Genomic DNA, 144,179 nt, shown 5'->3' with positions numbered 1-144,179 from the left:
CCCAGCGCGCGCCAAGGCCACGGATGCGTGGGCCGCGCTGCGTGGGCTGCTGCTCGCACGCGCATGGGCAGCCCTTGTGGCTGTCGTGTGTGTGTGAGTTTGTGCTCATGCGTGATTCCTAAATCTACAAGAGTTAGTGTATGATTAAATTCCTATTCCTAATTGGATAAATTAATTAAATAGAATTCATGTAGGATTCTAATTTCAATTAATTCGTATCCTACTAGGATTACGATTCCTTTTCCATAACTCTATAAATAAAGGCCTAGGGGTCATTATTTATACACAAGTTTTAAGTATTCAAAACTAAGATTTTTAAGCAGAAAAATCAGCCAATATTCTTGCCTACCTAACCGAAAATATTAGAACCTTAAGGGCGATTCTAGTTGGTCAATCTTAAGGCGGATCCGGACGTGCTGTGGACTATCTACGGAGGGACGACACTTGGAGTCCTAAAGACTTGTTCTTGTTCGGTTCGGGCGCAGCTAGGGAAGGCACGCAACAAAGAGTATGCATCTAAACTATGCTAAATGATTATGTGTAAATAATATGTTTCCTGGCTTTATGGTTTTTCCGCATGATTTATGAACTGTCATATGAATCATAACCTAACAGTGGTATCACGAGCCCCTTATTATTTTCATAATCTAAATTGCATGAACATGGTTAAATATTACAAATTTGCAAGAATTAAAAGGGGTGATTAATTTTCGTAATTGTTAATTAATTGCAAATTGCGTTTATTTAATTATACGTACGCAGTTTTTCGGCAGTTTCTTCGTTACTCATCCAAATCGAGTGATTTTTGTGTCAATTCCGCATGTAAAAGGCATTCTAAAATTTTGACAAAAATAATATTTTTCTGCCGAACCCAGAATTCTCAAATTCGAAGCCTAACTATGACTTTTCGAAGGTTTTAGTTTTTCGAATGCAAAATTTCGTAAATTTAAGATGTTAAATTAAATATTTGCGATTCTTGTTGATAAATCTTGAATTTTTGATTGACCTACTGCATATGTTTAACAAGTTTGAATGCCTAGTCTTGTTAATTATGCAATCTAATTTGTAATTATGATTAATTTGTTGAAAATTAGAATAATTTAGAATTAATTTGATTTTCATAATTAATTGTAATTTAATTAGAAACCTATGATTAAAAACCACCATAAAAATTGTAAATTTACGATAAATTTTAAATTTTTATGACCTAGACTTGAATCCATAACAATCGGAAATCAATTGGATAATAAATTTTCGATTTTTTCGCCCTAAAATTATGAAATTAATATTATTTATTAATTTGTCATTAATTTTAAATATAAATTTTAAATTTTTATGCGATTCGTTCATAAAACTTGCACGCACGAAGCAATGGACGCTTCGTGTTACCCTTAAGGGGTGTTGTATAATGCGGGCATGCGACGACGAGCAAGGGAGCTCGTCGCCCGTGCGGCACGAATGCAATGAGCAAGGGCGTAGTGCACGAGCACAAGGCAGCAGCCCTGCCTTGTGTCGTGTGCCACGAGCAATGAACGAATGGGCATGGGCGAAGGGCGAGCCAAGGCAGTCGCGTGTGGGCAGCAAGCGAGCTGCGCCACAACGCGCGCTGCCTCGCACAAGAGCGCGCAGCCTCGCGCGCAGCGAGCGCAAGCTCGCGTGCCACGAGCGCTGCGCCCAGCATTACTCGCGCGCACAGCGCGCGATGTCGCCCGCCCAGCGAGCGATGTCGCGCCCCAGCGAGCGATGGCTGGCGCGCACAGCGAGCGATGTCGCGCGCCCAGCGAGCGATGGCTCGCGCGCCCAGCGAGCGATGTCGCGCGCCCAGCGAGCGATGTCGCGCGCGCGCACTGCGAGCGATAGCTCGCGTGCGATGAGCGCTGGCGCGCGCAGCGAGCACCAATGCGTGCGGAGGCTTGCGATAGGGAAGCAGCAGCTATGCGACGAGCGCATGGGCTGCGCGCACATGGCCAGCAATGGCTGTGTGCGTACGGTCCATGGGCGTGCAACGCGTAGGGTGTTTGCGTTACGATTAGATCGTTTTGAATGTTTAATTTGAAAATTTCAGTTCACGTAATTTTAATTAATTTTAAAATTAATAATTTGAATTATTTTCTTGGATTTTAATTTTGAATATTATAATTATAATAAATGTTATTTATTCTAATTATTTTACTAAAATTAAAATCATGAATTAATTTAAATACGACTGAAATTAAATTAAATTTTTGGATTCAATTATAAATTGATATGAGCTTTAAATTTTAATTAAATTTGTATGTTTCTGGTTAGACTAGAAATACATTTTTATGTTTAAAATTGGTAAAGCATATGAATTTATTGGTTTAAGTGGGAGCGCTTTTTAGTCATAAACTCTTGATTAGGTCTACAAATCCTTAAGGTTAAAACAACTTGATTAGAATTAATAAGGACTGAATAATTGGTAGATTATTGGTGCCCTTGATTAATTGCTGCAAATGTTTACGTGATGCATAATGTGTTTTACTAACCAGCTACGTGGGCCATTCATGATAATGAATGGGTGAATGGTATATATTGTATATGTACTGTTTTGCAGGTTATGAAGTGACTAGTATGGCCCAAATAGGATAGAAAATATGGTCTGCGTACCATTAATTTGAATGTAATTGGTCTGAAGTACCAAAGTTATTTTTCAATTCAAATATGGTCTGCGAACCATCAAATAGTTGTAATTAGTTATAGCTTATCCTATTTGAAGAAAATTGTGCCTCCCACGGAGATTTTCAAGACGGACTTTGAAGTCAAAGCTTCAAGATGAAGTCGGGCCATACTAGATCAAAAGCTTGATTATGCATGTTTTAAGTTATTTATTGTTTTAAATATGTCTTAAAATGCATGAGATCAAAAGCTTGATTATGTTGCATGATTAAGGATTTTAGTTCACTTAAAATCTAACCAACATAGTAAGAGCCTTAAGTTCCAAACTTAAAAATTGAGTTAAAAGGTGCCATGCCAAAATATACACTTGCTTGGATATCCTTTACATCAATCTAGTAATAGTTTTCGCTCAGCGAGGTGTTACTTATTGGTCCTAAAGGGGCAAGGTACACAAATAATTGTGAGTACATGTTAGTTTTGGTGAAACTCAACGATATAAGTAAGGAGTCCTTTTATGTCGTGGCAAATTCGATAGGTTTACCTAATAAGTTCTTAGACGTACCTATCAACCAAGAATAGTTTCTAGACTATTAGCAAAAGGCTTTTGCTTACCTAAGATGTTCTAGGATTAAGTCGACAAACTGTGCTTAGTTCTTCAATGATTTTAGGATCTTGGAATCATTTTATTCACACCTGCCGGAACACATAATATGAATAAAATGCTTAATAAACACTGAATTATGCATGTATGCTAGAATTTAAGTTTATTAAGAGAAACTGTGAATGGTTATTTATTTGTTTATTCTTTTCAATTGTAGTTTTTAATATGGCAAACAACAATCAAAACATCATCATGGGTTCTGAGCTTATGGTCAAGCTGAACCTGACAAATTTTCTTGAATGGGAAGCTAAGCTAGTTGAAATAGTCAAACTCAATGGACTTGAGTATGTACTGTCACATCCCATGCCAAGCTACTATGCCAGAGACATGACCCCTGAGAGATTTTACGCCTGGGATGCGGATCTCAAAAAGGTTATGAGTCTCATGCTGAACAATATCCCTGATGATTGGGCTAGAAGGTTTGTAGCCTATGAACCTTTTACGCTCATCAAGAATCTGAGGGATATCTGTCGTGGAAGTACGGAGGACAGGGACCTGAACGTCCATGAGTTGATTGAATCAATGTCTGGTCTAAAGGTTAGTTCTCCCAACAGGTGTTATAGGATGGAGGTCCAAGAAACACATGTTCAGCTCCTTCGCACTAAACAGAGGGTAGGCGTCCCACTGAGGTTCCATGTGGATCTTATGTGTTCATATTTTGATCGCCTAAGTCTACTAGGAACACCAATAAGCGAAAGGATGGCAGTCTCTGTCTTGCTCAATTCACTACACAGTGGGTTTGGTCGCTTCAAGCAACTATACCTAAGTGAACCAAGAGAAGAAACAGTTGCAGAATTTATTCACCTTGTCAGAAAGGCTGAAATAGTACTGGACTGTGAAGCCAAAGATTTACTCAAGGCTAGAAAGAGACCATTCAAGAAAGGTGGAAAGTCCAAAGGCAATGCTAAATCAAAGCAGGACAAGTCCACATCAAGCTGTCTTTATTGTGATGGAATAGGCCATTACAAAAGAGAATGTCCAAAGCTAAAGGAAGATCAGAAGAACGGAACAGTCGTTCCATCTTCAGGTATTTTCGTTATAGACTGTATACTTGCTAATTCAACTTCTTGGGTATTAGATACAGGTTGTGGCTCACACTTATGTTCCAATCCACAGGGACTAAGAAGAAGTAGAAAGTTAAGCAAGGGTGAAGTCGACCTACGAGTGGGAAATGGAGCACGGATTGCTGCATTAGCTGTAGGAACTTACTATTTGTCGTTGCCCTCCGGGCTAGTTTTGGAACTGGAAGAATGTTTCCATGTTCCAAGTCTTACTAAAAACATCATTTCAGTTTCTTGCTTAGATGCTAAGGGATTTTCCTTTATAATAAAAGACAATAGTTGTTCGTTTTATTTTAAAGAGATGTTTTATGGATCTGCTAGATTAGTCAATGGACTTTATTTATTAGATCACGACAAACAAGTATATAACATAAATACCAAAAAGGCCAAAAAGGATGATTCAGATCTCACCTATCTGTGGCATTGTCGATTAGGCCATATAAACTTGAAACGCTTAGAAAGACTTCAAAAGGAAGGAATTCTAGAACCATTTAACTTAGAGGATTATGGTAAATGCGAATCATGTTTACTTGGCAAAGTGACAAAGCAACCTTTCTCTAAAGTTGGAGAAAGAGCAAATTAACTATTGGGTTTAATCCATACAGATGTATGTGGACCAATGAGTACAAATGCTAGAGGTGGTTTCAGCTACTTTATCACTTTCACTGATGACTTCAGTAGGTATGGTTATGTCTACCTAATGAAGCATAAGTCTGAATCCTTTGACAAATTCAAGGAATTTCAGAGTGAAGTAGAGAATCAATTAGGCAAGAAGATTAAGGCACTGCGGTCTGATAGAGGCGGTGAATATCTGAGCTATGAATTTGATGACCATCTGAAAGAATGTGGAATTCTATCAGAATTGACTCCTCCTGGAACACCACAATGGAACGGTGTGTCAGAACGGAGGAACAGAACCTTGCTAGACATGGTCAGGTCAATGATGGGTCAGGCCGAACTTCCATTAGAATTTTGGGGACATGCACTAAATACAGCTGCACTCACTATAAATAGAGCTCCGTCTAAAGCTGTCGAAAAGACTCCATACGAATTATGGTTTGGAAAGCCTCCAAATGTGTCTTTTCTTAAGATTTGGGGATGTGAAGTATACGTCAAACGATTAATTTCAGACAAACTTCATCCAAAATCTGACAAATGTATCCTTGTGGGCTATCCAAAGGAAACAAAGGGGTATTACTTCTACAATACATCTGAGAACAAAGTGTTTGTTGCTCGAGATGGTGTCTTTTTGGAGAAGGATCACATTTCCAAAATGACAAGTGGGAGAAAAGTAGACCTCGAAGAAATTCGAGTCGAACAACAAACTCTAGAGAATGCTCAAGATGACATTCAAGATGAAACTCAGAGATCTTTAGAAGAATCTGGTGAGAATCATGGTCAATCTAGAAATGTTACCCCGCGTAGATCGCAAAGATATAGATCTCAACCGGAAAGGTACTTGGGTATTTTGACGAACGAGAGCTATGACGTTCTATTACTTGAAAGTGATGAACCTGCGACTTACAAGCAAGCTATGACGAGCCCTAGCTCCAAGCAATGGCAAGAAGCCATGCAATCTGAATTAGACTCCATGTCTGAAAACCAAGTATGGGATTTGGTCGATTTGCCAGATGGCTACCAAGCCATTGGAAGCAAATGGGTTTTCAAACTGAAAAAGGACAAGGATGGGAAACTTGAAGTTTTCAAAGCTAGATTGGTTGCAAAAGGTTACAGGCAAGTCCACGGTGTGGATTACGATGAAACCTTTTCACCAGTTGCAATGCTAAAGTCTATTCGAATAATGTTAGCAATCGCTGCATATTACGATTACGAAATATGGCAGATGGATGTCAAAACTGCTTTCTTAAACGGCGTTTTAACAGAAACTGTGTTTATGACACAGCCTGAAGGTTTTGAGGATCCAAAGAATGCTAAAAAGGTATGCAAGCTAAAGAAGTCAATCTACGGATTGAAGCAGGCATCCAGGAGCTGGAATATACGTTTTGATGAAGCAGTCAGTGACTTTGGTTTCATCAAGAACGCGGACGAATCTTGTGTATACAAGAAGGTCAGTGGGAGCAAAATTGCTTTCCTAGTATTATATGTCGACGACATATTGCTTATCGGAAATGACATTCCTATGTTGAACTCTGTCAAGATTTGGCTTGGGAAATGTTTTTCGATGAAGGATCTAGGAGAAGCACAGTACATATTGGGCATCAAGATTTACAGAGATAGATCTAAAAAGATGATTGGACTTAGTCAAAGCACTTATATCAATAAGGTGCTTGATAGGTTCAAGATGGCGGACTCCAAGCGAGGCTACCTACCCATGTCTCATGGAATGACTCTAAGCAAGACTCAGTGCCCAAAAACACTTGATGAGCGTAGACGAATGAATGGGATTCCATATGCATCATTGATTGGTTCAATAATGTATGCTATGATATGTACACTCCCGGATGTTGCGTACGCACTCAGTGCTACGAGCAGATACCAGTCAGACCCAGGAGAGGCGCATTGGACTGCTGCCAAGAACATTCTGAAGTACCTGAAAAGGCACAAAGATGACTTCCTGGTCTATGGTGGAGATGATGAATTAATTGTTAAAGGCTATACGGACGCAAGTTTCCAAACCGACAAAGATGATTTCAGATCACAGTCTGGGTTTGTCTTCTGCCTCAACGGAGGAGCAGTAAGCTGGAAAAGTGCTAAGCAAAGCACCATTGCGGATTCTACAACTGAAGCGGAGTACATTGCTGCACATGAAGCAGCAAAGGAAGCTATATGGCTAAGGAAGTTCATAGGTGAACTTGGTGTAGTCCCCTCCATCAAAGGACCAATAGCCCTGTATTGTGATAATAACGGAGCTATTGCACAGGCAAAAGAGCCTAGACACCACCAGAGAGTCAAGCATGTACTTCGTAGATTTCACCTTCTACGAGAGTTCGTTGAAAGAAAAGAAGTCGAGATAAGCAAAATTGGAACTGATGACAACATATCAGATCCATTAACTAAACCTCTGCCGCAAGCGAAGCACAACTCGCACACTGCAGCTATGGGAATCAAGCATATTGGAGAATGGCTTTGATGTCTCTGTTTAATGTTTTAAAGTTTTAGAGTTTAAATCTTTGTAAAACATTATTGGTTAATCATTCACAATAAATGAAAGGAATTCATTTTTCCATTTAATTTGTGGTTTATTAAATGATGAGTCCCTTCAACTTGACGATATATTCAAGATAGACTGTCAGGACCAGTCCTGTGACTAAGAAATGTCTATCAAGTGAACTTGAATGTCAAAGGTTGAAAATGGTCCCTAATCGGAGTTTTCTATAAAATTGGACGCATAGAAAACGTTAGACGATTAGAATGCAAGATGACTAGTAGTTCTGTTTCTTGAACTATGTGGACATGGCAATGTCATAATCATTTGCATAGATACTTACTTTGGGAAGACTAGTATCGGACAAGACCTATGAAACTTTACTGTAAGAGATGAAAGTCTGTCATAAGTAAATTTCATTAAATTATTAGACACTAAATCCTCAATACCTGAGTGATTTGAGATTACTTGTTTGAGAACTGGTTGCTTTGACGTTGACCAACCGTCGCACCGTAAAAGGAGGCTATAAAGGCAACGCTCAGGTAATCACCTATCAAACGAAGTCTAATCTCAAGATCGCAAGATTGGGATTGTCCTCCCATAAATCGGGATGAGATGCTTAAAAGTTGTACAAGGCCACTCGGAGAGCTAGAAACTGTGAAATGCATGGCCGTGCTCGGATGAATCATAGGCTATGATTATCTGTTTATTTGATCAGTTGAACTCTGAAACCGAGGAACGCCTCTGGACATAATAAGGATGACAACTCTTACCTTATGTTCAAGAGCAAGCATCGAGCGACAAAGGAATTAGGAAATGCACACTTGTCCCTAAGGACAAGTGGGAGACTGAAGGAAATAATGCCCTTGGTCCAAGTATGCATTCTATGTTAAGTCTAATAAATGCGGTTCAGTATTAATTAACAAGTTAATAATTCAGTGAGATCAAGTGAGCTGAATGCCTAGCTAGAGGCCGCTTCAGTTCAAGTGGAATTAATGATATTAATCCACAGCTTACTCTTGACTGAACCCGTAGGGTCACACAAATAGTACGTAAACGGATCAAGTATTTAATGGCATTAAATACTCCATCTATGAATATTCGGAACCGACGGATCTTGGTTTCAGTGGGAGCTAAGATCGTCACAGGCAAGAAATGAATACTCCGGAAACGATGATATTGCCGGAAACGGAAATATGGATCGTATCGGAAATATGAATATTATCCAAGTCGTAGATGTTGCCGGAAACGGAAACATGGTACGTATCGGAAAATATTATTGGAAATGGAAATATTACCAGAATCGGAAATATTGCCGGAAACGGAAATATTGTCAGAATCGGAAATATTACCGGAATCGGAAAATAATTCCGGAAACGAAAATATTAAATATTTGTTCGAAACGGAAATTAATTCCGGAATCGGAAATATTAAATATTGTTCGTATCGGAAATAAATTCCGGAACTGGAAATTTAATCGGAAGCGTATCGTACGAATTAGCATCGGACGAGGCCTGCCGGACGAAGGCCCAGCACGAAGCCGGGCCATCGCCCAGCAAGCACGCGCGCCACAAGCCCAGCCAAGGCAGCGCCCAGGCCTACCGCAAGGCAGGCCCAGCGCGCGCCAAGGCCACGGATGCGTGGGCCGCGCTGCGTGGGCTGCTGCTCGCACGCGCATGGGCAGCCCTTGTGGTTGTCGTGTGTGTGTGAGTTTGTGCTCATGCGTGATTCCTAAATCTACAAGAGTTAGTGTATGATTAAATTTCTATTCCTAATTGGATAAATTAATTAAATAGAATTCATGTAGGATTCTAATTTCAATTAATTCGTATCCTACTAGGATTACGATTCCTTTTCCATAACTCTATAAATAAAGGCCTAGGGGTCATTATTTATACACAAGTTTTAAGTATTCAAAACTAAGATTTTTAAGCAGAAAAATCAGCCAATATTCTTGCCTACCTAACCGAAAATATTAGAACCTTAAGGGCGATTCTAGTTGGTCAATCTTAAGGCGGATCCGGACGTGCTGTGGACTATCTACGGAGGGACGACACTTGGAGTCCTAAAGACTTGTTCTTGTTCGGTTCGGGCGCAGCTAGGGAAGGCACGCAACAAAGAGTATGCATCTAAACTATGCTAAATGATTATGTGTAAATAATATGTTTCCTGGCTTTATGGTTTTTCCGCATGATTTATGAACTGTCATATGAATCATAACCTAACAGGTACCACGCTCAAGAACTCCTGGAATGCCAGTACTCTGAGAAAGTACTATGTTTAAAAAAGTGTAATGATGATGTGTGAGCAGACTGACTGCACTAGCAGTCTGCATTTTGCTGTTGTGTATAATTAGGGCGGTCCTCAAATACGACCAGTCCATAAATGAAGGAAGAAAAGAGCAAAAAAAACAAACGTTGCATAAATCCACACACAAAGGTAATGTATGGATGTGATCAGTAGCAGTAAAGAAAATAAATGCCGTATGGGCACTTTACTGTGAAGCGTAGCAGTCCATAATAAGTTGTTGTGATTAGTAGCTTTGGAGAAAATAAATGCCGTTAAGGGGCACTCCATTGTGAAGCGTAGCATTCAACGAAGTGTATGGATGTGATCAGTAGCAGTAAAGAAAATAAATGCCGTATGGGCACTTTACTGTGAAGCGTAGCAGTCCATAATAAGTTGTTGTGATTAGTAGCTTTGGAGAAAATAAATGCCGTTAAGGGGCACTCCATTGTGAAGCGTAGCATTCAACGAAGTGTATGGATGTGATCAGTAGCAGTAAAGAAAATAAATGCCGTATGGGCACTTTACTGTGAAGCGTAGCAGTCCATAATAAGTTGTTGTAATTAGTAGCTTTGGAGAAAATAAATGCCGTTAAGGGGCACTCCATTGTGAAGTGTAGCATTCAACGAAGTGTATGGATGCGATCAGTAGCAGTAAAGAAAATAAATGCCGTATGGGCACTTTACTGTGAAGCGTAGCAGTCCATAATAAGTTGATATAATTAGTAGCTTTGGAGAAATAAATGCCGTTAAGGGGCACTCCATTGTGAAGCGTAGCATTCAACGAAGGGCATAAATACTAATAAAGGCCGTATGGGCACTCGTGTGTAAAACATGGCGTTCGAACACATTAAAATAATATCACGAAAAAGCCGATAACAAGCATATTTTTTAACGAAAAATGGTGAATATAAACGGCAAAATATGCAATCACATTACTAAGTCATAAATACGATTACAAGAGAAAACACGAAAAACCGACAGCCATCACCAAAAAATCTCGCGAAGTGATTAGCTGATCACAAGGCACAAAGGATGTCGATTAAAAACCGACACCTCTACAGTAATACGATGTTCTAAGATATGTTACATCAACATTAAGTGCCCTAACAGCATTTGTCAAAAGTCAAAAGCCAGTCGCCAAAACTAAAAAACCCTAACATGTATGAGGCCGACTGGGAAAAGCAGAGGATCCGCAAGAAGAGGAGGGTGATGACTGCCAAGACCGTCAAACGGCATGCTCATCACCAGACCAGTAGGCGTCTTCTGGAACTTGCAATGGGGGCAAGGTTCTCTGATTGGCATTACGAATCACGGCCTCCAGCAGCTTCTGCGGCTCAAAGCCGGTTGCAGTCTTGTATAATTCCTTCTCCTCATAAGCATCCTCAAACTCCTGCCAGGCATCCTCATCCAGCTTCTTCAGGTTACAGACAACCCGATGAGCAGCGCACCAACCACCATTATGGCGCAGAGTAAGAAGATCATTAAACCAGTCGGACTGGAGAAGCTTATCAACATCCCTCTTGGCGGCAGTCTTCTTCACTCCAGGCAAACTCCGGTTAAGATCGGTCAGCTCCTGAGTCAGGCCGTCTGCTCTCTCAGTTTCAGCCTTCAGCTTCGGCTCGACATCTTCCAGCCTCTTGTTCGCCGCCTCCAAATCTGAAGAAGCAGTCTCCAACTTCTTCTCGCTATCCTTCAAAGCGGATTCAGCCGCCTCAGCCCGCTTCTTCAGCTCGGCAATATCAATATTAATCTGCGTCAGCTGCATCTAATTCCAACGATAGACGTAATACAAATCCATGCTGGATTGAACAGCCTAAAAACAAAACAAAAAGCAGACGAGTAACCGAAAATAGTCGGATAGAAAGTTGTAACAAATTAAGCAAGAAATACCTTGTACAAATCATTGAAATGCTGAGCAGCAGGGGCGTCAATCTGACCCTGTGGCCTGTCAGCAGGAGTTATCAGATCCCGAAAAGCACGGTAGCCCAAATCCCCACCGTCTTTAGCAGAATCGGTTGCCACCGACTCCCCACATAGCAGATCAATGTGTGGGTAGAACTGATCGGTGGGTTCGCCCCCAGAAGACCCGAACCATGACTTCATTGCCGCCGGGATCTTGAAAGGTGTATCCTCAATCCAACCGCCGGTACGCAGCGGCAGATGATACTTCAGCCGAGAATCACTAGATCGATTCTCACTACGACTAACAGGGGGCATACTAGAATTACCCCCTGTCACAGCGGTCGACGTGGCACAATGCTGAAGTGGAGGCTCATTCTCGCCGCCACCACCCTCCACGTCCAAAATCTCAATGGACGGCTGCGGAGACGGGTGAACCGCAACAGTAGAATCCGCCGTCTTCTTGAGAGTGTCGTCAGCGGGGAATTCATAGTTGTCAACAACAGCCGAAACATCATCGCCGCCAGCAGCCTTAGACTTCTTAGTGGGGTCAGAGCGCCCACTAGTAAGCGACAACCTCTTTCGGGTCTTCCCACCACGGCCGGTTGGATTGGATTGCATATTGGGCGGTTGCGCAGTTTTCGGAATAGAGACAGAGGAGGACTTGGTTTTAGAACCGCCGGCAACACGGTTCTTGGCAACGGTAACAGTTGAGCGACGGGAGGAGGCCCGTGTGGAGTACGTTGATATGGTGTCATACTTTCCTTTAGGCGGCGGAGGCTGCGTGCACACAGGTCTCCAATTCTCGTCGAATCCAAGAATATCTCTATCCAAGGTTTTAGTACCTGCAAGGACGAAGACTCAGTTAAAGCCGGCAACGGACTTATGCAATACACAAAACTATAAATAGCAATAATAAATACATCCCATTCAGCTAAAAATATGTTTACCAAAGAAGTGGGTGTTGCAAAGGCCGACAGCGGACAGGGGCTGACTACCCAAAATATAATAGGCATTAGGGAGCCAATTTCGATTAACAGCCTGCTTTTTGCTGAGGCCGACATCTAAAATGTCACACGCCAGATAATCAAAAGCTTTTCTCTCCCGCCGGCCCAAACCACGCTGATTGTACTGCTCCATTCGAGGCCGGGGTTTAGTAAAAGTCCGTCGGAGAGAAAAGTCGTCAGGAACTTGAACGAAGTAAAAACAATCCTGTCAATCTTTACAGCTCGACAAAGGAGGATGCACAGTCTTCCTCTTCGTTGCGCTATACGTCGACATCCACCCTGTCTCTCCATCCTTCTTCAACCATAATAGCCACTTGAATAAATTCAACGTCAGCGGCCATTGTTTAAACAAACACAGCCAGACATATGAAATAACGGTTCTGATGGTAGTAGGGGTAACTTGGGCCAAGCAGACATTCCAAGCCCGAAATATTTTCTCAACAAAAGGGTGCAGAGGAAAGCGAAGTCCAAAATCGAAATGCTTCGCATACACAGCAATATGGCCGGGAGGGCAGTCAAATATAGTAGCACCTTCAGGCGGCACTACCAGTTTATACTCAGCCGGTAATCCAAGAAAAGTCCCTCCATAAACCACATGATTCTTCTTTATGATCAGATCACGCCAAGTTGTCAAAATCTCGGTCGTGCGAGGAAGACTTTCTAAAGGAGGGAGTTCTTCTTTCCTATGAACATCCGTGGAGTCGTCGGTAAAATAAGGCTGCTCTTTAGCCTCATCCGCAAGAACGTCGGCCACTATCACGTCGGCCGGATCATCATCATCTGAACCAATACCATCGTCACCAATGTCTGTGTCATTCCTACCAGAAACGTCAGCATCATCACCATCACCACCCCTATGATCATCAACATCCTTACCGGCGGAATCCTCGAAGATGGAATCACCATCAGAGTATTCTCCGGTAGCCATATCTATGTCATCATTAACAGGCTCTTTACCAGGGCGGCGGCCGCTAGTGCTAGCCGGTTGTTCTGAAGCCATCCTATCAGCCTGACCAAAAGAAACACCGAAGTTGCCAATATTAGTTCCATACTGCCCGTGGCCACTGCCGGCGGAATCCAAGAATTCCCGATAATCACGAATATAATACCGCACCGAAAGGGGGGAAACATCTAAAACAGGCTCAGAAGCCGGAATAGGACGCTCATGAGACCTCATTTCCCGTATCATTCGAGCCCGTAGATGATGTAGGGCATAACAACGCTCTCTCTCAGCCTGACTTAAACCCTCGTCGTATATCTCACGAATGACAGTCCGTCTTAAATTAGACCGAGAAGGCGGCCTCTCCTGGGCCCAACTAAAGTTACTCTCTCGGGGAACACTCCAACCGGTAAACCCAGAAGGCTGAGAAGAAGGGTTGTCCCCACCCAAATTTTTGGTCATTTTTTTTAAGGCGGCGGATAATTAAAAAAATTGACACAGCACAAAAGCAAAAACAAAAAACAAAATAGCAAAGAGCAGCAAAATAGAAGAGGGGGTACCTACTAGTTTTCTGGAGTTTGAAATACAAATGAAGCACGCGAAAGAGAAAAACAGGGAGAACCTACAAAAAACACAGAAATGAAGAAAAATCAAACACAAAAGCAAAAGAGAGGAAGAAAAACCCGAAATTCAGTAACAATGAAAAGGGAGGCTAGTAACCTTGGCAAATTCAAACCACAACAACAGCACAGGCTTGAAAATCAAACAGCAGCGAAGTTCAGCGAAAAACCCCAAAGGAAGAGAGAGAGAGAGAGAAAAGTCGGAATTTCAAGAGAAAAAGTGGATGAAATGGCAAAATCTCGAAGAGGTTAAGGATTTTTATAGGTCAAAGGGGGGGGTATGCGAAACGTCATGACCCTTAAGTCAAGCAGTTAAAAGGTCAGTTACACTCGAAATCAACGATCCAGATTAAGCGCACCAAATAATGCCCGGGATGAAGGCCACGTGGAAGAACGTGGGTAGCAATCTCCCGCCACTTGTAAGGTAAAAAAATTCAAATAGTGCCTAATCATCCAAAGTATCTTCAAGGTGGCCAGTCGTCCAAATATTTTTCAAGGAGGCCAGTCGTCCAATTATTTTATCAAGGGGGCTAGTCGCCCAATTATTTTATCAAGGGGGCTAGTCGTCCAATTATTTTATCAAGGGGGCTAGTCGCCCAATTATTTTATCAAGGGGGCTAGTCGTCCAATTACTTTATCAAGGAGGTTAGTCGTCCAAATATTTTTCAAGGAGGCTAGTTGTCCAATTATTTTTTCAAGGAGGTCAGTCGTCCAAATATTTTTCAAGGAGGTCAGTCGTCCAATTATTTTATCAAGGGGGCTAGTCGCCCAATTATTTTATCAAGGGGGCTAGTTGTCCAATTACTTTATCAAGGAGGCTAGTCGTCCAAATATTTTTCAAGGAGGCTAGTTGTCCAATTATTTTTTCAAAGAGGCCAGTCGTCCAAATATTTTTCAAGGAGGCCAGTCGTCCAAATATTTTTCAAGGAGGCTAGTCGTCCAATTATTTTTTCAGAGGGGCCAGTCGTCCAAATATTTTGTCAAGGGGGCTAGTTGTTCAAATATTTTTCAAAGGGGCTAGTCGTCCAAATATTTTATCAAGGGGGCTAGTTGCCCAAATTTTTTCGAAGGGCCTAGCAATCTGGCTCATTCATTCAGAGCGAAGGCAGTCGGCAAACTGTTCGCAGTATTTCCTCAAAAACACTCGCAACACAGTCAACGCCCGCGCTTCACTCTGAGGGGGCTAGTTGTACCACCAGGTATCAAAATAGTACTTATTTTTTCCCATTTATTCAGTGCAAGCGCAGCAATTGTCATATATGCGCTTACTCTGAGGGGACTAGTTGTACGGGGTGTCCTACCGGCACCACTTGGTACCGGCAGAACTCCCCATATGTTAACTTCAACCTGCAGGTAATCTGGTCATCTTAGGTAAACAGCACCTACCGGCAATATTTGTAAGACCCCTACCGGCGTTATCATGAGGACAACCACCAAGGGTCACTATCAACAGGTCGCTATCTAACTACAAGGGACCCACCTGATCGTACCCTTGGATTGGTCTATATAAGGAGCACCTCATTTATTGCTATGAGGTACACAAACACTTAAACACACTTCTTTCTTACTCTCTGATTATCTCTTAATCACTTCTTAATCCCTCAGTAATCTTACTTAGAGGCTAGTTAATCCATTCTGTTGTGCAGATATCAACCGGCACTCTCAACAGGAATCAAGTATCCCACAGTCAGTTGTTCTCATTCCACACCCGGAACATTAGTATTGATTTTTCTTACACACGCTTGTCTTTTCCCACCCAACCATCTCACATCCACCGTTTTTTGTAATATTTTATTTATTAAACAACCATTAAATTATGTACGTTCATAATACAAGTGCAGAACAATAATTGTTTTTCTTATACATACCTACAATTTCTTAATAGCCGTGTTTTCCATCAAATAGGAAACGGTTTATGGAACGGGGCGAGTAACCTTCTTTCTTTCTTTTTATCGTATAGAGTAATTTCTTTTCGTCCGAAATTAATCGTTATGTAGATAGTGTGATTTAAACTAGCTACTTAAGTAGTGATTATTAAATTTGGATTGAGAAGGAAATAAGAAAGTTAATTCTTGATGGCATAAATGGGAAAAAAATCGAACATGAGTTTACAAATGTGGTTAGTAAATTAAATTATAGGCAGTTCGTCCATGTTGTAGAAAGTGCAACTTTCTTCGAAATATAACTTTGTCAACCAAGTGACTTCACTTTGTTAAACTTCTTACCACTAAGAAAATCAAAATTTCTTCAAAAAAAAAAAAACCAAATTTCTTCAAACAGAAGAAACAAATGAAAATCCAAAGGAAAAAAAAAAACATATTAGGATGAACATTCCTCAAATCCCCAAACCTAGTGGTGTCACATCTTCATCGATAATACGACGTCTGAATGGTATGGGATTGGAGCACAGAAAAGCTGAAAAGGACTAACAATTAATTCCACCATTTTAGGCAAAACTGCAAATGTTCTCTGCAACTCATAACCAGGAATCGTTAACTGCTGTACTCGGGTACAGCCAGTTCTGGCTGTACCCCCCAAAAACGACGCGCTCATATGGTTTGTTCATTCTTGTCGACTGTTTGTTCTTTTTTATTGTACTGTTTGTTCATTCTTATTGTACTGTTTGTTCTTTCTTGTTGTACTGTTTGTTCTTTCATGTTGCTTTTTAAATTCATCATCAAATTTTCATAATTGTTGTATTTTTTGTTTTTTTTTCTGGAATTTTATGTTCTTTTTTATATTGTTTGTTCTTTCTTGTTTATTTGTTTGTTTATAATAATCATATGGTTAATGTTCATAATTAAACTCTTCATTAATCTTTTATTCTTTCTTTTTGTATTGTTTGTTCTTTCTTGTTGTACTGTTTGTTCTTTCTTGTTGTTTTTTAAATTCATTCATCAAACTTATTGTTGTATTGTTTGTTCTTTTATGTTGGCTTTAAATTTCATCATAAATTTGTTCATAATTGTTGTATTGTTTGTTCTTTTTTCTGGAATTTTATGTTCTCTTTTATATTGTTTGTTCTTTTTTGTTGAATTATTTGTTCTTTTTTGTTTATTTGTTTGTTCATAATAATTATCTGCTTTATTGTTTGTTCTTTCTTGTTGTATTGTTTGTTCTTTCATGTTGGCTTTAAAATTCATCATAAAATTGTTCATAATTGTTGTATTGTTTGTTCTTTTTTCTGGAATTTTATGTTCTTTTTTATATTGTTTGTTCTTTTTAGTTGAATTATTTGTTCTTTCTTGTTTATTTGTTTGTTCACAATAAATATATGGTTAATGTTCATAATGAAATTGTTCACTTCATTGGTCTTTTATGTTTTTACAAGCGCCTATATTGTTTATTTCCAAATAAATAAATAAATGTTCATTTCCAAAATAGTAAATGTTCATTCCAAATAAATAAATAAATGTTCATTTCCGAAATAGTAAATGTTCATTTTTGTAGTTTATTTCCAAATAAATAAATAAATGTTCATTTCCAAAATAGTAAATGATCATTCCAAATAAATAAATAAATGTTCATTTCCGAAATAGTAAATGTTCATTTTTGTACCAGTATTTGTTCTTTCTTGTTGTATTGTTTGTTCTTTCATGTTGACTTTAAAATTCATCATAAAATTGTTCATAATTGTTGTATTGTTTGTTCTTTTTCTGGAATTTTATGTTCTTTTTTATATTTTTTGTTCATTTTTGTTGAATTATTTGTTCTTTCTTGTTTATTTGTTTGTTCACCATAAATATATGGTTAATGTTCATAATGAAATTGTTCACTTCGTTGGTCTTTTATGTTTTTACAAGCGCCTATATTGTTTATTTCCAAATAAATAAATGTTCATTTCCGAAATAGTAAATGTTCATTTTTGTAGTTTATTTCCAAATAAATAAATAAATGTTTATTTCCAAAATAGTAAATGTTCATTCCAAATAAATAAATAAATGTTTATTTCCGAAATAGTAAATGTTCATTTTTGTAGTTTATTTCCAAATAAATAAATAAATGTTCATTTCCAAAATAGTAAATGTTCATTCCAAATAAATAAATAAATGTTCATTTCCGAAATAGTAAATGTTCATTTTTGTACCAGTATATTAATGTTCATTTTAAACAACACAAAACGACATCGTTTTGGATGGGGGTACAGCCAGCTTTGGCTGTACCCGGGTATAGCCAAAAATTTGCGCATAACCAGGACCACAAATGTACAACTGCAAATCTACTTTGCTAAATTGGGTAATCTACAAAGAGAGGCTATTAATCCCCATTAGTGCCCTTAATTAAATACGCCACAACGACTAAGTGTAGTATTCCATTACTCATGTTAGAAAGAAACAGATATCTAAATTCAGATGCATAATCAACTCATGCAACATAACATGATAGAAAAAACCTTGATTTAACAACAGATTGTAAATACATCAAATAACACATAACTTGGTTACAGACTTACAGTTTTGTTTAGACATTGTTAGGATGAACAATCTGAACTTTGATCAGTTTACAAGTAGTATTTGTGGTGGAGGGAATCAACTCACAGATAACACTGTCATCCTTCATGACTTTGTTAAACATGAAAAGCTGCTTCCAAAAATTAGTGATCGTGTGTCGCCCATCTTTCCATACGACTATCTTTCCTTGAAACACTCTTCCATTAGGTTCTTGAATCTTAACCCTGTCTCTAAATTTTACACCGCTGTCCTTCCGAATGTCATGTGGTATAATCTATACAGAGAAAAAAAAAAAACAAAAAAAAAAACAGTTGTGATAGTATCATGATCAGAAACTGAAGTCAAATATATGAAATGTAAATTAATCAAGCCAAATTAGAAGGAAAAAAAGAAGTAGTACCAAGTCGTTTCTGCAGTCATTCTTTCTGATTTTTGTAACAAAAAAGGGGTTGTTGGATGGGAATAAGTCTGTTATTCCTTTTCCAAGGTTCTTGACATGGTATCCAGTGAATGAATCTAGATGAACAATAAGCAAAAAAAAAAAATTTAGACCTAAAACTTAATTCAATAGAATGATAAATGTAGCTGAAAAGAACCAATCTTATATTAAGCAAAATGATGAAAATTTCTTACAATTTCCTCCCCTACCAAGGTTCTTCTTGGTAGCCGAATTCTCAGCTTGGTCCATGACTAAATCCTCTTCCTCTTCATTGTCCTCTTCTGTTGGCGTCTTTGCTTCTTCTTGGCCTGCAAAACACCCGGTAACTGGTTGCTTCTTGAAATGACTTGTATTCGGAGTTCTGATCTCAAACGTACAGTATCCGTCAAATTTGAACACCATAAATTCTCCCCCTAGTAATGGATAATCTGAGACAAGTTTAGACCATCCTTCTTGGAAAAACAAGCCATCCTCGGTTTCAACAATTCCAACAGGCCAACAGTCATCAAAACGATTTTTCAGGACAACTTTCTTAGGGATTTTTGCGCTTAAATGTTCCAGAAAAGCATCTGGGATTTTCTGTATATATCATCAAATTAACATCGAAAATAAATTCATCCATGATTTTTTTTTTTTAAAACAATACATGAATTACTTGAGGAAGAAAGTACATTAAAAAAAGTGATGAACATGTCAGCCAATGTAATACTTTGTAGTTAACATCACAGGTAAAAGGCAGTATGGAAGAGTGGGAAACCATACCATGGTCTCAGAATGATTATCTGGACGAAAAGTTTTGAAGAATTCTGGAAGTTTCTCCTCTGAAGAACCCATCTTTGAAGGCTTCAAAGAAACTTCCCTTATCCAACCTGTGATCTCTCACTCTCTGCAGATACTTTGATTTGTGTCTTTCAGTTCTGAAAAGCAAAAGCAAGAGGTGTTGAGACTGAGTAAATTAAGAAGGTTTGAAGAGAACAAAAATGGTAATTCAAAGCAGAAGAGCATCCTATCTGTTTTTTTTCTACAAAATAGGAAATAACCTCTTGTTCATGTAGTACTAATATTTTTAAATTTTTTTAATAGGATAAGCTGTCTTTCTCGTGGCATGATCGTACAATTAGTCCTCCACACGGTAATCTCAGTCTTAAATCTCCATTGAAAATGATTTTCATCATTATACAACCACATGAAATCTCTAAAACTATTAGGATTCAACATCATAATGAAAAGAAACTTATAAGAAAAAGTATTTAAGTAACTAACCTTATTTTCAAATATATCAGGAGAGCTTTACCAACCTCAGTTGCAACTCGCAACTCTTCCAGGATGACTACTCTTGCTTATCTGAAAACGGCCAAATTAAATTAATAAAACTTACATTTGTTTTAAACCAAACAAAATTTCTTAATTTTAGAAGTTACTACGTTGAAAGAGCTAAACCATATTACAACCTTTAAAAAGACCTCTCTGGGTAGGAAAAGTGAAAACAGAGAGGAAAGAAAGGAGCATCAGCTTGCTTTAAAACGTAGCTCTCACTCTAGCAAAATATACAAGGGTGTTCATTAATCAAATAAAATAAAAACAGCTCATAGAAAAGGGTTCTGTAGATTTCTTTTTCAGGTCAAATAAAGTAAATGTTATCTCACAGGAACATTCCATTTAAGGTTTAGTGACACTTAAAGTTTCCATTTAAGGGGTATGGGGACCTTAGACTATATTGCTAAAGTTCAAATATGGTTTAGTGATAATTTTAGCAACATATTGGCTATACAATGAATTCATTTGCTTTCTTCAATGAAGTGTGATAAAATGCATTATTATTCACTCTTTATTACCATATGGCATATCACACATCACTTTCCTATCACAATGTGAACATGTAACTGCTGGAAATTTACTACAAAAGTTTAAAATGGGAGACTCTGTTTTAACCAGTAGTCTAAAAAATTAAGCACCCACCTTTGGTAATTTTCGCAGATACAGATCGAGGTACAACTCGATCAACTCCCACGTTTTAGAAGTAAATACCAGTAATTATGCAACCAGAAATGAATTGACATACAACATTGATAATTGAGCAATACTGGAAGCATATATAGCAGCTACGAATTTTCGGTTCATATATAACACCCATATTTCTGCATTTTAGGTTTAGAATTACTGGAAGCATATATAACACCCATATTTCTGCATTTAGGTTCAGAATTACTGGAAGCATATATAACACCCATATTTCTGCATTTTAGGTTCAGAATTACAAACTCTAAAAGAAACGAATATCAATATGCACATGGAAAACATACTCGGATATTAAACACTTGGCATGAAAAAAAAGACATGAAATTGAACCAAGTATAATTGCTAAGAGAAATGCCTTCACACACTTGAAGTCTTTTCTAGTCATAATAGAACACGGGTACAATTGACTGATGACTACAGTTTCTTACCTCATTGATAAATCCAACACCAAAACCAAGCAACATCTATTGATAACAACATTCAAGGAGAAGGCTTATAGCTCTGGTACAGAGGAGAAGTCCTCCAAGCATACTTCAGATCAATCAAGTATTCTTTTTAACATAGAAGCCACTGTGGAAGAGATACAGAAAAGTGAATGTCAAAGTCATGCTGCCAAATTTGAAGTATTTGTTTTATATGTTCAAGGTTTTTCTTCCCTTGCCTTGAACCGATGGGCGAAACTTCAAGAAAGGTGCCATAGATGTTACTCTACCTTAAATTATATCAACAACTACATTCCATAAATGATTAAACATCAACTGACTAAAATAGACTAGGATATTAGCTGATCAGACTTTGCAGTTCAAATATTGCAGAATCCTATGTGGCTTACTATACAGTTTCATAAGGCCTAACATAACACAAAAGGCACAACTTCAGAATCACGAATATGTAGAAATAAACCATCTTTATGACACTATCAAAATTCAGAGTCATTTCTTCCCCATGAGTAGTGAATGTGTATAAAAGGGTATTGCAACAATCACCTAGCTAGTAAGCGATCAATTTTATTGGGGTTTGGGAGATAATGCACTTATTTCTGATGCCCATAATAGGTATAAGGCATGCCATATGATTTTTTACTAGGAACAAGTTTGGTATCTGGTTCCATAACATATATTTGGGCTACATGAGGTGCTACGTTCCCTTTTTACCTCAATTTAGACCCTTTGGTTAGGTGGAGAAGGAAGAAAGTGGAACTGCCGTTGGATGTTGCACAATAACAAGAACACAGTCTATAGTGAGTAGATTGACAGTAATACTTTAAGTTCTCTACACCGTTTTAATCATTATCAAGGAAATAAGAGACAGTGAATGTGATCTAACCGAGTAACTGTCATGGAGAAGAAGACTTCGGCTAATACATGTAACTAGTGTGCACACCCCTATAGCATCCTAGGCTCCGTTTGGTAGGTGTAAAACGATTATTTCCCTTTTCAATCATTTTACGATGTTTGGTTTGACAAGGGGTGGAAAACAATTTTTCATAACTCCTTCAAAGGTGGAAAAACCTTTTCCATTTCAAAGGGAGGAAAATCACTTTTCCACCTTTTCTCTTTACCTCCCTCTCTTTTCTTCCCCTCAATCTTCCTCATCTTCTCTCATTTTCTTTTAAGGAACCAAACAAAGGAAAACTAGCTTGTAATTATATTTTCCATGGAAAATCATTTTGCACTAAAATTGTTTTACGCCAAACCAAACAGAGCCCTAGTGGAGAAAATGTTACCTCGAGAGACGGCTCCTAACAGGATTGAACAAGGTGGATGACCTTGATGTGGTCTCATTCTCCTACCATGAAAGCACATCCTGGTTTACTCAATCAAACTGTATCCGGGATCTTTCTTCATTCCTTTAGATCTAAGTACTGCATAAGACATCTCTGTACCCTCCCAATCACCCACGGAGGAGTACAAATTTGAAACAGAGCATAAATGTCCAGCATCTGTGAAATCTAGTTTGAGTAGTTGTTGGTATATCTCAGCTCCCACCTTGGTGTTACCGTAGACTTTACACGCACTCAATAAAGCACCATAAACCCCAGAATGTGGCAGCAAAGGCATCTTAGCTATCACCAAATGGGCCTCATCTAATCGCCCTGAACGTCCAAGCAAGTCTACTAAACAAGCATAATGCTGCTTATTAGGAATAATGCCCTTTCTCTTAACCATAAAATGGAAAATCTGAATACCTTCATCAACCAAACCAGCATGACTGCAAGCAGACAACACAGATACAAAAGTTGATTCATTTGGATTAACACCCAATTCTTCCATTCTCCAAAGAAGATGAACTGCATCACTTCCATTCCCGTTCACTCCCACAGCTCTAATCATTGCATTCCAGCACGTAATATCCTTCATCTCCATTCCGCTAAAGTACTTTTTCGCGCTATCTAAATCACCACAATTTGCATACATGCTAATGAGTGCAGAACCAACAAACACGTCGTTGTTGAACCCTCGTTTAACTACCAATGCATGAATCAGTCTGCCTTGAGGTAAAGCTCCTGAACAATTAACACATGATATCATGCTTACAAGAGCAGTAGAATCAAGAGACATATAATATACACGCATCAACTCACGAAAATGTTGAACGGCCTTGCTCCAATACTGACCAGAAGAGAATGCTTTCAACATCAAAGTCCATGCAACCATATCTTTGACAGCCATTTCATTATAGACACCATAAGCTTCATTAATGAAGTTACCACTCGTATACATATCAATAAGAGCGGTTTGAATTTTCTGCTCTTTGCTATATCCTATTCTGATAATCAAACCATGAATCGTACTACTAGTTCTTCCTTTACTAGACTGAAAACAAGCCAAAATCAAGCTCATGATGGTAAAATAATCTAATGAAACCCCATTATTTCGCATTAAATTAAAAAGGTACAGTGCATCATTACCCATTCCATTGTTAGCATACCCTGAAATAATAACATTCCAAGAAACAATATTTCTCACAGGCATTTCGTCAAACAGAGTCCGGGCATCAATAATGCGCCCGAAACGGCAATACATATCAACCAAAGACGTCTCCACGACAACATTATGCTCAAATCTACAACGAACCCAGAAACAATGAACCGATTTACCCATCAAATTCAAACCCAAATTCGCAAAAGCTGGCAAAATGCTTGAAATAGTAACCTCGTTGGGCATTAACCCACTTCCCACCATTTTCCCAAATAATTCCAAACCCTCGTCATAAAACCCTCTTTTTGTTAACCCAGATATCAAAATTGTCCAAGAAACAACATTTTTGTCTGGAATTTGATCAAAAGCTTTCTGGGCATTGGAGATCAGACCAGCAGAAACATAGGCATTCATCAAATTGTTGGAGAGAGAAACATGGTTGAAAGTTGCGCCAGTAGTGACGATTTGAGCATGTAATGGAAATAGATTTGTGGGATTTTTTATAGATTTGAGAACTGAAGAGTAAAACGATGGAGATTGATGATGAATTTGCGTGCAATTGAAACGAACAAGGTGGGATGCAAATGCAGTTATTTGGCGGGAAATGGAAATTGCATGATTTTTCTGATTCAACATGTTTTTTTTTTTCTTATGAGCTTATTATGGTGCAGCACGTTCGGATGGTTCAGCAAGTCCACTGAGCTTACAGCAGCAGCAACAACATTCAACTCAACTTACATTCGTACAGCAGCAATATTAGCCCACTCATGAATGACATGTTCCCTACAATTGTCAAATAAAACGGTAGGAATTAGGTTTTCATCAAGGTAATTACCACTCAATAAGCTTGATTTGTCAAACCAACTAACAATCACAAAATCCCCAATTTGATTTTCACACGAACCCTAATTTTTCACTAATTCAAATTGGGGGTTATTTTACCAATTACAGTATAGTTTCAGCAAAACTCCGCCTGTGAGTGTCGCTTATGCGGCATTTACTTGTGAGTGTCGCGTATGCGGCATTCACTGCCGGTCCCAAGCCCGGATAAAGGAGGAGGGTTGCGGTAGGTTGGTGGCGGCCAGCGTAAAACTAAGTCACATATCATGACATGAATCGACAATGGAAAATCGTGGGGGCGTCCTCTTCTCAGCGACGCGCTACACCTCTTAAGCCCGGCTGTAGTGAAAAATATGTGAGGGTTGCTAGGTCGTCGCCCAGAAGCGGCGTGCCACCCCTACACCTGGGGGTGGTGTCAAATATGCAAGGGTGCGCTACACTTCCTAGACCCGGGTGTAGTGGAAAATATGTAAGGGTTGCTAGGTCGTCGCCCGGAAGCGGCGCGCCACCCAAGGGTACGTGGTGTTAACTATCCAAGATTTCATGGTAAGGTCAGGGGTAAGGGTAAGGGTAGTAGGATGCGTTTTGGGACTTGGAACATTGGTTCTTTGACAGGGAGATTAGTCGAAGTAGTAGAGGTTATGAGAAGGAGGAGAATTAACATATTATGTTTGCAGGAGACTAAGTGGGTTGGAAACAAGGCAAGAGAAATAGCTCCATGGGGTTATAAGCTTTGGTATTCGGGAAAAACTAGGGGTAGGAATGGGGTAGGTATCCTTATTGACCCAGAATATATTGATGATGTAGTGGACGTGTCCCGAAAGAGTGATCGAATTATGAGTATTAAGCTTGTGGTAGGGGATGAAGTTGTAACTATTGTGAGTGCCTATGCACCACAAGCAGGACTAGATGCTTCAACTAGACAAGAATTTTGGGAGGATTTAGAAGAAGTGGTGCAACGTGTCCCTAGATGTAACACCCCAACAATTCCCATTTTCTAAAATAACCTCTTTTTAAATATAACTGTAGGGAATTATCAAAGTATTATCGCCCGTGTGAAAACGTTACGGCTTATTCAGAATTTTGCAGCGGAAAACATGAAACTAACTTTTAGGTGCCTAAATAATCTATTACATATTAGGTCCAAACCAATTAACTGAATTAAGGAAATACGAATAGTACGAAAAATTTCAAAACCAAGTTAACAAATTAAATCACTTAATTAAACGAATAGAACTACAAGCTCTCTAATCCCGATCCCAATGATGCATCATCTTCAAACCTGTAGATGGGCAACGCTTATTGATCCTTAGAGACTGCTCACCAAAGATGGGTCATCACAGGATCAATAAGGCATAGCCATGATCAACACACACAAACAAAGCACGTAATCAGCAAAGCTGAGTACTACATACTAAAACAACAACAATCCTAGCATGATACTATCAAACCCACAACCCTAACATGATACTAATAAATATAAGTAAGGACAGACAAAACATAATAATTTGACGACCATACTTGACTAGACTAAGCTAGACTTAATAACCATAATATTATTTTAGTTGAAATAGACAATGGACCGAGTTGTCCAACCAAAAGTCTTCCCCAAGGAAGACGAGGTACGGGCGCAACTCCGTAACCTCAGTGACCTGCGATATCGAGGAACGTTTGAATAAAAATAGAACACGGTGATCAATCCGGTCCTAGAAAAGGCCATGGGCTACCACCATGAACCCCAACTCCTGTTTGTCCGTCACTTCAGACGTGCACAGTCTAAAGCTATTGCTATTCAGTTTCACTTTACATGATTTACAAATTGAGATTCCGTTATGACTCAACCATTACATAAGACAGACAATTCACATTTGCTCATAACTGTTTTTATCTTGGAATTAAGTAAGTGATCATAAAAGCATCAATCAAGACTCATTCCAATTTATCCAACCTTTCCTTTAACCATGAGCAACCCTGTATATGGGCATAAAGTTTCAACTTACTAAACAAGGTCCTCCGCCCTCATAAAGTAGTGAAAAGATAGAAAGGGAACAACCAATCGATCCAACCCAATCATATAGAATAATCTAGTGTTCCCAACCAACATGTTTGTATCAATCATCCATACTAACATGTTACAGTTCTCATAATGCAAAATAAGTTCAATAAGTTTGTCCAACAGTATTAAACATGCACATTCAATATAACCCAGTTCGTCCATAATATCAACATCACCAAGTTCAACAATAATATCAACATAACCAAGTTCAACAACAAGATTCAACATGGTTTCAACAATTAGCACACATTCCAAGCACACAGGTATGTACGTACCTTGTGTAAACAAACTGATAGGCCACTTTAACACTTTCAAAAGTCGCCTAAAGAGAATTCTCCGCCTAAAACAACCAACAAGTAATCCCAATCAATTTCTAATCATTGGCAACCATAATAAAGCATTCTAACTGCATCCTAAACATGTTTAGAACTTTCCCCACTATCAAAACTTAAGCATTTGATTTCCTAGCATCATAATTATTGAACTAGTGATTGAAATTCGTTGAAATCTTTTTGCAAACATCGTACTTTAAATTTTCAGCAATATAAATTCATTTAAAAGCTTCACCAAGGTCAATCTACGTTCCTAGTATCTCAAAACAACAAACTTAATAATCCATACTCAACCTACCATGATTTATAATCATAAAAACCTTGAATTTCATACTTTAAACAATCAAAATTAATATTTCAAAGTAATTTGATAATCTGAAAATTAATAACTTTATTATATAATTTGCATAATCTGAAATTTATAACTTAAATTACAAAACCATAACTTTAATTCAAGAAAACATAATCCAAATTAATAAATCATAAATAAGCCATAATTTATAATTCAATCAACCAAAACTGAAATTAATTCGTTTATAATCTCAACATCAAATCTGAAAATCATGTTCAAACCATAAAAATTATAAATTTAATATCAAGAACATAATTTAAATTAACAACTATAATTAATTAAAATAATTAGTTACTTAGGGTTTAAGAAATAACCAATTCAAGAGGGAGAGGGGAGTGCTGGCCGGCGGACAGTGGTGGCTCGCGGCAAGGGCTGAGCACGGGTTGCGTGCGGTGGTCGTGGCTGGCCTGGTCGCGGTGTTGCTGCGCGAAACGAGGAAGGCTAAGAGAATAAGAACGAAAATAAAAGAAATAGAAGAAAAGGAGGAAGGAGGAGAAGCTTGAAGGAGAAGAAGGAGTTACCGCAGCAGGGTGGTCGGCTGGGTCGCTGTCGTGGTGGTGCGGCGGCTGGCGGACAGTGGTGAAGGCGGGACGGCTGAGGGTGAGCGTGAGATTGGAGGAAGTGTTGAGGGTTTTGTTACGTGAGTAGTGAAGGAGGAGAGGTTTCCTCTCCTTTTTGGTTTCACGTGAAAATACAAAAGAGAAGGGAGTATTGTGTTGGGTTTATTGGTTTGGGCTTTGCCCAATTGGGCTAGGAGTAGGATTTAGGTTGATGAATCCACCATGTTTAGTATTGCTTTCTAATTTCAATAGAACGTGGTTTCGTAATTCGAAATCGTTTTAACGTAAAATTTCGAAAATACATTTTGATTTCGTAAATCGTTAAAGTATTTCAATTGGAATAAACTAATTACATTTCAATTACATATTTGTTTCTAAAATCCGTAATTTATGTTTAAATATATATTAAATATATTAAATATTCGTTAAAATATATAAATAAAATGTATAAAATTACGGGGGATTACAATCTACCCCTCTTAAAAGAAGTTTCGTCCCGAAACTTGACACGAAAATTCGCATATTTTTCCAAACTTTTGCACTTTGTGCCACTCTTTTGCCAACCAAGCGTTACTTGCAATACTCAAGAACACATTTTCTTATGCGGAAGATCTATTTACTGGCATCAACATGTAAAGGTTGCTAGAAATAAGCATAAAATGCATAAAATATCATAAAAATAGGTAAAAAGCGCGAATTTCTATCGCATTCTACCCCCTTAAAGAAAACGAGTTACGCCCTCGTAACTCACCTCAGAAAATAACTCTGGATACTTGGTCTTCATGTCATCTTCGGCTTCCCACGTTGCCTCTTCGTACTCGTGGTTCGACCAAAGCACTTTCACTATGCTGACGTCCTTATTGCGTGTACTACGCACTTTTCTATCAAGGATTTTCACAGGCCTTTCTTCGTATGTGAGGCTACTATCAATCTGGATTCTCTCAGGCTCTAAGATATGACGCTCGTCATGGATATAGCGCTTTAGTTGGGAAATGTGAAACACGTCGTGCATCTTTTCGAACTCCATTGGCAAGGCTAACTTGTATGCTACTTTCCCTATTCGTTGCAGAATCTCATATGGGCCTACATACTTGGCACTTAGCTTGCCCTTCTTCCCAAATCTCATCACACCCTTGGTTGGTGATACTTTCAGGAACACTTTATCACCTACTGCAAATTCATCATCTCTTCTTTTCAAATCAGCATAACTCTTTTGCCTATCCTGGGCAGCTTGAATTCTAGCCTGAATTATTTTCACATTCTTGACAGTCTCTTCAATGAATTCCGTTCCCAAGACTAAATTTTCACTGAAATCATTCCAGCAGGTGGGACTTCTACATTTTCTCCCATATAGTGCCTCAAAAGGTGCCATCTTAATGCTTGCGTGGTAGCTATTGTTGTATGAAAATTCGATCAAGTCTAGATGGTCTTCCCAACTACCCTTAAAGTCAATTGCACAAGCCCTCAACATATCTTCCATAGTCTGGTTAGTTCTCTCAGTCTGACCATCGGTTGCAGGGTGGAAAGTAGTGCTCATTTTCAAAGTTGTCCCAAGGTTCAACTGGACTTTTTGCCAAAATTTCGAGAGGAATCTTGAGTCACGGTCTGAGATAATATCGGTTGGGACCCCATGCAACCTCACTACATGCTTAATGTATGTCCTTGCAAGCTGTTTCTTTTTCCAAGTCTCTTTAATCGGAATAAACACGGCTGATTTTGTTAGACGATCCACAATCACCCAAATGGTATCATTTCCGTTCTTTGATCTAGGCAAGGCAGTAACAAAATCCATAGAAATGGAATCCCACTTCCATCCAGGCACTTCTAAAGGTTGAACTTTCCCCATGGGTCTTTTGTGGTCTATTTTGACTTTCTGACAGGTTAGGCATCTAGACACAAACTCAGCAACTTCCCGTTTCATATTAGGCCACCAATAGATTTGTTTCAGGTCTTTGTACAACTTGTCACCCCCAGGGTGCACAGAATATGGAGTATTATGCCCCTCATCCATAAGACGTCTCTTGAGTTCTTCACACTTTTGTGGTACGCACCATCTCCCTTTGAACCTCAAACTACCATCTTCATGAATCTTGAAATCCACTTCTTTCCCTTGACCCATCTTTTCTTTGATTCTCTCTAGGCACTCATCCCCAGCTTGACTTTCTCTAATCTCCTCGAATATAGACAACCCCAATGATAATGCACTCAGTTTTGCTTTGGTTTCCCCAGGGTTTACTATTTCCAGGCTAAGTCTCTGCATGTCTCGACACAACTCTTCAGGCACTACCAAGACATTCATACTATGGCTAGATTTTCTACTCAATGCATCAGCAACTACGTTTGCTTTCCCCTCATGGTACTGGATGTTCAAATCATAGTCCTTGATCAACTCTAACCATCTTCTTTGTCTCATGTTGAGGTCTTTCTGGGTGAAAATGTATTTTAGGCTTTTGTGGTCTGTGAAGATCTTACATGTTGCCCCATAGAGGTAATGTCTCCAAATTTTCAAAGCGAAAACAATCGCAGCTAGCTCTAGATCGTGGGTAGGGTAATTAGCCTCATATGGTTTTAATTGACGCGACGCATACGCAATCACCTTCCCATTTTGCTGTAATACACACCCCAACCCATTCTTCGACGCATCACTATATACCTCAAACCCTTCATTCCCATCAGGCAAGGTTAAAACAGGTGCTGAGGTTAAACGCTCTTTGAGAATTTGGAAGGCTTCCTCACATTTTTCGCTCCACTCAAATTTTGATTCTTTCTTCATCAAGTTGGTCATGGGTCTTGCTATTTTTGAGAAATCTCTCACAAATCTCCTATAATACCCCGCTAGACCTAAGAAACTCCGAATATCAGACACATTCTTCGGGGTAGGCCACTCACTCACAGCTTGAATCTTGGCAGGATCCACAGAGACTCCTTCCTTTGACACATAATGCCCCAAAAATGCTACCTTTTCCAGACGGAACTCGCACTTAGAGAACTTTGCATACAACTGGTTCTTCCTAAGCGTCTCCAAGATAACCCTCAAATGTTCGTCATGTTCCTTTTCATTCCTCGAATAGATCAGAAATATCATCAATGAATACCACCACAAACTTATCTAGGAACTCATGGAAAATCCTATTCATCAGATCCATAAAGATGGCGGGTGCATTGGTTAACCCAAAAGGCATTACTGTAAACTCATAATGACCATAACGAGTCCTAAATGCAGTCTTAGGAATGTCTTTTTCAGCTACCCTCAATTGGTGATATCCCGAACGCAAATCAATCTTTGAGAATACACTTGCCCCGTTCAACTGGTCAAACAGGTCATCTATCCTAGGCAAAGGATATTTGTTTTTGATTGTTACGTTGTTCAACTCCCTATAATCAATACATAGCCGCATACTCCCATCTTTCTTTTTGACAAACAATACTGGAGCTCCCCACGGTGATGCACTAGGCCTAATGTACCCCTTGTCGAACAAATCCTGCAATTGTGTCTTTAACTCACTCATTTCTGGGGGTGCCATCCTATAAGGTGCTTTGGATATAGGTGCAGTTCCGGGATTTAACTCTATGGTAAATTCAAGGGTTCTAGCCGGTGGCATACCCGGAATCTCGTCCGGAAATACATCTACAAATTCTCTTACGATTGGGACATCCTCTATCTTTACCCCAACTTTCTTACTCGCATCTTGGGCACTACAGAAAAATAGTTCACACCCTTTATTGACCAGTTTCCTCACTTGTAATGCGGAGATCACCCCAAAGTTCCCAGACTTCCCAAAACGTCTATATGATATTGATTTCCCAGTAGGGTTCTTTAGGCTTACTTTCTGAATCTCGCAATCTATCCTGGCCTTGTATAAGCTTAGCCAATCCATCCCCAGAATCACATCTAGGTCCCCCAAACTAAATTCTATCAAATTACATGGAAAAGTGCAATCTTTTATCTTCAAAGGCAAGTTCTTAAATAATTTCGTACACCTTATTGTTGCACCATTAGGCATACTAACAGGTAAATCAATTGCCTCAAAATCTACTAACTTCAAATTTTTAACAATAGAGGTCGAAATAAAAGAATATGTTGCCCCTGAATCAAACAATGTTTTAACAGGTAAGGAGTTGATAGAGAAAGTACCCGAAACTACGTCTGCAGAACGTTCAGCTTCATTTCTACTCATTACGAACAGCTTTCCGGGAGCCTTGTTGTTATTGTTGCTTCCATTGGCAGGTTTGTTTTGGTTTCCCTGGTTGTTTGGTGCCCCAGCAGGCTTCGAACTTTGGTTCCCCGAATGGTTAAACCCTGGTTTCCCTTGGTTACTACTCCCACTACCATTCTGCTCTCTCTTCTGCTTTGTGAAGCACTCAAACTCCCTATGTCCCTTCTTATGACAATAGTTGCAAATTACCAATTCCCCCTTACAATCCTTCCCAGGGTGGTTGTTGTTGCACCTCTTGCAGTGGTACACTCTGTCATTTTGGTTTCTGTTGTTATAGTTATTCCCCTGGTTATTTCTTCCCTGGAAATTACCATTACCATTACCATTACCATTACCATTCCCATTTCTATTCCTTTTGAAGTTCCCTTGACTGCCCCCAGCATTGAACTCTTTCCTTTTATCCCCAACAACAATATTTCTTTTGTCTCTCCTGGTCTGAAGGCCATAGATATGAGCAGCTCTCCCATAAACAATGTCTAAGGACGTAAAGGTTTCCCCGCCTAATCCCAGTTGGATCTCATCGGTTAACCCTTGCTCAAACCTCTGAGCCTTTAGTTCCTCAGTAGCTACCACCTCAGGTGCAAACCTCGACAAAGCTATAAACTTACTGTAGTATTCAGCAATGGCCATATTCCCCATCCTAAGGTTGATAAATTCCTGGGCTTTCTGCTTCCTCATAAAAGGAGGATAAAACTTCCCCCTCAAGGCAACAATAAAAGAATCCCAATTGAATCCCTCAGCAGCGCTTAGTCTAGTCCCATTTTCCCTCCACCAAAGGTCGGCCTCATCTTTCAGGTAGAGGACAGCTTGGCCTACTTTCATATGCTCAGGACAGTTTACCGCCCCAAATAGTTTCTCAAATTCCCTGATCCAGTTTTCAAGGAAGGTGGGGTCTGCCTGCCCCTTAAAGTATGGTGGTTTAACTTTCGCAAGCCTTTCAAACATGTCCCCTGCAGAATCGGGACGCTCAGTTCTTTCCTGGGTTAGTTTTTCCGCCAAGAGGCGAATAGCAGCAGCTAGGTCACTATTATTGGCCATCCTAGAGCGCGACCTGAAATTTATATGCTCTAATTCAGGTTCAAAACTTTACTTACATTATCCTCTAGCAATGCAATATCACATTAACATTCAAAATGCACACGAAATGAACAATCATGCAAAACATTCAACTGAGAGACAAGGAATAACTTCAATCATCGCGAATAATAAGTTAGAATAAAAGAAGAAGACATTCCCCTTGCGTGCCCGTAATACTCTGATCCTTTAGATAGTCAATAATCTGACTTTTATTCCTCAGAAGAATGTCAATAACAATCCTAAATATTAACACACACCTGTTCTCAAAATAAAGTAAAAAGGTTCTACGATATAAACATAAACTATGGTTGGGCGGATTGTCCAACATTTTTCTCACACACAACTAAATATGTAAGCAAAGTTAAAGGGAAACGTCATCAGACTTGTCCTTTGATTCGCTATAACCTTCTAGGGTGAATAACTCATATTTAAGTTCATCATCGTCATCCATATCAAAATAATAAGCTTCTTTTCTTGGCCTAGAGGATCTTCGTAGACCTTGAAGTTGATGATTAGCTTCCTCTGGCTCAGGCTCAGGCTCAGGTTCATGTTCGGGCTCAAACTCAAACTCAGGTTCAACCTCCAATTCATGTTCGAACTCAAACTCAAATTCTTGTTCGAACTCAAACCCAAATTCATGCTCAAACTCAGGCTCCGAATCGCTTTCAGGTCTCAAAACAGCTTGATAAATATCGACCCTAGTTTGCCCTCTAGCACGATCAAATTCACGAAGGGCTTCATCATCACTATCGGTTTCTCCTGCTCTTAAAACTCGACGCAGAACAAGTTCATGGCTGGTGTAACTGTTAATGTCAGACTCGTAATCCATTTCATTTTCATCATCGCTTAGAACAATAGGGTTAGAATTGCTCCCTATTCTATTTCCTTGTATGCCAGACATGATTAGTGATCTATAACAATTAAACATAGTTTCTATGTTAGTAATTAGTACTCTCACTTACCGTATGATCCCACAATACACAATAAGTAAGAATATATATCAATCGCAATGCATAGGAAACACACGACAGTTAGCAGGTAGAGAAGTTACAATCATGTTGACATAATGCATGCACAAGGCTTCTATTCTATATGCCCTTTCCTATACTACCCAACTCTCAAAATAATCATAGTATATCAAACATTGAAGTATAAAAGGATAAACAAGAATGATTTATAAGAATTAAATTGATTAAAAGAATAATTATTAAACGATAAATAATTAAATTTTTTTTTTTTTTTTTTTTTTTACGGCACTGTTGCAGCAGCAGCAGTAAATTTTTTTTTTTTTTTTTTTTTTTTTTTTTTTTTTTTTTTTTTGAATTTCAAAAGAATCGAAATACATTAATTCACATAAACAAGAACGTATTTCAAAGCACGTTTCAAGAGTCAAAATTAAAATAAATTCGAACATTTCTAGCTAATAACTTTAAATTTATTCACTAGTTTGAAATTACTTTTACGTAACTAATTAGTTGGTTAGGCGCCTAAGATATAAAAGGTAGACACGAAATGTCAGTAAAACCTTAAGCCTCTGATACCACTTTGTAACACCCCAACAATTCCCATTTTCTAAAAGAACCTCTTTTTAAATATAACTGTAGGGAATTATCAAAGTATTATCGCCCGTGTGAAAACGTTACGGCTTATTCAGAATTTTGCAGCGGAAAACATGAAACTAACTTTTAGGTGCCTAAATAATCTATTACATATTAGGTCCAAACCAATTAACTGAATTAAGGAAATACGAATAGTACGACAAATTTCAAAACCAAGTTAACAAATTAAATCACTTAATTAAACGAATAGAACTACAAACTCTCTAATCCCGATCCCAATGATGCATCATCTTCAAACCTGTAGATGGGCAACGCTTATTGATCCTTAGAGACTGCTCACCAAAGATGGGTCATCACAGGATCAATAAGGCATAGCCATGATCAACACACACAAACAAAGCACGTAATCAGCAAAGCTGAGTACTACATACTAAAACAACAACAATCCTAGCATGATACTATCAAACCCACAACCCTAACATGATACTAATAAATATAAGTAAGGACAGACAAAACATAATAATTTGACGACCATACTTGACTAGACTAAGCTAGACTTAATAACCATAATATTATTTTAGTTGAAATAGACAATGGACCGAGTTGTCCAACCAAAAGTCTTCCCCAAGGAAGACGAGGTACGGGCGCGACTCCGTAACCTCAGTGACCTGCGATATCGAGGAACGTTTGAATAAAAATAGAACACGGTGATCAATCCGGTCCTAGAAAAGGCCATGGGCTACCACCATGAACCCCAACTCCTGTTTGTCCGTCACTTCAGACGTGCACAGTCTAAAGCTATTGCTATTCAGTTTCACTTTACATGATTTACAAATTGAGATTCCGTTATGACTCAACCATTACATAAGACAGACAATTCACATTTGCTCATAACTGTTTTTATCTTGGAATTAAGTAAGTGATCATAAAAGCATCAATCAAGACTCATTCCAATTTATCCAACCTTTCCTTTAACCATGAGCAACCCTGTATATGGGCATAAAGTTTCAACTTACTAAACAAGGTCCTCCGCCCTCATAAAGTAGTGAAAAGATAGAAAGGGAACAACAACCAATCGATCCAACCCAATCATATAGAATAATCTAGTGTTCCCAACCAACATGTTTGTATCAATCATCCATACTAACATGTTACAGTTCTCATAATGCAAAATAAGTTCAATAAGTTTGTCCAACAGTATTAAACATGCACATTCAATATAACCCAGTTCGTCCATAATATCAACATCACCAAGTTCAACAATAATATCAACATAACCAAGTTCAACAACAAGATTCAACATGGTTTCAACAATTAGCACACATTCCAAGCACACAGGTATGTACGTACCTTGTGTAAACAAACTGATAGGCCACTTTAACACTTTCAAAAGTCGCCTAAAGAGAATTCTCCGCCTAAAACAACCAACAAGTAATCCCAATCAATTTCTAATCATTGGCAACCATAATAAAGCATTCTAACTGCATCCTAAACATGTTTAGAACTTTCCCCACTATCAAAACTTAAGCATTTGATTTCCTAGCATCATAATTATTGAACTAGTGATTGAAATTCGTTGAAATCTTTTTGCAAACATCGTACTTTAAATTTTCAGCAATATAAATTCATTTAAAAGCTTCACCAAGGTCAATCTACGTTCCTAGTATCTCAAAACAACAAACTTAATAATCCATACTCAACCTACCATGATTTATAATCATAAAAACCTTGAATTTCATACTTTAAACAATCAAAATTAATATTTCAAAGTAATTTGATAATCTGAAAATTAATAACTTTATTATATAATTTGCATAATCTGAAATTTATAACTTAAATTACAAAACCATAACTTTAATTCAAGAAAACATAATCCAAATTAATAAATCATAAATAAGCCATAATTTATAATTCAATCAACCAAAACTGAAGTTAATTCGTTTATAATCTCAACATCAAATCTGAAAATCATGTTCAAACCATAAAAATTATAAATTTAATATCAAGAACATAATTTAAATTAACAACTATAATTAATTAAAATAATTAGTTACTTAGGGTTTAAGAAATAACCAATTCAAGAGGGAGAGGGGAGTTCTGGCCGGCGGACAGTGGTGGCTCGCGGCAAGGGCTGAGCACGGGTTGCGTGCGGTGGTCGTGGCTGGCCTGGTCGCGGTGTTGCTGCGCGAAACGAGGAAGGCTAAGAGAATAAGAACGAAAATAAAAGAAATAGAAGAAAAGGAGGAAGGAGGAGAAGCTTGAAGGAGAAGAAGGAGTTACCGCAGCAGGGTGGTCGGCTGGGTCGCTGTCGTGGTGGTGCGGCGGCTGGCGGACAGTGGTGAAGGCGGGACGGCTGAGGGTGAGCGTGAGATTGGAGGAAGTGTTGAGGGTTTTGTTACGTGAATAGTGAAGGAGGAGAGGTTTCCTCTCCTTTTTGGTTTCACGTGAAAATACAAAAGAGAAGGGAGTATTGTGTTGGGTTTATTGGTTTGGGCTTTGCCCAATTGGGCTAGGAGTAGGATTTAGGTTGATGAATCCACCATGTTTAGTATTGCTTTCTAATTTCAATAGAACGTGGTTTCGTAATTCGAAATCGTTTTAACGTAAAATTTCGAAAATACATTTTGATTTCGTAAATCGTTAAAGTATTTCAATTGGAATAAACTAATTACATTTCAATTACATATTTGTTTCTAAAATCCGTAATTTATGTTTAAATATATATTAAATATATTAAATATTCGTTAAAATATATAAATAAAATGTAAAAAATTACGGGGGATTACACTAGAAGTGAGAAACTGATCATTGGTGGGGATCTCAACGGACATGTAGGCTCAAGTCGCGATGGATTTGAAAGCATTCATGGCGGTTTTGGGTATGGGGAGCGGAATGAAGCGGGAAATGCTATTTTGGATTTTGCATTGGCATGTGACTTGGGAATAATGAACACTTGGTTTGAGAAAAGAGACTCTCATCTAGTAACCTATAGGAGTGGAGATAATACGAGTCAGATCGACTTCTTTTTAGTAAGGAATGCTTTGAGTCAGTGCTACACCAATTGTAAGGTTATTCCGGGTGAGAGTACAGCAACCCAACATAAGCTCGTGGTCCTTGATTTTCGAGGTAGAAGTTATATAAGGAGGGGAAGACCACTAGTGGAGCCTAGGATCAAGTGGTGGAAACTTCAAGGGGAGCAACAACTAAAATTCGTGGAAAAGGTGGCAAGTGAAGGTATTTGGGTCGGGGATATGGATTTGGATATAGACTCATTATGGACAAGAATGGAGCACACCATAAAGGGAGTGGCGAAAGAGGTCCTAGGGGAATCTAAAGGAATCATGCCACCAAGTAAGGACACATCCTGGTGGAATGAAGTTGTGCAACAAGCTATAAAGAGCAAACGAGGGTGCTATAAAGAGTTGGGAAAATGTAGAAGTGATGAGAACTACGAGAAGTACAAGGAGGCTAAAAGGGAAGCAAAGAAGGCCGTAAGAGAGGCTAGAGCAAAGGTGAATCAGGATCTTTACGCAAGATTGGATACAAAAGAAGGGGAGAAAGACATCTATAGGCTTGCTCGAATGAGAGATAGAAGGACGCGAGACATCGGGAGGATTAAATGTGTGAAAGATGTTGATCAAAAAGTTTTGGTGGGAGATAAGGAAATCAAGGATAGATGGAGGTTCTACTTTGATAACCTGTTCAACGGGGATCAAGGACGCGATATTGGGGATACAAATATCCCTCGAGATATGGTTAACCTAGAGTTTATGCGAAGAATTCAAAAGAGAGAAGTCGAAATGGCACTGAAAAAGATGGGACGCAAGAGGGCAGTGGGGCCCGATGGTATACCTATCGAAGTCTGGAGATGTTTGGGAGAGAGAGGGGTTGTATGGTTAACAACTCTTTTCCACAAGATTTGGGGAAGTAACATGATGCCATTAGAGTGGAGGAAAAGTACTATCATCCCCTTGTACAAGAATAAGGGTGATGTCCAGGATTGTGCCAACTACCGAGGAATCAAACGAATGAGTCATACTATGAAACTTTGGGAGCGGATTATTGAGCAAAGATTGAGGAGAACTATGAAAATTTCGGAGAACCAGTTTGGATTTATGCCTGGGAGATCGACTATGGAGGCCATTCATCTTATAAGGCAACTAATGGAGAATTATCGGGATAAAAAGAAAGATTTACATATGGTTTTCATTGATTTGGAGAAGGCGTATGATAAGGTACCAAGAGAAATTCTTTGGTGGGCATTAAGTAGGAAAGGAATTCCGATGAAGTATATTGATATCATCAAGGACATGTATGAGAGAGTTAGTACGAGTGTGAGAACTAGTGTTGGTAAGACCGAAGAATTCCCCATTACGATTGGAGTGCATCAAGGTTCCGCAGTTAGCCCGTTTCTTTTTGCTATAGTCATGGACGAATTGACGAGGTCAATCCAAGATGGTATACCCTGGTGCATGATGTTTGCAGATGATATTGTGTTGATTGATGAAACAAGAGAAGGAGTGGAAAGTAAGTTGGAGTTATGGAGACAAACTTTGGAATCTCGGGGTTTTAGGCTGAGTAGAAATAAGACGGAATATATGGAGTGTAAGTTTAGTGGAGTCAAAGATAGAGAGACATGGGCGATTACCTTAGATGGGAAAATTGTTCAAGGCTCTGAAATGTTCCGGTATTTAGGATCTATTATCCAAAAGGATGGAGAATTGGATGGCGATGTGGCCCATAGAATCAAAGCAGGTTGGTTGAAGTTGAAAGGTGCCACGGGGTTCCTATGTGATTCAGGCATGCCCCAAAGATTGAAGAATTTTTTTTACCGCACGGCAATTCGACCGGCTTTGTTATACGGCACGGAATGCTGGGCAGTGAAACATTGTCACGTGCACAAGATGAATGTGGCGGAGATGCGCATATTACGTTGGATGTTTGGGCATACAAGAAAGGATCGTTTGAGGAATGAGATTATTAGGAAGAAAGTAGGGGTTGCACCGATTGAGTTTAAGATGATGGAAAATCATTTAAGATGGTTTGGACATGTAAGCAGAAGATCAAATGATGCCCCGGTTAGGAGGATAGAAGGGTGGCAAAGGGATAGAATTGCAAGGGGTAGGGGAAGACCTAAGAAAACTTGGAGGAAGGTGATTGAGCACGATATGAGCTTTCTTGGGATTGAGGAAACTATGGCGTTGGATAGGACAGAGTGGAGGGAGAGAATATACATTGATGACTTTATTTGACTTATACAGCTTTCATGTTTATGTTCTTTCTATTTTTATTTTATTTTTAAAATTCTTTTAAATTTTAAAAAAATTTAACATGCTATTTTGAAATGTACTTATTTTACTTATTCATTTATTTTAAACTTGACTTATTTTTTATTATCTCTTACAATATTTTTTCTATAATATATATACATTTTTCCCTTATTTTACTCTCATTAATTCCACTTTCTCTTCGTTGTTTTTTTCTTTTACTTCCTGCTCCTTTTTGGTTTGATTGGTGACAATGACGATCTCTTACGACGATTCATGTTAGCCGACCCCAAATCATTTTGGGACTAAGGCTTTGTTGTTGTTGTTGTAGTAGTATAGTTTCAGCAACTCAAGGATTATAAACTATAAATTCGAAACAATTGTAATGAAAATACCGTTTAATTTTCACTAGAAATTAACCTCAATTTTGATTACTAATTATCAATATTCATAAGCAATTGATGACTAAATTCTCAAAATTTATGCCTGATTGTAGGGTTGTTAATTCTCCTTCGCCTCCTTGATTGTTTGCAAGTTGAAAAAATGTAATACTAGTTGCATACTTGCATCAATTTCAGAATTTGGAAGGAAAATTTTGAGAAATGAAAACCGAGAATAATCATCTCTGTTAAACACAACTAAGTTAAACACAACTAAGTTAAACACAATGACCCTTATCATAAGATGTACCCCGATATAAACCTCTCAAGTCAATCCCATAACGGCATAACCTAGCCTAATTTTACAAGTTTTCATCAAGATCAATAAGATTTTCTCTCATTGCTTAGTACTTCCTCCGTTTTAAAAAGATCTTTACAGTTATAATTTGCACGAACTCCAATGTAATATTTAATTACTAATATATCCAATTTCATATGTGAAAAATTTATAAAAATTTGATATTCTGAAAATACATACAGAGACCAATATAACAAGATCTTACATGTAATATTTTGATGTATATAATAGTGAGAATTTACGGTCAAAGTTTTTATTCTTTGGACACATTTTTCAAAGCTTAAAGAACTTTCAGAAAGGGAGGTAGTATGAATGACTATATTGGATATGCGTGTTCTTAGTTATTGTTCGTGTTAATCTATTTACATCATAAGTTAACAATTTATGCTCCAATAATGAGTGATAAACAAAAATGGAGTTAATAATTAAGCACGGTTAGGGGTAGTTACAAAGCCGAAACAAATACCGAGACTAACTCTAACGTAACATAGTACAGTTCTTTAGTTGGGTTAAATTTTACCGAGTTCCAACTTGAAATCGGACTCACCTAGAGCTTTAACAATCTTTATCGAGTTAGGCTTTATAAGAACTTTTCGAGTTCAAGTTGAGGTTCGAGTTTTTACGAGACTTCAATCAATAAATTGGTAAAGCATATCCCAACAATGAGAATAATACAGAGTAATAATTTTTTGAATCGACATTAGTAGTATTTTTGTTGAACATGTTGTTTAAAACATCCCCTCTTTGGAGAACTGGTTTTGGCACGCCTTCATGAGAGTAGAGCACAATTTCTTGTATCTCACATTGGGTGTGCCAACACCAAATTCACTTTCCCCTTATTTATCATTCAATTCGTGGAATATGGACAACGGTGCACCAAAAGAACATAAGTGCATAAGAAAAAGAACATTACAACAAAATAATATGCGGTATATTATTTCATATTTTTATTACAAAAGAAATAATACTTCGTATATTATTTCACTTTTTATTAAAAATATAAAATATGCTCATATTCTTTTGTAAGATAATGTTCTTTTAACTATATACTTGTGTTCTTAAGGTGTATCATGCTCGATCATTGTGCACCATGGTCCACCATCTAAATTACAGTTTAAGCATCGGTATAAAAGGATATATACCAATCTTATAAAAATGCATTATTATTTTTAAATTAACAACGTCACTATATTTCGAGTTGAACACCCTTAAATTTGAGTTTAGTTCGTCAATTATTAAACTATAGTTTGAGCTCGAGCTGAACTTTTATCGAATCGATTATCGACTACTCACAAACAGTTATGTTTATGTCCATCCATAAACACAACCTAATCAATCTTTTTACCATAAATAGAGTGAATAAATGGAGTAACAGGTAGAGTAGTCCATGCTCTATAATGAGAGTACGACATAATATGAAATTCATGTGTAACGTAAATTAATCTTAGTACGAAGTACGCGTCCTCTACCCAGGTTTTGGAATCTTACATCAATTCTAACATCACATTCTCTCATTATTCCTACCAAAAAAAAAACTGATACTCCGCAATAATAAAAAAAGCATCTCAATTTTTTAAAACGGAAAGAAATCCCATACATTACATTTGTCAGCTTAATTGAGTAACTTTTTTTGGGAATTTAACACACATTTGCCCCTTTTCACCACTTTTATACCCAGAAAATGAAAAAATAAAGCTCGGAAATTGCTCAAAGTGTCTAAAAATGGTGGAAGAAAAGAAGAAAAGGAGAAGAGAAGAAGAAGGGAAGCCTAATGATGAGCTTAAGTTTAAGATCAATCCAAACAAATTCTTCAAACTCATCCTTCCTCACATCCTTGAACAAAACAGCAGCCTGGTAATTTCTCAACTTCAATTTTTCCTCTTTTTTTGTGTGTTTTCTTTTGTGTTTTTGTGTGTTTTCTTTTGTGTTTTTGGCTTAAAAAACAGTAAAATCTCAAAGATAGGAAGAGTTATGTCATGCAATACATTATTCCGTACACATTAATGAACCAGATTTGGATACTTCCGATGACTGTTTGAGATGTCACATCAGCTATTCAAGCTACATAATGTCATATATTAACATTTAATTTCCCATGAAGTAAGAAATGTTGTGTTTACTTAGCTAGGGTTTGAAGAAAGTAAAAGTTCCTAAGAATTGTAGTTTTTGCAAACCAAACATTAAAATCTTTCACTTCCTAGAAAGTTACACTTCTCATTATTTTTCAGTCATAGTCGTCGTGCATAAGGCTAAATAATTCAAAGGAAAGGAGATTGTTTATTTTTTGATCTCGCATTGGCATCATTGAGCTCCGCCCAGTCAATCTTCGTGATTGGCGGATAAAATATATCCAGGAGTATTTTAGTAAATAAATTGTTAAAAATGTACGATCTACGTATTTACTGCACATTGGAATTTTTAAATTGTATAGTTTTTTCATTATAATTACGAGAATGGCAATTGATATGTCAATCAAGGGGACTGTTCTAAATTTTCTCAGCATGAATGTTTGTTTTATTTAATTTTTCAAGAAAAATAATGTTTATTTTTGCTTTTGATTTTTTTGGGGGGGGGGGGTTGGAACAGAGGATTCCAGAGACATTTGCGAAGAAATTCACCCCTCAGATTCGAACATTTGCAACACTCGCTACGCGAACCGGTCTCCCATTCAAGATCGTGGTAGAACGAATAGAGAACGGACTTTACTTTACCGAAAGATGGGCAAAGTTCATGGAGTATAATCATATAAAATATGGTTACTTCCTGGAATTTGCGTATGAAGGAAATAGCCATTTCAAAGTTTACATATTCGATTTATCTTGTACTGAGATAGAATATCCAGTTGTTGAACTTGATCAACATGCAAATCAGAAGGTTCCTCGGAATCGGAATCGTGATGGCAAAAGTAAGGAAAATCAAGAAGCAGTTGAAGAAGAAGAGGAAGCAGAAAAGGATAAACATAAAGATGGCGTAGTATTGGAGAGTAACAGACACAACATCAACCCCTCTTTCAGTATTGTAGTACGAAACTGTAGTCTCTTACGGGGCGGTGCGTATTTGGTAAGATTTTGTTTTGTTCACCTTATTTTCAGTTATTTCATAAAAATAAGCTCTGATAAGGGTAAGTTAAGTATAATTAACACTTATAATTAACTAAAATAAAGTATAATTAACTAAATTAAGCTCTATTAATTGACTGTTTGGTTCAGTGGTGATTGAGGCAGTGGTGATTGATGCTGAATTTAGTTACAAACTTTTAGAAAAAATGGCATAACGGCTAGACCATTTTTATACACTGGAACTAATTAGTTATATACTTTAATTAATTAGTTAACCACTTAAATCAATTAGTTAGGTTTTAAATTCAATTAGTTAAGCAACGAAACCAGTTAGTATGCAACCGAACCAATTAATTAAACACTAAATCAATTAGTTAAATAATAAAACCGATTAGTCAAGCAATGAGATAAATTAGTTAAGATTTTATGAGTTTTGGTTAATAATAAGTTTGTTAAAAAATAATAACTATTCGACTCATAAATCTAACTATTTGTCTTTATACCTTAACTATTTTGTTATTCAATTAGTTATGATTTTATTACTTTTAGTTATGTTTTACACTAGTTTAGTTAGTACCAAAAAAGTGGTCTAACCGTTAAACTGTTTAACACAAAAGTTTCTGGAACTTGGTAGGGATGACCGTGTGTTCTATTCCCGCAACAACAACTAGGAGGAGACTGTAACTTATCCACCCATAATTTATCCCGAATCTGAATTATCCCGAATCTGAATTAAACCGGGTGGTAACACCGAAAACAAAAACTAAAATTAGCTCTGATAATTATGATAAATTCAGGTCGATAAGATGAGTTCGGAAAAAGTATGTTAAAATTGGGTAATAGAGCGGACCTTTAGAGCATGATCAGCCCCAAGTTTTAAGACTTGAGTTGTGTTGACGTGCATATGACTCATCATTCTTAAGATTAGACACATTGAATTGTAGCATTGAAGTGGAAGAGTCTTAACAAAGTCTTAAATTGAGTCTTGAAAACCTAAAATTCAACTTAAGACTTTTGTGTGTGAGTTAAATTAAAATATAAAGTAATATTATACATAACTTTACAAAGTCTTAAATAAATTTGATGAGTGAAGAGCTAAATTTGATTGAATCTTAAGGAGTCTTAACAACAATTTAATTATTAGATATTAATGGAATGTTAGACATTGCATTTGTAAAAAGTCCTAAGACAACAAGACTTGACCTGATCAAATGGCGGGCCGCCGAGGCATAAAAATCAGCCCGCCAAGTTCGGGCCGGGCCTAGATTCGGGCCAATTTTCTGTGCCCAAACCCGCTATTTTGGGCCTAAAATACCGGGCTTTTCGGGCCGGGTTGAATTTATAACTAAAAAATGTAGTTTTATGTTTCCCAAGCCCTCCCAAAAAAATTAAAATTTCGGGAAAACCGGGCCGGAAAATTATATCCAAACTCGCAAAATTTCAGGCTGGGCCAGTGGACCGGGATCATTTTAATCAGGTTTTAGACAAGACTCATTTGATCTTACTATTAGTTTGATTTTTAGTTGTCATGCACTCATATGGCTACTTACTGTGTTGAATTTATGATTGAACCGTCACATTACAATTTTTTTAATTTTATTTTCCATTTATCTCAGCATATACCCACGAATTTTACGAAGGAACACATGGAAGGGGGACACTTATTCAAATATGTAATGTTAGAAGGGGATGACGGTAGAGATTGGTGTATAGATTGCTACTTTTGTCACGGTGTTGGTCTCCGTTTAAACGGACCAAGATGGCGAAAATTCGTGCTACGGTACGATTGGGAGGAAGGAGACACTTACACCTTCGAGTTGGTGGACAAGAAACAAGACTATGCAACTTTTAAAGTAAGCAAAATGTAGACTTATTTTAACTAAATCTCATACGAAGTACTCCGTACTATATATATTATGCTGTAATTTTGTTATATATATATATACTAGATTAATGTTGTAATTTAGTATTGTGAAACAAATGGTGCATCGATTGTGTAGTTGGCTTATTGTACCTCTATCGTAAAAAATTACGGATAAGCTAATTTTTTTTTTACAATTTTTTTTTATATAAGACAATCTTACACAAAAGACCACATTGATGTCATATAAGTTAATCACTAGAACTAATTAGTTAATTACTGAAACTAATTAAGTAAATACTGAAACCAATTAGTTAAGCAATTGAACTTATTAGTTAAGCATTAGAACTAGTTAGTTAAGCAATGAAACAAATAAGTTAACCTGTCAAAGTGGATTTTCCGGTAAGACGGTGTTACACAAAAGTTGTCGTTTTTTTCTAATCAAGATTACTTGAGATATTAATTTTTACGGATTTTTCATGAAATACCCCTGAATTTTTGCAAAATTCACCAAATGCCCCTCGACTTTCAGAAATTCACCAAATGCCCTCCACTTTTTAACAAATACACTATATACTCTTATTTATAAACTTAATACACAAGATGCCCTTAATGACGATTTTCCGTTAGCTCCGTTAACTTTTCCGTTAACTTTTTCCTTAACTAAACTAATTAACTCCTAATTAATCTAATTAACTACCCTAAAAAATATTTAACTGCCAACCCACAACTAACCTTCCTCCTAACTCACCCCTTTTATCTTCCCTCTCTCCTTCTTCCATGGATGCCCAATACCGATCTGCTACTTCCCTTTCTCCTTCTTCAATGGACTCCCAATCCCGATCTGCTACTAACCTTTCTCCTCTCTCCCTTTCAAATTTGAAAATAAAAATCAAAATAATGCCTCACAAATTCAGTGGCTATAGCATTAGCAGAAGCACACAATCATACTCCTCACAAATTGACGCACCAATCATACCTCTTTTCAACACCATTAACCACCACCCTTCCTACTAAACCACCTCCTCTTGCTCCGGCCGCATCTCCATTTTCTCTCACCTCCTAAACAACCCCAAATGAGGCACATGGGCTTTCATCTCCCACGACCCGGTGGACCCGAATTCGATCCTCAACCTCATCTTCCCACCCACCACCACAATCGTCGCCGGCGAGTCAGCTAACTCGCCCGAATCGACCAACTCAGACTCGTCCGGGTGAGTGTTCCGATTCGAGCCCCTTGTCGTCGTCGTTGAGTGAAAGGACGTGGGTGCGACTCAGTTCTTGGTGGCATTGGCTATATCTCGTGGGTTCAGGGAGTCTGGGATTACTAGTGTGACTGGTAAAAGGGTGATTGTTGCAATTTTTGTGTTAATTAGCTTTTTATTTTGGTTTTGAAGCAAATTTAAGGGGGAGGAGAGATATTGGGCGGATTTCAATAGTGAGAAGAAGAGGAAGAACCGAAGAATGAAGGTGGGGGAGAGAGATTGGGCATAAGATGGAAGATGGTGAGGGAAATAAGTAAAGGAAAATAAAGTTTTTTATTTTTAAATTTAGTTAGGGTAATTAAGATAAGTATGGATTAATAGAGTTAATTAGGTTAAAGTTGACGGAAATCTAACGGAATTTACAGAAAATGCTCACTAAGGGTATATAGTGTATTTGTTAAAAAGTGGAGGGTATTTGGTGAATTTCTGAAAGTCGAGGGGCATTTGGTGAATTTTGCAAAAACTCGGGGGTATTTCATGAAAAATCCGTAATTTTTAATTTCTTTTTATCAAATATGCCATACCAAACAAATTAGATAAACTATCAAGGTACATGAGAAATTGAGTATTGATAAGAGCACTCCCAACAATGGAGAAAAAATTAGCTAATGAGCAAAAATATGTGAGGAAAAAAAAGAACACGACCCACATCAATGGAAAGGCGAATAATTTCTCACGAGCAAAAACAAATATGCTCGCACGGCGTTCCAATTTGATAATATGCTCTCCAAAAATAATGGGCCCCACCACTGAATTGTTTGAGGTGGAAAGTGGGTGATTCACGTGAAGTATAGCCCAAAGTTACCGTTATTATTGGAATTTCCGCTACATTCCAAAAAAGAAGGGAAAGAGCACTCAACACATGTGATAACAAGTGGCAGCGGTGGGCCAAAGTGTTCAACCAATCAAAAAATTCAAGCAAATTGTAACGACTATTTCGGTAAACGGCTATCTTAGCCCAAAATATTTAATTAAAAAAATATATATATATACCAACGGTCATAAAATTTCAAGATCTATAAATAGAGACCAAATTTACTATGTTAAAGATGCTTATTAATGAAAACCCAAAGTGGAGGGTGATGATGAGGCGGGGTATGTTAAAGACAGAGAGAGAAACATACGATGTCAGTCTACCAATTTCTACTGAAGAGAGTGAAGGAAGTGGCAAGAGAACTAGACTTGATGATAATGGGGACACCGTCTTGCCAAGTGGTGGGAGTTTCGAATCTGGACGTATATCTCGACCAGATGGTGTAAAGAAAGCTAAGGCCAGAAAAAAGGCAAAGGGGCAGAATCATCAGAGGAAGTTTCGACTTTTGGAAGTCATTTGCAAGCTAGCAATGAAATGAGGAATAATGAGCACCAACTAAATTTAAAGAAATTCGAGCTAGAAGAAGAAAAGACTATAATGAGGAGGCGACAACTTGATATAGAGGAACAGAGAATCCAGTTGGATAAGCAAAAAATGAAACATGATTTCTTGCAAACATTGGTGTCGAAGGCTTGTCTAACTCCCGTTGAGGAAAAAGTTAAGGTAAGATTGATGTTGGAGTTTTATGGTGGTGATAATTAGCAAAGTGTTTAATGTTTAGTTTATTTCATGTGTTTAAATTTTATGTCACAATCTAGTTTTAATTAGTTTTCAATAAGCTTGTATCAATTCGTGTTGTGCCTTCGAACTTGTATTAGTTCGTGTTATGTCTTTAACTTTGTATTATTTTGTGTTATGTAATATATTATTTTTTGTTGCTAAGTAGTATTTTACACATTGTTGTTATTATATTATAAGAAAATACAATATAATCTTATCAAGAAATTCATAAAATCTTATCAACCAATAGAAAATCTAAAAAAAATCTAAGAACATCCAATAACATCTTATCAAAAATCTAAAAAAATCCAAAAAAATCTTATCACGTATTCCATTTAATCCTATCAGCAAATCAAGAATCTTGGAAAATCTTAGAAGATATAAGAAATTCCAATAAAATCCAGTAAATTCTTATCACGTAATTCATATATTCTTATCCACATCTATACTATTATTAAATCTCAATGACATTTCATGTCATGTCGCCACCATTAGATGACAAGTGACATGACATAGAACTATAACCACTAATTTAATAATACAACTTATGACATTAAGCAATCAAAAATATAATGTGGTTCACTTATTGAACACAATTCCTTTTGACATAGATTTCTCCTGGGAGAATTAACAAATTGATCGATCACCGGCGCGTCGTTCACTTATTTTACATTTTTACCCTCCTTATCCCTCTTTCTCTGTCTCTCTCGGTCTCTCCTGTCACCCTTCTGAGTTCTCACTTCTCAGTTCTCACACAACCACGCAACCAGCCTAACTGGCCAACCCCTGCCACTCCTGCGAACCACCGGCCACCGCAAGCCACCGCCCATCCACCCACCGCCATCACCCAACCACAACACACCTATCAAATCTAGAGTTAAACACCTTCTCCAATCTCCAATCAAACAACAATGGAGGTCGAAGGTTCTGATTAGCCAGAATTCGACCATCCCAATAAGCAAATCTCCATTTCTGCGCTTGATTTCTTCTTCGCATTATGCAATCTAAGAAAAATCTGGTAATTTTTCAGAATCATTTCCTCAATTTTGCACCATTCCAATTTCATCCATTAATATGTGATAATTTGTTACTCTATTTACCATATCCTTGAATTATAGAACTTTATTGAATTGTTACAACTGTAGTTGACAAATTACTTGTAGTTGTTGTTTAGCTTATTAGTTATGTCTCATTTTTACTTTTATGCATTGATCAATTGAACAGATTCTATTGAAATGTAGTGCACTTTAAGAATTCCTTTTCGAGTGTTAACCCCCTCGCCCCTCGGTCCGGAATTAATAGTCGCTTTGATGGTGTAATTTGAATTTGTAATGTAAACAATTAAATGCGGACGGAGGTAATATGTAACATTCTTGTATGGGAGTAGGGGAATTAGTGCGTTTAATTGGAGATAAATACTCTGAATTACACTCCCTTTTAATAAACTTCCCCCTATCATAATTATTTAGGTTCAAAGTTTATTCATGTATATGAATGTTCACACCTCCCTTCTTCATGTATGATTAAGCATATATGGACCAAATTTTATGTTCCTGTGCAAAAGCCAACGTTTTGAATTAAATGATAAATGAAGTGTTTAATTTGTTCTCAGTACAAGTAACATATTAGCAGAGATGTTACATCTTTCAATAATGTATCCCTCTTGGTTTCCTTTGGACTATATATATAGTCATATTGATGCATCTACTGTGATATAATCCCATAGTTTAACTCATAGAATTCGCTTTCAAGTTAATCATGTCTCTCATTTGTATCATTTTCTTCGTGTTGTCGTTTGTTTCATTACCATTCTCTGGGGCAGGGGAAAATGTTGTTAATCCGAGGGTTCAAACTTACATAGTTAGGATCGAGAATGATTTTAAACCTGCTGCATATTTTGATGTTGTGGAGTGGTATAGCTCCATTCTTAATAACGTTGGTTTCAATGTAAACCAAAAGGATGGGGGGAAATCTAGTAGTCATTTCCTTCATGTATATGGAAATGCTTTTCATGGCTTCTCAGTCCGATTAACCTCTAAGCAAGCTCAGTTATTGAAATCCCAACATAGTGTGCTTGGGGTCTTCCCTGACAAAGTTTACCACCTTCAAACCACAAGAACACCACATTTCCTGGGACTCGATTCCTACAACGAACCGGTGGGTTTGTTGAAGGAGTCTGACTTGGGCTCTGATGTTGTGATTGGATTCCTTGATTCTGGGATTTGGCCCGAGAGCCCAAGTTTTACCGATGAGGGGCTAAGCTCGGTCCCTTCTCATTTCAAAGGGGGTTGTGATGGAGGCGTAGATTTCCCCTCTTCGTTGTGCAACAAGAAAATAGTTGGGGCCAAGTACTTCTCTAAAGGGATGCTGGCTATGGAGGGTGTCAATGAGGAAGAGCATCAGTCAGCTAGAGACAACGAAGGGCACGGGACTCACACCGCTTCCACAGCGGCAGGTAGAGGACTCAACGCCTCCTTTTTTGGCTATGCTGAAGGGAGAGCCATCGGGATTGCTCCCAAGGCAAGGCTGGCGATATACAAGGTGTGTTGGAAGAATGGGTGTGTGGCGTCTGACATATTGGCTGGATTGGACAAGGCAGTCCAGGATGGGGTTGATATTATTTCCCTATCGCTTGGTAGTTCTCCAACACGGTACTCAACTGACCCCATTTCAATAGGGTGTTTTGCTGCTGTTGAGAAGGGGATCTTTGTCTCAGCTTCGGCAGGAAATAGTGGGCCCGAATTTAAAACGGTGTCGAACATTGCTCCATGGATCACTACTGTTGGGGCGAGTACTGTTGACCGTACCTTCCCTGCTGATCTCGTCCTAGGAAATGGTATCAATTTGACTGGAGCTTCTCTGTATACCGGTGAACCGATGAAGGATAAACAGTTCTTCCCTATCACTGATTTGGGTGGTTCAGCTTGTGAAGCGGACGACTTAAATCGTGAATTTGTCAAAGGTAAAATAGTTATTTGTTTACGTGGTTCTATTAGCTCGATACAGAAAGGTCTGAATGTTAAGGAGGCGGGAGGACTGGGCATTGTTATTGCCAACGATGATGTTCAAGGTGAGAGTTTAAAAAGTGATCCTCATTTGGTCCCTGGATTATCCATTACCAAATCTTCTTATGTTAAACTTGTTGAATACTTGAATTCAACTCGAGATCCCAAGGCCACAATTGTGTTCCATGGGACTAAGGTTGGCAGTAGTCGTGCCCCAGAAGTGGCTGCATTTTCTTCTCGGGGTCCACACTTCGAGTCTATTTACCTTCTTAAGCCTGATATCATTGCTCCTGGGGTTGACATCCTTGCTGCTTGGCCGTATAAGGTCCCGCCTTCTGGAATGGAACCGGCCAAGGATCCAAGGAATTCCTGGTTTAATATTATATCTGGAACCTCTATGTCTTGCCCCCACGTGTCAGGCATTGCAGCCCTTATCAAGGGAGCTCACTCGGACTGGTCCCCAGCCATGATTCGATCAGCGTTAATGACCACATCTTACAACCATTACCGTGATGGTAAGCCCTTAGTTGACCAACAATACGCCGATGAAGCATCAATTTGGGTTACTGGTGCAGGCCATGTGGATCCAGAAAAGGCAAATGATCCAGGTTTGGCTTATGACCTAGGAGTGGACTCCTATGTTGATTTTCTTTGTGCCTGTAATTATACGGAGGGTGAAATAAGGACCATTGCTAGGAGGGCTTTTAGCTGTGACAAGAGGACTCTTAAGCAGTGGGAACTGAATTATCCAGCCATTATTCTGCTTTCCCATCTAATTGTAGAGTCTAATACAACGGAGTTAATAGTCCCAAGGACTTTGACTAATGTAGGCATGATGGCGTCTAGCTATACAGCTATAATTTCCAGCCCAAAAGGGACAAATGTGACTGTTAGTCCGCCCAAATTAACTTTTAAGGCGAAAGGTGAGAAGCAGAACTTCATGGTTAAATTCTCCACCATGAATGTTCCTTATGGAAATGAAGAAGGGGGTTGGCTTACTTGGACGGATGGCCAGCACAATGTCACCATACCTCTTCATATGATTTTTAGGATTGTTGATTAGATTTGAGTGCCCCTCCTTCCCATTTCTAGTATTAATAGCTTCAGTAATAATTCTTTTTTAATTGTAGTATGAGCAATGGCATCTTGTTTTGGCCCAGAGTGATTCAGAAATTAAATACTTCCATATTGCGATTTGATGTGTACATGTCCTGTTTGGGAACATCCATTGTAGCTCATTTCTGTTTCTCTACAAGTATAACATAATCAATTTACGAGCTCTTATTTTCAATAGCCTTAGTAGACTTGTTAATATTAAAAGATTAATGACTGGTTTTGTTTTATAACAAACTACCCGCCTCACCAATGAAAAAAAAGTAGAAGAATATTATTAGAGTCAGAAATTGACTATCCTGTTATATACAAGGAGGAGAATCTCATAAGTGAAATACAGTAAGCTCTTGCTTGATTTTCTGTTGCTTCATAATGCTGATTAGTGTTCCGCCATGCAATATCTGTTCTCCTACTTGATCATTTCTTTCATGTACATGCCTGAGCTTTGGCTACAAATGTTCAAATGATCTTTTTTTAATGACATTGTATCTTAAGATTTAGTGTTTGCACTGGAACTAGGTATCCATCAAATACCTTCATGTTCATTGTCAACCAGATTTGGTTTCCATGTTTCTTTGTTTTTAATAGATGTGCTTTCAGTTCCTTTTGGGTTTTGACAGGAACGACATCATGGTTACACATCTTGTAAGTTGCAACAACATCTATAACCAGCTTTTCGCTGCTGCAATTCCCACCATTTCAACTACTGATTGCTGGAAAGTGGGAATTGATGAAAATCTAGGGCTACACATTATTTTCCCAAGAATTTGTTGAAGCTTGAGTATTTATTCTCTTCTGTTCATGTAGGTATTTCAACTTCAGCTGTTTGGGAGATGTCTTACGGCGCTGATCATTGTAGACCACCAGAGCAGAAGCGGGTGAGTGTTGAAGTCTCATCATCACCCAAGTGTCTGAGTTATCCCTGATGCTCTGGAACTACATTTAGGCTATTTCGATTGAACTCTTGATAGCTACATCAATTTAATCTGGTACAGATGTAATACAGTTGGTAAGTGATGATGAGCTCTCTCAGCGTATGAATGAGGAAAAGTTGAAGTCGGTGACACTGTAAGTTTGGGATTGTCTAGCAGCTCCATTGGCAAGTGATGATGATATTGAAGGGAACAAAAATATTAGGTGACAAATGATGGAAAACTGGAAGTATCTGGTAAGCTATTTTACGGGTTAATCACTTAATCTGCTGAAATTGCAAAAGTTTATCTTTGGTTGTACTGTGGACATAGTGTAAAACAATCATGACTCTTGAACAGGTAAATAAGTACCGCAAATTTAACAGCATGCTTAAACATTCACTTCAGTTTACATGGATTCTTTGTCAGCTTCCTCGGTAGCTCCTATGTTGACAATAAATAATCTTTGGTAGAAATCATCCATGTTGCTTGAGCTCTTGGAGGCCGCCTCTTCTGTGAGAGAGCTAACCCTTTTCATCTAATGTTGCCACTTGCCATGTTATTTCGGAGTAATAGTATTGCTTTGCTTTGTGATGGAATTGTCAATGAGGTATGAACCCATCAGTAGTAATCATGTTCTATCACAATTTTTTTTAAAGAAGAATATGGGACTTCACATATTCACAGCTTATTTTTGTTTCAGTTTTACTTGAAGCTACATGTTTGTTTCAAGTCTTCATACTCCATAATAGTACTGATTTGTGCTTGATATACGTTGACTCAGTTTGTCTCACAGTAACTATCTGAGATGATGCCGGACTATGTTACTCAGAATCTGCCGGAAGTGTTCAAAAGCCAGGTCTCACATTTTTATGCTTTGTTGTGAATTCCCAGCACCTATATGGTTTTCATAGGTCATCTAATCATCTATGGTTTTCTTTTTTAAATACTAGGTCTAGAGGTCTAGATTTATTTGAACATGTCTGAATTTATTGGAACTGATTAAACATTATTAGACATGACTGAATCTTAGCACCTTATCAGAATTTAGGAGAACTTATTGAAGACCCTTTTTTTTGAATTGAAGAAAAAAACCCCTTAACCGAAGGGATCACTAAAGAAGTACGAGAACACAGTGTTTCGAGAAAGAACAAAAATGATTTCTTAATACTCCCTCCGTATTTTAATAAGTGTTGTACTTTGACCAACACAAAGTTTTAGGAGGGTGTGTTGATTTTATTAAAATAAGATACAAGTGAAGTTAATGAGGTGATAAACAGTTATAAGAAAAAAAAATAATAGGGTATGAAATTATTCAAAAAAACATAAAAGGTAAGGAATAAATAAGAAAATAAGCGAAACCAGGGTGTAGGAGAAAAACATACAAAAATATTAAAATACAGACAAAGTGCACCCCATATTAAAACTTTGTGGGTACGTCCGACCCCCCTTACCCCGCTTCTTGCGGGAGCCTCTTTGAGGCAATGGGGTAATGATAATGATAATGAATGACAGACAAAGTGCAACACATATTAAAATACGGAGGGAGGGATTATAATGATATAATCCATGATAGACATTAACAAAGCAGTAGATCGAAAATGTAGGAAAATGTGTATAGATAGAATTCTAATGCATGATATTAATAGAATGACACAGGAGATTAGGAGAGGACATATTCCATCTCTCTTAAAGCTCCTGATTAATATATATATAAATATGAATTTCCAACAAGCTTTAACTCTTTAAGTACATGTTGATCCATTCCTAATGCATGAATACTTAACTTAAGACTTGATCATCAGTAAGTATTTGTTGAATTGTGAAAATGGAGAAATCAAATGGAGCAAAAAGAAGAGTAAAGAGGAGGAAGATCCCAAAGGGATTGAATAGGATCATTTAGAAAATCGAAAAAGTCGTAACTAGCCGTGCTGGTTTGTGAAATATCCTTGTCCATTTGCATCTTCTGAATATCTAACAATTCAGTTCCCATTGGTGGTGGAACAGGAAGTAGTACATTCTTGGCCATTGTTTCTTGGCTTTGGTTTTGGCTGCTGTTTAGGCTTAGAGGTAAGTTAGGATTCATGTCAGGCATACCACATTGGAATAAACAAGAATAATCGACCAACTCGTAGTTACCAACAAAACCACTCATCACTTGAGGCTGAGGCTGAGGCTGAGGCCTATATATATCACCATTATTATGGGTATGGTTTATGCTACTAGCTAAGTTTAAAGGGGTAGAAAAGGTATTGGTTGCAGCAATAGTGTTAGTGTTAGTAGGAGGATTGTTTGATTTTTGGCAGTCAAACTTTTTGTTATTTAGTAGGTTTTTAATCCTAGAGGCGACCGGGGAGTTGGGAGATACATGAGTTACAACAAAGTTGGTTCGTGTGTTTGAACCTCGAAGCAAGCAAGCGGCTTCATCATAAGCACGAGCAGCTGCCTCTGCAGTCTCAAAGGTACCTAACCACATCCTTATCTTTTGAGTTGTGTCTTTTATCTCTGCTACCCATCTCCCGCTTGGCCTTTGCCGAACCCCAACAAACTTCTTCTTTCTATTCCCATTGTTTGATGATCTCCCTTTCAACTTTCTCACTTTATTATTTTCAGGGATCACACTTTTCTGCTCAACCTTTTTTTGTTGGAATTGGATTTCCATTCAAAAAATATTTGTGCAAACTGTAAATGTTACAAATTATGACTGTAATATCACAATTATAAATCTAGGGTTTCTCTCTCTTTTTGTAATGGAAACATAACAAAGGAAGAGAAAGTAGGGATGGAATTTAAAGGAGAGAGAAATGGAGGGAATGGAATTAGTTGAGTAAGGATATGGTCAGTTTCATGAATGTTAGAATTAGTGGGAGAGTTAGTTGTCAACATGTCTTTTCTTTTGGTACATATTTTGCTCTACGTGAGGGTATTGTTTTTTTTTTAAAAATATGGTAAGCTCACTATCTAAGTTGAAATCGTTATCTTTTTGGGTTTTAGACTAATTGTTTTTTCTTACTAATGATGTGTTACTGCTAAACATGTCTTTCTCCTAATCTAAATGAAATGACTAAATTGCCCTCTAACTACCATTGACAAGGTTTAAATATTGTGGTGATATGTCATGCCTCTCTAGATTAATTGTATTGTTATCTTAGGGGACCATGTATATTTATGCTGAATTTCTCCTTTTACTATAGATATATTGTCATTTTTTCATTGTAAAATACCCATTAACCCATTTATCTAAAGAAAAAAAACAATTGACCCAACAAGCTAATTCATAAACCATAATCCGAAATTCCAAATCATCTCAAAACTTTAGAACTTATAACACTTGCAAGCTTTTTTTCTTTTCTTTTTTTCAATGAAATATGTCAGAAGTATTGTACAACAAATATAAATGACACAAAAATATATAAGTACGGTTCAACTAAAATAAGTCAAATTCAGTTCATTAGAAACAAATGAAGAGAATATATTCTAAGAACCAATTTGGGCCCTCACATCATCAAAATCGGATGCCAAATGATTCCCCTGTAATTAATGATATTTTCGTAAATTATAAAACTTTTCAAACTGGTTTTCAATGTCTTTACTTTTAACGAAAGTTAATAATTACTTTTGATTAATTTCGTTTACTTTTACTAGTTCTTTTTTAATTGTAGTATGATATATAGCATCTTGTTCTGGCCCAGAGTGATTCAGAAATTAAATACTTCCATATTGAGATTTGATTACCAGCTTTTGACGGATATACACTTGAACTAGTTAGTACCCCGGGCGATGTCCCGGATAGTAAAAAATGGATTAATTAGATTCTTATATAACTCGTTTTGAGTCTAATTTAATTTGTTACATTACAATATATCTTGCTTTGAGTATGCTTTAATAAATTTTAACATGTAAGGATTACTAACTCGTAAAAGTAATGACTAATTAGTGATGTGATCGAGACTATCAATAAATGATGCAGATCATTTTTCTCATTATATTGACTTAATGTGATTGTGCACGTACAAGAAACAACAAAATGAATTGTGGCGTAGTGGTTAAAATATGTAACTAACAAATGAGAGGTCATAGGTTCGAAACCTATCACTAACATTTTTTCATGATCAAGAAAATTATATGAGATGCATGAGAAGAGGTGAGGTTATTTTAATTAATCCACCTTTGATGTCCCTATTGATTTACTAAAATACCCTCTACACTCATAGAATAGAGAATATAATGACAACCTACCCAACAGAAAAAGCCAAAGAATCATTTTAATCAATCTAGTCTCTTAAATAAGTTCTTACTATTTTAATCAATCTGTTTATATGCGTTCGACCCTATTTAACTTATTGTTTCTTATATTTGCACGTATCGCATTTATATTATATTTTTTACATGTTATTTCAGGTTTAAAAGTAATAACACAAATCTATTTTTTATATTCGCACGAATCACGTGCATATAAGACTAGTCTTTGGTGGAAATCATCCATGTTGTCTGGACTCTTGGAGGCCGCCTCTTCTGTGAGAGAGCTAACTCTTTTTCATCTAGGCTCCGTTTGGTAGGGCGTAAAACGTTTTCATAGAAAACGATTTCCCTCTTTTCAATAATTTTACGTTGTTTGGTTGGGTAAGGGATGTAAAACAATTTTCCATGACTTCTTCAAAGGTGGAAAACCCTTTTCCATTTGAAATGGAGGGAAACCACTTTTCCTTCTTTCCTCCTTACCTCCCTCTCCTTTCTTCACCTCAATCTTCACCATCTTCTCCCATTTTCCTTTAAGTTACCAAACAAAGGAAAACTAGTTTGAAATTGTGTTTTCCCTTAAAAAATGTTTTCCACGGAAAATCATTTTACAATGAAAATATTTTACGCCATACCAAACGGAGCCCTAATGTTGCCATGTAATTTTGAAGTAATAGTATATTAGTATTGCCTGGCTTTTGTGATAGGATATTTGTTTTATTTTTTATTTTTTATAATTTTTAAATTTGATTTTGTCATATCACTCATATGGTGGTAATGAAGAATTGAAGAATGACTACTAATGCAGTATATCAAAGTGTAAATGAAGAAAATTCATTCTTATTGGGTTTTACTTTCTTCTACTTTGTTTTATTCATAAACCTTTTCACTGGATTTGGGACAATTGAGGGTACAAGTAAAATTAACTAACCTTCACAAAAGTGTGCCTTGAGAAATACAGAGTATAACCTCATTTATGTCATAAGGAATTGGAGATGATAGTATGAACATGCCAAGAAAGCGAAGACTAAGATCCTCCTATAAGGAGAAACAATTCATTATCACAAATTCTTATTTACAAGTGGTGTACAATATTTAATTTATAAGTGGTGTACAATAAATTTATTGTATACCTTGTGCGCGCAAGACCTTTTGATTCATTATTGCAATCACATTAATTTACAAACATTTACTAAACACCTTTAAAAGTTCAACTAGATTTTGGGCTCGGGCGATACCTCCTCTAAAATTATATATATAAAAAAAAAAGTAACATGTCTAAACTATAGAAGTAACATACCTAAATTAAAAATGTACCTCACCTAAAACTATTCCGTATAAAAAAAAGTAACATGTCTAAACTATAGAAGTAACATACCTAAACTAAAAAAGTACCTCATCTAAAATTATATAAAAAACGTAACATGTCTAAACTATAGAAGTAACATACCCTAAACTAAAAAAGTACCTCATCTAAAATTATATAAAAAACGTAACATGTCTAAACTATAGAAGTTACATACCTAAATTCGCAAGTGTGAACTGGTCTCACCATCAGTTGATGGTGAGGACATTCTCATATAAGAATTTGGGATTTTTCTGTAGAAAAATAAAAACAAATCATAATTAAATCCTATTTTTATTAAAATCAATTTTCTTTCTTTACTATCACTTTATTATATATCGTTTGCAAAATATAACATGTAAATTTGGAGTCCGAATTCTCTAGAGTTTTAATAAAATTCTACAACGTAGAGTTGTATCTAAACCATTCATTTTAAAATCAAGGGCTTATATTGATGAGAAAAAATAGGGGGAATTTTGGAAAGATAATATATGAACCATTGATTTTTCATTCAATAGTTGATATGCTCAAACTCTACCTTGTAGAGTTATTTTTGAACTCTAGAGGATCCAAAACCGTAAATTTGCGTAGCCAAGTGGATAAGTCATTAGTGGTTCCAATCACGAAGTCATGGGTTCGAATCTTGTATTTGTAATTTTTGAATAATACTAGTTGTTGGTCGGCGCGCTAACGCGTGCCGTCCCCCAAGATAGTGAAACTTTTTTTTATAAAACTATAACTAATATAAATTGCAAAATTATAATTTGTTATATTGATATGATTGTAGTAGCGGAAAAGACTTATGAAATAGAAAAAAGACACCACAGGTCATCTACAAATTTTCATTTTAACTTTGAAGGCCACTGTAGACATTACAAATTTACCACCCGACTCACGATAATTTTATGAAACACTTAAAAAACAAACATTTTCATGATATCCTCAAAATATTTACGTGTAAACATCAAAAGTGCAAACGAGGGAACTTTATAACATAACGCACTGGAGTTTTAAATTACACTTGTTTGAGTATCGCCCGACATAAATAAGGTTGGGAAGAAATGTGACAATATCAAAACAACAAAGTAAACAAAGCAACCTAGTTTAGATTTTTCTTATTGTAATCACATTGCTAGACAAGATGAGAAGAACAGTGATGAGAGGAAAAAGAGAGAATAGCAAATGCAATTGTTTCATGTATTTTTCTTTTGATTGTCGTTAAATGCAAAAGGCAAAATCTTAAATGGAGGAAATGAGGAACATAAACTCAAAGCAAGGAGTAGAAGGATGCCAAGAAAAACTCGGCAAAACGTTGATAACCCACTTGAAAAAGAAAGATAAAAAAAAGTCTATGTAATCACTTGTCACCAAAGTTACTACATGTTTCCTTTTCACGAACCAGCGAGCAATGGGTTTTTAGCACTCTAACGAGAGATGTTTCCGAGCTAAAGGTAGACAAGAGAGCTAAAAAGGTGAAAGAAAATCATCTTCATAAATTTCAGCATCATAATTAACAATTTTCTAATTCATTTAAACATAGGACAACACATACTTGTTCTTGTGTATATAACACATAACACATAACAAATTATAAAGCTACTCAATATAAAATCATCTACACATGGAATGAATCATAGTCTAAATGGAATTTATCAGAATGGTGATTGGAATCTAAATTTACTGATAACATTTTTTTTGAGGGAAATTATCATATTGAATTAGTGTTGTTAGTTAGTACATTAACAAATGATAACCCCCATCCCCTCCCCTCCCACCCCCCTCTGTTCCCGTCCTCTAATAACTCTCTGCTTATTGCCAGATTATCTATTACATAATTTAAAAGTCGATTCCTATAATGCCTTTACCTTGCCTTTCAACCAGTTCTTTTTACCCTCACTTATACTACATTCTAAAAACTTATAAAATATATTTTTTGAGCTTGAGGGGGCATAAATATCAAATTGACGAGATGGAAAAAATAAAGCACATTTGACCTTATGAGAACACCAAAAATAGAGAGGGTGTAGAGCGCATGACCATATCAGCCAAAGTCTTGAGGTAGGCGTCATGAAGTAGAGAACGACTTCTACAATGGCTTAAACTACGAAGAAAAGCATCAAATTAAGGTTCAACATTCAGATGAATGATGTTAAATATGCAATTTCTTGCTAGTGTCCCTCAAACTTGAACCCCCAATATAACAGATAACAAATACTATTAGACTGCGCTCATGCAAAGAAAGCCCATAAATTTATCCACTACTACAGCAAATCCAATTAATAAAAATTGGCAAAAGCTTGATAGCTTAAGCCGCAGAAACACCTAGAATGAATCATATTCTAAATGGCAATGCTTGATATCTTAAGACATAAAACTTGTTGTTTTATAGCTTGATAGCTTAATACAAAAATTTTGTTGTTTAGTACTGATCAGGTTCTATGTGAAGCCATTCAACCCCACTACCACATTGTCATACCTTACAAACACGACCAGTTTACAAATCGCGCTCCATTCATAAACAAATCACCTTCTGATGTCCAATTCCATTTCTTCCATTCATTTAGAGACCTGTTACAAGCCATTTGGTTAGTCATATTCATATATTTTCTTTTATTTCAAGTCATCTCGGACCGAGTCTACTAAAAAAATATAGGCTATTGCTGATAAGCTTATTATTATATATATATAAAAAAAAGTCAGTTCAGTTTCAGTTTTTTGGATATGAACTCATGTAATATCAGGTAAAATTCAGAATTGCGTCTGTATAAGTTCTTAGTTTTCTGTAGAATTGGGAATCAGAGAATGAAGAATCACCACTTTGTTGGACCGACTATCAGGAGCTAGGACTTTGTTACCTTGACGGTTGATAGTTGGTCCTGCACTTCCTCCTATGGTATACATTCGCCACTGAGTGTAGTCGTTATTCACGACATGAAAATATCCATGTCTGCATCTGTAAACAGAGGATGAACAGAAATATATAAAGATTGCAGTAACCTTAAATTAATCATACATATTAATATAGATCATTCCATTATTTTATATATACCTCGACATTCTTTGAACAAGGCCATCTCCGAAATGATTGAAAGTAATAGAATATGTAAATATTTATTTTATTCTTTAAAATATTTACATATTCTATTAGAAAGCTATTGTAGATTGAATCTCGTTTGCATCATATTTAGAGCCGTGTACTTATGAGCTTTATTTGAATGAAGTGAACTGAACTGAATGAAGTTGAACTGTACTGAACTGAATGAGGCTGAACTATACTGAACTGAACTGAATGGAAAGTCTAAAAGAACATGGCCTAATTAGTTAGTCAATTGCGCTGTGCAGATCACCATGAGGTCAATACTCATAGAACACCCTACTACGACTATGCCGGTGTGCAACCTGCCAACCTCTGGGCCACTAAAACACAATCGTACGGTCGTACCTATCTCTGCAAAATCTAGCCGGTACACAGCTTAGAGACCTCCAAGAGGTCGTTCCGAGCCGTGCCGCAACCGAAACTGGACACGGGCTGTGCTATCCTGTATGTTGGCACGGCCCACTGATTCACACCCTTTCCTCCGCAGTGGGCCCAGCCCAACAAAAAAACAAAAACAAAAACAAAAAAACCTAGAAGATCCATCGTACTCATAGTTAAAGAACTCAAACTTTTGGTACAAGCTTACTGACAATACGTTGAACAAAACTTAGTTTTCCCTCTCCTTTTCTTCCCTGGTCTCAAAAAAGAAAAAGCAAAAGAAGCAATCTTTAATCTTTCCTACGTTACTATTAAGATTTGGCGTTTTGATTTTCTTGAAGATGGGTTCTTCATCCGACAAACACCCACAATTCTTCAAAGTGTTTCAACCACAAACTTCTTCTGAAAATTTGGTATGTTTTTTATTTTCCATTCAATTTTACAAAATTCCATTGTTTTTTCCCCTGTTTTCATTGATGCTTCATGATTTCGTTCTGTTTAAGTGTTCAGTTTCTTTAATTTTTGTATAATTATAAAGATGAACACTTTTAAATTTAATTTCGGTTGATCGAGGTCGGATTCTTCATTGCGTTAATGTCTGCAACCGAGAATTTGTTGAATTGTTGTTAATTGACCTATGTAAAAAGTTTAATGTTATGAAAATTGAATATTTTGTAGATGCTCCCACCTGCATTTGAAAGCAAGTTATCTGGAGAAATACCAAGTAGAGTGGTCTTGAAAAAAAATAAAAAAATATGGTTGATTAATGTGGTTAGAATTGATGGTAGATTACACTTTGAAGGAGCCTGGTCTAAGTTTGTGTTGGATAATTCCTTAAGTTTTGGGGAATTTATGGTGTTTAAGTATAATGGACAACGTACTTTCGACGTTTTGATCCTTGGGAGAGATGGATGTGAGAAGGAATCCGGTAACACGGAGGAGACTGAAGATTCAGAGGAAGAACCAGTAGTTAAACATGTAGATGATGATGATGATGATTACGGTAACGCGGAGGAGACTGAAGAATCAGAGGAAGAACATGTAAAACATGTAGATGATGATTACGAGGAGGATGAAGATGATGAGGATGAAGATGAAGATGATGATGATGATGATTACACAATGCCTAAACACTTTTTACCCAAGTACAATTACAACTGTAAGCTCCTTTTGAACCATAATAGTTTTCTACTTGTTTGGTTCAGTGTTATCTGATTCGCTAGTATGAGACTGGGTACAGCTACACAATTTGCTAAATTAGACTAAAAATGTACCATTTTCATGTTATAATTCGCGTTTTGGGTCCGTTGTTGGTGGGGTGATTAGAGAATTAGTTCACTGGTCTGGTTTTATGATTTATCCTTTTGAATTGTGTTAATGTATTAGTTTCACACTTCTTAGGATCTGTCCTAATTCTTAATAGGGCGGCCCTTTTTGGGATGGAGGGAGTAGTTCGTTTTAGCTCAATAACAATGTTGTACTCATATGTTGTTAGTGACAGCAAAACTTGAGATTGTTTTAGGCATTCTATATTGGTAAGTGAACCTAACAGCTTTTTCTTTGGTGTCTAATTTGTGAAGCTGTGCAAGGCAAAACCAATTCAATTTGGGGATGAAGAATAGAAGAATTCGCGAGGAGGAATACTTGAGGAAATTCTGAGATTTTTTCTGAAGGATTTGAGCAGAATAAATGCTTGGTTTTAGCTGAAATCAGGTCTGTTATAGGATACTTAGTTAAAAATAGAGATTCAACTCGAGCTTAGGATGAATTGGAAGCTGAAGATATTGTTGAAACACTCTCATTAGGATTGATATGAGCAGAAGCATTGGTTGAAAGATTTGACTCACTAATCGTGTAACTATGTGGTTGTTTCTACTGTCAATTCTCATGTTTTTCTCCTTGTTTCTCTGTAATTTAGTTTCTGCAAGTTGTACAAGAGGTGTGTTTATTGACATTATTTAGCCTATGCTTCAGCAGCTTAAGGCAAACTTGGTTACTGAGAATGTTTATCAGAATGAAAACGCGTTCTGTTTTCTTGCAAAGTTTGTTTTTGTTTATCATTTAAAGTGGAACATTACTCCATTTAGCAAGAATCAGGTGTTCCTTACAGTAAGATATGCTGCATATTGCTGGTTCTTGTTCATAGCTATATCTACAAAAATACTCGAATATCACCTATTTTCGCTGTTAGCCTTAACGTAAATCTTAATCACAACTTGTCATCTGGAATCTTGTTAAATAGATGTGTAGATCTATTAGAAAACAGAGGAAGTGTAGGAGAAATTTCAAAACAATCCCCCTAATTGACATATCAGGTGTCATTCTCGTAATTATAGTGAACAAATATACTCCGTACAATCTAAAAATTGCAATGTATATTTAAAAAAAATAAAAATAAAAGAAAATAATTTTAATATAAAAAGAGATTGTATATTTAAATATGCAGATTGTATATTTTGACAATTTATTTACGAAAATGCCCCTTAATATGTTTTATTTACGAATCTTGGAGATTGACTGAGCAGAGCTCGAAGTGTAGTTGCCTATTTGCCAAACAAAGTGCAAAGTTAATTGTGATTTGTGAGCGAGGCTCTCATGGGGCATTTCATTTGGTAACCAACATGGGACCCATATGAATATATGATCAGGATCTCATGGGGCATTTCATTTGGTAACCAACATGGGACCCATATGAATATATGATCCTGAATCCTGATACATCTCTGATTCTCTTCTTCACACATCTAATCAGTACGAAGTTGAAAAATTGGTACATCTCCAGGAACATCAATCTGCATAAAATAATGTTTCAAATCCTAAAATACGGAATATCAAGCTTATAAAATCTTGAATACAGCAAGATTCCCCTGTATTTTATACTTGTTTTCTCATTAATTTACTCCTAATTATTTTCTTGGTGAAGATTTATTGCAGAAGAAAAACTGGGGGTTTTTTTTTTTTTTTGCAGGGAATACTATTTGAAGAAAAAGCTGCAAAACTGATACCTTGCAGTCTGAAAAGAAAGGACTAGTAGTGGGGAAAATGGCAGAAGCAAAAGTCATCATCAAGTACATTGCTTATGCCATCTTCTTCATCCCTATCTGTATCATTCTTTTGCTGCTTGGACTTGTCAAAAGTGAGCTCTCTCTCTATATATATATCACTTTCTCTCTCTACTGTTAGTTTTTTCGGTGTTTATTGAGCCGCAGAGGCAGTGATGTAGACGGGATTCGATCACATGTTTTTACGCAGTTACTAGTTCTGCAGATTTGATTGACATGCCAAATATCTGAACTTGCAGGTGCAATATTCAACCCCTTTGTGTTTCTAGTGATAGCTTTTGGGGTTACTGGTGTTGTAATTGGGTTATGGCCTTGCCATCTCTTTTACAGCATCTATTGCATAATCAGGTAATTTCCTAATTCACTAGTTCATACTCCCTCCGTCCCTTAATACTCGCACCGTTTTGACTGGACACGCTTGCGAATGCACAACTTTGACCACCAATATCTTTAACTATGTATTATAAAATTTATAAAAATATTAATATTTTGAAAATATATATTAAGATGAACCCAACAATATATTATATACTAACATTTGTTTTCATATACTAGAAATAAAATAGGTCAAAGTGAATTATGTAAATAGTGCAAAAAGTCAAAACAGTGCAAGTATTAAGGGACAGAGGGAGTATTCTACAAGATCCAAACTTTTTAAATTGATCTTTAAGAGGTTGTTTGTCATAATCTTAGTGTTATACTTTGTAAAGGGATGTGTTTCATACAGTACTTTATATGATTTGAGGTGATTATTCTTGTTGTATACTTGTACCCCTATTGTATACAAAACCCTACTAATTTGAGATTCAAGTAATCAATTATTTGGTAAAAACATGAAACTTACCATTATGAGTGTTAGAATATGCCTTGAATCGGTCAAACCCCTTCATCCCCTCTTGCCTGTGGATGTAGCTAACACATTGTTAGTGAACCAAGTTAAATCTCTGCGTTCTTTAATTACGTTATTTAATCTTTCTTTGCATCCGTTATAACAATGACACTTACCATACTAGGATTTGGTTTGCAGGACCAAGAAATTTGGGCCATTTATGAAGATTGCGTTGATCTTGCTGTCACCCCTACCAATTGCAATATGGACAGTGGTTGGGGTGCTGGGCAGTGTGGTAATGGCAAAATATTATGCTTTTGTTTGGCCTGTTATGGAAACTTTTAGGGCAATTAGTACGGAAGGTTCAGTTCCTCAGAAGTTGTTCAGATGCTTAACGGTATACATGTAACGGCTATGCTTTATGATTTTTTATTTTTTATTTTAGTATGAGGCTATATATGCTAATAGGTATGGGCATGTGTATATTAGAATGGTACTTGGAGCAATGTATGGGGAGCGTGCACTATTGTGCGCGATTTTGCAGACTTCTCCTTCCATTCTTTTTTCTCTGTGATGGATGGATTGCTCGAATCAAACGAAGAGGAGCCCATTGAACTCAAGTATGTTTCTGCTGCCTAGACTTCATGTAACTTTCAGTATTTGATATAATAAACACAATCTGATTTTCAACACATAAGATTGCAAACAGAAGACTATTATATTAAGGCATAGATAATGTTGAACAACTATCTTATGTAATGGTATTATCTTCCAGTCCTTGTCAATGAACTCAGATTAGAAGAGTCCAAAGATATAAGCTTGATTTGAACACAAAACAATCTCACTCTGAACTGTTCCATATCCTTATTATCATCCTTCAAATATACCGCCTTTTAGTATGGGAAGATACAGAATTTAGAGCATTTCTTAAAGAAGTTGCACCGTTGCACCGAAAAGTGACTCAAATCTGTGTAATGCTAAAACTAAAAGCTGAAATTATGCATTAGATTTTCCAAATTTGTGATTGATAGTCTGCACTGTGCAGTCTAACCCATCCTTGAAATCTGTAGTTGTACGAGGGAATGATAACCTGTTTCATGAAGATGTGGTTTCAAAAATGTGATTGAACATTCAATGCAATTGAGATCTACAAAGACTACAATATGTGCATATGTTAGTTCCTAAAATGTGATTGGAAACCAAAACTATGAAGTTTTACTCATGACATATGTTATAGTATACTCTATTTAGGCTCAGTTGTGTTCGACTCATTTTGACTTATTTCAGACTAAATAAGTTCAGATAAGTTTTGTTAATATAAGTTCATATAAGTTTAGGGGGAAAAAAAGTTTTTTTCATACATTTCATACACAAATAAGTTTATTTCAGATAAAATAAGTTCAGTTCTGACAAAATAAGTCGAACAATACTGAGTTTTCGACCTTGTTGATTATTTATATCTACTAGAATACTGAACCTTTGCTTTCTATTACAGAGTTTTGCAGCTTCCAGGGTGTGTTTTAAGTGCTGCTCTTGGAATTGTGGTGGATGTTATTTTTATTCCTTTGATAACACTTTACAAATCTCCGCTATTACTTTTTAAAGGATGGCATCGTTTGGTACAAGATCTTGTGGGGAGAGAAGGACCCTTCCTTGAAACTGTTTGTGTCCCCTTTGCCGGACTTCTTATCCTCTTGTGGCCAATTGCTGTCGTTGTAGCTATTGTGTGCGGTGTTCTTTCAAGCATTGGATTCGGTTGCTATGCTGCTGTAGTGGCATATCAGGTAGTCTTCTGTCTCTTGATCCTATTATAATCCTTATATCACAATTTACCCTTGATTTTTTTTTTCTTTTTTTGGATCGGCAATGGTGTTTAGGAAGAATCTACAAAGAAAGGATTGCTCTATGCCATAGCATCAGTGTCTATTTTCGACGAGTACACTAACGACCTTCTTTATTTGAGAGAAGGTTCTTGTTTTCCAAGGTATATTTTGATTCTGATATACCAAAAAGGTTCTCTTGAATGTAATAACCCTTTTCTTTTAACTTCAAGACATTATATTCAGTAACAATCAGTTTAAACAGTAAAATACCCAGTTCAGTAAAAATCAGGTGAAGGGATTAGGGCCGTACTCATGAAACTGTCACGAGTAGTATCAAAATTATAAGTTTATAACCATTCTCTATTTGGGATAGCCAGACCTAATTATCGAGGAGGAGAAAGTTCCAGTTTTTCTTTACTTCCCGTAAAAGGACTACATGAACAACTCGATGGTGTGTACAAAAAGGAGCCTCTTCTGAGGACAACTTCAGCAAAGAAGAGAGCATTAAATTCCATTATGGTAAGTGACTAAGTGTTGGATATGACTTCTTTCTAAACAAAGGTAAGAGCTAAAAAGATTGATATTATTACACCCTCTGATGTATAAAACAGATATGGGACAATTTCTTCAAAGGGTGTGAGCAAGCTGGAAAAGATCTTCTTACAAAAGGAGCTATCACAACTGCAGATTTAAGCGCGTGGCAACAGTCAAAGAACAACCAGATTATCAATGTAGGAGTTCCTGCTTATGTATTAGTGGATTGCTTGCTTCGCTCTATTAAAAGTGGCTCAACAGGATTTCTTTTGGGTAAGAGCTTCTCCCTTCTCTCCGTTAGGCTCCGTTTGGTAGGGTGTAAAACGTTTTCATGGAAAACGATTTTCACCTTTTCAATTGTTTTATGTTGTTTGGTTGGGCAAGGGATGAAAAACAATTTTCCATAACTACCTCAAAGGTGGAAAATGGCCTAAATCAAATGGCTCTTAAAACCTCTTCGCTTCCTTTCCATGAAGTAGATGATGGTATTCCCGTTGTTGTCCCGTTATCGCTTTTGGGTCAATTGGAAACAACCTCTCTGCAATTGCAGGGGTAATTTTGCGTACACCCGACCCCCCTTACCCCGCTTCTTGCGGGAGCCTCTTTGAGGCAATTGGGTAATGATAATGATAATGATGAACTCAAAGGTGGAAAAACATTTTCCATTTGAAACGAAGGAAAACCAATTTTTCATCTTTCCTCCATCTTCCTTCTTCCCATCAATCTTCACCCATCTTCTCCCCATTTTCCTTGTTCTTTTACTTTTTGGAGCCACAAAAAGGAAAACTAGTTTAGAATTGTGTTTTTCCTTGAAAAAAGTTCTGCATGAAAAATCATTTTTCACTGAAAATGTTTTATGCCAAACCAAACAGTCTTACTCATCTACACCTCTGATCACTGTGAATTAAATATGTAATTTAACCTCTCTTAAGTCTTAATCCGTGGTCTCCTCATTATATTTTCAGGTAACAATGTAGAGATGACAGGTCTGAACAGGCCCGAGGGAAAGGTGTTTGATTGGTTATTTGAACCAATGAGTATCATGAAAGAACAGCTTAGAAACCTGAAATTGACAGAGTCTGAAGAGTTGTATCTCTCCAAGTTGTCTCTTTACCGTGGAGATACAGCAAGGATGGCAGCTTGGGACAATGGTGGTGCGCCTCCACGTGAAGAAATCAGGAGAGCACAATTAGAGGGTTTAAGTAGAAGGTAATTTACCTACTCCTATTGTCCCTTGTATCCGTATAGTGTATTTTGGGGTATGAAATACGTGGTTTTTTAGCCCAACATAGAAATGTGATTAATAATGTGGCACGTATTATGGAAGTGTAAACCAACATAAATTGGTTGAGTTGGTGGGGAACTCACCTTCCTGGAGGTCACAGGGTTGAGCCCCATCAGCTGCATAAAGTTTGGTAGTGGCTCAAGCTTAGACCTGCATAGCTGGGTGCCTAACCTGTGATAGGTGTTGGTTCAGTAAGGTTCTTTTTCTAAATTTATTAAGGAAGTGTTATTTGTCCATATCCAATGGAGCCAAATATTTATTTGTTCTTTTGGCTATGGGATGTAATGGACTAAATCAAAATGGCTCTTAGAACCTATTCGCTTCCTTTTCATGAAGTAGAAGATGGTCGTCCCGTTGTCGTCCCGCTATCGCTTTCGGGTCAATTGGAAACAACCTCTCTGCAATTGCAGGGGTAAGGTTGCGTATGTCTGATCCCCCCTTACCCCGCTTCTTGCGGGAGCCTCTTTGAGGCAATGGAGTAATGATATATATTAAGGAAGTGTTATCACCTCAAATGTAAAAAAGTAAGCGTAGAAAACGTTTAGGGACAGAAAGGGTAATACATAGCGGACTTACAAGGTTAAATTAGAATTCTCATTTCTTAAGCTCAACTCCTGATATCATGGTCTGGATTTTTTTTAGGCTGCAGGGCTTCTGTTTGACAATCTCAAGGCTGCCAACATCTCGGCGAAAATTCATTCAAGTTGACAAGGAAATTGCTCAAGAATTAAACCGAGGGTCAATTTCTTTAGGATCAGGAGCAGTATGAATTCACTTTGGCATCTCACAAATACTGATGACAAAGCTATAAGGGATCGGTCAGTTTTTACTACATTCTTTTTCTGATAGTATTAAAGTTATAGTTGGAAACTTAGTATAAGAAATCGCTATCTTACTGTATCAATACTCGATGTAGAAACAACCTTATGTAGCCATTTTTTCTCTTAGAAGTCATAAATATTGAAAGTTTCTAGTACATAATCAAGTTTGCACTTTCTGACAAACTATCCTGATGTGCTTGAGTTCTTCACTTCTGTGGTTCTGCCTAAGTTTTACTTCTTTGAAAATACCACAAAACCTTTGAGGTAAAAGGGGGAGGCAAAAAGAAACCCTTATTCAGGCAAAAAGAAATGCTACCAGCTACGTTCGAGATTCTACATTGGATCAGTGAAACTTTTGTAATTTAAGTTCTAAGTACTTAAAAAATCATTCTTTAACTTGAGTTATCAAAAAGTAAATAGTATGGATCGAGTTATAGCTTATGTTCTGAGATGTTGAACTTTAATACGGAGTACAGAGCAATTTCTTACAGTAATTGCAGGATTACAGTCATTATACAGGCTGTTTAGGTTATGTAATTTGTTGATGGTAATGATTGTAGACATGTATATAAAGCTAATTAGTTAGAAATAACATCCAAATTAATTATAATGTTAATTTAGTTAAGTATATTTTATAGGATCGGTTCATTGGATCTTAGAATCGTATAATCACATTAGTTTTAAGATCCCAAACTTTTGGTACAAGCTTTACTGACAGTACGTAGAACAGAACTAAATTTTCCCTCTCCTTCTTTCCTTCCCTGGTCTCAAAAAAGAAAAAGCAAAAAGAAGCAATCTTTAAACCCTACGTTACTATTAAGATTTGGCGTTTTGATTTTCTTGGAGATGGGTTCTTCATCCGACAAACACCCACAATTCTTCAAAGTGTTTCAACCACAAACTTCTTCTGAAAAATTGGTATGTTTGTTTTTTTTTTCATTCAATTTTACAAAGTTCCATTGTTTTTTCCCCTGTTTTCATTGATGCTTCATGATTTCGTTCTGTATAAGTGTTCAGTTTCTTTAATTTTTGTATAATTATAAAGATGAACAATTTTAAATTTAATTTCGGTTGATCGAGGTCGGATTCTTCATTGCGTTAATGTCTGCAACCGAGAATTTGTTGAATTGTTGTTAATTGACTATGTAAACGTTCAATGTTATGACCCACCTACAAGAGATGGGTGGCTGTTTCAATCACAGTTTATGATGATTCAGAAACGTTCAATGTTATGAAAATTGAATATTTTGTAGATGCTCCCACCTGCATTTGAAAGCAAGTTATCTGGAGAAATTCCAAGCAGAGTGGTCTTGAAAAAAAAAAATTAATATGGTTGATTAATGTGGTTAGAATTGATGGTAGATTACACTTTGAAGGTGGCTGGTCTAAATTTGTGTTGGATAAATTCCTTGAGTTTTGGGGAATTTATGGTGTTTAAGTATAATGGACAACGTACTTTCGACATTTTGATCCTTGGGAGAGATGGATGTAAGAAGGAATCCGGTAATGCGGAGGAGACTGAAGATTCAGAGGAAGTAGTAAAACATGTAGATGATGATGATTACGGTAATGCAGAGGAGACTGAAGAATCAGACTATCAGAGGAAGAACATGTAAAACATGTAGATGATGATTACGAGGAGGAGGAGGAGAAGGAAGATGATGATGATGATGATGATTACACAGTGCCTAAACACTTTTCACCTAAGTACAATTACAACTGTAAGTTCCTATTTAACCATATAAGTTTTCTACTTGGCTAGTATGATTTATTCTTGGAAAAATTGACATGAATAATCCCAACTTTCGCTCATTTTCTAAGAATGATTTCAACTTTGGATTATTTTAGAATAATCCAAACTTTTGGGGTTACCTTCTGTTTTCAGTTGTGTTAATGTAGGGATGGAGGGAGTAGTTCGTTTAAGTTCAATAACAATGTTGTACTCATATGTTGTTAGTGACAGCAAAACTTGAGATTGTTTTAGGCATTCTATATTGGTAAGTGAACCTAACAGCTCTTTCTTTGGTGTCTAATTTGTGAAGCTGTGCAAGGCAGAACCAACTCCATTTGGGGATAAAGAATGGAAGAATTCGCGAGGAGGAATACTTGAGGAATTTCTGAAGGATTTGAGCAGAATAAATGCTTGGTTTTAGCAGAAATCAGGTCTGTTATAGGGAATTCAGTCATAAAATTTTAACAGCAATGAAAGATTTCATTCGAGTTTAGGATGTATTGGAAGTTGAAGAAACTGTTGAAGCACTCTCATAGGATTGATATGAGCAGAAGCATTGGTTGAAAGATTTGACTCACTAATCGTGCAACTATGTGGTTGTTTCTACTGTCAATCTCGTGTTTTTTTCCCTTGTTTCTCTGTATTTTAGTTTCTGCAAGTTGTACAAGAGGTGTGTTTATTGACATGGTTTAGTCTATGCTTCAGCAGTTTAAGGCAAACGTGGTTAATGAGAAAGTTCTCGTTCTTTTTCTTGCAAAGTTTGTTTGTTTTTGTTTATCTTTCAAAGTGGAACAAGTCTCCATTTAGCAAGAATCAGGTGTTCCTTACAATAAGATATGCTGCGTATTGCTGGTTCGTGTTCATAGCTATATTTACTCTTTTGTTTCTTGAACAAAAATATTAGAACATCACCTATTTTCGCCGTTAGCCTTAACTTAATTCTTAATCACAACTTGTTTTTTGTTTTGTTTTGTTTGTGGTAAAAAAATAAGGCGCCTGCGTGAAAGGGGGATCGAACCTTAGATCCGAGGCGGGACTCCATAACCTCATGCTAATTATGAGCTGATGATTACCAAAATAAGGCACTACCAAACCAAGTTGCTATATTTTAATAGAATACTCCGTACGTCAAATATAACTCATTTTTAATAGATGTACCATATTGGCTTTTAACATTACTAGTTGTTGGACCGCGCGCTACCGCGCGCGGTCCCCCAAGATATTAGAATCGGTTTGGTATATTTAATTAGCGTGCTTCAAACACCGAGCTAACCATTAAGCTCAAAACAATTGCAAATGGTAAAAGATGACACAAACAATCACGAAGTTATGGAACCGTACGAATTGGCGACCATCATAATTTTGTCTATGGAAGATAGATACAAAGTACTCGTGCAAATTAGAACATAAGGTACTCGGCATAGTGCCCGAGTTATAATGGAATATAGATACAAAGCACTCGTGCAAATTAGAATATAAGGTACTCGGCATAGTGCCCGAGTTAGAATAGAACAAGAGTTCTTATGTTTATATTACAAAATATGTAAGGGGTTCTAGATAGTGAGGCTTCATTCCCACCTTCTATACGATCGCAACAGAAGCTATTTCTGTTGGCATGAAGTGTAGGACTCGTTGATTCCAGGCTAAGTAGAGACTACCTATATCTTACAAGTTTCCAAGGTAGATCAACTACAATACTAATTATTTTACAAGACATTAATCTTAGCTAAGCAAAAGGGTGGATGACTGATTGACTTGAATTACATACCAGAGGATCTGGCTTCTTCATCCTAAGCAAAAGGGACAACTAATGATGCACTTGAATTACTTACCAGAGGAGTCATCCTCCTCTTCGTCTGATTGTCTTGCAATACTCCCCTGTGCAGCATGGAGCTCAGCTATGAATTCCTGCTTCAGTTTCTTTTGAGGAATGGCTCCTTGCTCTGGCTGCTTCCCAGTAACCATTGCTTGCTCAGGGTTCTTCCTACGAAGTGTTGGTTGTTCAAGCTGCTGCCTAGCAATTGTTGCTTGTGCAAGCACCTGGCTGGCACTCGGACCCTGTTCAGCCTGCTGATCAGCAAAGTGATGCTCAACATTTTCTGCTTGGGCCTGCTTCAGTTTCTTTTGAGGAATGGCTCCTTGCTCTGGCTGCTTCCCAGTAACCATTGCTTGCTCAGGGTTCTTCCTACGAAGCGTTGGTTGTTCAAGCTGCTGCCTAGCAATCGTTGCTTGTGCAAGCACCTGGCTGGCACTCGGACCCTGTTCAGCCTGCTGATCAGCAAAGCGATGCTCAACATTTTCTGCTTGGGCCTGCTTCAGTTTCTTTTGAGGAATGGCTCCTTGCTCTGGCTGCTTCCCAGTAACCATTGCTTGCTCAGGGTTCTTCCTACGAAGCGTTGGTTGTTCAAGCTGCTGCCTAGCAATCGTTGCTTGTGCAAGCACCTGGCTGGCACTCGGACCCTGTTCAGCCTGCTGATCAGCAAAGTGATGCTCAACATTTTCTGCTTGGGCCTCCCCAGATTCCAAATCAATCGATTTCAAGCACCATTCAAGCACGCCGTTCTTTGAAAGACCCATTGTTGGACCGACTTCCAGCAGAAAGTGGTTGGACTTGAGCATTTCCTGGAGCTGTTCAAAGGTCGCTGCATCATTCTGGAAACACAGGTGTTTGTTAAGCTTAGGAAACGTTTTCCAGCCTATGTATGGTAGAAGAAACAACTGACACCGAAGGATTAATAAAGGCAACACAAACTGCAATAAGCTCCTAATTTCATATGCAAGTATATGGCTGATTGTTTAATAAGTTATCTACCTACTAAGTTTTTGATAGTCCACTGTAAGAATTTAAATGTCATCAGGGAAGTGTGTATAACAAGTTCGAATGCCCTTTGTGTGGTCTCTGTTTGTCTTTCATTTCTTATGTAATTTGCAGTTTTAACCTGATAAATTTAAAGTTGATTTTTTACAGTGGTCGCCTAATTTTATAACAATGTGCAGTGTTGCGTTCTTTTCTTTCTAAATTTGTATATGTGTACATTCTAATGGGTTTTGCAACATTCTTCCATGGTTGACTTGTTAGTCTAAGGGAGATAGGCTTACGCTGTTCTTCATCCTGAACGTGTCTGCAGCCGTCATCCTGAACAACTTTTCAGAATCTTCAGTGAACGAGGTGCATTCCATTGTGCCAGTCCCATCAGATGCCACGAAATTGTAGGTAATCCTGCAATGATCATTTGCAAAAGTGTGACACAGCATTACATGTATTCGTCTGTAACAAAGCATTCTAAAGTTTGCAGCTTACTTTGGAGTAGACACGGTATCTGCCTTACATCTGGTGCAAGTGTAGGATGTCCCTGCTGGAATGTCTCCACGCCGTCCACAAGCAGAGCACCCCAGGTATGCATTGATCGTGCTCATTTGAGGGTTGGGTATTGTAACCCTGAGCCAATGGCGTTGCTCTTGCAAGGTGTTGTAAGGCTAGGGAAAAAATCCGACAGGTTCACAAGTCAGGCACACTTCTTTATATTCTGAAGTGCATCTACATTACCGGAACAATAAGACATACATTATTTGTGTATCACTTTTTCGCATATGAGTGTGGGTTTCCAACAGGTTTAAGCTCAGTTACCCCGGGCCACTTTCTTGAGGCCGTCACTTTTTCGCATATGATCGCTTTATTATGAAGCAACATTATAACAGCTCTAATCAGACAAAAACTACCTGTGTATTCTGTTCTCACTGAATGTAAAGTTAGCGTAGTTGATTGGATGGTATTTTGTCGTTACTTAGTTTAGCAGTTATGCAATGCAATATAGTTTAGGTTATGCAATGCAATGTAAACACAATGATGATGTTGTAGCAGTCCTTAAATTCCCTATCTATTTTTAGTAGCTATGCAACGCAATTTAGTTTAGGCTATGTAATATCTTTGATGTTCCTTCCATTATCCGTTTTTTTTTTTCTTTTTACTGACATTTTTTCCTTACTTAGCTTAGCTTAGCTTAGCAGTTATGCAATGCAAACATAGTCCAACACTGATATGGCAGCCTAGAAATATTAGTTTTTTGTTGTTGGGAATATGAAATCATCTGAGATTATTGTGTCATTGACTGGAGTTTTAATAATTGTAGACGATAATCAAGGTACATAGGACAAAAGCAAAGGTTTATACCCTTTTTAGCTTCAGGGAGTCCAGTGTGATGATCACCTTCTCTTTCGTAGGGTTCCTGACATCCAATACCCTTGCTTGCCTGTCACTCAGCCAGTCGGTGCGATTTTTGACCCTACAAAACATATCGAGGTTAGTTGCCAGGTATTTTATGTTGTGTTTTTAAAGGATAAGGAATGACATGTGCTGTCTTACCATTCCCTCAATGCGTCTGCTCTTTCTCCTTTTGGATCAGTAATGATTCTAGTAGACATGGTGGAACCAAGGGAAAATCCTGTACATTTCGCAGCGTCTTTTGTAAGATAATTGAAACTGTGTATTCAGACACTAATGGAGGATTAAGGTAATCAAAACCTTTATGAAAGCTGCCTCTCAAAGCCGTGAATCCAAAAACAGTGAACTGTTCTGCCCATGAGGAGAGCGGTTTGCAATGTTCTCCAGTCAGCTCGTTCCAAACAGTAATTGTGATTGGCTGCTCATTGCTGCAAAAGTGGCGAAGGTTTGGCACTGATGATTAAAGCGCAAGATGTTTAGATTTTTAAATAGAGTATGAGTCGTACCTATGGTCTGTCACCACAATTTCACGAACTAAGTATTCGCGTTGTTCAAATCCAGTGACTTTCCGTGCTTCTTCTTCGAGGTATAGAACAACAGCAACAATATCTGCAAATAAAAGGAGCATAGAAATAAGTATTGGCGCATGTGTATAGTATCACAACATAGTAGGGAAGAGGGTAGGTTCTTTACCAAATCTGTCAGTTGGATCATACACTCTTGGGATGGTGGCTAGGCATTGGTATTCCGGTAATACTGGCCCTGACTCAGCATTCATTCGTTGGATTACCGCCTGTGAGCCAAAGCTCATCTGGTATCCAAGCAGACCGTATTTCGCGTCTTTGGCTTTCCAATATTCATCGCTGGCTTTAATCGTAGCATTAGCTATCTCATAACTCCCTAAGTGTTCAATAGCTTCCTTGTAGACATCAATTTGATTTCCAAAAAGTGCAGCACGCATTCGATTTCCCTGCATAAAGCAATAGCATACAACAGCTTAAATAAGTAACTACCACCAGTACATGTGTGCATATTTGATAAATAAAACCGTAACTATACATGGTCAACAATATGGGAGCATAAGGCAACGGGTTTAGGCAGAACTGAATCCTTTCTAGATAGCAGCTATGCATTGGGAATGAAGCAACAGAAGAAAGCCTAACACCTGTGGGGGAACATTGATGTATAGGACTGACATAGAAAACATGCATTTTGGGAATAGCTGATTCTGGTCAATATTACATTTAAATCACTAATCTGGGTGGCCTAAAACTGCTGATTTTACTGCATAAATCAGACTGATACACATGGCATCCAACCTTATTCATGGTTGGGCCTCCCTGCCCTCCACTGTGTGAATAGATAAAGCTCACCAATGACTTTGCATCATAATTTAATATAAACTAACAACTGTATGGGCATACTCCCCTATAAAAAGCAACCTTCTCCAACTCACTCTCTCACCTATCCTCTATTCAGGTATACTGTTTTCTGAAGGGAAATAAATCCCTATTCACCTAAAAGCCTCAAAACTAAACGCTCCTCAAATGGCAAGTGATGTGAAGATCGAGTCGTCTGTTGTACCCTTTGGTACACAACATATCATGTTCAGCATGCTTAGATGGTGTATGAATACCTGGATACTTACAGAAATATCACAATTAACATGAATGTTCTGATGTATTGTCGATACTAAGTACCATGGTCTGATGTATTGTCGATACTAACACGACATACAGTTAAATTACCAGGCCATGTGTAGGTTTGATGAGATGAAGGTTTATGAAACTGAGGGTTGACACCACGAATGTCTGGTTCGGTTGGTTGTCCCCCCAGGGTATGCGCCTTCAGAATTACAAACCACCTAAGGACCAGCACTATATGAGCAACAAGAGGTAACCGCTGGACAGCTCTATTATGAGCCTGTCCTGGTTGCATTGGTTGCCCTGTGGCTGGCCCTCCCCGGGCACAGGCTTGATCAGACCGTCCGTCATGTCTTGCCCCCATAATGTATAGAGAGCTACCTTCGATCCAATGTATCCTAATGTTAGACCTATTAATGAAGCAGTGTTATTCATGTCCCCTAAATTTGCAAGTGTTGTATGTATTTATCTATTTGCTTTTACATTATAGTTTTATGCCTTATGACGGTGCTATTCCGTTAACTTATTTAAGGTATCTATTAATGCTAAATAAGTTAACGGAATAGCATCTTCAATAGCAAGCCATATGCAAAAAACACAAACAGGCCAAGGAAATAAGACTATACCAGATTTTTTTTTAAAAACAGCAGTTGCATGCATACAATTCGATATAAAACATTGATGATTAAAGAGTTATTACCAGAAACCTAATTCCAGTGGTGACCACGTGCGACTAAATATGCAGTCGTATCCAGGAAATCCAATAATTTGATAGATGACGTACGCTGGCCAGCAGTTCTTATGTTTTTTGAAGAGTAAGAAGGTAGGATGTTTATGTTTTTCAACTAAGTGTAAGGAGTTCATATGTTTTTTAAAGAGCGAGGAGGTACAACTTTACGAGTTATTCTTCTGAATGGACAACTAAGTGAAAGGAGTTCCAGAAATTCTAATCGTTTATTATGGAACGAGGTAAATAGAATAGGTAGATATTCTAATCATTGATTACGGAATGAAAAATTCTAATCACTGGACGGTATTTATAATGGGAACTCTAATCACTGGACGGTATTTATAATGGGAAAAATTCTAATCACTGGACGGTATTTATAATGGGAAAAATTCTAATCACTGGACGGTATTACGGAATGAAAAATTCTAATCACTGGACGATGCTACTATGTTAACGTATCTAACGTATCTATCAATACTAAATAAGTTAACAGAATGGCAGCGTGAATAGGAAACCATATGCATAGACCACAAACAGGGAAGGAAATGAGAGTACACCAGGGGAAAAAAATGTAAACATAGCAGTTGCATGCATACAATTCGACATAAAACATGTATGATTACAGAGTAACATGGAACCCCATATACCTATTCGGGAAATCATTATTGTTTACAGGAAAAAAAACTCCTGGACGATATTCATAATGTAAACTCTTTTTCAGATCTGAAGTGGCTGTGATACTCATATTTGTTATACTACTATGTGTTCAACATTTCCAGGTTGACAGATTAGCAGGGATTTCCTTTTTCCCAATATATTATGTGTTGACAGATTATTAACATTCTAGTACTGAGTGTGTAAAGGAGATATTAGGAATTTCCTTTTTAAAAAATTACTATGTGTTGACAGATTCAGAGGAAAAATCAACACCAACTGCTGCTTGAGAAATAAGCAGCATCTTAGAACTAACTCTAAAAGATAGAACACTCAGTAGGCAACTAAAAGTCAGCAGCTTAGTAAAGGCATGGGGACAAAACAGATGGAAATAAACTTGGCAGAGAACATGTAAGCAAGCATGAAAAAAAGGGAAACGAAATGAAACAATTATACCTTGTCATCTTCCATCACAAGTCCTTGGAATAGGATTCCCTTTGAAGGAGAGTTCCTTTCCGGTCCTTTCTCTACGACCTTGACCTTAACCTTGTAGCCCTTGCTTTTTTCGGTTAGCTGATCCAGATACACGCGTTCAGGCTTCATTTCTTAGAGTTTGTACACATGGTAAGAAAAAGAAATATGATTAATCCCACAGAAATAATCATGAATTCTGTTTTAGCTAACATAACAACATCATCTTATTTTGTAACTGTGTAACTTTGAATTATCAATTATGCAGAGAATACAAAGAAAAGAAATATGATTAATCCCACAGAAATAATCATGAATTCTGTTTTAGCTAACATAACAACATCATCTTTTTTTGTAACTGTATAACTTTGAATTATCAGTTATGCAGAGAATACAAACCTAGTAAAACAAATCTATATTCAATTGGCAGGCATTTGAAAAACAATAATGCAAACATTTATGATCTTATACATCAAAGCAAAATAATCATGAATTCTGTTTTAGCTAACATAACAACATCATCTTTTTTTGTAACTGTATAACTTTGAATTATCAGTTATGCAGAGAATACAAACCTAGTAAAACAAATCTATATTCAATTGGCAGGCATTTGAAAAACAATAATGCAAACATTTATGATCTTATACATCAAAGCAATAAATTCCATTTGATTTGGTCATACCTGACAAACTGCAGATTCTGATTGTGGAGAGGAAGCTGTAAAATTCTGCGTAGGTTGTAAAAGATTGGGACTGAATAGAGGGTGCTACATCTTCATATATAGAGGGAAGGAAAACCTGTGGTTCAAAAGAAAGGCACAGCAGTAAGCAAAGAGGCATGGGCAAAACAGCAAATCAACTATTCAGAATAGTGTTTTATTGTCCTTGTAGCAGGTGAAGGCTTGTATTACCATGTCCTAACACTATTTAAACCATACTTTGCTATGTAAAAACGTGTTGCCTTAAACTTTAAGAGGGAAATCTTTACCACGTACAGCTGATTTTAAGGACTACAATATAAAAGGATACATACCTCTCTAATGGGTATGACCATGTACTGTGGTCTGCTGGTTTTTTATTTCCTGAGAAAAAAACAAACACCTTTGGAAGAGGCTGAAGTATTAATAACATTATATAATGTTAGGCTGGAAAAATTAGTGTGAAGTATTAATATCATGATGAAAGTTTAGTGCTTCATAGATTTCTGCGAGATTTTTTATTTAAAGGGTTACGGAACATCCTATATTACGGTGAGCAACATCTGTAGAACCATGATGGTTACATTCGTATAACCAGTTTCCGAGTGTATATTTCAAAAGAAGTTAGTAATAGATAAGTTGCAAGCGTCTAAAGTGATATTCTCAAGCTAAGTTGACAGGGGAAAAAACGCCTTAATTAGGAATACTCGAGTAGGGAAGTGGGTAAAAGTGGTGATACAAAACCGGCTCGATTAGGAAACTTGCTAAAATTGGTGGTTAACCTTTTGAAGATTGACCAAGAGAACGGCTACATTTAATAGGATGCTTACTATACAGAAACAAATGCATGTTCACGACATTATAACAGTTTAGAACACAAATCTCAAAACCAAATTCAGCAGTCTATTCTTACAACTTGATCGCACTAAATTATGCATACACCATTGGAACTGTGGGCAAAATGAGGGGATACGTCATGAACCTCGCTCATACCTGCAAGCAACGACAGTCTAACTTTCAGTTTACATTTGGTTCACTCTCAAAATAAAGAAAGATGAGGTTTTTTTATGTTCACATGTAGTTCATATTACTTTGAAACAAGAATCCAATGACAGTCCGTATTATTTCGTTGTAGTTTTTTGATTCTCTGTAATGCACTGTACTGCTTGAATTAGACAAGTGTGCACTTTATTTTCTTTCACCTGGAAGTGGTGATTAATATGTCTCACCTACAATGGATGTGTTAAGTAAGCTACAATATGAATGTATTTCATAATACCGGTTTAATCAGCAAACGTGTGCAATTTGGTTGTTCTGAATCTGAACTACAATGACCAAACAGGCAAGCAAAAGAGCCCACATAAATCTAAGCGGGCTGGTTATAAATACTAATATCCTACAGAAAGAACCTTTGACAACAGTTACTGGAACCCGGGGTCTGTGCACAAAAAAAGGAGGTTATCTCTGGTGTACAAGCTATAATTCAGTTAAGCATAGCAGGAAGATACTAATTGAAAGTACTCTGTCAGGATATGCATTTCTATTTTGGAAAACCAAAAAGGAGAAGGATTAACGAAGAGGGAGCAACACAGAAAAATATAGAATCTCTTTGGCTATTATAATAACTCCATGTTAAAGTTTAAGGACTTGCATTTAAACGACCTAATAACACTGGTTTTAGTGTCACCCAATCGCTTGAGCTTAGGTGCTTTAATAATGAGAGTAGAACACAAAGGGACTCACAAAATACTACCAAAATAGCACATATGCAAACGTGTTTATCAGTTAGCTACTTCCAATGTGCAAGTTGATATTTAAGCAGATGGGTGTAATGAACTTACAGAAAGAATAATATGAGGTTGTATGAGCTATCAGAGCCCTCACTTGGCATATATGAACACCAAAAATTTCTTGATCTGCATCAAAACAAAGCTTAAAGCTTAGTATTAGAGGATGGACATCTACCTGGCACATTATTTGGCATGACACCATTGGATCATAGGTACAAAATCCGGAATAAAGGGACACACCAGGTTTCCAATGTGTCTATGAGTTTTTGCCAGTTTTTGAGAGAAGAGCTAGTCAAAATTTGAATTAAATAAACCAAACAGTTAAGTCTATTAGGAATCAGAAGGAAACCGAGAATTATAATTTCAACTCCTATATATGATGCGCACAGCAAAACAGTGTGTATTAACTGCTAGCAGTTGAATGGAAGAACAAATAAGAGCATGTATATATATACTTGACGATAGCAACATTGAAATGCGGGGTGAATACTTTTGAAAGATCCTATGCCAAACTTGTTCAATTTCTTGTAGCTAAAAGTTTTCTGTCTCTATACATAAGCTAGCCTTATTGACTGGTGAAAATAAGGGGTGATGCTAGATTACTTAGTCGCACTAAAACAACGAATGTTCACCAAAGATGTATTCAATTAAAATAAATCAGAATCAAAGGCAGCAAAGTAAGGGCATACAGAACTGAAGAGGGTATATACCTTATTTATCATTTCCTCTGCAACAGGAACCTGTAGATGACATTAGAATGCATGTGCTTGCATGATTTTCTACACAGGTGGGCTGTTTTTCACGGGCATATTTGCAGCACAAACCAAAAGGCACAAAAAGGAGCAACAACTGCATGGCATGAACATGTTTGGTTACAGTAAGCCGTACAAGAATAATAACAAAGCAAGCTGTAAATGCACAATCAGGAAGCAGATAAAAAGGTTTGTGATAGATTACCTGTATATCATATGATACCGGCTAATCTGAGCACATCATAAGAGATGACATTTCTAACATGGTGCTCAGGTTGGTGTCCCGGAGATTGTTTTGAAACAACTTTGACGTTACATGCTTTTCTAGCACGAGACAATGCCACATAAAGCTGACCATGGGAGAAACACGGCTGGGGAAGATAGATGGAGACTTGGCTTAGTGTTTGCCCTTGTGACTTGTTTATCGTCATTGCAAAGCTTAGTTTTATAGGGAATTGTTTCCTCTGAAATTGGAAAGGATAATTGGAAGATGCAGACGGCCGAAGCCTAATTCGGGGTATAAAAACATGGCTTCCGCTGTGCTGCCCAGTCGTGATCATGCATTCAATCAGATTCGGGTAGAAATTCTTGCATATCATACGTGTCCCATTGCACAGGCCAGACGAAGGCAGGATATTGCGAAGCAGAAGAACTGGACAATTTTTCTTCAAGACGAGCTTGTATGGGCTCATTCCACCTGGGCAGAGGGTGTGTATAAATTCAGGAGGATAGATCGCGCTATTATCATCAAGAACTGTATCAAAACTCCTGTACATAACAGATTCTCCAGGGAATTTGTCTATCAGGGTAGCATTGATATCATCAACATCTTCATTCAGGGGGGTCAGTATAGCCGTTGTTGTGAAATTGCCTGGGGTGGACCTGCAAACATCTACCTCGGGAAATGCAATTGCAGTCAGTTCGGCAATAGGATCAGAAGCGACCTCAGATGGGTGTACTATCTGCATTGGCAATTGCACAAGGTCATTCTCGCCGGTTTGCAGCTCACCATTTCCAAGAGAAAGCAAAAACGCAGAAAAGTAGGGATCTTCTCTTGCCCGAACATTTTCAGTGAGATTGAACCTAATGAACCGAGGCCAAAGAACAGAACTCACTAAGCTAGCAGCAACAGCTTCTCGCTGTGTTTTGCGGGGTAGGACGGGCAGGACCTGACGGAAGTCGCCACCAAAAACCACAAGCTTGCCACCAAAAAGGGTATTCTCATCACACAAGTCTCGTAGAAGCATGTCTAATGACTCAACATTTTCTTTCCTTGCCATTGAAGCTTCGTCCCAAATAATCAACGATGTCTCTTTTAGTAAACATGCAAGACTGCCCTGTTTAGGAACATCGCAAGCAAGGGAAGCATCAGAATCTATCGGTATTTTAAACCGAGAGTGAGCAGTCCTCCCAGAAGGTATATTTGATGCTGCAATTCCAGATGTCGCAGTTGGTAGGACAATCTTGTTCATCAAACGAACCTCTGCATAGAGAGCATTGTATAGGAAGGTTTTACCTGTTCCTCCGGGCCCGTCTATGAAGAATGCACCAGGTTTCCCTTTAAGAACGTGGTCAATAATGCTGTCAAATGCCTCCTGCTGTGCTTGGTTTAATGTGTTACGGGCATCAATACAGTCCCGAGGTATCGGTGCATCAAGTGCATCGATAATGTCTTTTGTTCGCCTGAACTCTTCATCTTGAAAATCATTTAAATGTTGTAGGCCAAAGTCTCTAAATGATTTCCCCATTGCTTCAAGAGATTGCTCAACAGATCTAACAGTGAGCTCCCTTGACCTGCTATCAGAACTCGGATACTGGTGCCTATAATCTTCAGAGAGAGCGTCGTAGTATTTTAACCAAAGGGCATTGGGGTCACTTGGCTGGCAGAAGATCAGCACTGTTGAAAAGAGCTGTCGGAATGCAGTCGGCATTTGCACTTCACACGCTTCAGCTAAGCACAAGTCGACAGCGTTGTCTTCCTCTAGCAATTTCAGCCGCAGAGCTGTCTCCTGAAAAGTGGCACACTTATATCCATCAACAGTTCGGAGATGATCAAAGGATCGCGGGCTATCCACATGCATCAGTAATAATCTGAGGAAGTAACGTTCCCCTTCAGCAGGTGCTACAAAAGTGAGCCTGCCAACAACAACGGTCTTGTTGCTTCTTTTTTTCCATTCTTTACCCTCCCACTTATAATGCTCTGGAAATTCTGCATATGTATAGCCCGTTCCATCAGGTGTGGCAGCATTCATCCTAAAGAATTCTGTAAGTTGAGTTCGAGATCTTTTATCATTTAAAATGATCTCGTCTAAATTCTCATGAGGCATTACCTGGATTGTCTGCAAGTTAGGCAGATGTATTTGCAGAGGCAACACCGATGGAAACATCTCAAACAGATCGAACCCGAAAATTCTCCATGCTGCCTCACACGGGGAAACCCACCTCCCAGCCTGGTACTGTTGTATCTCATCAACAATAGCAGTGCTACCATCCTGCACGTTGAATGAGATCCTGTCATGGCCCTTGTACACATATTTGTACAGGTATTTGACTGCCATTATGGTCGAACAAACCTCAACGTTTAAGTGGCAATCAAAAAGTGATGATAGGTACGGGTTATACGGAATAACTGACCTGTTATCCATATTAACCCTGCGAATACAAACACTTTCTCCAGTATCTATCCTTTTATAAAGTGGGTATCCATCGCTGCTGTTAGTTGTCTCGGCAGCAAATTTTTTCGGATATCCATACTTGCAGTGCCCCTCATTACCTTTCCGTTTCATGCACGCACAATCAGGGTTCAGTTGTCCACATGGGCCATGCATCATGTGTTGAAGAACAATCTTCCTCAAGTGAGGGTTGGCAAGAGGAGGGATCTCAGCAGAAACAAACTTATCAAAGTCAGCAGGGCTTCTAATCTTAGAATTGGGTTTAAGGATAACAAGGAAATGAGCGTGCGGCAACCCCCGTTTCTGGAACTCAACAACATATATCATAGCAGCAACTTCACCAAATATTTTTTTTTTCATGATATGGTGTTTTAGCGCTATCAGTTTAGCACGGAAAATCCTTGAAACTAAATCTGGCCGGTTTTGTGCCTCCTCTCCGACAGCCAACTCTTGTTTAATCTCTGGCCAATTAGGATTGCACGTCATTGTAAGGAACAAATCAGGCTTCCCATACTTCTTAACTAAGGACATCGCATTCAAATACCTCTTTTTCATATCCCTAGGCCCCCCCAGAAAACTTGGTGGTAACACAACTCGATGCCCCACATTAGCTGCACTGTTTTCACCGCTCTCGACAGTGTCGAGTATACCTTGGTACAAATCTGCCCTGATAGTTTGCTGGTTCTTTCGGAAAAAGTCCAAGCGAGTGTTTTCAATCTTCACGTACATGTCAACAATGTACTGTTGGAAGCACCTCCCTGCCCTTAGCAGCATGTTACAAGGGCGTATCTGAAGCTTATAAGCATAATACTCTCTGCAAGAGATATGCTTAGCTGATCCTTCCCGACCTTGATGAGCAACTGGTAAGCAAAACAATAGGCCATATGTTATTACAGATGCAAAAGAGATATGCTAAAAAAAGAATGTAGCCATGGGTAGAACAGAGTAAATGAAATTAGTAAGGCATACGGTTATCTTCTTGAGCCAAGAAGTCTTCAACAGTGTGGACAGCACACGATAAGACAGGATCCTGATGAGTGGCAAGCTGTTGTTGCCCACCCGTTGACATCTTTTTAAGCCCTTGATGCCATCCACAATCTCCAAATGGAAATAAGAGCGGATACTGAAGTGCATCATAACAACCATAATAATGCATTATTCTATGGGAACTGTTTGATTTTCCGGAAACCAATATATGTGGACTTCTACTTGTACTGGAAGATGTGCTTTCAGACCAAATGACTGCAACTTCATCGGATGTAGGAGCGTTATAGACATTCTGATTTAGCACAGTGTTTTTGTTAAGTAAAATCTGGGTATCTTCATGGACCTCCATTTCTTGTAAGGATCTAAAAAATCTAGCATATGGGTTTCTTTGCATGACATTCATTAGGATAGCGATAATTTCTGGCTTTAATTCTGGGAAACAGCCTACCCGATTTTCAGCCTCGTGTTGGCCATCATAAAAGTATAGTTGCAAATATTTAGGGTTGTCATTAGTGGGAAGCAAATTAGGGAGATAGTGATATATTTGCCCATGTAGCTTAAATACATATATGCCTTTTTCGGTCTTCGAACTTAAGTCCCCCCCAAGGGAGCTAAAAGCAAATAGATTATTGTAAAGCCGTGCATATGTTCTGAAATGCACAGCATCACTGTCTCGGGAATCAAATAGCTTTACAAGCTCATCTGGGTATGCATTGGAAGCTAGTTTAATTTCTCCATTGCCGCAACAAAAGTGCAGCGACTCAAATTGGAACTTCTTTGCAGAACATTTTGGGCAATATTCAGGTGGAGATAGTGCAAGAGGTGCAGCCGGTAATGGCTGTCCAATCACTGCAGCAGGCACCTCTGGTTCACAGGGTATACATATTAGCGATGGATATTTAACCAGGTGTTAATAATTAAGATGATTTAAGGACATGTTTAAAAGTACTTGGTGGTTTTGGCCTAGTATTCTTTGCCCTCGGTTTCTTGGGTGGTTGTGTTCTAACCTCAGGCAACTCACTGTAAAACAACGAATAAGCCTGTTTATAAACATGCAAAGTAACTATGGAACATGGCTTTGTTATATACCATTACCTGCATGAACCTGTAGGCTCAGCCATGGCCTGCACACTCCTCATGCGCTTGCTGCATCTTGGACGGCTTACATACGAACTACTCAAGAATTGATCTATGTTTAACAGAATTCATAGCAGGCTATGTGTAAGACACTTAATAAAAAAAACCACACGCATGAAAAGGCGGAGGAACTTACTCATCACATAAGTTGGCACGCTACCTATTTCCAAATGTTCAGTTCCCTGCACAAACCATCAGCTGTTTAATCTGCAAACACAAAATAAGCTAAGTCGACAAACAAAGGCACAAAGAACACGCTGTGTACAAAACGAACAACACAAGTGAGAGCCTCTCCTCAACCAAAACCCAACATTCAATAACTGTGAACACAACCTACAGACCTGAATAGACATACATGTTAGTCTGGTGTGTCCACCAACTTACATTTACATATCAAACAACCCTAGGTAAATTTAGAATGCAATTAACAACAAGAAACATGAGCAGGAGGCAGCATCAGGGAAGTGAGACACGATACATCAAGGAAAGGGAAAAGCACTGTAAAGCAGGATACAAAGAAGAGTGCTCCAAAACAAACTGAATTTCATTTAAACATAAGGATTCAATACAAAGTTGACTGCTATTAAAAGCATACATATGATCGCCATATACGACGAACCAGAATTTCTAAACATAGCACCATTACAACTTGAACTACCTAACAAGCTTGACAGCTAACAAAAGAGAAACTGTATGGCGATACAGCAAGAGGGAACCAAAAGAGAACCATCACCCCTAATATTACATATACAAGCCACCTAAATTATAGGAATACATCTAGGCTTGTCCCATCAAAAGAGGAGGCAGTTTCACGAAACAGAGCACGGTGTGCTCACACCCCAAAGGTTGAACTATTTCGGTAGGTTAAACAGTCTTCCGGCGTTTGAACACAGTGTCAAGTTCAGGTGGAACAAAGAAGACCGGGGTTGCAGAAGTAGAACCAGGAACAGATGGCCTGACAAAAGAGGGTCTGGACATGCGCTTTTTGGGGGGGAGAGGAGCAGTAATCATAGAGGGTATCTGAAATGGACAACCACGGGGAGTCAAGCAGTCTTGCTCAATCACAAGGGCGCTAGGCTGAATAGTTTCTTTAACCCCGGACATGCGCTCCCTCACAGTCGAGCAACTTTCTTGTTCAAGAGAATACACAACAGCAGCGTATTTCCCAGACCCATAGTTCGCGTCTACAAGTTCAAAAGCATAGAGGCGCATCAAGCAATAGATGGCCTTCTTTGCTACACTTTGCTTAGCATCCTCAAGAGTCTCTGTATAATCCCCAACAACAGACTCCATAGCATTACTCTTGTGCGGACTTGTGAATGTCAACCAACAAACCCAAGTGTGAGGCCCAAACTGGAGATGCTCAATAGGAGCAAGCAAGACTTGAGTCTGGGCAACCACGGTGCGCAATACTCCTATATAATCCAGACGCACGTGTTTCACAGAAACTCGAATGTCCATACAATGATGTTCTGGAGGCAGGACCTGTGGATGTCCGCTTTCAATACCCTCTAACTCAACTCTCTTGAGACGATACAACCTCGCACATCTTTCAAGGGCCCTATTGCTAGCAGAAGTAAAATCCTCAACAACAACATCATATTTTTTTATAAGGCTACGGACAGCCTTCTCAGCAGCTCTCTCGCAAGACTCCTCCAGTGTAGGAGCTTCTCCGCCAATGTACACATAAGCAATTGCACTCGTTCCCGGCCTCACCGCCACGCAAACATTATTTTTATCTATATCTAACATATCGTACATTGGCTTTGGAAAGTGCAAGCACTCTACAACCTGCCTCAAAAGAGGCTGAAAAGGAATACGGATTTGTGCGGGCGGCACTGCCATAACCTGTGATGGGAAAAGGCTAAATTAAGGGGATTTTAGGCACATAAGCAAGCAAACAGTCTGAGACTGGGCACGTATATGGTTAGGCACACCGAGCAAAGCAAGAAGTACAAGAACTCGCTGTTGGACTTAAAATCAGGATTGCAGATGACCATGCAAAATGAACAAGGCAATTAGCTTGTTAGCCCACTGTACAACTGCTCTACAGGCAGCAACAAAAACTAAAACACTCAAATGTTGGCTAACCACCCTAGCACAAACCTAGACCTAACACTGGATTTTTTAAAATATTGGGATGTAAGTGTATGATAAACATAAAGGGGGGAAACCTTGCTGGGCTCACCACTATTAGCTGTGTGTACGTGTTGTCAGTTAGGACCAATTGAAAAAGGTGAGTCGGTTCCAAAAGACTTAGGTTCTCGTTAACTCTTGTAGCCAACCACACTATAGGTCACAGTCTGATTCAAGTAAGCACACTATAGGTAGCTATTCAGTCAGGCAGACTACATGGAGACAGTGACTCCGTCAGCCATACTTACTTATAGTATTAGGATTCGATTGATATTGAGCTATCCTATATGTTTGGGATTTTAGTGGCACTGTATATCCAGGGACAGTTGAACTCTCTTCAGTGTGTAAACCTTAAACACTACCAACAAACACACAATACACGATACTCCATCTATATTACGACTAAACATACCAATAGCAACAGATTGATACCCCGAATCACCCCGTAGTAATTAGTGCGTGACTGCTGAAAATTGCAATGCTATGTTAACTTCCACCCAATTGTCCCATTTCAGTATGCTATCACAACAAGCCAAAGACAAATATATAATCAGGTCAATGGACAAAACATCACCACACACATGGATGCACACCTAGGGCTTACACTATAAGCATAAAAGGATAAGGCTAGAGGGCGGTTGAAGGGTTGACTACCTCTAATGTTGTGACCCAAATATTACAGGGAAAAAGAGGAATCTCGGACGGAAATGAATGCTTTGGTAACCCCCAAGAGAGTTAATAAACCAGCAGGCAATGGCAAAACATGTATATGCATACAACTAAGCAACAAGAACACAATCTATTCAAACCAACGCTGCCTGTATTGCAGGCCAGGACGGAAAAACTATAATAACCGGCACAATGAACAGCAGGCAGAATAGTTCGGGCACTCACCTAACGCACTCAAGAGGCAAAGCAAGGATAGCCGGAAACACTCGGAACCAAACCGAGCAATGATGCTTGCAACACCTGTCCTGCCTATGCAACAACAGACAAGAACAAATGACTAAATTAGTTGTCCCCAGATAAAAACACGGATCCAAAATGCAAAACTTAGACAGTAACAAACGGCAGTTACACATCAGTTTACGTAAATTAGCTAGCTAACTACTCTATCAAATATATGCCAAACAACAACTGGATAAAACATGCCTAATTACAAAAATTGGAAACAGAGGCACGTGTTCGCTCCAAACTACACTGATAAAAATTAGCATCAAAGGGAAGTTATGCATAGACAAAATAGTTCTATATTGTGTATGTGCGCACACACACACACAAGTGACAGGGAAAAAGTGCAGTAAAAGGCAACACGACGACCTAGCCAACACAAAGACCATGTTACAGCATTGAACCTCGAAATTCAGGGACGTTACCAATAAAGACGGCAAACTGAATTAGGGATCTCAATGCATAAACATCTCAATATTTCATCACAGCTTAGGGATATGACTACATAACTACCTTAGTGCATAATGATCCTCATCTTGTATTATATAGAAACTTGTGTTAACTGAAAGAATGGCACCCCAGAAGAACGGACAATAAATTTACAAGTATGTGCACAGAGTATACAAAATAACACTAAACAAATGGGGAAAAAACGGATGTTCTTTTTTAAAAACACCAGCAAAGGACCAAGGAGTGCACATTCAGTATTCACCGATACATGTCCATAGATCGTAGGAGGATTTCCGTCAAGGGTAGACAAAATTTCTGGTAGATCATATGGCCTGGGATTTTAAATAGGCAGATTACATTAGATTGACAACAAACGAGCATCAAGAAGCAACATTACAACCACTCTAATTATGTGAGTTAACATGAACACATAGCTAATCTTAACCTTGTTATTAGTATGAGTAATAAAAGGGAGCAAAGCTGATTGCACCACCTTTCCAAACAAAGGAAAACAACTGGTAAAAGGGAGCAAAGTTGATTGCACTACCTTTCCAAACAAAGTAAAACAACCGGTGAAGCAAAACCCTAAAAAGGAAAGAGAACCCCCCTCCCTTTATATATAGGTGTCTACTTTTGGAAACCAGCAGTTCTAGAAATTGGAAAAAGGACAACTGATAAAGCCCTCTAACACACACAGCCACAAAAAAAGGGATAATAAAAAAAGGCAGCATGGTGTGATTTTGAGTACAAGGAAGGTTGTACTATCCCAGGAAAAGAGGGATGTGCACAAGCCGAACCCAAGAGTAAGGGGAAGGTTGTACTATCCCAGGAAAAAGAGGGATGTGCACAAGTTGAACCCAAAAAACAGGGTTGTCTTAGAAATCTAAGTGTGAAGCTAAAACACCATAAGTAATACTGTAGAGTATGAATTAACATGTAATGAAGAGGATTAATTCCAGAACCCAAAATCAAGAGAAAAAGGATTAATGCACCACAGTTAAGGGGAGAAAACACCACAGTTAACACTCCAACCTACGAATGAACATGTAATCAAGAGAATTAATGGAAGCAACAAAAAATAACATAAGGCTGAAGATGATTAATGCACCAGAATCAACAATTTACAGATGCAATCGAAAAAGAGGTAAATTGCAAAAGAAAACCCCCAAAATTACTCTGAATCAACAATTTCCAGATTCAAGATTTAATCGAAAAAACCCTAAATCGCAAAAAAAACTCAAAATTAGTAGATGATAAATATAGAACATACCTGTTAACAACCTATCAAGTTGTTAATCAAACCACCATCCTAACCAGTAACCAAAGGCGGAAAGATTTCAAGCATGTGGGAAGCAATGAACTATTTACCAATCGAATGATCATCTAGGAATGAAGGTTTGCCTAACTAACCAATTCAATTGCGTCAGGTAATGAATTCAATGCTTCCCACAGGCTGGAAGAGTTCCGATCGTCGTAGAAGAATAGCGCCGCCGCACAAGATAAGACGAACTGCGAAGAAGCAACAAGCTGGATCAAAGGGAGCAAAGCGAAGAAGGAGACACAGGTGGAGAAGGTGAGGCAAAAGGGGAAACAGAGGAGAGAAAAATGGAAGGAAGAAACAGAAAGAAAAGAGAACCGCCAGAAAAGAGAAACAGAAAGAAAAAAGAAAGCAGGAAATAAAGAAGGAAAAATAAAGAAAGGAAAAGGAATTTGGGAAAATGCTTGAATCAAGGTTTGAACCTTGGGTGGCTTAGCAAATAGCATAGAGCAAACAAAGGGAAGGGATGTAGGGAAAATTCCTTATGAATAGTGAAAATCAAGGATATAAGACTCATAACACTATGCATAAGCATAGTGTTTCCATCCCACACATTTTAAAGGTTTGGGATTCACGCATCCGATAATTTATACAGTACAGAAAAAATACTTTCTCTGTTCCGGAAATATCGAACCATTTGTTTTTTACACTATTCACACTACGACTTTTGCCATTTTTTTGTGATTTTTACGTAAGGATATTTTAGTTATGTAGGGTCATGTTAGATTCGTACCTATATATTTTTCTAAATAATATTTTTTTTATAATTTTTACTTGCACATGATTTGAGATATATTAAGAGTCAAAGTAAATAAGTAATGGTTACAAGAGTAAAAGTCAACCATGGTGCGATACTTTCGGAACGGATGAAGTATATAATTATGTACTCCCTTCGTATTTATTTAAAGGATAAACTTGTCTTTTCCGACGGTATTTATTTAAGAGATATATTTGCTATTTTTAGTAACTTATCAACTCTACCATCTAATTAAATAATACATCTAATTTACCTTATGACCCACCATCCTATTAAACAAATAATTTCATAAACCCACCTCCCACCCCAAAATGACATGATCCCACTTGTTTACTTATTAAAATATTTACTCAACCCCACTTGCTTTATTATTTTATTTTATTCAATTCTTCTTCTCGATACCCGTGTTCGGCCAAGTGTATCTCTTAAATCAATACGGAGTAAGTAAAATTTTGTTAGATCTCGTACATAATTACTCCATCTGTATTTATTTAAGAGATACACTTGTCTTTTCCGACCGTATTTATTTAAGAGATACACTTGCCATTTTTAGTAACTTATCAACCCATCATCTAATTAAATAATATATCCACACCCCACCCCCACCCCCACTCCCTAAAATGACATGGTCCCCACTTATTTTTCTTATTAAAATATTTACTCAACCCTAATTATTTTATTACTTTATTTCATTCAATTCTTTTTCTTAATACGCGTGTTCGACCAAGTGTATCTCTTAAATAATAAATATGGAGTTAGTATAAAAATAGTATTATAGATTGAAATGAAGTATATTCCATAAAAACAAATGATTGATGCGTAGATCTATTAGAAAATGGAAGAAGTGTAGTTGGTATTTGCCAAACAAAGTGCAAAGTTAATTGTGATTTGTGAGCGAGGCTCTGTGGAGGGCGGAGCAGGTCGTGGTGGACTGTCAGTGCTGCGACGGAGCTATCTACAGATTGGTTACATTGCAAATTGCAGGTACTTGATTCATTTTTAAATTGAACTTCAACAAATTCAGAAAATAGAGTATGTGGTAAGTTAAATTGGGTTTAAATTGAATTTTAATTGGGTTTCCACTTGTTTCCTTCCTGTAAATCGTAATTATGTATTCATGTTGGTTGCTACTTGATAAATTGCTATTGTATTTTCAGTTTTTATTCTGTATTCCCGTTGCTAATCTCAAAACATGAACAATTGTAATCTTGAACTATTTGTTTGTTGAACAATGGTAATTTTGAACTATTTTTTTGTTGTTGTAATATTAATACATGTTATTTTTGGGATGATATTTTTTGTAAGTATTAAAATTTTACATTTGAGCATCCTGAATATATGATCCTGAATTCCTGATACATCTCTTCTTCACACATCTAAACACTACGAAGTTGAAAAAATGGTACATCTTCAGGAACATCAATCTGCATAAAAATAATGTTTCAAATCCTAAAATGCGGAATATCAAGCTTATAAATCTTAAATACAGTAAGATTCCCCTGTATTTTATCCTTGTTTTGTCATTAATTGGGTGAAGATTTATTGCAGAAGAAAAACTGGGTTTTTTTTGTGTGCAGGGAATACTATTTGAAAGAAAAAGCTGCAAAACTAATATCTTGCAGTCTAAAAAGAAAAGACTAGTAGTGGAAAAAATGGCAGAAGCAAAGGTCATTATCAAGTACATTGCTTATGCCATCTTCTTCATCCCTATCTGTATCTTTCTTTTTCTGCTTGGATTTGTCAAAAGTGAGCTCTCTCTCTCTCTCTATCACTTTCTCTCTCCAGTGTTGGATTTTTCGGTGTTTATTGAGCTGTAGAGACAGTGATGTACACGGGATTCGATCACATGTCTTTCCGCTGTTGCAGATTTGATTGACATGCCAAATATCTGAACTTGCAGGTGCAATATTCAGCCCCTTTGTGTTTCTAGTAATAGCTTTTGGGGATACTGGTATTGTAATTGGGTTATGGCCTTGCCATCTCTTTTACAGCATTTATTGCATAATCAGGTAGTTTCTCAACACCCCTATTAATTCACTAATTCATATTCTGCAAGATCCAAACTTTTTAGATTGAACTTTAAGAGGTTGTTGGCATAAACTTAGTATTATACTTTGTAAAAAGATGTGTTTTATACAGTACTTTATATGATTTCGGATGATTATTTGAGATTCGAGAAATCAATTATTTGGTAAACATGAAACTTACCATTATGAGACTTACCATACTGGGAATTTGGGTTTGCAGGACCAAGAAATTTGGGCCATTTATGAAGAGTGCGTTGATCTTGCTGTCACCCCTACCAATTGCAATATGGACAGTGGTTGGGGTGCTGGGCAGTGTGATAATGGCAATATATTATGCTTTTGTTTGGCCTGTAATGGAAACTTTTAGGGCAGTTAGTATGGAAGGTTTATCAGTTCCTCAGAAGTTGTTCAAATGCTTAACGGTATACATGTAACGGTTATGCTTTATGATTTTTTGTGGTTTTATTTTAGTTGAGGCTATATATGCTAATAGGTATGGACATGTTTATATTAGGATGGTACTTGGAGCAATGTATGGGGAGCGTGCACTATTGTGCGCGATTTTGCAGACTTCTCCTTCCATTCTTATTTCTCTGTGATGGATGGATTGCTCGAATCAAACGAAAAGGAGCCCATTGAACTCAAGTATGTTTCTGCTGCCTAGACTTCATGTAACTTTCAGTATTTGATATAATAAACACAATCTAATTTTCAACACATTAGATTGCAAACAGAAGACTATTATATTAAGGCATAGATAATGTTGAACAACTATCTTATGTAATGGTATTATCTTCCAGTCCTTGTCAATGAACTCAGATTAGAAGAGTCCGAAGATATAAGCGTGATTTGAACACAAAATATTCTCACTCTGAACTGTTCCATATCCTTATTATCATCCTTCAAATCTACCGCCTTTTAGTATGGGAAGATACAGAATTTAGAGCATTTCTTAAAGAAGTTGCACTGTTGCACCGAAAAGTGACTCAAATCTGTGTAATGCTAAAACTAAAAGCTGAAATTGTGCATTAGATTTTCCAATTCTGTGATCGAAAGTCTGCACTGTGCAGTCTAGCCTGCCCTTGAAATTTGTAGTTGTATGAGGGAACGATAACCTGTTTCGTGAATATGTGGTTTCAAAAATGTGATTGAACATTCAATGCAACTGAGATCTACAAAGACTACAATATGTGCATATGTTAGTTCCTAAAATGTGATTGGAAACTAAAACTATGAAGTTTTACTCCAGAGTCTTCCTTTCTTATCTTGAAATTAATAACATACATGACATATGTTATAGTATACTCTATTTAGGCTTAGTTGTGTTCGACTCATTTTGAATTATTTCAGACTAAATAAGTTCAGATAAGTTCAGTTAATATAAGTTCATACGGAGTATAAGTTTAGGGGGAAAAAAAAGTTTTTTTCATACATTTTCATACACAAATAAGTTTATTCGGATTAAATAAGTTCAAATAAGTTCAGCTCTGACAAAATAAGTCGAACAATACTGAGTTTTCGACCTTGTTGATTATTTATATCTACTAGAATACTGAACCTTGTCTTTCTATACAGAGTTTTGCAGCTTCCAGGGTGTGTTTTAAGTGCTGCTCTTGGAATTGTGGTGGATGTTATTTTTATTCCTTTGATAACACTTTACAAATCTCCGCTATTACTTTTTAAAGGATGGCATCGTTTGGTACAAGATCTTGTGGGGAGAGAAGGACCCTTCCTTGAAACTGTTTGTGTCCCCTTTGCCGGACTTCTTATCCTCTTGTGGCCAATTGCTGTCGTTGTAGCTATTGTGTGTGGTGTTCTTTCAAGCATTGGATTCGGATGCTATGCTGCTTTGGTGGCATATCAGGTAGTCTTCTGTCTCTTGTTATCCTCCATTAATTGTATGGAGAGGGGACATTATTGATCCTATTATACTCCGTATGTCACAATTTTCAATTGATTTTTTCTGTTTTTGGATCGGGAATGATGTTTAGGAAGAGTCTACAAAGAAGGGATTGCTCTATGCCATAGCATCAGTGTCTATTTTCGATGAGTACACTAACGACCTTCTTTATTTGAGAGAAGGCTCTTGTTTTCCAAGGTATATTTTGATTCTAAAATACCAAAAAGGTTCTCTTGAATGTGATATTATAAACTCTTTCATGTGCCATTTTTATAATAACCCTTTCCTTGTTAACTTAAAGATATTTTATTTAGTAACAATCAGTTTAAACAGTAAAAAAAATCAGTTTTGCAAAAATCAGGTGAAGGGATTAGGGCCTTAATCACGAAACTGTCACGAGTAGTATCAGAATTATAACCATTATCTATTTGGGTAGCCAGACCTAATTATCGAGGAGGAGAAAGTTCCAGTTTTTCTTTACTTCCCGTAAAAGGACTGCATGAACAACTCGATGGTGTGTACAAAAAGGAGCCTCTTCTGAGGACAACTTCAGCAAAGAAGAGAGCATTGAATTCCATTATGGTAAGTGTTGGATATGACTTCTTTCTAAACAAAGTAAGAGCTAAAAAGATTGATATTATTACACCCTCTGATATATAAAACAGATATGGGACAATTTCTTCAAAGGGTGTGAGCAAGCTGGAAAAGATCTTCTTACAAAAGGAGCTATCACAACTGCAGATTTAAGCGCTTGGCAACAGTCAAAGAACAACCAGATAATCAATGTAGGAGTTCCTGCTTATGTATTAGTGGATTGCTTGCTTCGCTCTATTAAGAGTGGCTCGACAGGATTTCTTTTGGGTAAGAGCTTCTCCTTTCTCTCTGTTAGGCTCCGTTTGGTAGGATGTAAATCGTTTTCATGGAGAACGATTTTCACCTTTTCAATCGTTTTATGTTGTTTGGTTTGGCAAAGGGATGAAAAACAATTTTCCATAACTACCTCAAAGGTGGAAAAACATTTTCCATTTGAAACGAAGGAAAACCACTTTTCCTCCTTACCTCCATCTTCCTTCTTCCCATCAATCTTCACCCATCTTCTCCCCATTTTCATTTTTCTTTTATTTTTTGGAGCCACACAAAGGAAAACTAGTTTAGAATTGTGGTTTTTCCTTGAAAAAAGTTTTGCATGGAAAATCATTTTTCACTGAAAATGTACTATGCCAAACCAAACAGAGCCTTACTCATCTACACCTCTGATCATTGTGTATTAAATATGTAATTTAACCTCTCTTAAGTCTTAATCCGTGGTCTCCCCATTATATTTTCAGGTAACAATGTAGAGATGACAGGTCTGAACAGGCCCGAGGGAAAGGTTTTTGATTGGTTATTTGAGCCAATGAGCATCATGAAAGAACAGCTTAGAAGCCTGAAATTGACAGAGTCTGAAGAGTTGTATCTCTCCAAGTTGTGTCTTTACAGTGGAGATACAGTAAGGATGGCAGCTTGGGACAATGGTGGTGCGCCTCCACGTGAAGAAATCAGGAGAGCGCAATTAGAGGGTATAAGTAGAAGGTAATTTACCTACTCCTACTGCCCCTTTTATCCGTAAAGTGTATTTTGGGGTATGAAATACGTGGTTTTTTAGCCCAACATAGAAATGTGATTAATAACGTGGCACGTATAAGGAAGTGTAAACCAACATAAGTTGGTGGAGTTGGTGGGGAACTCACCTTCCTGGAGGTCAAGCTTAGACCTGAGTAGCTGGGCTGACTAACCTGTGATAGTGCTGGTTCAGTAGGGTTGTTTTCCTTACCTAGTAAAAACAAAAACAAAAAAAGTATTAAGAAAGTGTAATCACCTCAAATGTAGAAAAATAAGTGTAGAAAACATTTAGGGACAGAAGGAGTAATACATAGCGGACTCAGAAGTTACAAGGTTAAATTAGTATTCTCATTTCTTAAGCTCAACTCCTGATATCATGGTCTTGAATTTTTTTTTAGGTTGCAGGGCTTCTGTTTGACAATCTCAAGGCTGCCAACATCTCGGCGAAAATTCATTCAAGTTGACAAGGAAATTGCTCAAGAATTAACCCAGGGGTCAATTTCTTTAGGATCAGAAGCAGTATGAATTTACTTTGGCATCTGACAAATACTGATATTAAAGCTATAAGGGATCGGTCAGTTTTTACCACATTCTTTTTCTGATAGTATTAAAGTAATAGTTGGAAACTTAGCATAAAAAAATCGATATTTTACTGTCTCAATACTCGATATAGAAACAACTTTATGTAGCCATTTTTTCTCTTAGAAGGCATAAATGTTGAAAGTTTCTAGTACATAATCAAGTTTGCACTTTCTGACAATCTATCCTGATGTGCTTGTGTTCTTCACTTCTGCCTAAGTTTAACTTCTTTGAAAACACCGCAAACCCTTTGGGATAAAAAGGACAGAAAGGGGAGGCAAAAAGAAATGCTACGAGCTACGATCGAGATTCTACTTTGGATCAGTGAAACTACTTGGAATCGAATCGTAAGATCCTTTGACAACTTTTGTAATTTAAGTTCAAAGTACTTAAAGAACATATCTTTAAGTTATCAAAAAGTAAATAGTACAGAGTAATAGCTTATGTGCAGAGATTTTTACAGTAATTGCAAGATTATAGTCATTATACAGGCTGTTTAGGTTATGTAATTTGTTGATGGTAATGATTGTATATGAAGCTAATTAGTGAGAAATAACATCCAAATTAATTATAATGTTAATTGAGTGAATTATATTATATGATCGGTTCATTGGATCTTAGAATCGTTCGATCACATTAGTTTTAAGATCTTTTTTTTTTTTTGTTATCCAAGTAGGATAAAAAACCATGCTTGTTGCAGGAGCCTCTTTGAAAACATTGGTTTAACGATAGTGATCCAAGTAGGATCTAAAGATCCTTCTTAGTATCAGATTATTCAGATAAAGTTACATTTGTCAGGACCTACAAGATTCAGATTGAAACAAGTTACAAAGCCAAGTGTATATAATACATTGATCAGATTTTACCCCAAAAAAAAGACTGATCAGAACATCTAAACATCAAGAGGTTGCTTGAAACAATCATTAGTTATAGGAGATTCAGATCTCCTATTCTGAAGCTGTTCATAAGCTGTCAATTGCCGGATTCTCGGAACACGTTTTCTAGCCAGAATCATGCAGGAAAACCCTGTAAACATTAGAATCCCTGCCAGTATCCAACTAAACTGCAGATTAGCCAATGCTCTTGCTCTGAAATCAGCTTCAGGGGACCCACATGTGACTGAACCATGCATCATTTCATTACTGCTAGTTTTATCCATCTGTGTTGAGCAACCTTTTGGGACAAACTTAGGAATCCATAGCATGAATCCCATGTTAATAAACCAGCAACCTTGAAAAACAACAGAAACTGAAAGAACAAGTGATGCAGGGAAACTAGCAGGGAACACTGTAATGGCTACAGATGTAAGAAAAGAGACTGACACGATGAGTTGCAGCAAACCATGGTATTGACCTTCTAACCCAACATGGTCAGTTGAGTGAAAATGGATCAGGAAAAGTTCTTGACCGAAAACTGATGCAGCCATGATTCCAACAAGACCTGAGACTGAGTCAGATAACTGAGTCGACTCAGCGTAGTAGGCAAAACCTGTGAAAATCGCGAGGTGGAGGAACATGGTTGCGTGCTCAAAGTTGTCGAGCTTGAAACTGAGATGGAAAAGGGGATAGTCGAGGATTTGAAGGATGATTGCTAGAACTGAAAAAGATAGGATGAGGATTAGCTCCAATTCTCTGAGTTTTAGGAGAGAATTGTTAAAAGGGTACCAAAATCTGGAGATGAAATTAGTAGGATCTTTGAGATAGTATGATTTGATGGTGTTTATAATGTGCCATAGACCGAGAATTGTTAGTGCAAAACCCGGTACAAAATGGCCAAGAAAAGTTCCCATGTTTTTTTTTGAGTGATTTTTGTTGTTATGACAAATATGTTCCTGCAATAAACCATAAATAAACTGTATATATAAACCTAAATCTAACCAAATTGAGTTATTATTTTTCTGAAACACACGTAAGTTAGTGGTGCATGGTGCATAGATTTTCCACAAATAATGAAAGGTTCCTCTTACTAGCTATTAGATAACCACCTTTTCAAATAGTGGCCCTTTCAGAAAAAAGTAAACATGCATGATAGAAGAGGAAGAGGAAGATCAATTAGCAACATATCGATGATCAATCTAAAAACAAGGAGGATTTTTAATCATTTTAATCCTTTTGCAAGTTAATCTACTTCATTTGCAGCTAAAATATAGTTTTCTTACGGTGAGTACCTTGGATTCTTCATTTTACTATAAGTACCCATAACAGCATGGTTATTAAAATCGCGATTCCAATCGTAGATTCTTACGATTTTACGATTCAAATATGGTCTTCTGATTCAATTTACGACTCTACACGATTCTACATTTTTTTGTTGACTAGCAAAAACCTCGTAAATTTGAATCACACTGACAAAGTTATTAATAGATCAATATTGTTAATTATTGTTTATTTAGCTAGTAAACAACTACATATTTCGATTAATATTTTTTTTCACCTATAATATGAGCACTTTCAAATTTAAGAATAAAATCTTGATTATACTTGTTTGTAGAATCTTTTGATTTTAAGAGTCCTTTCCAATTCGAAGTAGAATCCTGATTTAGATAACCTTGCATATCAGAGTTTTCGAGTCTGATTAACATAGGTAATCAATAGGTAGATGAAAGGTATGTGAATTCCCCACCTTGTGTATTATGATGGAATGATGGAAGATGACAAGCCAATAATAGAGTATGGTTTAAAAAGAAAGACCAGCAAAAAAAAAGAAGGTATTCCACTCCATGAGGCTCACAATTGCACAATCAATTAGTGCAGCAACAACAAAATTTCTCCTTTAGTGATTAATATTGCTATAACATCTAGATTTTTGCACTAACCAATACAATCAATTCCCCTAAAAATAAAAATAGAAACTATTGCAATACAATTACTGATTTTGCAAAGTTTGGTATGAGATAAGACAATAGGTTAGTGTTTAAAGTCAACTTCTTACTTTTTTTTAAGAAAGAATTTTTTAATCTCACTATAAGTTTACAAGTGTGAAATAATCTTACTCATGATTTTAGAGTTAATAACTCCTTATATGAAGTATATGAACTCAATGCACATAAATTTATATTTCCCAAGAAGAATAACATTTTTTTTTTTTTGTGTGTTACCACTCGATTCATCCTTATGATTAATTCGGATTAAGGGCGAGTTTTAGATGGATATGTTTCAGTTTCCTCCCAATTGTTGTTGCGGGTATCGAACATGCAGTCCTCCATACCAAGTTTAGCCTCAATCACCACTGAAGCAACATACAATTGGTTGAATTAACCTTGAACGTATAACTTTATATCACTAATATGTATAAGAAGTATGGGCAGACCAAGTGATCAATATATTGGGTCTTTTTAAGGACGAGCATGAAGGTAACCTTATATTTTTTTTTATTGATAAATAAATAGCAACTATGATCATGCCAAATGTTCTTATATCATACTTAATATGATTCTGAGGTTATAAATTTTCTGTTTTTCATTTCTTTCAATATAATGGTCGAACGTATGCATTAACAATATCTCAGTCAAAATATTGCTATTATTCAAAAGACACGCATATGGTCCGTCTACAAATATATAGACTTGTCTGAGCCGACACGTTGAAACGGAATGGGTTGGTCTGGGCTTAAGGAAATTTATTAGTTGCTCGGGTCACTCAAAAGGAGTTAGGCCTGTAATAGCTTTCGCCTAGACCTGTCAAAAATCGACCCGACCCGAAACCGATCCGAAAATACTGTGTCTTGAAAAAGAGTTTGTGATCCGTAACCCGATTTTATCCGAATCTGAGCAACCCGAAATGTAATGGGTTAAAACCCGACCGAATCCGTTTTGGACCCGACCGATTGAAAATCATTGTATTTATAGTAATAAATGAGATTATGAGTTGTTGTATTTTTTGACGGGGATTATGAGATTATGAGAAATTTTAAGCATAATATACACGTTGTTTTTACTATTATTGTGTGTAATATGATTTTAATTTGAATTATTGTGAGGGGGTCGAAAAAAGCGCGAGGCTAATGCGTGACATGTCCCTCGTGGGTGTGACTATTCTTTTTATTCAATCAAGTGTAATTGGATTTCCTGTGAGTATACACCCAATTGACTAGTAATATAGGAGTCGCCATTCAGTTTTTAACGACAATGAGAAAAACTGACAAAACCCGGTTATCGTGACATAAAGGGAGTGCAATTATGTTTGACCACGATGGCCGTAGGTTCCCTTGTGATCCCTGGTGTGGGGATCTCTCAATATACACCCGCAAGGTAGAGATTGAGGGTTCGGGGGACTGTAACTACCGAGAGGAGTAATTCGCTCGTCGATAACTCCAGAGGCAGGATATCCTTACTAGCTCAGCATAAATAATTGAAGGGACATGCGTTAACTATTAAACTAATCTGAATTGATTTTAGCAATATGCAACATATAATACTAATTCGATCGTGATTATCTGATTTAAATAACATTAAGGGACCTAGCATGATAATCCGATTTCCCAAAAATATTATATTTATTAGGCGTGATAGAACAATCATATTAGGTTAGTTTAACAGTTCATAAAAAGGGTGAGGAAAGCGGTTAAATCATCGAAAAGGGACACATTACGACGCACCCTTGAGAGGTGCGTCAGGGTTCTCAGAAAACTAACCACTTTGACTTTGCTATTTCTCCTTTTTATTTAACGAATCTCGATTATGGGACAGGATACGTTCTGTTCGATTTATGGATCGATTGCGACAGAACGCGTGAACAGTTTCGCAGCGAGAGGCTTAGGCTAAGGGGTTTTGAGTCAATACTCAGAATATATTATGTGTTGTTGTGTGTCGTTTCACGTCGAAACTAGGGGTCTATTTATAGGGAAGAGTTCGTGGAAAGATAGAATTGCAGAGTTCTAATCCACAAAGAATTAGGAAAATAGACGTACCCAGGTATTTTCAGCGCCCAGGCCTGGGCGCCGAAGATTTCGGCGCCCAGAGCCAGGCGTTGAAAATAGGGTCTGGGCAGTTCTTTGTTTAGTCAGATTCGGATTCTAAAATCCGTAGAGTTTGAGATTAATTTGAGTCTTTTAACGCGTATCAATTTGTGACGGAATGCGTCTGGGCCCGTTACGAACTCTAGGCTCGTTAGGATTTAAATTAATACGTAACTCTTATTTCCGAACCCTATTAGGAATAGGATTCTCGCGGTTTTCTATCTCATTTAGGATTTATGTTGGAATGCAACACCTAATTCTGACAGGTTTCTATCTTTTATGATTTGCCACTTTTAGAAGCTACCTTTTACGGCAATTACTATTTTTAGCAGGTTTCCATAAATAGCAGGTTTCGGGTAAAATGAAATGGGGAATCGAGATTCGTTTATTTTATAGGAGATGCGTTGTCAAGTGGAGTTTTTATGCTTTCATCATCGAACCTTTCCCTTGCGGGAATGGGGACAAAAGTAGGTGTCTACAATTATACGGCATTTTTATGGTTGAATTTGACTAAATATAAACTTGTATAGGAAAATTTGTTAATTTGTGCCCATATTTTATACATTTATCACCTAAATTAATGAAAATATAATGCGCATTTTAAAATCTCTCAACCCGTTGAGTCGACTCAAACCCGAAAATAATTTTTTACTACCCGACCCGACCGAACGACCCATTTGACAGGTCAGTAGTTTCACCCATTAGAATTACAGACACAGGAGTTGCTAGAATCATTGGCACACACATAGGCAGGTTCAGCAAAAGAAAAAATTAGGAGAGTCTTTAACTAAAAAAATGAACAAACCAGGGTTGATTACACAAAATAAACTGCTTTCTTGAGTTTGTTGCTAGAGCAACAGCGACCTTGTTCGTTGATCTTCCCTCAAAAATCAGACGAGCTCGAAGACATTCTAGTGTTGTTGCCTCTTCGTTTCAATTCCTCGTGTTCCTGCCACCTTCATGAGCTCACTTTCCGCCATGAAGCTCCGCCGCCAATCCAACTTCTCATCTCTATCCTCCGCCTTTACAAACACCCGTAAACCACCTCAAACCCCCCCTTACCGGCGCCTCCACTAACCCAAAACCAATTACAAACTTCAATCTTAAATTCTCAGTGGCATTTCGTCGAACACCTTGCGCACACTCTCACCCCGGGCGTAATTTCCACCACCCTGTTCAATCTCCGATCAAAACCCACTTCCGTTTCCAAATTTCTCGAGCAAATCAACCCTTCCCACCTTGATGCTGACTCTAATTCCCTTGCCCTTGTCATAGTCTCGCTCCTCCCATCACCAAAGTCCGCTGTGCAGCTTGCGAAGCGCATAATTAGCAGCAGGTTAGTAACTAGCTCCGACTTTTTTACCAAATTGGGGAAATCCCGTGAAAAACTGAATGTTGAAAGTAGCATTTGTTTTGATTATTGGATTAGGGGTTTGTGTCAATTGAAAAAAGCCGAAGAAGCTTTTAAATGTTTTAAGATGATGAAGTCTATGGGTGTTTTGCCTAAAGTTGAAACTTGTAATGACATGTTGAGTTTGTTTCTTAGATTTAATTCTACTAAAATTGTAACACCCTAATAATTCCTTGCTTTTATAAAATCATTTTCCAACTTAAAATAAAGGAATTACTAAAGCATTACCGCCACAGTGATAACGGTTAAGGCAATTACCAGAATTACGCAGCGGAATTTAATGTTAACTAACTTTTAAAAACATAATTAATAAAATATCGAGGCCTCCTACAATTTGGAACCATAATGGCCCAAAACCAAAACATAGATAGTTCAAAAATTTCAAACATAATTAAAGTATTATTAAATGGTTCGAAATACGAAAACATGCAACTCTCTCGATCATCCCAAGCCACATGATTACGATCTAGCTACCAACCTGCTATATTATTCTACTCCCCATCAATGCAAGTGCAAATGATAGATCATCATAGGGTCATTAAGGCAAAGGCCATGACCATAACACACAAGGCACGTAGTCAGCAAAAGCTGAGTACTTACAAGAATAGAATGAATGAAACTAAAACATGCATCACTCACTAAGTAATAATCAACATGCAAAAGCTATATAATAATAAACAATCAATCATGAATACAAGACTCGACTCTTGACTCGACTCTTGACTCATAATTCAATTAGAATAAACTTCGAACGGGCCAAAGAAAGTTCCATAAAGGAAAAAGTGATGGGAGCCAACCATACACCAAATAATAAATAATAAATTCGGGCCATACCGAGTGTCGGGCCATACCGACGGAATTCCTGCGCATATTATAAATGAAACGTCTTGTATCATTAGTAGGAGTACGAGCTTTCCGGCAAGACTCCCCCATTGTTCATACTCAAGGTATATACGTTCCAAGAGTTTTGAAGCTTGTTCTGGTTGCACTTTACGTTTATTAATATTTTATTAAAGGTGAACTCAAGACTCAACAATGTACATTCATACAATTAATAAACAACAACCAAAACAATCTTATTTTAATGCGTTAAGACTTGTGATCAACCAAGCAAGACTCTTGTGAAATTACTACCATGTTCAATTCCTCCTCACCAAAGTAAGACTCCACATCATGCACATTAACATGATGGTTGTGCCCTTGCACGACAAATCCTAATTCATTTCATACATAATATTCTCAACTGAACCCTACATGTGCGGTGGCTTACACGAGCTAACCCTTCACATGTGGTAAAATAAATAGTACAACGAGGTAAGAATAATTGGCTCAAAGTATATTATTTACATATGACAATTCATATGTAAATACCACTGTTAGGTTATGATACATATGACAATTCATAAATCATGCGGAAAAACCATAAAGCCAGGAAAGCATATTATTTACACATAATCATTTAGCATAGTTTAGATGCATACTCTTTGTTGCGTGCCTTCCCTAGCTGCGCCCGAACCGAACAAGAACAAGTCTTTAGGACTCCAAGTGTCGTCCCTCCGTAGATAGTCCACAGCACGTCCGGATCCGCCTTAATCTTGACCAACTAGGATCGCCCTTAAGGTACTTAGAATTTTCGGCACTTTATAGGCAATTGTATGACTGAATTTTGCTCTCAAAAATCACTTTGAATACTTGAATACTCGATATAAATTGTGAGCATTGATCACCTATTTATAGGGCATGGGTATCGGATATTAGAATCCTACTAGGAAACGATTTAGTGAATCTGAATTAATCTAAAATTCAATCACTTAATTTATCTAGTAGACTTAGGGAATCAATCTTATATGAATCCTAACCGATCAAGGTTTCGTACGCAAGCACAAACACTCACGCACAACGCAGCAGCCCACGAGGGGCGCCGTGCGCGCGCGCGCGCTGAGCCCAGGCCCAGCAAGTGCTCGCAGCCCACGAGGGGCGCGCGCCTGCTGGCCTTGCTCTCGCGTTTGGGCTTTGCTTGCTTTGGTCGCGCGCGGGCTTTGCTAGGCGTTGGGCCTAGCTTCGTGCTAGGCCTTGCGTCTAGCAAGCTCGTCCGATGTTTATTCGTACGATACGCTTCCGATTAATTTCCCGGTTCCGGAATTCATTTCCGATACGAACAATATTTAATATTTCCGATTCCGGAATCAATTTCCGTTTCGAACAAATCTTTAATATTTCCGTTTCCGGAATTATTTTCCGATTCCGATAATATTTCCGATTCTGACAATATTTCCGTTTCCGGCAATATTTCCGATTCCGGCAATATTTCCATTTCCGATAATATTTTCCGATACGTACCATGTTTCCGTTTCCGGCAACATCTACGACTTGGATAATATTTATATTTCCGATACGATCCATATTTCCGTTTCCGGTAATATCATCGTTTCCGGAGTATTCATTTCTTGCCTGTGACGATCTCAGCTCCCACTGAAACCAAGATCCGTCGATTCCGAATATCCATAGATGGATTATTTAATGCCATTAAATACTTGATCCGTTTACGTACTATTTGTGTGACCCTACGGGTTCAGTCAAGAGTAAGCTGTGGATTAATATAATTAATTCCACTTGAACTGAAGCGGCCTCTAGTCAGGCATTCAGCTCACTTGATCTCACTGAATTATTAACTTGTTAATTAATACTAAACCGCATTTATTAGACTTAACATTGAATGCATACTTGGACCAAGGGCATTATTTCCTTCAGTGTCCCACTTGTCCTTAGGGATAAGTGTGCATTTCCTAATTCCTTTGTCGCTCGATGCTTGCTCTTGAACATAAGGTAAGAGTTGTCATCCTTATTATGTCCAGAGGTGTTCCTCGGTTTCAGAGTTCAACTGATCAAATAAACAGATAATCATAGCCTATGATTCATCCGAGCACGGCCATGCATTTCACAGTTTCTAGCTCTCCGAGTGGCCTTGTACAACTTTTGAGCATCTCATCCCGATTTATGGGAGGACAATCCCAATCTTGCGATCTTGAGATTAGACTTCGTTTGATAGGTGATTACCTGAGCGTTGCCTTTATAGCCTCCTTTTACGGTGCGACGGTTGGTCAACGTCAAAGCAACCAGTTCTCAAACAAGTAATCTCAAATCACTCAGGTATTGAGGATTTAGTGTCTAATAATTTTAATGAAATTTACTTATGACAGATTTTCATCTCTTACAGTAAAGTTTCATAGGTCTTGTCCGATACTAGTCTTCCCAAAGTAAGTATCTATGCAAATGATTATGACATTGCCATGTCCACATAGTTCAAGAAACAGAACTACTAGTCATCTTGCATTCTAATCGTCTAACGTTTTCTATGCGTCCAATTTTATAGAAAACTCCGACTAGGGACCATTTTCAACCTTTGACATTCAAGTTCACTTGATAGACATTTCTTAGTCACAGGACTGGTCCTGACAGTCTATCTTGAATATATCGTCAAATTGAAGGGACTCATCATTTAATAAACCACAAATTAAATGGAAAAATGAATTCTTTCATTTATTGTGAATGATTAACCAATAATGTTTTACAAAGATTTAAACTCTAAAACTTTAAAACATTAAACAGGGATATCAAAGCCATTCTCCAATATGCTTGATTCCCATAGCTGCAGTGTGCGAGTTGTGCTTCGCCTGCGGCAGAGGTTTAGTCAATGGATCTGATATGTTGTCATCAGTTCCAATCTTGTTTATCTCGACTTCTTTTCTTTCAACGAACTCTCGTAGAAGGTGAAATCTACGAAGTACATGCTTGACTCTCTGGTGGTGTCTAGGCTCCTTTGCCTGTGCAATAGCTCCGTTATTATCACAATACAGGGCTATTGGTCCTTTAATGGAGGGGACTACACCAAGTTCACCTATGAACTTCCTTAGCCATATAGCTTCCTTTGCTGCTTCATGTGCAGCAATGTACTCCGCTTCAGTTGTAGAATCCGCAATGGTGCTTTGCTTAGCACTTTTCCAGCTTACTGCACCTCCGTTGAGGCAGAAGACAAACCCAGACTGTGATCTGAAATCATCTTTGTCGGTTTGGAAACTTGCGTCCGTATAGCCTTTAACAATTAATTCATCATCTCCACCATAGACCAGGAAGTCATCTTTGTGCCTTTTCAGGTACTTTAGAATATTCTAGGCAGCAGTCCAATGTGCCTCTCCTGGGTCTGACTGGTATCTGCTCGTAGCACTGAGTGCGTACGCAACATCCGGGCGTGTACATATCATAGCATACATTATTGAACCAATCAATGATGCATATGGAATCCCATTCATTCGTCTACGCTCATCAAGTGTTTTTGGGCACTGAGTCTTGCTTAGAGTTATTCCATGAGACATGGGTAGGTAGCCTCGCTTGGAGTCCGCCATCTTGAACCTATCAAGCACCTTATTGATATAAGTGCTTTGACTAAGTCCAATCATCCTTTTAGATCTATCTCTGTAAATCTTGATGCCCAATATGTATTGTGCTTCTCCTAGATCTTTCATCGAAAAACATTTCCCAAGCCAAATCTTGACAGAGTTCAACATAGGAATGTCATTTCCGATAAGTAATATGTCGTCGACATATAATACTAGGAAAGCAATTTTGCTCCCACTGACCTTCTTGTATACACAAGATTCGTCTGCGTTCTTGATGAAACCAAAGTCACTTACTGCTTCATCAAAACGTATATTCCAACTCCTGGATGCCTGCTTCAATCCGTAGATTGACTTCTTTAGCTTGCATACCTTTTTAGCATTCTTTGGATCCTCAAAACCTTCAGGCTGTGTCATAAACACAGTTTCTGTTAAAACGCCGTTTAAGAAAGCAGTTTTGACATCCATCTGCCATATTTCGTAATCGTAATATGCAGCGATTGCTAACATTATCCGAATAGACTTTAGCATTGCAACTGGTGAAAAGGTTTCATCGTAATCCACACCGTGGACTTGCCTGTAACCTTTTGCAACCAATCTAGCTTTGAAAACTTCAAGTTTCCCATCCTTGTCCTTTTTCAGTTTGAAAACCCATTTGCTTCCAATGGCTTGGTAGCCATCTGGCAAATCGACCAAATCCCATACTTGGTTTTCAGACATGGAGTCTAATTCAGATTGCATGGCTTCTTGCCATTGCTTGGAGCTAGGGCTCGTCATAGCTTGTTTGTAAGTCGCAGGTTCATCACTTTCAAGTAATAGAACGTCATAGCTCTCCTTCGTCAAAATACCTAAGTACCTTTCCGATTGAGATCTATATCTTTGCGACCTACGCGGGGTAACATTTCTAGATTGACCATGATTCTCACCAGATTCTTCTAAAGATCTCTGAGTTTCATCCTGAATGTCATCTTGAGCATTCTCTAGAGTTTGTTGTTCGACTCGAATTTCTTCAAGGTCTACTTTTCTCCCACTTGTCATTTTGGAAATGTGATCTTTCTCCAAAAAGACACCATCTCGAGCAACAAACACCTTGTTCTCAGATGTATTGTAGAAGTAATACCCCTTTGTTTCCTTTGGATAGCCCACAAGGATACATTTGTCAGATTTTGGATGAAGTTTGTCTGAAATTAATCGTTTGACGTATACTTCACATCCCCAAATCTTAAGAAAAGACACATTTGGAGGCTTTCCAAACCATAACTCATATGGAGTCTTTTCGACAGCTTTATACGGAGCTCTATTTATAGTGAGTGCAGCTGTATTTAGTGCATGTCCCCAAAATTCTAATGGAAGTTTGGCCTGACCCATCATTGACCTGACCATGTCTAGCAAGGTTCTGTTCCTCCGTTCCGACACACCGTTCCATTGTGGTGTTCCAGGAGGAGTCAATTCTGATAGAATTCCACATTCTTTCAGATGGTCATCAAATTCATAGCTCAGATATTCACCGCCTCTATCAGACCGCAGTGCCTTAATCTTCTTGTCTAATTGATTCTCTACTTCACTCTGAAATTCCTTGAATTTGTCAAAGGATTCAGACTTATGCTTCATTAGGTAGACATAACCATACCTACTGAAGTCATCAGTGAAAGTGATAAAGTAGCTGAAACCACCTCTAGCATTTGTACTCATTGGTCCACATACATCTGTATGGATTAAACCCAATAGTTCATTTGCTCTTTCTCCAACTTTAGAGAAAGGTTGCTTTGTCATTTTGCCAAGTAAACATGATTCGCATTTACCATAATCCTCTAAGTCAAATGGTTCTAGAATTCCTTCCTTTTGAAGTCTTTCTAAGCGTTTCAAGTTTATATGGCCTAATCGACAATGCCACAGATAGGTGAGATCTGAATCATCCTTTTTGGCCTTTTTGGTATTTATGTTATATACTTGTTTGTCGTGATCTAATAAATAAAGTCCATTGACTAATCTAGCAGATCCATAAAACATCTCTTTAAAATAAAACGAACAACTATTGTCTTTTATTAAAAAGGAAAATCCCTTAGCATCTAAGCAAGAAACTGAAATGATGTTTTTAGTAAGACTTGAAACATGGAAACACTCTTCCAGTTCCAAAACTAGCCCGGAGGGCAACGACAAATAATAAGTTCCTACAGCTAATGCAGCAATCCGTGCTCCATTTCCCACTCGTAGGTCGACTTCACCCTTGCTTAACTTTCTACTTCTTCTTAGTCCCTGTGGATTGGAACATAAGTGTGAGCCACAACCTGTATCTAATACCCAAGAAGTTGAATTAGCAAGTATACAGTCTATAACGAAAATACCTGAAGATGGAACGACTGTTCCGTTCTTCTGATCTTCCTTTAGCTTTGGACATTCTCTTTTGTAATGGCCTATTCCATCACAATAAAGACAGCTTGATGTGGACTTGTCCTGCTTTGATTTAGCATTGCCCTTGGACTTTCCACTTTTCTTGAACGGTCTCCTTCTAGCCTTGAGTAAATCTTTGGCTTCACAGTCCAGTATTATTTCAGCCTTTCTGACAAGGTGAACAAATTCTGCAACTGTTTCTTCTCTTGGTTCACTTAGGTATAGTTGCTTGAAGCGACCAAACCCACTGTGTAGTGAATTGAGCAAGATAGAGACTGCCATCCTTTCGCTTATTGGTGTTCCTAGTAGACTTAGGCGATCAAAGTATGAACGCATAAGATCCACATGGAACCTCAGTGGGACGCCTACCCTCTGTTTAGTGCGAAGGAGCTGAACATGTGTTTCTTGGACTTCCATCCTATAACACCTGTTGGGAGAACTAACCTTTAGACCAGACATTGATTCAATCAACTCATGGACGTTCAGGTCCCTGTCCTCCGTGCTTCCACGACAAATATCCCTCAGATTCTTGATGAGCGTAAAAGGTTCATAGGCTACAAACCTTCTAGCCCAATCATCAGGGATATTGTTCAGCATGAGACTCATAACCTTTTTGAGATCCGCATCCCAGGCGTAAAATCTCTCAGGGGTCATGTCTCTGGCATAGTAGCTTGGCATGGGATGTGATAGTACATACTCAAGTCCATTGAGTTTGACTATTTCAACTAGCTTAGCTTCCCATTCAAGAAAATTTGCCAGGTTCAGCTTGACCATAAGCTCAGAACCCATGATGATGTTTTGATTGTTGTTTGCCATATTTAAAACTACAATTGAAAAGAATAAACAAATAAATAAAAATTCACAGTTTCTCTTAATAAACTTAAATTCTAGCATACATGCATAATTCAATGTTCATTAAGCATTTTATTCAAGTTATGTGTTCCGGCAGGTGTGAATAAAATGATTCCAAGATCCTAAAATCATTGAAGAACTAAGCACAGTTTGTCGACTTAATCCTAAAACATCTTAGGTAAGCAAAAGCCTTTTGCTAATAGTCTAGAAACTATTCTTGGTTGATAGGTACGTCTAAGAACTTATTAGGTAAACCTATCGATTTTGCCACGACATAAAAGGACTCCTTACTTATATCGTTGAGTTTCACCAAAACTAACATGTACTCACAATTATTTGTGTACCTTGCCCCTTTAGGACCAATAAGTAACACCTCGTTGAGCGAAAACTATTACTAGATTGATGTAAAGGATATCCAAGCAAGTGTATATTTTGGCATGGCACCTTTTAACTCAATTTTTAAGTTTGGAACTTAAGGCTCTTACTATGTTGGTTAGATTTTAAGTGAACTAAAATCCTTAATCATGCAACATAATCAAGCTTTTGATCTCATGCATTTTAAGACATATTTAAAAGCAATAAATAACTTAAAACATGCATAAGATAAATGTGATCTAGTATGGCCCGACTTCATCTTGAAGCTTTAACTTCAAAGTCCGTCTTGAAAATCTCCGTGGGAGGCACCATTTTCTTCAAATAGGATAAGCTATAATTAAAACTAATAACAACTATTTGATGGTACGCAGACCATATTTGAATTGAAAAATAACTTTGGTACTTTAGACCAATTACATTCAAATTAATGGTACGCAGACCATATTTTCTATCCTATTTGGGCCATACTAGTCACTTCATAACCTGCAAAACAGTACATATACAATATATACCATTCACCCATTCATTATCATGAATGGCCCACATAGCTGGTTAGTAAAAGACATTATGCATCACATAAACATTTGCAGCAATTAATCAAGGGCACCAATAATCTACAAATTATTCAGTCCTTATTAATTCTAATCAAGTTGTTTTAACCTTAAGGATTTGTAGACCTAATCAAGAGTTTATGACTAAAAGGGGCTCCCACTCAAACCAATAAATTCATATGCTTTACTAATTTTAAACATAAAAATGTATTTCTAGTCTAACCGGAAACATACAAATTTAATTAAAATTTAAAGCTCATATAAATTTATAATTGAATCCAAAAGGTTAATTTAATTTCAGTCGTATTTAAATTAATTCATGATTTTAATTTTAGTAAAATAATTAGAATAAATAAAATTTATTATAATTACAATATTCAAAATTAAAATCCAAGAAAATAATTTAAATTATCAATTTTAAAATTAATTAAAATTTCGTAAACTGAAAATTTCAAATTAAAATTTCAAGACGATCTAATCGCAACGCAACAATCCCACGCAACGCACGCCCATGGGCCACACGCACACAGCCATCGTTGGCCATGTGCGCGCAGCCCATGCGCTGCCTCGCATTGCTGCTGCTCACCATCGCAAGGCATCACGCGAGCTGGTGCTCGCTGCGCGCGCCAGCGCTCGACGCACGAGCATGCTGCCGCAGCCCATCGCTGGGCGCAGCGCTCGTCGCACGTCGCAATAGCGAGCTGCTTGCCATCGTTGGGCGCAGCGCTCGCCGCACGTCACAATAAGCACTCGCACGCCATCGCTGGGCGCAGCGCTCGTCGCACGTCGCAACAAGCACTCGCACGCCATCGCTGGGCGCAGCGCTCGTCGCACGCACAATAGCGCTCGCTGCGCGCGAGCGATCGATGTTTGGGGCGTAGAACTCGTGGCACGCGAGCTTGAGCTCGCTGCGCGCGAGGCTCCGTACGCTTGCGCGAGGCAGTGCGCGCTGTGGCGCAGCTCGCTTGCTGCCCACACGCGACTGCTCGTGCCTTGCTCTCGCCCTCGCCCATTCGCCCATCGCACACAGCCCACGACACAAGGCAGGGCTGCTGCCTTGTGCCCGTGCACTATGGCCTTGCTCATTGCATTCGTACCGCATGGGCGACGAGCTCCCTTGCTCGTCGTCACATGCCCGCACTATACAACACCCCTTAAGGGTAACACGTAGCATCCATTGCTTTGTGCGTGCAAGTTATATGAGCGAATCGCATAAAATTTAAAATTTATATTCAAAATTAATGACAAATTAATAAATAATATTAATTTCATAATTTTAGGGCGAAAAAATCGAAAATTTATTATTCAATTGATTTCCGATTAACATGGATTCAAGTCTAAGTCATAAAAATTTAAAATTTAACATAAATTTACAATTTTTATGGTGGTTTTTAATCATAGGTATCTAATTAAATTATAACTAATTATGAAAATCAAATTAATTCTAAATTATTCCAATTTTCAACAAATTAATCATAATTACAAATTAGATTGTATAATTAACAAGGCTAGGCATTCAAACTTGTTAAACATATACAGTAGGTCAATCAAAAATTCAAGATTTATCAACAAGAATCGCAAATATTTAATTTAACATCTTAAATTTACGAAATTTTGCATTCGAAAAACTAAAACCTCCGAAAAGTCATAGTTAGGCTTCGAATTTGAGAATTCTGGGTTCGGCCGAAAAATACTAGTTTTGTCAAAATTTTAGAATGCCTTTTACATGCGGAATTGACACAAAAATCACTCGATTTGGATGAGTAACGAAGAAACTGCCGAAAAACTGCGTACGTATAATTTAATAAACGCAATTTGCAATTAATTAACAATTACGAAAATTAATCACCCCTTTTAATTCTTGCAAATTTGTAATATTTAACCATGTTCATGCAATTTTAGATTATGAAAATAATAAGAGGCTCGTGATACCACTGTTAGGTTATGATACATATGACAATTCATAAATCATGCGGAAAAACCATAAAGCCAGGAAAGCATATTATTTACACATAATCATTTAGCATAGTTTAGATGCATACTCTTTGTTGCGTGCCTTCCCTAGCTGCGCCCGAACCGAACAAGAACAAGTCTTTAGGACTCCAAGTGTCGTCCCTCCGTAGATAGTCCACAGCACGTCCGGATCCGCCTTAAGCTTGACCAACTAGGATCGCCCTTAAGGTACTTAGAATTTTCGGCACTTTATAGGCAATTGTATGACTGAATTTTGCTCTCAAAAATCACTTTGAATACTTGAATACTCGATATAAATTGTGAGCATTGATCACCTATTTATAGGGCATGGGTATCGGATATTAGAATCCTACTAGGAAACGATTTAGTGAATCTGAATTAATCTAAAATTCAATCACTTAATTTATCTAGTAGACTTAGGGAATCAATCTTATACGAATCCTAACCGATCAAGGTTTCGTACGCAAGCACAAACACTCACGCACAACGCAGCAGCCCACGAGGGGCGCCGTGCGCGCGCGCGCGCTGAGCCCAGGCCCAGCAAGTGCTCGCAGCCCACGAGGGGCGCGCGCCTGCTGGCCTTGCTCTCGCGTTTGGGCTTTGCTTGCTTTGGTCGCGCGCGGGCTTTGCTAGGCGTTGGGCCTAGCTTCGTGCTAGGCCTTGCGTCTAGCAAGCTCGTCCGATGTTTATTCGTACGATACGCTTCCGATTAATTTCCCGGTTCCGGAATTCATTTCCGATACGAACAATATTTAATATTTCCGATTCCGGAATCAATTTCCGTTTCGAACAAATATTTAATATTTCCGTTTCCGGAATTATTTTCCGATTCCGATAATATTTCCGATTCTGACAATATTTCCGTTTCCGGCAATATTTCCGATTCCGGCAATATTTCCATTTCCGATAATATTTTCCGATACGTACCATGTTTCCGTTTCCGGCAACATCTACGACTTGGATAATATTTATATTTCCGATACGATCCATATTTCCGTTTCCGGTAATATCATCGTTTCCGGAGTATTCATTTCTTGCCTGTGACGATCTCAGCTCCCACTGAAACCAAGATCCGTCGATTCCGAATATCCATAGATGGATTATTTAATGCCATTAAATACTTGATCCGTTTACGTACTATTTGTGTGACCCTACGGGTTCAGTCAAGAGTAAGCTGTGGATTAATATAATTAATTCCACTTGAACTGAAGCGGCCTCTAGTCAGGCATTCAGCTCACTTGATCTCACTGAATTATTAACTTGTTAATTAATACTGAACCGCATTTATTAGACTTAACATTGAATGCATACTTGGATCAAGGGCATTATTTCCTTCATGGGATTCTTTGATAAAATGGTGGATAGTGGGTTGATACCAACTGCTGTGAATTTCAATGCTTTGATTGATGGGTGTTGTAATAAAGGGGATTTAGAGAAGGCATTCAGTTATAGGGATGAGATGGTTAAGAAGGGTGTGGCACCAACTTATAATTTGTCAACATATAATATGTTGATACATTGTTTGCTTATGGAAGGGAAGGATGAAACTGCTCATAGCTTGATAAAGGAGATGGAAGAGAAAGATATTGAGAAGGATGATGTTACTTGTAACATTCTGATTAATGGGTATTGTCAAAGTGGAAATGTAAAGAAAGCTTTTGAGCTTCTTGATGAGATGTTAGTCGAAGAGATTCAACCTACGAGGTTTACTTACACGCCTCTTATTTATGTCTTGAGCAAATCTAAGAGGATGAAGGAGGCATCTGATCTTTTTGAGAAGGTAACGCCAAAAGGTCTGACTCCAGATCTTGTGATGATTAATGCTCTGATAAATGGTCATTGTGTTAATGGTAACATGGAGAAGGCTTTGTCGATTTTGAGTGAGATGGATAGAAGAAATATTTGTCCTGATCAAGTCACGTACAATAAATTAATGCAGGGCCTTTGTCGGGATGGTAAGGTTGAAGAAGCTCGAAAACTTCTTGATGAGATGAAGGAAAGTGGGGTTTCGCCGGATCATGTTAGTTTTAACACTCTTATTAGTGGGTATAGCAAGAGAGGCGATATGAAGGATGCGTTTAAGGTTCGAGATGAAATGTTAGATATTGGATTTAATCCCACTCTTCTTACTTACAATGCCTTAATTCAAGGGTTGTGCAAAAATAAGGAAGGTGCTCTTGCTCAAGAACTTTTAAAAGAAATGGTTGGTAGAGGAATTACTCCTAATGACAGCACTTATATCTCTTTGGTCGAGACCGTTGGGGATGTTGAAAATTTTCTTGAAAACAGCAGTCTATAAAAGTCAAGTTATTGATCTAGGGGAAAACTAGGTCGTTACTAGTCTCTCCTAATCAAACAATTTACCTAAACTAACCACTAAATACAAGTAAAGCGGTAAGCAAGGGTCGGAATCCACAAGGACTAAGGTGCGTTAATTTATGCTAATCAATAGATAAGCTAGGTCGGAACGGGGTTTTGGAAAGTCACTAATCGAATAAAACTAATTAAACTAAACTAAGAAATCAAAAGTAAACGAGATTAGGGAATGGGTCAAACAACAACAAATCATCGAATGGACATAAAAGAATTGAAAACGGGGAAGATTCACAAGCACCACATGAATAGGCGTTGAATTCACAAATAGCTCAAACTATCTCCCAACGTGCGAGCAATTTCCCTAAGAATCAAACATGAACTCCCGTTCTACACTATCATCCCGGGGTGAGTTAAAGTCCAATTCAACCAAATAGTCAAGTTTAGGTCTTTAATCCCTTTCCAACCCAACTAGACTACTTCAATCAATCATGAAACACTTAATAGATCAAGTTAAATGCAACATGTATCGGAAATGCTTAAACATGTAATAATTTAATCATGAAAATCCCTAATTTCTAATCACAAACACCCAAACCAATCAATGTTGAGTTTTCACCAAACCCCAATCAATAAACTACTCCATAATCCTAAAAATATGAAATTTAACGAAATTAACAACTAAAAACATGATTCTAAACATTAATAACAACTAATCTAAACATGAATCATTAAAATAAACAAAAACAATTAAACTAATTAAAACGATAAATAAAACAATAAATAAATAAATAAATGAGAAGAGAGAGTAAGAAATTTCTCATTGATTAATGGTGGAAATCTTGAACAATATTGCCAAACTTGAATTGAAAAGCCCCAATTTTCATTGATTATCTCTCATTTTCTCTCACCAAAACTAAGGAAAACCCTAAAAATTAGAGAGAAGAAAATAAACTAATTATTTACACTAGTATAGTACCCGTGCGATGCACGGTTTATGATCTAAAGATTAATTTTGCATGAAATCTAAACTATAGCTATATAAAATTGTATTCTAAATAGATCTTATAGATTTTTTTTCTAATTAAAATCCAAATCTATCACACTTTGAAGCAAATTTGTGAGAGACCCTCCTATTTCACACAAGATTATTTTGACCCCCGTTCATCACCATGTCAAACATAAAGTTATTTTCATCCACCTTTACTTTGATAATCATACCATCTAATAATGGATATACCATATATCCATTACGCGATCAATTAATACCTATCCACACCATCTACTTTATTTAGGTAGAGATGACTCTGAAGCAGGGCGCGTGCGGAAGATGGTCTTTCCACTTCCATATCCGTTTAAAAATGTCATCTCCATCCTCGCTACCCAGGTTAGTATATGGTACTCGTACTCATCCTCATCCCAATCACCGCCTCGCGGGGTATAAAATAAAAGTCATCCCCGCTCCTTCACCACCCAGATACCCCCCCTAAACTCACCCCTTGATCCAACAAATTTATTTAATTTGGTAGGAGATTTTTGAATTTTACTACACTGTTCTTTTCTATAATTTAATCTGGTTGTCTGATTCGAGTGATTGAGTAGATAAATAGAATTTATAATATGCAAGTATAGTGAAAAGATGTAGATATAATCATAATCAATCAGATGAAGATAAGCTAGACATGTGGTTCCAGACTAAGGCTCTGTTTGGTTCACCTTATTTCCATTTATTTTTAAAATGAAAATAAGTTCAAATAAGTTCACCTAAATTCAGATAAGATAAGTTCAGGAAAAATAAGGGTTGTCATAATTATAATTTATAAATAAGATAAGTTCTAATAAGTTTAGGTAAGTTCATATAAGATAAGTTCATTAAAAGAAATAAAAATCAGGTGAATAGAACGTAGTACCCCCTAAAATCCATCATCGCTTGACAGATACATTTTTATCCCCATAGACACACGATTCACGTATCAAAATGTTAATTTTGTACAATTTTTTTTATATATAAGTGATATTGCATTCGTTACATTAATCTGTTATTCTAATTTAAAAAAAAATATTATCAACAATAACTTAACAAACTCATAATACAGAGTGTGTTATTTAAGTAATTTTATATCAAATATGTTCAATGATTCATCTTAAACACCATCTTTTTATTCTATGCTAATCCTTACACTTTTGAGCATATACTTGTTGACATTAATTCGTTATTTAAAAATAATTCTTAAACTACTCCCTCCGTCCACAATTTAAAGTGTTCACATATCATGACACATAATTTTAGTATAAGTTTTGAAGTGTGGTTATCGAATATTTTTTTATTGAGAAAGTAGGTAGAATGAAAGGTGAATTTTCTTTAATTGAATGAGAATGAGTATGTGACCTTAGGTTTTAGTAGTGGGAAAAAAGAAGTAAATATTATAATCGTTGGCCCTTTCCAAAAATACTAACTTCCCAAACTAAATTGGGTTTCATGACTATAATGCATATATGATTATAAATCATAGTCCACCAATTAATTGTAGAATTTGGTTTTGGTCATATTTTTCATAGTATTTGATGAAGCACATACCAAGTATAATTAGTTAGTCATATTTTAATTTCACCAATATTATTATCTATGAAACTGCATATTTAAATAGTTCAAAATGCTATCAATTTTTCTTGTAATATTTAAATATTTTTCTGTTTATTACCATACTCATGTATTACTTTTGAAAAAGATTTTTTTGAAAGAATATATTACAAAGTTTTTTTTTTTTGTTTAGAAATATCAAAAGATATACTCCCTTCGTTCTTGATTATTAGTCCCTTTTGGAATCTTGTCACTATTTACAATTGAAGGCAATCTTCTAATTTCTTTCCAATACGTATTTCAAAATATATTCATGTGACATCTTGTTTTGTTCGTATCTTAACAATATCAAATTTTTATATTTCTTTAACGTACGTATTTGAATATATATTTACGTTTAATTATGGAGTTGAAACGGATGAAAAAGTCAAAATGAGACTAATATTTAAGAACGGATGGAGTATATTTTTCATTTAGTATTTATTACTATGTATGATTTGGTATAAAGTATAATTAATCATTTATAGAAATGAGATGATTTTTAGAAATGAGTATATTATTCATATAATCTTAATGCATCATTTAAGTAATTTTGTCATATTATAAGATAAGGAGTACGAAGTAGTATTTATTTTTTTGAATTATCTTTTAAAAAAAATTTGAAGTACTTTTTGGAAAAAAAAAAAAAAAAAAAACACAGAGAGCACGATGTGTTAGTTGTAAAAGATAGAGACTTGCTTATTTAATACGATGTATGGAGGTAAATACTTCGTAATATATAGGTTACATTAGCTTTTCTTCTTCTTGTAAGCTATGTATAATTATTCGTAATATATAGGTTACATTAGCTTTTCTTCTTCTTGTAAGCTATGTATAATTATTCAATGTTGTATAATATCACATTTAGTAGTTGTATTTTTTAGGATGAATCTATTTTTTAAAATGTTATATTACGTTCATGATATTATACATTCTTTATTATATTTGGTCATTCTAAACTTGTTTGGGATCATAATTATTTAAGGTTGACAAAATAATACGTAGTAGATCATTATATTAGGAAACTCTTGTTAAGTATGACCAAGTAATATAATTGTTTTATTCTTTCAAATACTCCGCATATGATAAAATGGATTTGTAAAAGATGTTTATTACCTTAAATAATTATTTAATATATATGTAAGTTAAAAAAAATTAAATAATAAACACTGATAGGGACATGTGTCAGCTTTACATCGAGCGCTTTGTGTTTTATTAGAGTATATATAGATATATATAGATATAGATTAAGTTTGTATTAAGTAATCAGAATTATAATTTTTCCTATAAGAAAAATATACTTTGACTTTACTTGACTGCAATTATCTTTGCTATATACGAAGTATTATAATAAACTTACTTTTATATAGAGAAAGTTAATAAAAAATTCATACTACAAAATATTTTACCCCGTATTATTTTTATATATGTAATCCCATAGAATCATATATTTCAATAATTTTTAAATTATAAGAGAGGCAAGTTAGAGAGTGACACTTGTCAGCTCCACATTAATTTATTCTCTTTTAGTATAATACTCGGTATATAGTTATAGATAAATGCTAAACGTTGATCGTTGTTTAAAAAACTACACTGAACACGACCTAAGCAAAGTAAAACTCCAACACTCCTTAATATCTCGGGTTTTTGTCTCCACCAGTCCTTAATATCTCGGATTTTGTTTGTTTTTTTTATTGGCAGTGTAGTAATCTATATTATATATAGATAGATAGAATAGATATAGATATAGATATAGATATATATAGATTCACATGATATTCATTATACATGTATAGGAAATGCTCTATATTAGTTTGTAAAATATTGATAGGAAAATGCTCCATGTATAGGAAAGACTTATTTTCATTATGTAAAGATTGTGATATGTATATCACGCATTCTCAATACTTACGTTTTGGGTTTTGGACATGAGAATGTGATAATGCTAAATGCACAATTCCTTAAATAAATAATGCCAAATGCTAATGATCTATATAAGGTTTTTTTCTTGTTTTAAAAGGATAATGATATAAGTTAGTAAAAATATTGCTAAATAATGATGAATCTTTTATTTTTTATCTGTTTTTCCATATTAGTTCTTGTTACCAAAAAATACAATAAGTTAAATATGACAAAAAATTATATATTAATTAATTAATTAATATTAAAAGAGAGGCCAATCAATGAGTGACATTTGTCATCACCACATTGATTTCCTCTCTTTTAGTATAATATATAGATAGATAGATTAATTATTAAATTATTTGTCATAGTAAAGAATTAGGTCAAAAGATTGCATTATAATCTATACTAATATATTAAAAGGCGTTTTGAAGAACGTATACGTGTCATGTAGACCTCTCCTTATTACGCCACATCACCACTAATTAGCATCATGACTTGTCATTACAACCAAAAAACATCTACAAGGATCGAACACAAGACCTCTTTGTTAAAAGTTACACTTCTTACCATCTTAACCGACTACAACTTATGTAATATCTTTCCGTATAAGCATATATATTATTTTTATAATAAACAATACATTGAATAAAGGTGAATATAAGAAAATGAATGATTACTTAATTTATAAATGTACAATTATTACTTTGAAGAAAAGGATCCGTTTTGTTTAAATTTTTGGATGTGGGGTTTCAGATCGGGGAGATTGTTGATCGGTCACTAATCTGATGACACTGTCTCTACGTGCACATAATTAAAAAATAAAATAAACCCGAATATAAGTCAAAACCCGGAACAACGCCCGGGCTACACACTAGTTTTAGACTATTTCCTGTAAACAAGAAACGAGTAATAATAATATAAAAAAGACTCATTTTTTTAACCATTCACATAAAAATCATTAGTAATAATCTAGGTTTAACCATTATTATCTTAAAGAAAGATATCAGTAGATAACAAAATCAGAAAATCAAACAACAAAATTGCTTTACAATTATAAACCCATGAAATTAAGACGATCTCTAAACGAGAAACATACAAGATTAATCAATTAATCAGAATTAACTGTTACACAGATCACAACTCACAAGTCACAACTCAGGTTGCATACGAAGAATAGTACGGTGAATAAACAGGGGACCCTGGTGTGTAGATTGGAGATTCCGGCGAGTAAACATGGGATGCTGGCGTGTATATTGGAGATTCCGGAGAATAAACAGGACTTGCTGGCGTGTAGATTGGAGATTCCGGCGAATATTCAGGGGATGCTGGTGGTGTGTAGATTGGAGATTCCGGCGAGTAAACAGGGGATGCAGGCGTGTAGATTGGAGATTCAGGCGAGTAAACAGGAGACGCTGGCGTGTAGACTGGAGATTCCGGTGAGTAAACAGGGGAGTCTGGTGTGTAGATTGGAGAGTCCGGCGAGTAAACAGGGGACCCCGGTGTGTAGATTGGGGACTCCGGCGAGTAAACAGGGGACGCTGGTGTGTAAATTGGAGATTCCGGCGAATATTCAGGGGATGCTGGTGTATAGACTGGAGAAGGTGGGTTGTACGACGGCGATTCTGGCGAGTATTCAGGACTCTCTGGTGAATAGACTGGAGAGGATGGCACATACTCTGGTGATTCTGGCGAGTATTTTGGAGAGGATGGCACGTACTCTGGTGACGATGGCGTGTACTCCGGTGACTTAGGTGGCGACGATGGCGTGTACTCCGGTGACTTAGGTGGCGATGATGGCGTGTACTCCGGTGATTTAGGTGGCGACGATGGCGTGTATTCTGGCGATTCCGGTGCATACACAGGAGGAAACCATGGCGTGTATGATGGTGATTGTAAGTAATTAAAAGATTTTGACTCCATAGCGTAGTATTGATTTGGAGACGACGGCGACTCTGGTGTGTATTCAAGAGGAGACGACGGTGTGTACGACGGCGATCGTGAGTAATAAGAAGAAGTTGAATACATGGCGGCGTATTTGCGTTGGTATTGGAAGTTGATTTCTTGGTTTGGTCGGGTAATTTGAAGTTTTCTTGGGGATTACTCTGTTTCAAGGTTTGCAAATAACGGTGAATGTGCTGCATTATATTGGCGTCTACTCCGTATTTAAGATTTTTGGATGCGCATATCACAAATTTTACAAAACCTAGTCGGATTTGAAAAACCTAATCCGATATCAAATGGAATTTTACTTGCTCAAATATATAAAAAGACTAGATTTAAGCCCGTGCGATACACGGGTTAATTTTTGTTTGTGTTAAATTATACTTCTATGATTCTTTATTTTTTGTAACATATTAAATAGGCCGGTCTTGTGCGTACCCGCACAACCGCACCCGATCGCTTAAGTATAAGCCCGTACAAATTAATTAAGAATATGTTTATATAAAGGTTTACTCTTATATTTTTGTAATATCATCACGTTAAATGGAGTATTGTTATTTTTATTATCTTCCAATAAATTATGTAGGTACGAATCTAAAGTTTAATAATTTTCTACTTTCAATTTGATTAACTAAAATAATACTCCATAAAATTTAATAGTCTTAATACTTATCTTAAAACTATTACCCAAAACTCACGAATAGGTATCTTTAAAAAGTTAAATATTTTTCTTTTAAAAAAAATGAATTGAATGGGCAAGTTTTTTACACTGTTTTGTATTATCCAAAGATTAAACAAAACAAACAAACTATTCATAATATTAACTGCTCTTTACATTAAAAAAAAAAAAAAAAAAAAAAACTATACCCAGTATGAGGAAGAACAAATAATAAATATATGGGAAAAAAATCTGAATTATCAAGCCACAATATTACAATGAAAATTATTATCATAATCCAATTTTACGTGCATAATATGTTGGATAAATCATGATGAATAAAATGTTATTTGTAACACATAAAATCACTATATGAGCAATCTAATGCATATGATTAATTAATTAAGGAATCAATTGATAAAAAAAAAATTAAAAAATAAACGCATTGATGTAATCTAAAGGGCTTACAATAGCTAGCCACCAAAAAATCTACATCACCAATCCAATAACCCAAAGTACTCCTAAAAGAGAGTAAAGGTTCTTGGTGTTCAGTAGAAGAGATTAATGGTTTCCTCCACCACCATGGAAGCTTCCCCGAACCAAACATAAGCAAACTTAGGAGTAGAAAGTGGTATGGGATTTGCTATATATATGTGCCAAAGATAAAAAAGAATACGCAAAACTGAATGTGAACTAATGAATACCAAGTTAAAAAAAGTTTAACATCTATCCAGTTGGAAGCATCAAAGGTTCAGCACTATTTTCCACAGCATTCATCTCAAACTGATCGAGGATTTACGCTTTACAGAGAACACAAACATCTTGGATTTATACAATATAAATTGTATGGTACTCCTCATCGACGTAGTCCATTGCGATTCTATCTTTTACGTTAGTGATTATCTTTTAAGTTGTTTACAATGGATTGTAATTTTATCATTTCTAAATGTTTTATCATTATTTATCATTTAAAAATAAAATTAATATCTGATTATGTGACTGGACTATCCTATGTGGGACTATCCTACGCTACGTAAAAAAATTAAAAATAACCTTGCAAAATATTAAAGTTAATATAGTTGACATTAAATTAGATGTTAATATAAATATAGATGATAAAAACAAATTGAACTATTACCTTTATAAATCTCCTTACTCCAAACCACGATTTTTCTTTAAGTTATAAGCTGCAAATCTAAGGGGAAAAAATTGTCAATAATTTTTTTGTTAAATTCAAAATAAACATTTAAACACTTTTTCAAAATCAACAATTAAAAGTTTACCTTACGAATTATACATCTACGAACTTTGCATCATAATCTCCCCTCCAACTATAATTTGCATATCCTTGAAAGAAATTTCAATAAAGAAAAAATTATTAAACTCATATAAAATTTTCTAAACATAAATAATTAACAATAAAAAGAGTAGAATAAAAATCAAAATACAATGACATATTATGTTCTTTATACATTATAGTATGTTATTTTATTTTTCCAAAAAAAAAAAATGCTACGTAGGAGTTGCAGTAGATTAGATAACTCCACTACATTATACATTTATACTTATACAAAGCAATATAGTGTATGGAACTTTAGAGATAATCATACAAAAGGATAAAATTTATCTTTTGTACGTGATAAATCTCCTCCTCAAAAATTGAATTTTAATCCTTTTTCAATTTTAGTGTAATTTTTTTTATCTACTTTTTTAATAAATCTGATATTAGTTAATTATAATTGATGACATGGAAGTCTTACGTGGCGCTCCAAAATCTCTTAAAAAAACTCCCCTTTATATATATATATATATTAGATATTAGATTGTTAGAATAAAAGAAAAAAAAGAAATAAGAAAAGAAAACTAATAATTAAACTATTAAAGGAAGTAGAAATAAAAAGAAAAAGAAAAAAAGGAAAGTTTAAAACAAAAAGAAAAGAAGTAAAATCCTCCCCAAATATGAAGTCAGCCCACGAAATTGTTCCCCCTTTCTTCAAAAACAATCAGACCCATTTTAACTTTTTCATTTCCGTTTCTTCGACCTCCATGGGAAACAATCCCATCCTTCGCACATCATCGCCGTCCTCATCAATCATCACCGTCCAATCCTCGCTGCTCCTCATCATCATCACGAATCACCGTCTATCACTCATCATTAAACCATCACCGTCGATCAATCCTCATCATCAGCAATCGATCGCTTGAAATCGCTGCTCAAATCAATCAAAATCGCATCATCCATCGTTCATTACCCGATCAAATCGCAGCCGCTCAATTTCATTAATTCCGTGCAACAATTAAGCGCTCAAATGTTCGGTGGAACTAAATGTAGGTTCGGTCGAACCCGGCTGTGATTTGGTCGAACTGACGGGAGGTTCGGACGGACTTGTTTTCGGTTTGGGCGAACTCCAATGAATGTTCGGCCGGACCCGACCATGTCAGAAACTCAAAAATTCGGGTTCGGTCGAACTGAATACGGGTTCGACCAAACTCAAATTACTCTGTTTTCTCTGTTTTGCAGCTGCTTTATGATCAATTTTGGTGCTGTTGTTGGTTGCGAGGATGGTGGCAGTGTGGTGGGCTGAGATGATGACGGTGTTGGTGGAGGGTGGCATCAGGGGTTGGACTGGTGTTGCGAGGGGGGTGCGTTGGTGCTGCAGTTGTTGATGTTGCGGTGCGGGAGGGAGTTGGAGCAGGAGGTGTTGAATTGGAGAGGATGATGTGGTGGGGTGATGTTTAAGAAGAAGTGTGGTGTAGGATAGGTAGGGGGGGAGAGTGGGAAGCTGGCAGTTTGCTGCTGTTGAAGTCGTTGACTTTTATTGACCGACCTTCGAAGCATGTATTCCGATCCCCGAATAAAATGCACCTACACAAAAATAAAAAAGGAAAATAGGAGAGAAACAAGAATAGAAAAATATAAATAAGTAAATAAAATAAATAATAATAATAATAATAATAATGACTAAATATAAAGAAAAAGAAAAGGAAATGGAAATGGAAATAGAAATAAAAACGGAAAATTCATAACGAAAACTAAATAATTAAACTATAAAAATTATTGAAACGAAGAAAAAGAAATAAGTTAAGAAAATAAGACCTAAAAACTAATAAAAATAGCCAATTATACTAAACTAAGTTATAAATAATTAAAACGGAAAATTAAGAAAAATAAAGATTAAAAACACCAAAAATATAATAAAATCGACTCAATTAATGCCTAAATTACTACCCTATGAGTGACATAAATGTCACTCATCAAATGCCCCCAAACTTGAGCTTTTGCTCGTCCACGAGCAAAACAATGAAACACGAAGGGGAATGGGATAGAAATTTTGAGCAAAATGAGTTATTCAGAAACTAAGCTAAGGAAACATAGAAAATATAAATCAAGGAATAATATACACTAACTCACTGTCGTAGGAATCACGGTTGCATTTAAGCACATGCAACAAGCCCTTTAAACCCCTAAATCGCTCTAGATGGCGAGTGAGATCTCGCAAGGGTTTCCCACAAGATTAACCCATAACTCTTATTAAGCACAATCAAGACATTTCACCAAAGTTATCTCATCAAGCATGGTTCACCGAACATGGTCGATTTGAACAAACTTTCAAAGCATAACCATCATCAAAATGCATCCATGAGTTAGGAATATAGGGAATAGACTAATCTAAGGTGCAAGAGAATCACAATCAAAGTATCGAATCATCAATTAGGTTCACTAAGGCATCGAAAAGTCAAAAATTGTTCTCAAATGGATAAATATGATCACAACCACCTAAAATGCACATTCACTCCCCCAAACTTGACTTTTGCTAAGAGAATCTTGGATTGTAAGATTAAGGAACTTGAGTAATGGGTCTAGAGTCTCGATTCTTGAGCCGCAATGACATTCATCATCACTAGGGAAAACTTTACTTAATAAATCTTCAAGCTCCCACTCAATCATCTAAAGTTCTAAACTAACCCACTTTCTCAAGGATTTGTGGTATTTACCACTTATTGACTCTTTTTTTCTTTTTGTAAACTTTAATAGGCTTATTATGCCTTGTGGGCTCATTGGCGCCACTTATTGACTCGGACTTGACACGTTGGCTTTCGCCTTGTGGGCTCAAATGCACCATTTATTGGACTCGAAACATTAATCACAATTTTTTTTGTTCTACAATCCAATTAACTCTTAGCATTGGTCTTACCTAAGGGAATGAAGTGTGCATCAAAGGGAATTAAGGTAGCAAAGAATTTCCAAAAGAGAACAAATAGATTCTTTTCAAACCAAAGCTTATCATTTAGAATCATCAAAAACTTTTTCAAGTAGAGACACAAGCAACAAAGATTAAGCTATCCCTAATCGCCCTAACTCATACATGCAAAAATTCAACGAAAATACCTTTACTCAATTATCCAAATGACAAGCAAGGGAATCCACATTAAAAATCATCGAGATTCTTTCTTTGGACGAACAAATCATTTTTAGTGCTTTTTATTCAATAACTTGAGACTTTTGTTTGGATTTTCTAAATTTTTTTTGATTTTTTTGATTTTTTTCTAAAGTTTGAAAGAAAAATAAATAAAAACAAATAAATAAAGAAAATATTTTTGGATTTTGAATTTTATAAAGAAAAAGAAAATAAAGAAACGAAAAGAATGAATCCTCCCCCAAGCTAGCGAAAAGTTATCCCCCCAAGATAGAATTAAGCATTGTCCATTTGTCCTCAATGCTTGAAACAAATACTCAAGGGAATGGGGGGGGGGGGGGAACAAAACACGCATTCAACCAATATGCATAATTCCTCAAATCACAATACACTAGAGAAAGAGAAATGGAGGCAACCAAATCAACATTTTCAACCATCCAACCTCATGCCTCATCAATTCATATGCCCAATCAATCCATGGAGTAATAAAAAGAGGGAGAGGAGGACACTACCGGATAGTAGGTGGGTGTAAATACCCGCAAATGATCCAATTTCTCCATTTGTAGTCAACTTGCGAGCTAGACCACCACCACCACCACCACCACCTCGTGCTGGAGTTGGTTCCGCTATAGTCGGAGAAACAGCAGCAGTAGTAGGGGCAGCTGTGGCATGTCCCTGGTAGGAGTACTAGTTATCACCTCAGTTATAAAACCCGGTGCAGCAACTACAATAATGCAGGTCACTAAATTCACCAACTTCATCTTCTTCCTATTTTCTTCAAAGCTTAATTTGCTTCACAAAATTGAATGGATAAAAGAATTTGTACTGCTCTTTATATACTGAGAATTTGGCTATGTAGAGTGTTCTTTCTTAGGTGTGTATGTTCATAAATTCATAATGTCAACCAAGAATCGTGAATTTGTGATTAGCTTGTGAACCGTTTGTGAAGGAGGATGACCATGGTATGCAATGGTTTTTGTAACTTGTATTGAAGCATAATGTTTTGAGAATGGTGGTGCTTAAACTGTTTGTTATTTCTTATGTTTGTAAAAATCGTATGCAATATCCTAACACTTTAAAACATACAAACTTCAAGTTACTATTGCAGCAATAGTGTGTTGCCGATTTTGCCCCCACCTTTCAACCTTAATCCCTGGATTTTGCCATGATGTTGGATGGTGCCACGTGTTCCATCAGCCATCTGCCTGGTTTGCTCCTCTTTGTTTCCCCTTTCTCTTTCCTCGACTTTGAGATCTTCTTCCCCTTCCATTTTCTAGAAACCCTATCTCTATCTCCGCAATCTCCACCGCCCCCTTCATCTATCTCCTTCCATCATCCTGGATTTTCAGATCGTCAATCCCCGTTCTTCTTCAAGAGGATGTTGTTTTATGGTGATCAAAGGCCATGTTCGAGGATTTTGAGAAGGAGTCCGACATTGATGCATTCAATTCGTAGGTGACAATCGATTGTTTTCTATGGTTTTGTTATTAATTTTGCTATTTTTGGTCAGTTTAACTCACTACCTCCTTCCATTTTCAACCCTAGCTATCCGCTCTCCTGTGACAAATCGGTTGATTCATAATTCGGCTCTTCAACAATCAGCACCCAGGTTCTTCATGATTATACTCTCTCAAACAAATTCTCCGCTGCGAAAACAGTTTGAACCCTCGAATCTCAGGTCTGAGTTTTTTTTAATTAGTGTATACGTATTTGACATTTTAATTCATCAATTAAGATAATTTATTTGGTCGATTTCCAGTGATTTTGAATTTAGGGTTCTTATTTTTATCTCTTTTCTAATTCAATTTTATTAATGTTTTGTTTTATAGCGTTGTGATTTTAAAATTTCTGAAATTTTAAGCTTGTAACATTTTCCTACTTCATTTATTTTTGTTTGGGTGCAGGTATTGGCGAATCTAATTGGCAATGTCAGGTTAGAGTTTATTACTTTTCTTTTGGGATTTATGGTTGAGTTTTTGCCTCATTTTTTTTTAACTATAGGGGTTTATAAGATAATGTGTAGCTGGATTTTGTGTAGTTGAATTATGTAAATGAATATATATTATACACAATGAACGCATATTTTCTCCTCTTCAATCTTTGAGTTTTGTATATTTGAATTAGCTTATGATTTTCGTTAGTTATATTTGATTATCCAGTTGTTAAATTGTTTAGTAGAACTGGTAGCACGTAGGAATTGTCATATCTTTCAAGTGTTTAAATAATTTGATCCATTATGTTAATGTCGATTGTCAATTCGACTTTAAGGACGGAAGACTGAGATTTGATCATTGGGAGGAACTTTTTCTTTGCATATTATATACGGGCGAGTTCAAAAAATAGTGCTGAACATGTTGATCAAATAGATGTAAGGTGTTTTGTCCAGTACAAGATGATAAGCTCATTAGAACGCTTATATAACCTAGAATTTATTCTATTAATAATGATGAGAATATGACTTTCTTCGTGTAGACCAAGCTTTATTTTTTTTAAAGTAGATTATGAGGTAGAGGCTCTCACATATATCCTATCTCTTGTTCTTTGCAGTGAGAAAAGCGACGAGGATAATGCTTCTCTCAAAACTTTGCGAGATGCAAGTATGAAAACAAGGATATAGTGGATAGAAAGCTATGGTAAGTTGTATATAGTTTGTAACTATTGTAAGTGTGGAATTATCAATCAATATTCCGTTTCTTTTAACTTGCTTCGCCTCATCAATTTCATAAGTTCCTCCGAGAAAGAACATAAAGTTTATACAGGGGATGGGAAAAACCCATATATATGACTGTTCACTGCAAAATCCTTTTCCTTGTGTTCAAGTGTGGATACATGTAAGACTGTAGACTTTAGTGGACCAGACACGTTTTCTTAATGTGAAATAAAGAGTCTGGGTATCATAGATACTGATAGGCTTTGTAACTTTGTGTCAAGCTCGTGTTATTACTATTCCCAAAAAAATAGTATTGCAGTATGAATTTAAGTCCTACTTTTGGAAGCTATTACACATGTACCATGAAATTTATGGTGAAGATCTATGGTATATATTGATGCAGTTTCAGATAGTCATACTAAGTTATATGTGAATATTCTTACAATGTCTTTGTTTATGTAGACGTTTTTTAAGGCTATATAGTACGGGGTATGAAATCTGGGTTCTGATGGTTTGTATGCTTTTATTAGCAGATATATGTTCAACAAATGGCATGCCCAATAATGATGGACGGGTAACTATGAGAAGGTTATGGAATTGTACAGTGTCCCAAGGCTTAGCCGTAACTCCTTTCCTCTTCTAACTCCCCCAAGATCTGAAAATGATAATAGCACTATGGTATGTCGCCCGCCTTATTGCTTAAATATCATGTTATTAATGCTAAATAAACTACTACCTGTTGCAACTTGCAAGTTTTCAGTTCTTTACTAGCTTTTTCCTATTAGTGCAAACAGAATTAAAACTTTTCTTATAGATGTTACATCCTTTATCTAATTGTATCTAATGGGAATTGTACTTCAGAAAACATATTTGCAAAGATACATTTCAACCAAATGTACCCCAAAAGTAAAACAGTGAGGTTACTTGTTATTCTCCCCTAACTTGTACTCCTTGAAGTTGTAACTCCTTGTTCCTTTGCCGGATATCGTTTTTTTGTTACTGGCTTACTGCTTCTTGCCTTTTTTCTCTACGGTCTGGATCGACCACCCTCAAAAAACTATTGAGGTCATCAACTTAGTGAATGAGTATAGATTATTACAATTACTTTTTGATCATCGCCTTTTAATAAATAGATATAAGAGACTAACAGACAAATAAAATCACAATTTGGTGGGTTGTGTTTTGTATTGGTAAATATGCCCCCAATTTTTTTTGTCATTTTCCTTAAGAATAATGTCATTTATCACTATTCTGGGTGTGATCATTTGTTGATTAATTTTCATCATCATTTCACGATATGTAGGGTTTTGGAGTTGCGGGAAGCAATTCAGACGGACTGAATTCAGAGTGAGTAGTTGATTGTGTGTGAAAAGGTGAACAATTTCTCAATTTTATTTGTAGAAATGAAATTTTGTTTGTACCTTCAACCTTGTACAGAATTCTCTGGTTATAGACCTTATAGTAGCTTCAAATTGATTTAAGATGGCTGTCACTCTTTTGAATGCATATTTTGTTGTTGGCTTTATTTTGGCACTCAGTTTTAGTTATTCACATTTTTCCTCAGCTATTTATATGATATGCCAGAACATTCGGAGAAAGGAAGTTTTAGTAGGGGGATTCTGTTTACTGAACATTTAGCATCGATTCTGTTTACTTGAGTGGAAGCCTGGAAGAAGTTGTTGATGTTATATCTTGGGTTTTATCTTCTTTTACTTATTACAGACTATCTGTTATGAGGAAAGCTGAGTCAAGATTTTCATAGGAATTCGAATGGAATTTGAGAGTTGTATTAGAGCTTGTGCCTTTTTCTCAATGAAGAGTTTGGAACTTCCTATAACCCAATTTGACTGATAGTACTTCCACTGTAACTGCTACATACTAGAATTGTTTTATCAATTTAACTATTCTGTACACTAATATTTGAGAATCTTCTTTTCCCATCTTACTAAAGTTGATATATTTTCATGTCTAGCTTGTGATTTAGATGGGCGTGGCCATCCTATTTATGCAAAGGCTAGAATTTGTCCAACTTGTGGAGGGGTTGGGAGGGTAAGTTCAACTGGATTCGTATATATGACCCTTTCTTATGCTTCTTATTCTAATCCAATTTTCAAATGGATTCATGTATATGACCCTTTCCTATTCTTCCTGGGTGGTGTCAAAAGTAGAGAAGGCTAGCCACTTGCAAGTTTTCCTTTTATGGAAGGAAACCTCTCCGTAGAATTGAGTCTACGAGTTTTCAAAATTACCATTTATTCAGCCCCCAAGCTTGAGCGTAAGTATACAGCTCAGACCCAGCTTCTACATATGCTACTGGTTGCCCACTATATCAAGGTTTAGTTTCCAGAAAAATGTGTTAATGATGATCAAATTACATATTTCAGTGTTAACTTTAACGTTACATGTGCTACTTTTTTATCCACTCGTGCAATATCCATGGAAAGCAAATGATTATCAATTTGTAACTTTTTCATATTAGATATATAAAAAAATATAACTTTTTCATATTTCATTGTAGCTTTTAGTGGCAGATTCAGCATTTAAGCTAAGGTTGAACTCCAAACTTCTCTAGGTAGAGTTCTTGCTACCTTTAGTGATGTATATAACTAACAAGCGATCTCTTTATTGATCATATTTCTACCTCCAAATTCTTATTTCAGGACTCAATAGTTGGTTCGGTAAATGCAAATCCAAAAGTTGTATGGAAGGCAGGCATGAACAAGAAATTATCCAACTATACAGTGAGTTTTTAGCCGAATGTTCCCCTATAAAGCGAGACTTAATCTTGTTCTTTAATAACTTGAGTGACCCTGACTCCCTCTGACTTGTTTGACTTGTGCACAATGTCACTGATATCTTTTATAAACTATTGTTAATCTTGGACTTCAAGTACATGCTATTAAGCTTGGTCAATTATATTAACTTGTCCATTCTTGTAGAGTTCAGCCATTTATATTAACTGAATATAATTTGCATAGTCAAAATTAATGAACAGATATCGAAAATTTTGAAACATCTGTGTTTAAGTGATCATTTCAAATTTTTCTTTGAAGCTGAATTTTACACTTTATTGTGAATATTTTTATTAATTGGCATTATGATTTGGGACAATTATTTGAAATCCCTCATTTATCTCGATAAATTAATCGCATAAGCTACTTTGGAAAGTAGAAATCAGCTTAGCATGGAGAATGAATATTTTTGTGTAATAAATGGAGAAAAATGTGCTATATTGATGGAGTTTCAAGGCCTTTTGATTTTATTTTTTTTCGTGAAAATGTGTTTCGAAGTATATTTTTGATGGAAAATCATTTGCAAACTGAGGCCGGTTTATCTAACTTGGTTTATAGACTTATGCTCTTGGGGAGATTTTTTGTTGGATTTTATTGTGCTATTTATCGGAATATGTGTTTGTGCCAGTCGCATTATTGCTTTCACTGAACTCTGGAACTGATGGAGTGCTTAGTGAACGGTATGTTTGTGGTTTAGCTACTTCTCTGAAGCTGAATTATGGAGTTTATTTAGAGAGAGATAATTAATTGGGTACTTGTGGTAGCTTGTTTGAAAATCCTCACTTATCTTGGCGAATTAATCGAATAAGCTATTTTGGAAGGTAGAAATCAGCTTAGTAATGTATATAGAAATAACTTTTTTGTGTAATAAGAGGAGAAAATTGTGGCTACACAAATGGAGTATCAAGGCCTTTTTTTTAATGCAAGAGGGACTAGAGTGCCTATTTGCACAATTAGGTCAGTTTGTTTAACTGCATGGATAAGGGAAAAGGTGTTTGTTTCCAGGCCTATGGATTTATGGATTAGGTTTTTCTTGGGTTTGTTGCATGATTTATAGCGAATATGTATTTTTGGCAATTTTCAGGATATTAAGAGGGAGCGTTGGGTTCTCACTGACGAAGGAAGACTCTATGCTACTGCAGACTCTCCTGAAGTGCAAGTATACTCAGCTATACCACCAGAGGGTATATCGCCAGATTCAGGTTGTCGGTTTCTGCTTGCTGTAGATATGATTTGTTTTGTCTAAAAACGCGACAGTTATTGTGATGATATGATCTTAACGGATTTTCATGCCGGATGTAGAGAAAGGTGGACCCTTCTGTTTTTAAGATTGGATTCCATTATTCTACAACGATAACGATAAAAACAAAACAAAGCATGAAAAGTGGTATGCTCCTCATGCAAACCACTATCCAGCATTGCAACCAATTATATTATACGTTCTGACAGTCTTTCAGAGTGTAACTGATTGTTAGATGTAGGATATCGTCATCTATATGAGTTACATGTGGATTACCAAAACATTTCCTTTCTATTATTTTCTTTCATTCAGAAGGACCTTCCGAGTAAAAATTACTCTGAAATAGGTCTTTTATAATCTGCCGATCCTCAATTTGTATACAACCTTTATTCTGTTAGAATTATTGTTGCTGGGGAAAGCTTTGATTATTGATATGAATGTATAGTTGTTAGGTTATGATACATATGACATTACATAGATCATGCGGAAACAACCATTAACCCAGGACAACATATTATTTACACATAATCATATAGCATAATTTAGATGCATACTCTTTGTTGCGTGCCCTCCCTAGCTGCGCCCGAACCGAACAAGAACAAGTCTTTAGGACTCCAAGTGTCGTCCCTCCGTAGATAGTCCACAGCACGTCCGGATCCGCCTTAAGATTGACCAACTAGAATCGCCCTTAAGGTACTAGAAAATTTCGGCACTTTATGAGCAAGATGTGTGTTTTAATTTTCTCTCAAAAAACTCACTTTTGAATACTTTGAAACTTATGTATAAATTATGACCCCTAGGCCTTTATTTATAGAGTTATGGAAAAGGAATCGTAATCCTAGTAGGATACGAATTAATTGAAATTAGAATCCTACATGAATTCTATTTAATTAATTTATCCAATTAGGAATAGAAATTTAATCATACACTGACTCTTGTAGATTCAGGAATCACGCATGAGCACAAACTCACACACACACGGCAGCCACAAGGGCTGCCCATGCGCGTGCGAGCAGCAGCCCACGCAGCACGGCCCACGCATCCGTGGCCCTTGGCGCGCGCTGGGCCTGCCTTGCGGTAGGCCTGGGCGCTGCCTTGGCTGGGCTTGTGGCGCGCATGCTTGCTGGGCGATGGCCCCGGCTTCGTGCTGGGCCTTCGTCCGGCAAGCCTCGTCCGATGCTAATTCGTACGATACGCTTCCGATTAAATTTCCAGTTCCGGAATTTATTTCCGATACGAACAATATTTAATATTTCCGATTCCGGAATTAATTTCCGTTTCGAACAAATATTTAATATTTCCGTTTCCGGAATTATTTTCCGATTCCGGTAATATTTCCGATTCTGACAATATTTCCGTTTCCGGCAATATTTCCGATTCTGGTAATATTTCCATTTCCAATAATATTTTCCGATACGTACCATGTTTCCGTTTCCGGCAACATCTACGACTTGGATAATATTCATATTTCCGATACGATCCATATTTCCGTTTCCGGCAATATCATCGTTTCCGGAGTATTCATTTCTTGCCTGTGACGATCTTAGCTCCCACTGAAACCAAGATCCGTCGGTTCCGAATATTCATAGATGGAGTATTTAATGCCATTAAATACTTGATCCGTTTACGTACTATTTGTGTGACCCTACGGGTTCAGTCAAGAGTAAGCTGTGGATTAATATCATTAATTCCACTTGAACTGAAGCGGCCTCTAGCTAGGCATTCAGCTCACTTGATCTCACTGAATTATTAACTTGTTAATTAATACTGAACCGCATTTATTAGACTTAACATAGAATGCATACTTGGACCAAGGGCATTATTTCCTTCAGTCTCCCACTTGTCCTTAGGGACAAGTGTGCATTTCCTAATTCCTTTGTCGCTCGATGCTTGCTCTTGAACATAAGGTAAGAGTTGTCATCCTTATTATGTCCAGAGGTGTTCCTCGGTTTCAGAGTTCAACTGATCAAATAAACAGATAATCATAGCCTATGATTCATCCGAGCACGGCCATGCATTTCACAGTTTCTAGCTCTCCGAGTGGCCTTGTACAACTTTTAAGCATCTCATCCCGATTTATGGGAGGACAATCCCAATCTTGCGATCTTGAGATTAGACTTCGTTTGATAGGTGATTACCTGAGCGTTGCCTTTATAGCCTCCTTTTACGGTGCGACGGTTGGTCAACGTCAAAGCAACCAGTTCTCAAACAAGTAATCTCAAATCACTCAGGTATTGAGGATTTAGTGTCTAATAATTTAATGAAATTTACTTATGACAGACTTTCATCTCTTACAGTAAAGTTTCATAGGTCTTGTCCGATACTAGTCTTCCCAAAGTAAGTATCTATGCAAATGATTATGACATTGCCATGTCCACATAGTTCAAGAAACAGAACTACTAGTCATCTTGCATTCTAATCGTCTAACGTTTTCTATGCGTCCAATTTTATAGAAAACTCCGATTAGGGACCATTTTCAACCTTTGACATTCAAGTTCACTTGATAGACATTTCTTAGTCACAGGACTGGTCCTGACAGTCTATCTTGAATATATCGTCAAATTTGAAGGGACTCATCATTTAATACTAAACCAAGATTAAATGGAATATGAAAATACATTTCATATATGATAAATGTTCAACCCCAATGTTTTACAAGCATGGGCCTCAAACCCATCTTCTAAAACAGTTCATGGAATTCAAAGCTATGCTTGATTTCCAGTGCTACAATGTGAGTGTTGCTTCTCACTTGTTGCATATGTTTAGTTATCATGCTTTGCCAATCTTTAATATCCTTTTCATCGAATGTTCTTCGAGATATGATAATAAGATCTTTTCGAGTTTGTTTATTATGTGATCTAGTCTTTCTTACTTCGATGGTGGTTTTACTCATTTTGCAATGAAGAACCATCAAGTTAGCAGACGTTTTTCTTGCTTCAAGAGTGGTTCTACGCATTTTTCAATGAAGAATCATCAAGCCAGCAGATAGGTGATCTACCCAAGTTCAGTGAAGAACTTTAAACAACCCTGTTTTATTGCTTCTTAGGCAATAATTACTTTTACTTCAACTGTATAGGTTGCTAGTGATGCTTTGTTTGGATTTACCTATCCAAGCAGTTCATAGATATGTGGAAGACTCTCCAACTATATCTTAGAACATAGAAATTATTATTTTAATTTCCCACGCAACAACTCATGGTCTCCAACCCATGTTGCCATTTCGAAACACGATGCTCTTTAGCTCGTCCTTGTCAATGGTTAACTCCAAAGGGTCTTGCTTGATCCTTTGCCAGTGTTTATGCGTGTAGCACCAATATTTAGCATATCTTTATTTCCTTGAATCAAGAACTATTCCTATGTACCTTTTCAAGTACCATAAGTATTCTTGATCTCAATCTAGTTGATCTTCACTTAGATCAATAGAGATTGGTATATGTTCGTCATGGCTAAAGTCATACGATACGTTTTTGGCGATCCTCATATTATATCATACATGATAAATTCTTTTGCAGAATAATTCCCAATTGAATTCTATTCATGTAACTTTAGCTTATTCAATTTCAGCAGATACTGAATCCAGCTAAATTCTTTGACATATAATATAGGTTAAGAATCTCATTTAGACTCTTTGATGTTTAACTTAGTAAATGCTTATACATAGTTCAAACATCCTTTACTTAGATTTATTCACATGGGTCGAATATCTCCAATGGAGACTTTCGTGTTTGATTTAGTAAATGCCATTACTTAATCCAAAACAATATCATAAGATTTTTGTAAATAGATCTTAATACCCAGTATGTACTAAGTTTCGCCATGGTCCATCATTGATGAATAATTTCAAATCTAAGTCATTAGCATTTGAATGTTATTTCACAATAGAGAGATATGTGTGTGATACACATAGGACCAAATAAGTTTTTATGTACTCCCACTAAACTTCTTATACATCTATAAGAATCATGTATATTTTATGAAACTAAAATGCTTATTAGCTTCACTTAAAATACAGTTCCAATTCCCAATTGCTTGCTTAAATCTGTACTTAGATTTTATAAGCTAGCTTTCCTTTTCAAGCATTTATTTGGATCCACAAATCCTATGACATACCATGTACATAGTTTATTCCAACATTTGATTGAGGAATACGTTTTGTCATCCAATTGCTATATGTACCAATATGCAATCATTGCTTGAATTATAGACTTGAGCATTACGATTATGCATGAGGTTTCAACACAATTTACACCATGAATTTGCTTGTAACCTTTAGCAACTAATCTAGCTTTGTGTGTGAACACAATTCCATGTTTGATGGTTTTTATCCTTAAAACAAACTTGCAACCAATAGGTGTGAACCCATTCTTGCAAATCAACAAAATTTCAATTTTTTCATCAAAACATTGAGTATGTTTTATGGCCTCTAACCATTTAAAACATTTGAGTCTATATATGGCCTCTAACCATTTTAGGGAATCTGGGTTTCGTCATAGCTTTCTTACAAGTCACAAACTAATTAATCTACATGATAATAGTTTGACTGCAAGTTGTAGGTTTCTTCACTATTTAATAGAAGAATCTCATAGTTTCATTGACCTGATCTCTATGTTTCTTCACTATCTAATAGAAGAGTCTCATAGTTTCAGTGACTTGAATTCTATGCCTACTTGGGTATAGAACATCAAACAATAGAATATCAATAGCCACTTGAAAGTCCTTTGAATATTCTGTTCTCCTTGAAGCACTTGTAAAGTCTTCTAAGAGATATCTATTCTTTAAAGCCACTTCTAAAGTCCTTAAAGAATAAGTTCGGATTTTCTGAAGCACTTCGAAAAGCCTCCGGAATGTCCGTTTATGTTTGTTGTTCGCCTCGAAAACTTCCGAGGTCTATTTTCTCCCACTTGTCATTTTGGAAACGAATCTCCAAAAGGACATTATTTCGAGCAAACAAACATTATGTGCTCAAAAATTCGTGGTAGAAACAATACCCTTGTGTCTCATTTGAATAAATCACAATGAAACATATATCTAGACTTGAGCCTTAGTTTGTTGAATAACAAACACTAAGCTCCCACTGAGTTTAGCAACTCTTTAGATATATATATAATTGAAAAGATATCCTGAAATTACTTTTCAATAGCTTTGACGAATTTGGTTTAGTTTGGTGGTAGTTGAGCATTTTGTTTTAGAAATTATAGGAAAAGTCTTTATGATTCATCATTGATCGAATCAAGTACTAATCGACTTCGATCATTCCAACTTAGATATGCCATATCTTATGGACCTAGATTGTGAAATTACAACACACAATCATTGATGATCATATTTGGTCTCAAGTAATCATCAACATGATCTAACCTAGATCTTTATGATTTCTTGCCAAGTGGATTTTATACTTCTGAATCTTTGAACTAGCCAAACAGATTCAACTTATATCACATTTGAGTAAATAAACCTATATTCACTCAAATCCATGTGAAATAATAAAGTCATAAAATCTTTCTTTAGCTTTGAACTCTATTGTCTAGGCGTTCTAACAATAGTTCATATCTTTTGTTACTTTCAACAAGTAAGACTTGTCGTCTTAAATTGATCTAGAAATCAATCAACTTTCAAAAGTCCATTAAAATAGAGCTTTTGAATGTTAACTTGTTGATATGGTCTAAGCAACAATGCCAAAGATTTAGTGGAACTCAAATCAAGGGGTTGATTTGAACCTAGTAAAGTTCTTTAAAGAGTTGTTTGTTTTAATCAAGCATATTGACTCAACCTGTAATTGACCATTTCATTCAAATAAACAAACAAACATTGTTTTTGTTTTTCTTGAATGTGAGTCTTTCTGTGTTTGAAGCAGAAATTTAGGTATGCTGATTATGGAACAAAATAGCCATTAAGTTCCAGCCTTGAAAGGACTTAAAACAAACTAGATGACCCTACAACTAATGTAGCATTGCCATGCTTCATTTCCCACTTGTAGGTCATTAGTGTATCCTAGCTTCCATTGTTTGAGTTATTACCGAAGTAAGAACCTCAAGCGGTATATGATACCAAGGAAGTTTGATTGCTAGGTCACTTCTCTTTAAACTTATAGGTAGAACCGGAATCGTAAATTCCTTTCATTTGTTCCTTTGTTTTCCTATTTCTTGTACCCTTTCTTATAGTCTTAAGAATTGAATTCTTTAGTGTTGACTTTTATACTTTGTTAGACATGTCCAATGTCACCAACAAGGTTCTTTACCATTTATGTTGAATATTTTGTTTCA

General features: G+C 37.0%; 10 protein-coding genes and 1 pseudogene across 30 annotated transcripts; 5 read left to right on the top strand and 6 right to left on the bottom strand.

The window, feature by feature from the left end:
• Nucleotides 1-18,584: 18,584 nt before the first annotated feature.
• Nucleotides 18,585-25,329, bottom strand: LOC110794435 (putative pentatricopeptide repeat-containing protein At1g69350, mitochondrial). 2 transcript variants are annotated; one of them, XM_021999414.2, is made up of 6 exons: nt 20,561-21,432; nt 20,373-20,453; nt 19,872-20,026; nt 19,304-19,688; nt 19,071-19,186; nt 18,585-18,944 (listed from the first exon to the last, which is right to left on the bottom strand). In XM_021999414.2, the coding sequence occupies exons 3-6, from the start codon at nt 19,941-19,943 to the stop codon at nt 18,681-18,683; spliced, it is 837 nt and encodes a 278-aa protein (XP_021855106.2). In that variant the 5' UTR covers nt 19,944-20,026; nt 20,373-20,453; nt 20,561-21,432; the 3' UTR covers nt 18,585-18,680. The 2 variants fall into 2 exon arrangements, with proteins under 2 accessions (XP_021855106.2, XP_056698365.1); XM_056842387.1 differs by lacking the exons at nt 18,585-18,944; nt 19,071-19,186; nt 19,304-19,688; nt 20,561-21,432 and adding exons at nt 21,557-21,698; nt 22,855-25,329.
• A 17,130-nt stretch (nt 25,330-42,459) lies between these two features.
• LOC110794434 (B3 domain-containing protein At1g49475) lies at nt 42,460-46,159 on the top strand. The gene is made up of 3 exons (XM_021999413.2): nt 42,460-42,901; nt 43,634-44,107; nt 45,723-46,159. Exons 1-3 carry the CDS (start codon nt 42,770-42,772, stop codon nt 45,972-45,974), a joined length of 858 nt encoding a protein of 285 aa, XP_021855105.1. The 5' UTR covers nt 42,460-42,769; the 3' UTR covers nt 45,975-46,159.
• Nucleotides 46,160-48,246: 2,087 nt separating this feature from the next.
• LOC110794402 (B3 domain-containing protein REM20) lies at nt 48,247-64,980 on the top strand. 17 transcript variants are annotated; one of them, XM_056842366.1, is made up of 7 exons: nt 49,375-49,844; nt 53,565-53,589; nt 53,752-53,822; nt 53,951-54,714; nt 63,256-63,327; nt 63,593-64,073; nt 64,495-64,980. In XM_056842366.1, the coding sequence occupies exons 4-7, from the start codon at nt 54,664-54,666 to the stop codon at nt 64,527-64,529; spliced, it is 639 nt and encodes a 212-aa protein (XP_056698344.1). In that variant the 5' UTR covers nt 49,375-49,844; nt 53,565-53,589; nt 53,752-53,822; nt 53,951-54,663; the 3' UTR covers nt 64,530-64,980. The 17 variants fall into 17 exon arrangements, 15 of the variants coding, with proteins under 15 accessions (XP_056698345.1, XP_056698346.1, XP_056698337.1 ...); XM_056842364.1 differs by having other exon boundaries at nt 53,940-54,714; XM_056842367.1 differs by lacking the exons at nt 49,375-49,844; nt 53,565-53,589 and adding an exon at nt 48,250-48,769.
• Nucleotides 64,981-65,535: 555 nt separating this feature from the next.
• On the top strand, nt 65,536-73,758 carry LOC110794401 (uncharacterized membrane protein At3g27390). Of its 4 annotated transcripts, none has more exons than XM_021999373.2 (12): nt 65,536-65,684; nt 65,883-66,050; nt 66,216-66,324; nt 67,004-67,202; nt 67,295-67,425; nt 68,301-68,589; nt 68,683-68,789; nt 69,006-69,147; nt 69,240-69,435; nt 70,128-70,371; nt 71,090-72,989; nt 73,311-73,758. In XM_021999373.2, the coding sequence occupies exons 2-11, from the start codon at nt 65,957-65,959 to the stop codon at nt 71,214-71,216; spliced, it is 1,638 nt and encodes a 545-aa protein (XP_021855065.1). In that variant the 5' UTR covers nt 65,536-65,684; nt 65,883-65,956; the 3' UTR covers nt 71,217-72,989; nt 73,311-73,758. The 4 variants fall into 4 exon arrangements, with proteins under 4 accessions (XP_021855065.1, XP_021855064.1, XP_056698336.1 ...); XM_021999372.2 differs by having other exon boundaries at nt 65,604-65,783; XM_056842358.1 differs by having other exon boundaries at nt 65,604-66,050; nt 71,090-71,265; nt 72,522-72,989.
• A 689-nt stretch (nt 73,759-74,447) lies between these two features.
• LOC130471979 (uncharacterized) lies at nt 74,448-81,528 on the bottom strand. The gene is made up of 10 exons (XM_056842355.1): nt 81,403-81,528; nt 80,706-80,854; nt 77,916-78,192; nt 77,729-77,831; nt 77,523-77,650; nt 77,364-77,442; nt 77,172-77,283; nt 76,302-76,477; nt 76,100-76,220; nt 74,448-75,652 (listed from the first exon to the last, which is right to left on the bottom strand). The coding sequence occupies exons 2-10, from the start codon at nt 80,850-80,852 to the stop codon at nt 74,825-74,827; spliced, it is 1,971 nt and encodes a 656-aa protein (XP_056698333.1). The 5' UTR covers nt 80,853-80,854; nt 81,403-81,528; the 3' UTR covers nt 74,448-74,824.
• Nucleotides 81,529-81,828: 300 nt separating this feature from the next.
• LOC110803343 (uncharacterized) lies at nt 81,829-88,513 on the bottom strand. The gene is made up of 5 exons (XM_056842354.1): nt 87,601-88,513; nt 84,165-87,491; nt 83,918-84,056; nt 83,259-83,333; nt 81,829-82,410 (listed from the first exon to the last, which is right to left on the bottom strand). The coding sequence occupies exons 1-2, from the start codon at nt 88,019-88,021 to the stop codon at nt 84,172-84,174; spliced, it is 3,741 nt and encodes a 1,246-aa protein (XP_056698332.1). The 5' UTR covers nt 88,022-88,513; the 3' UTR covers nt 81,829-82,410; nt 83,259-83,333; nt 83,918-84,056; nt 84,165-84,171.
• Nucleotides 88,514-88,985: 472 nt separating this feature from the next.
• LOC130471981 (uncharacterized) lies at nt 88,986-94,168 on the bottom strand. The gene is made up of 3 exons (XM_056842356.1): nt 93,563-94,168; nt 91,786-91,869; nt 88,986-90,603 (listed from the first exon to the last, which is right to left on the bottom strand). The coding sequence occupies exon 3, from the start codon at nt 90,598-90,600 to the stop codon at nt 89,620-89,622; it is 981 nt and encodes a 326-aa protein (XP_056698334.1). The 5' UTR covers nt 90,601-90,603; nt 91,786-91,869; nt 93,563-94,168; the 3' UTR covers nt 88,986-89,619.
• Nucleotides 94,169-95,165: 997 nt separating this feature from the next.
• On the top strand, nt 95,166-100,634 carry LOC110794400 (uncharacterized membrane protein At3g27390). Its single transcript, XM_021999369.2, has 11 exons — nt 95,166-95,351; nt 95,945-96,113; nt 96,268-96,376; nt 96,615-96,816; nt 96,909-97,039; nt 97,970-98,258; nt 98,386-98,492; nt 98,735-98,876; nt 98,960-99,155; nt 99,623-99,866; nt 100,295-100,634. Exons 2-11 carry the CDS (start codon nt 96,020-96,022, stop codon nt 100,419-100,421), a joined length of 1,641 nt encoding a protein of 546 aa, XP_021855061.1. The 5' UTR covers nt 95,166-95,351; nt 95,945-96,019; the 3' UTR covers nt 100,422-100,634.
• A 562-nt stretch (nt 100,635-101,196) lies between these two features.
• LOC110794433 (uncharacterized) lies at nt 101,197-102,321 on the bottom strand. The gene has a single exon (XM_021999412.2). It carries the CDS (start codon nt 102,262-102,264, stop codon nt 101,368-101,370), a length of 897 nt encoding a protein of 298 aa, XP_021855104.1. The 5' UTR covers nt 102,265-102,321; the 3' UTR covers nt 101,197-101,367.
• A 3,847-nt stretch (nt 102,322-106,168) lies between these two features.
• LOC110794386 (pentatricopeptide repeat-containing protein At2g15630, mitochondrial-like) lies at nt 106,169-120,965 on the top strand (annotated as a pseudogene).
• A 4,255-nt stretch (nt 120,966-125,220) lies between these two features.
• Nucleotides 125,221-126,946, bottom strand: LOC110781310 (uncharacterized). The gene has a single exon (XM_021985523.2). It carries the CDS (start codon nt 126,240-126,242, stop codon nt 125,373-125,375), a length of 870 nt encoding a protein of 289 aa, XP_021841215.1. The 5' UTR covers nt 126,243-126,946; the 3' UTR covers nt 125,221-125,372.
• Between the last annotated feature and the right edge of the window lie 17,233 nt (nt 126,947-144,179).

The sequence above is a fragment of the Spinacia oleracea genome, chromosome 4 (genome assembly GCF_020520425.1).
Source record: "Spinacia oleracea cultivar Varoflay chromosome 4, BTI_SOV_V1, whole genome shotgun sequence".
Taxonomy (NCBI): domain Eukaryota; kingdom Viridiplantae; phylum Streptophyta; class Magnoliopsida; order Caryophyllales; family Amaranthaceae; genus Spinacia; species Spinacia oleracea.
This window is presented reverse-complemented; position numbering and strand designations above follow the sequence as displayed.

Bases quoted from the DNA above. Each gene is read 5' to 3' on its own strand.
- LOC110794435 (XM_056842387.1), bottom strand. From the start codon at position 24,685: ATGTTGAATCAGAAAAATCATGCAATTTCCATTTCCCGCCAAATAACT.
- LOC110794402 (XM_056842367.1), top strand. From the start codon at position 54,664: ATGATGCCGGACTATGTTACTCAGAATCTGCCGGAAGTGTTCAAAAGC. The intron at 63,328-63,592 runs GTATGTTTTTTA...AATATTTTGTAG, and splicing joins AAACTTCTTCTGAAAATTTG to ATGCTCCCACCTGCATTTGA. The intron at 64,074-64,494 runs GTAAGCTCCTTT...TAATTTGTGAAG, and splicing joins ACCCAAGTACAATTACAACT to CTGTGCAAGGCAAAACCAAT.
- LOC110794433 (XM_021999412.2), bottom strand. From the start codon at position 102,264: ATGGGAACTTTTCTTGGCCATTTTGTACCGGGTTTTGCACTAACAATT.
- LOC110781310 (XM_021985523.2), bottom strand. From the start codon at position 126,242: ATGTATTCAACTTCTTCTTATTACTCACGATCGCCGTCGTACACACCG.
- LOC130471981 (XM_056842356.1), bottom strand. From the start codon at position 90,600: ATGGCAGTGCCGCCCGCACAAATCCGTATTCCTTTTCAGCCTCTTTTG.
- LOC110794401 (XM_021999373.2), top strand. From the start codon at position 65,957: ATGGCAGAAGCAAAAGTCATCATCAAGTACATTGCTTATGCCATCTTC. The intron at 66,051-66,215 runs GTGAGCTCTCTC...CTGAACTTGCAG, and splicing joins GCTGCTTGGACTTGTCAAAA to GTGCAATATTCAACCCCTTT. The intron at 68,790-69,005 runs GTATATTTTGAT...TGGGATAGCCAG, and splicing joins GAAGGTTCTTGTTTTCCAAG to ACCTAATTATCGAGGAGGAG.
- LOC110794400 (XM_021999369.2), top strand. From the start codon at position 96,020: ATGGCAGAAGCAAAGGTCATTATCAAGTACATTGCTTATGCCATCTTC. The intron at 96,377-96,614 runs GTAGTTTCTCAA...TTGGGTTTGCAG, and splicing joins AGCATTTATTGCATAATCAG to GACCAAGAAATTTGGGCCAT. The intron at 99,867-100,294 runs GTAATTTACCTA...ATTTTTTTTTAG, and splicing joins TTAGAGGGTATAAGTAGAAG to GTTGCAGGGCTTCTGTTTGA.
- LOC130471979 (XM_056842355.1), bottom strand. From the start codon at position 80,852: ATGAAGCCTGAACGCGTGTATCTGGATCAGCTAACCGAAAAAAGCAAG. The intron at 78,193-80,705 runs GTATAATTGTTT...TGCTTTATGCAG, and splicing joins TTGTGATGGAAGATGACAAG to GGAAATCGAATGCGTGCTGC. The intron at 76,221-76,301 runs GTAAGCTGCAAA...TGATCATTGCAG, and splicing joins GATACCGTGTCTACTCCAAA to GATTACCTACAATTTCGTGG.
- LOC110803343 (XM_056842354.1), bottom strand. From the start codon at position 88,021: ATGAATGTCATGCAAAGAAACCCATATGCTAGATTTTTTAGATCCTTA. The intron at 87,492-87,600 runs GTATGCCTTACT...TTTGCTTACCAG, and splicing joins CTTGGCTCAAGAAGATAACC to TTGCTCATCAAGGTCGGGAA.
- LOC110794434 (XM_021999413.2), top strand. From the start codon at position 42,770: ATGGTGGAAGAAAAGAAGAAAAGGAGAAGAGAAGAAGAAGGGAAGCCT. The intron at 42,902-43,633 runs GTAATTTCTCAA...GGGTTGGAACAG, and splicing joins TTGAACAAAACAGCAGCCTG to AGGATTCCAGAGACATTTGC. The intron at 44,108-45,722 runs GTAAGATTTTGT...CATTTATCTCAG, and splicing joins TACGGGGCGGTGCGTATTTG to CATATACCCACGAATTTTAC.